This window comes from Trichoderma gamsii (assembly GCF_001481775.2).
Source record: "Trichoderma gamsii strain T6085 chromosome Unknown Scaffold_68.2, whole genome shotgun sequence".
NCBI lineage: Eukaryota > Fungi > Ascomycota > Sordariomycetes > Hypocreales > Hypocreaceae > Trichoderma > Trichoderma gamsii.
In genome coordinates this window covers 1-114,733 of record NW_020171405.1, presented here as the reverse complement: position 1 = coordinate 114,733, position 114,733 = coordinate 1, and the positions used below count along the sequence as shown (strand labels likewise).

At 51.0% G+C, this 114,733-nt stretch overlaps 29 protein-coding genes across 29 annotated transcripts; 13 read left to right on the top strand and 16 right to left on the bottom strand.

Annotated features, from left to right (window-relative positions):
* Positions 1-19: 19 nt before the first annotated feature.
* TGAM01_v210665 (hypothetical protein) lies at positions 20-1,189 on the bottom strand (the record flags this gene model as incomplete). The annotated part of the gene is made up of 2 exons (XM_024550845.1): positions 20-275; positions 675-1,189. 2 exons carry the CDS (start codon positions 1,187-1,189, stop codon positions 20-22), a joined length of 771 nt encoding a protein of 256 aa, XP_024404417.1.
* Positions 1,190-3,855: 2,666 nt separating this feature from the next.
* On the bottom strand, positions 3,856-5,039 carry TGAM01_v210664 (hypothetical protein; the record flags this gene model as incomplete). The annotated part of the gene is made up of 3 exons (XM_024550844.1): positions 3,856-4,633; positions 4,707-4,753; positions 4,956-5,039. 3 exons carry the CDS (start codon positions 5,037-5,039, stop codon positions 3,856-3,858), a joined length of 909 nt encoding a protein of 302 aa, XP_024404416.1.
* Positions 5,040-6,088: 1,049 nt separating this feature from the next.
* On the top strand, positions 6,089-6,432 carry TGAM01_v210663 (mitochondrial import inner membrane translocase subunit TIM13; the record flags this gene model as incomplete). The annotated part of the gene is made up of 2 exons (XM_018810188.1): positions 6,089-6,172; positions 6,265-6,432. The coding sequence occupies 2 exons, from the start codon at positions 6,089-6,091 to the stop codon at positions 6,430-6,432; spliced, it is 252 nt and encodes an 83-aa protein (XP_018656621.1).
* A 2,585-nt stretch (positions 6,433-9,017) lies between these two features.
* TGAM01_v210662 (hypothetical protein) lies at positions 9,018-9,623 on the top strand (the record flags this gene model as incomplete). The annotated part of the gene is made up of 1 exon (XM_018810186.1): positions 9,018-9,623. The coding sequence occupies one exon, from the start codon at positions 9,018-9,020 to the stop codon at positions 9,621-9,623; it is 606 nt and encodes a 201-aa protein (XP_018656619.1).
* A 272-nt stretch (positions 9,624-9,895) lies between these two features.
* TGAM01_v210661 (pre-mRNA-splicing factor RSE1) lies at positions 9,896-13,961 on the bottom strand (the record flags this gene model as incomplete). The annotated part of the gene is made up of 4 exons (XM_024550843.1): positions 9,896-9,922; positions 10,005-11,292; positions 11,486-13,550; positions 13,718-13,961. 4 exons carry the CDS (start codon positions 13,959-13,961, stop codon positions 9,896-9,898), a joined length of 3,624 nt encoding a protein of 1,207 aa, XP_024404415.1.
* Positions 13,962-14,265: 304 nt separating this feature from the next.
* TGAM01_v210660 (hypothetical protein) lies at positions 14,266-19,870 on the top strand (the record flags this gene model as incomplete). Its single annotated transcript, XM_024550842.1, has 6 exons — positions 14,266-15,088; positions 15,161-15,818; positions 15,882-15,909; positions 16,448-16,888; positions 17,021-17,868; positions 19,411-19,870. The coding sequence occupies 6 exons, from the start codon at positions 14,266-14,268 to the stop codon at positions 19,868-19,870; spliced, it is 3,258 nt and encodes a 1,085-aa protein (XP_024404414.1).
* A 1,449-nt stretch (positions 19,871-21,319) lies between these two features.
* TGAM01_v210659 (hypothetical protein) lies at positions 21,320-23,114 on the bottom strand (the record flags this gene model as incomplete). Its single annotated transcript, XM_018810183.1, has 2 exons — positions 21,320-22,499; positions 22,570-23,114. The coding sequence occupies 2 exons, from the start codon at positions 23,112-23,114 to the stop codon at positions 21,320-21,322; spliced, it is 1,725 nt and encodes a 574-aa protein (XP_018656616.1).
* Positions 23,115-31,234: 8,120 nt separating this feature from the next.
* Positions 31,235-33,019, bottom strand: TGAM01_v210658 (ribosome-interacting GTPase 1; the record flags this gene model as incomplete). The annotated part of the gene is made up of 7 exons (XM_018810182.2): positions 31,235-31,254; positions 31,432-31,552; positions 31,646-31,892; positions 31,963-32,353; positions 32,486-32,768; positions 32,908-32,928; positions 32,999-33,019. The coding sequence occupies 7 exons, from the start codon at positions 33,017-33,019 to the stop codon at positions 31,235-31,237; spliced, it is 1,104 nt and encodes a 367-aa protein (XP_018656615.1).
* Positions 33,020-39,653: 6,634 nt separating this feature from the next.
* On the top strand, positions 39,654-40,928 carry TGAM01_v210657 (hypothetical protein; the record flags this gene model as incomplete). Its single annotated transcript, XM_018810180.1, has 2 exons — positions 39,654-39,662; positions 40,059-40,928. The coding sequence occupies 2 exons, from the start codon at positions 39,654-39,656 to the stop codon at positions 40,926-40,928; spliced, it is 879 nt and encodes a 292-aa protein (XP_018656613.1).
* A 292-nt stretch (positions 40,929-41,220) lies between these two features.
* On the top strand, positions 41,221-42,141 carry TGAM01_v210656 (alkylated DNA repair protein alkB like 6; the record flags this gene model as incomplete). Its single annotated transcript, XM_018810179.1, has 3 exons — positions 41,221-41,361; positions 41,507-41,629; positions 41,776-42,141. 3 exons carry the CDS (start codon positions 41,221-41,223, stop codon positions 42,139-42,141), a joined length of 630 nt encoding a protein of 209 aa, XP_018656612.1.
* Positions 42,142-42,173: 32 nt separating this feature from the next.
* On the bottom strand, positions 42,174-43,186 carry TGAM01_v210655 (hypothetical protein; the record flags this gene model as incomplete). The annotated part of the gene is made up of 2 exons (XM_018810178.1): positions 42,174-42,562; positions 42,640-43,186. 2 exons carry the CDS (start codon positions 43,184-43,186, stop codon positions 42,174-42,176), a joined length of 936 nt encoding a protein of 311 aa, XP_018656611.1.
* A 1,438-nt stretch (positions 43,187-44,624) lies between these two features.
* Positions 44,625-46,729, bottom strand: TGAM01_v210654 (hypothetical protein; the record flags this gene model as incomplete). Its single annotated transcript, XM_018810177.1, has 2 exons — positions 44,625-46,432; positions 46,504-46,729. The coding sequence occupies 2 exons, from the start codon at positions 46,727-46,729 to the stop codon at positions 44,625-44,627; spliced, it is 2,034 nt and encodes a 677-aa protein (XP_018656610.1).
* A 1,211-nt stretch (positions 46,730-47,940) lies between these two features.
* On the top strand, positions 47,941-48,234 carry TGAM01_v210653 (hypothetical protein; the record flags this gene model as incomplete). Its single annotated transcript, XM_024550841.1, has 1 exon — positions 47,941-48,234. One exon carries the CDS (start codon positions 47,941-47,943, stop codon positions 48,232-48,234), a length of 294 nt encoding a protein of 97 aa, XP_024404413.1.
* A 2,717-nt stretch (positions 48,235-50,951) lies between these two features.
* TGAM01_v210651 (translation initiation factor 3 subunit A) lies at positions 50,952-54,377 on the bottom strand (the record flags this gene model as incomplete). Its single annotated transcript, XM_018810176.1, has 3 exons — positions 50,952-53,909; positions 54,001-54,264; positions 54,375-54,377. 3 exons carry the CDS (start codon positions 54,375-54,377, stop codon positions 50,952-50,954), a joined length of 3,225 nt encoding a protein of 1,074 aa, XP_018656609.1.
* A 640-nt stretch (positions 54,378-55,017) lies between these two features.
* Positions 55,018-55,719, top strand: TGAM01_v210652 (hypothetical protein; the record flags this gene model as incomplete). Its single annotated transcript, XM_018810175.1, has 1 exon — positions 55,018-55,719. One exon carries the CDS (start codon positions 55,018-55,020, stop codon positions 55,717-55,719), a length of 702 nt encoding a protein of 233 aa, XP_018656608.1.
* Positions 55,720-58,049: 2,330 nt separating this feature from the next.
* Positions 58,050-58,590, bottom strand: TGAM01_v210650 (hypothetical protein; the record flags this gene model as incomplete). The annotated part of the gene is made up of 2 exons (XM_018810174.1): positions 58,050-58,478; positions 58,531-58,590. The coding sequence occupies 2 exons, from the start codon at positions 58,588-58,590 to the stop codon at positions 58,050-58,052; spliced, it is 489 nt and encodes a 162-aa protein (XP_018656607.1).
* A 196-nt stretch (positions 58,591-58,786) lies between these two features.
* On the top strand, positions 58,787-59,123 carry TGAM01_v210649 (guanine nucleotide-binding protein subunit gamma; the record flags this gene model as incomplete). The annotated part of the gene is made up of 2 exons (XM_018810173.1): positions 58,787-58,947; positions 59,003-59,123. 2 exons carry the CDS (start codon positions 58,787-58,789, stop codon positions 59,121-59,123), a joined length of 282 nt encoding a protein of 93 aa, XP_018656606.1.
* Positions 59,124-60,874: 1,751 nt separating this feature from the next.
* Positions 60,875-61,660, top strand: TGAM01_v210648 (selenoprotein W-like protein; the record flags this gene model as incomplete). Its single annotated transcript, XM_018810172.1, has 2 exons — positions 60,875-61,000; positions 61,238-61,660. The coding sequence occupies 2 exons, from the start codon at positions 60,875-60,877 to the stop codon at positions 61,658-61,660; spliced, it is 549 nt and encodes a 182-aa protein (XP_018656605.1).
* Positions 61,661-62,578: 918 nt separating this feature from the next.
* On the bottom strand, positions 62,579-63,801 carry TGAM01_v210647 (serine/threonine-protein phosphatase PP1; the record flags this gene model as incomplete). Its single annotated transcript, XM_018810171.1, has 4 exons — positions 62,579-62,626; positions 62,709-63,008; positions 63,080-63,481; positions 63,622-63,801. The coding sequence occupies 4 exons, from the start codon at positions 63,799-63,801 to the stop codon at positions 62,579-62,581; spliced, it is 930 nt and encodes a 309-aa protein (XP_018656604.1).
* Positions 63,802-67,521: 3,720 nt separating this feature from the next.
* On the bottom strand, positions 67,522-71,357 carry TGAM01_v210646 (hypothetical protein; the record flags this gene model as incomplete). Its single annotated transcript, XM_018810170.1, has 3 exons — positions 67,522-68,698; positions 68,778-69,808; positions 69,885-71,357. 3 exons carry the CDS (start codon positions 71,355-71,357, stop codon positions 67,522-67,524), a joined length of 3,681 nt encoding a protein of 1,226 aa, XP_018656603.1.
* Positions 71,358-74,250: 2,893 nt separating this feature from the next.
* TGAM01_v210645 (hypothetical protein) lies at positions 74,251-76,884 on the bottom strand (the record flags this gene model as incomplete). The annotated part of the gene is made up of 2 exons (XM_018810169.2): positions 74,251-76,758; positions 76,831-76,884. 2 exons carry the CDS (start codon positions 76,882-76,884, stop codon positions 74,251-74,253), a joined length of 2,562 nt encoding a protein of 853 aa, XP_018656602.2.
* Positions 76,885-89,515: 12,631 nt separating this feature from the next.
* On the top strand, positions 89,516-91,501 carry TGAM01_v210644 (hypothetical protein; the record flags this gene model as incomplete). The annotated part of the gene is made up of 3 exons (XM_018810168.1): positions 89,516-90,126; positions 90,185-90,396; positions 90,477-91,501. 3 exons carry the CDS (start codon positions 89,516-89,518, stop codon positions 91,499-91,501), a joined length of 1,848 nt encoding a protein of 615 aa, XP_018656601.1.
* Positions 91,502-92,136: 635 nt separating this feature from the next.
* Positions 92,137-94,148, bottom strand: TGAM01_v210643 (hypothetical protein; the record flags this gene model as incomplete). The annotated part of the gene is made up of 4 exons (XM_024550840.1): positions 92,137-92,263; positions 92,340-93,224; positions 93,281-93,850; positions 93,925-94,148. 4 exons carry the CDS (start codon positions 94,146-94,148, stop codon positions 92,137-92,139), a joined length of 1,806 nt encoding a protein of 601 aa, XP_024404412.1.
* A 2,445-nt stretch (positions 94,149-96,593) lies between these two features.
* Positions 96,594-98,982, bottom strand: TGAM01_v210642 (hypothetical protein; the record flags this gene model as incomplete). The annotated part of the gene is made up of 3 exons (XM_018810166.1): positions 96,594-98,449; positions 98,510-98,658; positions 98,732-98,982. 3 exons carry the CDS (start codon positions 98,980-98,982, stop codon positions 96,594-96,596), a joined length of 2,256 nt encoding a protein of 751 aa, XP_018656599.1.
* Positions 98,983-100,836: 1,854 nt separating this feature from the next.
* On the bottom strand, positions 100,837-101,667 carry TGAM01_v210641 (hypothetical protein; the record flags this gene model as incomplete). The annotated part of the gene is made up of 1 exon (XM_018810165.2): positions 100,837-101,667. The coding sequence occupies one exon, from the start codon at positions 101,665-101,667 to the stop codon at positions 100,837-100,839; it is 831 nt and encodes a 276-aa protein (XP_018656598.2).
* A 2,738-nt stretch (positions 101,668-104,405) lies between these two features.
* On the top strand, positions 104,406-106,227 carry TGAM01_v210640 (hypothetical protein; the record flags this gene model as incomplete). Its single annotated transcript, XM_018810164.1, has 3 exons — positions 104,406-104,880; positions 104,947-105,102; positions 105,173-106,227. The coding sequence occupies 3 exons, from the start codon at positions 104,406-104,408 to the stop codon at positions 106,225-106,227; spliced, it is 1,686 nt and encodes a 561-aa protein (XP_018656597.1).
* A 169-nt stretch (positions 106,228-106,396) lies between these two features.
* On the bottom strand, positions 106,397-107,353 carry TGAM01_v210639 (hypothetical protein; the record flags this gene model as incomplete). The annotated part of the gene is made up of 1 exon (XM_018811060.1): positions 106,397-107,353. One exon carries the CDS (start codon positions 107,351-107,353, stop codon positions 106,397-106,399), a length of 957 nt encoding a protein of 318 aa, XP_018655729.1.
* A 689-nt stretch (positions 107,354-108,042) lies between these two features.
* On the top strand, positions 108,043-109,436 carry TGAM01_v210638 (hypothetical protein; the record flags this gene model as incomplete). Its single annotated transcript, XM_024550839.1, has 2 exons — positions 108,043-108,109; positions 108,232-109,436. 2 exons carry the CDS (start codon positions 108,043-108,045, stop codon positions 109,434-109,436), a joined length of 1,272 nt encoding a protein of 423 aa, XP_024404411.1.
* A 3,833-nt stretch (positions 109,437-113,269) lies between these two features.
* TGAM01_v210637 (fungal specific transcription factor domain-containing protein) lies at positions 113,270-114,428 on the top strand (the record flags this gene model as incomplete). The annotated part of the gene is made up of 3 exons (XM_018811058.1): positions 113,270-113,350; positions 113,567-113,710; positions 114,024-114,428. 3 exons carry the CDS (start codon positions 113,270-113,272, stop codon positions 114,426-114,428), a joined length of 630 nt encoding a protein of 209 aa, XP_018655727.1.
* Positions 114,429-114,733: the final 305 nt, after the last annotated feature.

Sequence of the window (114,733 nt, the reverse complement as noted above, 5' to 3'; positions counted from 1 at the left end):
TGATGATGGGTCAAGGTTGTCATACCCCAGATTTTCTTAGCAGCGAAAACAGCTCACCGCCCTCGACGAAATCCATAACCATGTAAAGGTTCTTCCAGTCTTGAAAGGTACCCCACAGGGTGATGAGGAAAGGGTGCTTGACGTCGCTCAACATGCGGCGTTCGTCGTTTGTGTGCTCGACTTGCTTCATCTTGACTACTTGCGCCTTCTTGAGCACTTTGACGGCGTAGAAGCGCTGGTTGTGCTTGGACTGGACCAGGTGAACGCGACCGAAGCTACCGGTGCCGAGCGTTCTCAAGATCTCAAAGTCGCCCAGCGAGTACTTGCCCTTGGTGACGCGGGGCTGGGACAATGACACGCTGTGTCCATGGTGAGGCTGCTGGGGTGGGTGCTGTTGTTGCTGGGTCTGCTGTTGGGGCTGGTGCTGCTGTTGTTGTTGCGGCACAGCCTGCTGCTGCTGTTGCGGTGGATCCAGCTGCATCTCCGACGGTAGGTGTTGCTGCTGCTGCTGTTGATGCAGCTGGGCACTGTTGTCGGCCATTACGGGAGGTGAGGTCTGATACGGCGAGGGCGAGGGGGCGTAGCCGTTGGTCGAGCCGTCATTCTGGGGCGAATTGATGAGGTTGCTGATGCTGGGGAGGTTCTGCGAGTCGTGGCCCGGCGGCGCGTAGGACTGGACGTTGACGGGATTCATGGTCGAGGTCGACGTCGACGTCGGGGAGACGGGAGGAGCGGCCTTGGCCGTGTCTCGCTCGGCTGAAGAGGCGGCAGGAGCTGGAGCTTGCGCAGAGGCTGGCGCAGAGGCTGGGATCGAGGACGCGGGTGCGGAGGCGGGAATGGGAGTGGATGCAGACGGCGAGATGGAGCCAGGCGAGACGGCGGTGCCTGAAGCAGCCAGACCTAGACCTAGACCTAGACCAAGGCCTGTTGCTGCTGGAGCTGTGCCTATCGTTGTGCCTGCGCCTGTGCCTGCGCCTGTGCTGCCACTACCTGCGCCGGTGTGATTGCTATGGCTACCGCCGGTCGCTCGCGGCTGCTGCAGCGTCGACGAGTCGAAAAGCTTGGAGGCGGGCGCCGAGGGGGCGACGGGGCTGGTGGGGTTGCTGGCACTGCTGTGGCTGTGGCCGTCCTTGTCGGGGTGGCCCTCCTTTGTCCGCTTCTTCTTGAGGAATGACCCGAACGAAGGCATAAGGTTCAGGTTGAGGTGGTTTTGCGGAGGGAGAGGCCGGAAGCAGGGAATTGGGGATTGGATTGAGGGGAAAGCAAAAAAGGGCTCGAATCGAGGCAGCCTGGGCTGTTCACGCCGATCTGGGCCGGGGATGCTACTGAGCTGGGCAAGTCTGTCTGGCGCTGCCGTCTGGGCGCTGGTTAGACGCTGGGGCTTGGAGTTTGGGGGGTGATGGGGGGGGGTGCTTTGCAGCGGGTGCGGCGGGCGGTCGATTCAATTGTTCGTGCGTGCCAATGGCCGGAGGCGGGCTGCGTGTGATTGATGGCGCCTGGAGAAGAGCCTGGAGAAAGCTCCGGGGCAGCTGTTTAGGCGGTGCGGCGGGGGGGGCTCAACTGAGTGCCTCCAACGGACGTGTGCTGCTTTGGGCGTTTAGGGGGGGGGTGAGGGCGCCGAGGCAAAGGCGGGAGGCGGCAGGCCAGCGCTGGGGGAGTAAGGTGGGAGCAGGTAGCGGTCGCGCGCTGATGGCGTGTGGGTTAAAGGACCGCCAAAAGGGACGGACTCGTATCGTTTCAACGCTGGCAATTGGCGGTGCGGTGCGGCGGGCTGGAGGACTGCTGGGCTCGGTCAGTTCTGATTGATGCTTGGGAAGCTTGGAATCCGCCCAGCCCGAAAATGCGCAAGCTGGTTTGGCTTGATTCGCGCACGTACCGCCTGCGCACGAGCGCAAAATGTAGCACAGCAGCGTTTCCCAGCAACTGAGGCCGGCAACAACAAATGGGATTCGCGGCTTTCGCTCGGCTGCCTGGATCGGCTGCAGCGCTGCTAATTAAACCCGTTTGATTGACGGCCAGGCGAGCTGCTTATCCACAGCAATTGCTTCGGCAGTTTTCGTCCTTTGCTCCTTATCCGATATTGAGCTCTCAACGGCTCCAGCCGGGTCAATTGGCCGCTTGGACAGAGTGCTGGCCCGTCTCTTTTCGTCTGGTACTTTCAATCCGATCCAACTCAGCCCGCCATGCAATAGACGGGGCAGCAATTGAGGACAGCCCGATGATATCACCTGAATCGCCGCACCCCACGGTTAGCACTCCGTAGTACAGTAGCTGAAACAGTGCAGCTGCGTGCTGATGCAACTGTCGCCAGGAATTGGATCTTGAGCACATTCACATACATATACGTGCCTCTGCTTGCTGTATGTAGGCAGATCAATCCCTTGGCACAGATCAGGGAGTCTGTTTGGTGGCTGAATAAGCGATCGTAGATGCGAGTTGAGTTGTGACGCTAGGTAGTTGCCGGCAGCTAAAGCTGCAAGATGATGATGTCCAGCCGCAAGATCCAGGTAATAGGCTAATAGCAGCTCAGCCGATTAAGAGTGCAGTGGAAGAAACAATCTTTTCTTTATCGCGGATTGGTTATATTTTGGGTGAAAGTATTGCTCTAAGAGCTTTCTTCGCTTTCTTTCAATAGCATATGTTGGCTCTGGGTGATGAAATCGATCTGGCCGAACCTGCCGTTAGTACGTCTCGATTGATTCGCAGCCAAGCTAAATCGCCACAAGTTGCGGGGACCGATTCAGCTAAAATTCGTGGACACAAAAGGCCAATCTCTCATCACTAATGATATAATGCTGGGATCATTCTGTGTAGCCACGTAATCCAAGACGTTGGTGGTTCAATTGATAGGTTTGGAACATGGACGGTTTGAAAGGAGAGTGTGTGTGAGGAAAAAAAAAACAAGACAGGTTGAAGAACAAACAATATGACAAGAATTGGGGGGCGAGGCCAGCAGGAGCTTTTAGGCCCTGGTTTTAGTGCATCCAAGCTTGCCTTGAGCCCGGTTTTACTTTCGCTTCCCCTCATTCTCGGCATGGATGGACTTTGTCGACGGCCTGCCGATCTTGCTGTTGACGCCGTCGAACTCTGAATCCTTCATATACGTCAAGGGTACGTTGCTTGTAAGCCCCGAGAATGAACTGCTAGATATCGTTGACATGTCGCACAGAGGTACTCCTTTAGCTCTCTCAGATCGCCGCAGGATCAAATGAAAGGGGACAACAAGGGCAACAGTCAAAGCAATTAAACAGCAACCTCAAAAGCACATCAGTGCAGCACATGATGATTGAACGAAATTGTCAATTGTGGCTGAATTGTAAAAGCTTGGGAGAGCTGGTAGTAGCTTAATCCTACCCTGTAGCGTTTACAATAGTCGTAATTTTGGACTAGACCACTTTAGGACAGCTTCTAGGCAAGGTATTCCAGAGCTCTCTCATTAACATGCAAAATAACAAATAATCAACCAAAAATCGACAATGCCAGCAGTTTATCAAGAAGTGGTGTTAAAACTTGAGCCAATAAAAGTGCCATTTCGTCGCTAATGATATAACCTTTATCAATTTTCCATAAGAAATCACCGCCGCCGCGTACCCGTCAAGCAATGTATCGAATGACCCAACTCCCCAGCACAAAGAAAACCATTGACTGCTTTCTTGCACGGATACTGACGACGTCCTTTCCTGCCCGTCTCTTGATCAACTCGAAGTATATGATTCTTGCCTCTCCTTGATAGGGCCCTCTGCCCGAGTCCAGCTAGATGGCTGAGTTTGCATGTCTCTGCACATCTTTCTCCCTGTACCTAATACGCTCTCCAGCCCATACTTGTGTGTATCGTTCCTCCGACGCATGGCTCGCCTAGAATCTGTGGCTCTTGGTTTTTGACCTGTAAATGGTGAATCCAACGTAACCACCGCCTGCAACGAGGATGAAGAGGATGATCTTGGTGAAGAACCATGTCCAGCTTCCGCCGCTCTGGTTGCTGCTGCTGCTATTGGTCTTGCTGCCCCTGTACGAGTTCTTTTGGGATCCCTTTGAGCCAGGTCCATTAGCCGGGCTGGTGTAGAGATTCTTGGACGAGACGGAGATGATATCGTGGTGGTCGCTCAACTCGCCAGTCTCTGCACTGAATCCGAGGTAGGCAATGTTGGGGATCGCAGGAGGGTTGTCCACCTCGAAACACACCGTCCAGTCGCCGACAGTCTTGTACTGGAGCTCGAGCTTGAGCGTCTTGTCCTGGAAATAAGTCAATCGCATCTTGGTGGGGATGGTCGAGTGACGAAGGCCTCGGGCCGAGCAACCAGCCAGCTCCGTCTCCTTGCCATCGTTGTTCTTGTCGTAGCTCGCCTGTCCGTCGCCAAACATGGCCATGACGTAGGGGAAGACGACACCGGGTCGGTTGTTCTTGTATGTGTCGATAAAGATACCCAAGCCTTCGAATTTATCTGCATGCCCAAAGACGGGACCGATCTGGCCTCGCTGCTTCGTGATCCACATGGCGAAGCCATCGCCGTAGAGCTGATTCTTTCCGTGGATCTTGAATTCAACCTCGACTTCCCAGTTGGTAGCTGTAAGAGGCACTCGTGAAAAGAGCCAGCCGTTTTGTGAAGGTCGATCGGAGGTAAGGCGAATATATCTGTAGCACATTGAGCTTCTAGATCGGAGAATATATGCATATGCATGCGCGTGTATCTCGAAGATGGACGTACGAGTCTGTTCGAATGATGGTATCTCCGCCAAAGTCAAACCATCGGCTCTGCATGTCAGAGTCCAAGTAAGGCTAAAGAGAGGGGGGAAAGAAAACAGTCAGCCTCTATCATCTGCTAATTTGCGACCAGTTCTCCTCTTTTGTTATCGTCTGTTTGCGACTGACTTGTTCGATGGAGTGTGTTTTGAGCTGCGCGAGATTTGTTAGCCCACAACAACATCTGCGCATACCATTCCCGACAGCCACGAACCGTTATGCTTCTGTAGTCATCCTGGGCCGCCGCAGTCCACGCAAACGCCGAGGCGAGCACGGCTGATAGCGAGGAGAGCCGCATCTTGGAGCGATTGTGGCAAGTGATGATCCAATGGTCGGTGTATCAGCGAGTTGGCCAATTGCAGATTGGCAAAAGGTCCAGCGCCGCCTCTCGTCTTCTGCGGCGTGTTGCGTTCTGGCAGTGGCAAGCAGCAAATGTTGGTCCGGTTCACATGGGAGGCTGCTCCATGCTGTAAAAAGGCCACATTCGTGTTAAGCCCGCGACACAGTGCTATTCCTGAAACAGCTAGACGGTGAAGGTACCCGCTCTCACTAGAGCTGACTGCGGGAGCTGACTGCGGGAGCTGCGAGGTACATGGCCTGCATCTATTATTAGGAGCGATGATCTTAAAGCGACTCGTTTATCGATATTTCTATTATAATATTGTATCCTATGCTCAATATGAACAGAAACGTCTCTACGGTGTTTGATTGGTACGTTGTGTCTAATAAATCATTTCGATATCTCTTAGCAGCTCTCTGACTGATGGGGGCTTGAACTACACACTGTGCTGTCTCGACTTATATTGCTAGCATTGTTGAAACACGAGCTTTCCGTGCTGGTATGCGACATGCATAACTACGCTCCAGGGAAAAGAATTGGCATCCGAATTCATTATCTTCTCCTCATACAAGTTACCAATAGGCATGTAATACACTCCATATCTTTGCGATTCGATAGAGGGCCAGATGTCCTTCTGGGGAGGTAGTCACATGCCAAATGTCAGGTGCTCCTCAGACGATCATATACTCACATTATACACAGTTGAGCAGGTGTTTTGGACATATGATTCCTTCCATTAATAGAAATCAAATTGAGATACTGGATTGACTGCTGGAAATGCAAAGTATCTATAAGTGTCGCATTGTTTCCCAAAACTGTAGTTTTGACGCCACACTTCTCACCAACTTAGTAACCATGGATCAGATACCGACGCCACACTCAGCCACAATCATTTTGCAACTCCAAGCCTTCCATCTCCAAAATCTTTCTACCCGTCGACCCGAGCAGTCAAGCGATTCTAATAACAAACCACAAAATCCGAACCCTCCAGCATAATACTCTCCACAATGGATTCCTCTTCCGTCAAGCAGTCTGTCATGAAGCAGGTCCTCGCAGAGGCCAACCTCGCCAATGCCCGAGTCCTCATCGAAGTAGGCACAGCCCCTCCACCTTATACACGAAACCGTGCAATAAGCACATATAATGTAGACGGCCCAGACTAACAACTCCTACTCAATCATAGAAACTCCAGGAAAACTGCTTCGAAAAATGCGTCCCCAAGCCCGGCAGCTCCCTCTCTAGCAGCGAACAGACCTGCATGACTGGCTGCATGGAAAAGTACATGGCGGCTTGGAACCAGGTCAATGCTGCGTACATCAACAGAATACGACAGGAGCAAGGAAACAACTAAACGATATATATCATACGAACGACGAAGGGGGGAAAGGGGCTGTAATTAAAAACTCCAAGTTCGACACGGCAAACGTCATGCCATTTGGACGGCGCATGGGGGGAAACACCATGACTGGGACTATCGACGCCATTGAGCTGGGATTGTGCCTCAATTCAAAACCTTCAGGGCTCTCCCATATGAAATCTTTGTACTACTACCATATATTCTTCAAATTAGACTGGCCTTGGTGCCACGGCGCAGTATCTAGGAACGGGCTTTAGATATAGATATTGGATCATCCACTCGGCCTCTAATCTACATTGACAGACAGAAGAAAGAAAAAAAAAAGTTGATAAATTGTTCATCATTATGTTTGAATTTTGGGTATCTATTTAATTGATTACACATACACATATACATCATCGCTCCGCCGCAGCCTTCTTCTTCTTCTCCTCCTCCGCCGCCCTCTTTCGCGCAAGATATCTCTCCTTGGCACTCGAAATCTCCCCCTCCGTCTTGCGAGTCTTGGCCGCCCTCTCCACCTCTTCCCTCTGCGCCTCGGTTGCCTCCCTCGAGCGCTTCAACGAGGCTTCCAGCTGGTCCGCGAGCATCCGCGACTGTCTTTCCCGCATGGCCTGCTTCCGGCCAATCTGCTGGCCTGACATCTCCTTGCGCTCCCTCTCCGCCGGGCGATCCGCTTCCTCTCGTTGGGCCTCCACCTTCTTCTTCGCGCCGACGTTGAGGCCGCCTTTGAGGAGCTGTCGCTTATCAACGACTTGGCCGTCTTCATTGACGGAGATGGAAGCTCCTTTTTCGTTGAGCTCCTGTGCTGCTTTGGCGAATTCCTTCTCTTTATCAACGTCTGCGTCTCCTTCATTCTTTTCATCGCCTTTCTCGCCGGGATCCCTTTTGGCCATTTCTTCGGCGGCTCGAACCGTCTCGGCATGCCTCTCCTGCTCCTTATCCAGCAATTTCCTGTAAAAAGTCGTCATGCCAGTACCCTCGTTTTTCTTGGCTTCCTCTTCCTCCCTCTTCCGCTCTTCCTCTTCTAACCTTCTGTTCTCCTCTTGCTGCTTCTTATAGGCCTCTGTCACAAACTTTTCCTTGTCGGCAAACTCCTCTCCCTCAGCTTCACGCTCCCGCGCAATCTTCTTCTCTTCGGCAATCAGCTGATCTCGTTTCCGCACATCGGCCGCTCGTAACAGATTCTTCATGTATTTCGGTTTTCGTTCCTCATCCTCTTTTGCAACGTTCTTCTTTGGCTTCATGGAGTCGTATATAGAGTCATATTCGTAGACGCTGGCATCTAGTTCGGTGGCCGCCTCTGCGTTTTTGCGAGATGAGAGTGTGCTGGATAGGTCCCCAAACATGGCGTTTGTTTGGTTTTTCGGTTTGAGTTTTGGAGGTTCAGCTATAGGGCCTTTCTTCGATCTGGGTCCCCTCGTTGAATCTGCTGGTGCCGAGCTGGCAGTTGTAAAATCTTCCAAATCGCCTCCGATTTCTTCCACCTTGGTGCCTTCATCGTCCGAGTCATTATCGTGGTTGTCGAACATGGGTTTTGATCTCGAAGGCATCGGCTTAGATGCGCCAGGCTTTTTCGTCAGGTTCAGTCCGAACGCAAGCTTCGGTTTATCCATCTTTGCGGTAGGAACAAGCTCGTCTTAGAACAATCCAACCAGTTTTCAAAGAGTAGGAGAGCTACAGAAGATTGTCAAGTGGAAATTGAGCTGTAGCAAAAGTCTTGTATATTATTTCAATCACAAGGTGACCCAAAGGGAGGCAGATATGCAGAAGCAGAAGAACAGTAGAAAGCACGGGAAGAGCTACAACACAATACTAGGCGCGCTGACCAAATGCCGAGCACCACGAGCTAAACACGCGCCAGGCGGCCCCCCGCAATCTTTCAGCTAAGTTGGCATTTCTAGAAGGCTCCCGGGTAGTATCATTGTCGCAGCAGTGCTATTAAAGACTCCAGTACAGCGACTCCAGCAGCCTGGCCACCTATCAGTAAGTACCTAGCCACAGACGCCTCCATTACGATCTGATCCAGAGCTGCGCATCTCTGTCTCGCACGCACTAAAATCGAATCCTACCCCGAGCGGCTTAACTAACAGAAAACTCCCATGTGGCGTCCGATAGCTAACAAACAACATGGCAGCCGTCATCTGCCATGACGTGATTGGCCGTGTGCTGCCAGCTCGAGTAGGTAATCCCCCAAAGCGGCGATAAACTGTCCAGCCGCCACCACGATAGGAATATGAACTTGAGACACAAGTCCTCTCATGTTCCCCCGTCACGAGGACAGCATCACAAAGGCACTTCTCTGTTTATATTGTAGTATCTGTCTTCCTACTTTTTGGATATTCTTGCAAGCTGCAAACCATGGAGTTTTGCAGTACTTGCACGGGCAGTCTTGCTCAAGACGATGCACGCGACCGCAGAGTTGAGTGCTGTTACCGAGTTATCTGCGCAAAGTGTATACAGGTTAGCCATCCGTCGTCAGGTAATACGACCACTTGATATCCTCATCAATATTAATACGCGCCCGCCCCTAGAAAAACCCGCGCTTTGCATCGTACTGCCCCTTCTGCCAGGTATCAAACATGCCGTCGCCGTTACCGCAAGGCCTTAGAGATCCTCCATCATACTCGTCGGTTCCAAACTTGGGATACAGATCCATCCCGGCTTCTGCTCCTCCGCCACCGTATATAGCAGATGCGCCGACAACGCCACCCCCCGCCGAGAGCAGCAAGAGCAGCTCCGAACCTGACGAAAAGGCCGTCTCAGACGACACGCTGCATTTTCTAGACCACGAACACGACACCGTACAGTCGCTGTCGCTACGGTACGGCGTGCCTCCTACAGCGCTGCGGCGGCGGAACAACCTCACAAGCGACCACCTTCTGGTCGGTCGAAAGACTGTCTTGATCCCTGGCGAGTTTTATAAAGGCGGCGTCAGTCTGTCTCCTCGGCCCGTCGAGGGCGAAGAGGAGGAGCTGAGAAAGGGTAAGATTCGACGCTTCATGACAGCCTGCAAAGTCTCAGATTATGATTACGCTCTGCTGTATATGGAGCAGGCCGGCTATGATATTGATGTCGCCATCACGGCTTACATGGATGATGAGGATTGGGAGAGAAGCCACCCAAACCGGAGGGATAGCGAGGCGAACAAGGTCCGCAATCGTGGCCTTTTTTGGAGGGGACTATAGTCCCATGGCATTCTTTTGCCTCTTTTTTCTGTTCCTCCTTTTTCGGTTTGGCGTTTTTTCAATGATTTCTTTTCAGAGAAATGGGTTATTAGAATTTCATATTTCATGTAAACGTGCAGAATCTGCACGAGCATCATCTCTTTGGATGCCTTTGCCGAACCCAAACGGCATATATAAGCCCGTATATAACGCCGTCATCCTTTAACCTTGCTTAGCTACACTTATATATATCATCATTTATGCCACAAGAATATTAAAAAATTCCAAACGCTCTAAAATGCAGACCGAGTTCGGATATCCTATTATGCCAAATGTTAGCCTGTGCGTCTTGCCCAAATTTTTTTTTTTTTTTTTTTTTTTTGGATTTCATGTGTTTCTTACCGATATTTTCCGCTCAATTTCGCGGACAGAGCGGTCCAGCTCGGCTGCAATCATTTGCTTCTTATCATTTGGAAGCAGTGTGTATCTCTCACAGAGATCACCATCGATGACGCCTTTCACAGGTGCGTAGTAACTCCGATACATTAAATGGTCTCGGCCGGCCAGTGGAGGATCTTCGGCCCTCAGATGTTGTTCTAAGCTCTGGAAAAAGTCGGTGTCTTCTCGGGTGACAAAAGGAATTAGGACACCAATTGTGCCCATAAGGCCACTCCACAACAGAACATCTTGTCCTCCGACAACAAGGCTCGTTTTAGTAATACTCGTCGGAATGTCCTGGGTGTAAAGGTGGCACATCAGATCCAGGCGATGGGATCGTCCGTGGAGATAGTCTCTCGCATTTAGCAGATGAAGCCCTGCTTGCTCCTCATCGGCCTCTTCACTGGCCTTCTGAGGAGAGCGAACGACAAAGATGTTGCCAAATTTATCTCCTCCAGCCACTGTCTCATAATCTACCATTGTTGAGCAAGTCGTCCACCGAGCAACGGTGTCATCCACGAAAGGAATGAGCTTGTTTGTCGATTGTTTATAGACGACATATGTTATACCTTGCTGCACGTCTCCCACAATGATTCTGTTGCCTTGTGTGCTCAAAGAGTTGATAAGCTGTGGTGCCACTTCAGCTTGGGTCTTCCGCAGCAGTTGTCGCATGCCGAGATCGTATATGCGAAGCGTTTTCCCAATGCCCACCAGCACGCGCCCCTGAAAAGGAATGATGGCCATCGGAGGCTCTTCGACCTTCGTTTTATGAATGAAAACCAAGCCTCTGCCCTCCTGTTCGAACCGGTAGATATGAACATAGGCGTCAGAAAAACTGCGAGGGCTCACGACCATATCTTTACCGGTTCCGACAACAAGGAAGGTTTCGTTATCTTGGCTAGCAAACGTAACAATAGCGAGGCTTACCGCGGCCTCGTTTTCCTCCAAGTCTATCTTTTGTAGAACCTGACCATCTTCAGCTAGAGGATCAACAACGCTAATACATGAAGCCCAGCGTCTGTTGCCTCTGGGATGGCCAAATTCTTCTGGGGAAAGAACTTTAGAGTCTCCATTGACACTTGCTGGGTCAGCGAGCAATTTCGCACAAAGGTCAGGTGATAGGGTATGATTGTCCGCTTCAATTACGTAGAAGAGGGGATGCTCCGGATGCTTCACCATCTTCTTAGGCGTATAGGTCAGGGGGATAGAATTCTGGATCAGTGTGTCTCCAAGCCGATCAACAGAGAAAATGCTAGAAAACATTAGTATCTTGAAATAACGCTTCTAGATGTGCAAATGTAAAAAGATGGAGAATAGATGTCTTTCAGTAGGAACAATTGGAAAAAAATGCGTATTGATGAACCTCATAGCCCATAGGCTTGGATCCCAAATTTTTCATCATCTGACAAGTATGCGAGGGGGAGAAAGCAATCATTGCCACTTACCGTAAGGTCTGTCCTTGAATACCCACGATACCTTCTTCACATTGCTCGCTAGTAAAATTCCAGCCCCATTCCAAGTCAACGTAGCTAAGCGGTGTGACGACAAAGCTCTTGGTGATGGGATCGGCGTATCCGAGCCAAGGCCGAGAGCTAAGACCAAGAACGCACGTCCTTCCTTGGACTGTTACTTGGAACAGTCTCACCTGCTTCGGTCCCAAGAATTTTTGTCTGGTGTCTGTTAATTCGCCAGTAACTTCGTCCAATACTGTGCGTAGGTACACGCCGGAGTAAAGACCGATATGCAGGTAGAGAGTTGAACCGCCGGAAGATGAGTCCTCCATGGATATGATAGCGAGAGAGGTAGGTGCAGCTGTCAGCGCTTGGACTGATTTGTTTTCAAGCGTGGATTCTGGGTCGAGACTCAAGATGCGGACTGTACAATCATCACATCCGACTGCAAGGAACGAGCTTCGCAGTCTGCCCTCGGGGACTTCGCCCAGACTCAAGCAAGTGACTGTCCCAAACATTTCTTTCTTTTCATCATACTCTGCCAAGGAGCCATCATCGTCCATCTCGAAGTAGACAATCTCACCCGAACTCAGAGCAATCGCCACCTGGTGAGCGTTGGTGGAGGCGGCCACAATAGATCGATGCTGGGGGGCATCCCATTGGTTGACCTGTCCATTGCGGATGTGCCTGATACCCTTCGGATGAACTTGAATTAGACCATCGTCACCGAGCAGCTGGGCAGCCAGGGTGGGAACGCTGGTTAGAAACCCAGAGTCGCTGACTTCTTCCACCGTCTCTCCTATACTGAGCACAAGAGTTCCGTTGGTAAAAGAAAGAACGATGTAAGCATCATATTGCTCACTTCGATTCAGCTTCAGCGTCCACACAGCCGATGGAATACCTGGTAGCTCTGAAGATACGATTTCATTAATTTCAAGCCCATGCTTGAGTGTGCGGAATGTGCTACGAGCACCGTTGCCACAAATGGTATAAATCTGAGGAGCGTCCTCGCCGGTCAGGTTGGCAATTTTGCAGTCGAGGAGAGGGTTCATGGAGGGAATGCTCTCGACGAGAACTAGATTTTCCAGTGGCCTGGGATAGAAATAAACAGGGGTATAGGAGGCTTGTGCATCGACTGGAAAGTCGTCGCTGGTAAATTCTAGCTCTTCGTCATCATCTCCCAGTTTTTCAAACTGGTAGAAGGAGAAGTTTCCGAACTGGCTAGCAACATAGAGGAAGCCACTCTTCAAGATGCACAGGCTTGACGCAGCCGGGACTGTGTCAAAGTACTTGATTTTGAGTCGTCTGACCTCTCCTGTGGTATTGCCTTCCTCATCTTCAACCATATCGATTGTGACCTTGAACATGTCGCCATCTTCTGTTTGAAGTAAGAAGAAGAAGGCGCCGGCGCTGCCCTTCAGCTTATGCATAACACCGGAAACAATGGTGCGCTTTCTTGAAGGATCCTCTGTTGCTCCTCGTCGTCGAGGGATCGGAACTCGAAAGGCCTCTTGGTTGGAATGGCGATATGTAATGTTTTCCTCGCCGCAGACCAGGACACCGCTTGGGCCATCGTTACCACCCGGTACCTGGAACAGCAGTGACGCTGTTGAGTCTACAGGCTCAGACCACTTTCTGACGACGTGATTGAGTCCGAGATCAAGCTCATAGTATACAAGCTGTGTTTCCAGCTCTCGCAAAGCTTCCCCAGTAGAATCTTGATCCACTTCGGTGTAGTCTATTTCTAGGGCGGCGAACACCGGATTGGCATATCCGACATCTAATGCCACCATGGAAATGACTAAAACACCAGGCTTGTGGGCTTCGAGAGGCGACGAAATTGTGAGTTCCGCTTGTGAGTTTCGATTGAGCACGTATACGAGCTTGTTCTTCTCTATTGAAGCAATAAGACACGCACGTCCCTTGGGATCACACGCGAGGTATTCTCCAGGAATGACTCTCCGCACACCAGATTTTCCGAAAGTCTCCAGATGCAATCTGCTAAATCGGTTCTCCCTCGGAAGATACTCAATGATAGTGATCCGACCAGAATCAGTGGCTAAGATTAAGTAATCTGCAGCATGAAGATTAGCCCGTTGCTTGAGAAATAGCGTAGCCGCACTCCATTGAGTCGTTTGGGGTTGGCAGGATGCGTTTCAAAGCTTTTTAAAATTTTTACCATCACTATGTGGCCCTCCAAAAACAATCGGAGCTAGGTAAACTCACCCTTATTGCTGCCTGCGAGGCGAAAGGCCGCTAGAGACCTGATGATGCCAAAAATGTCATGAGACAAAAGAGTGATGACCTTGCCCTGCGACGGATCAGGCCGCAACAGAGTCAGCCGTGACCCAGCACCGGTGATGATGAGCTGCTCCTTGGTCCCCGCGAACTGACCCAGGACCGCTTGGACGACATTGGTTGGCGGCTGGATCGTCAGCGAGTAAAGGAACATGTTAGAAGTGGTCGCCATGTTCCCGACTGGGCGCAGTCAAGCCTGCGCGGCTCTACAGAGGCTTGAAGTGCCGATTGAGGAGCTTCAGTCGCGTTGGGAAACGGCTGTTGTGGTCTGGAAAAGTAGTTGGCGGAGCTTTGCTTTAGCTGCTTAAAAGTTTGGGCAGATGGCCGGAAATATGGAGGAACGATAATGCGGCGGTGGTCTGAGAGTGGCCCGAGCTCCTTGCAAATTGCGCGCATCTCGTCTTTTATACTGGCGATGAGAGTTTGACATAGCGGGGGATCTCCGACAACATCAATTAAGTCAATCAGGCGGCACAATGGAGCCGGCTTTGCGTCGGGCGGCTCACAGCCTGTGTGGGCGCTGCTCAGCGTCCCTGCGGAAGCAGGTGATTGCAGGAGCGGCATTGAAGCCATGGGCACCAGCAGCAATTCGCAGTATACACTCTGCCAAGTCATTGGACGCTAACCGTACGGCCTCTGGATCTAAGTTGACGACAACTGCCCGCGAATACTCAAGCTCAGCGTCCGAAGCCTCTACCGGCGAGCGGTCTCCTGCAGCAACGCTTCGTCTGAGCCCAGATGATCTCTTCCACCCTTTTTCCAAGTCGCCAGTTCCCGAATTCCGCCGCCGAGCTGCGTATATGCGACAGAATGCATACTGCCCTCACCCCGATCACAAGCATGCGAGAGTCCCACTCGATTCGTCCACAGTTGGTGATGCTGCTCCTGCCGCTGAAGGAGACATGGCTCCCGCGCATGTGGATTTCGAGTGCCCGGATTGTGGGATTGCGGTTTACTGCAGCAAAGAGCATTGGATGGATGATTATGAGAATCACTTGAAAATCTGCGATACTCTTCGCCAAATCAACGAAGACGACCACGATCTGCGATCTGGCAGAGTATTCCATGAGGGCAACCTCCCAGATCTCCAGATGGAGAACGCTGCGGTCAACATGACAAATTGGGACACGTTCATGTATACTCGAGAGTTTGAGGCAGTGAATTCGGATCGTTCAATGAGGCAAATCACCCGACTTCTCACTTATCCGATTACGGTTGGAAGCGTCCTCCATGAACTGAGCCCCTACAATATCCAGAAAGGGGGCCGCATGACGGTGGAAGGATTGAAGAGCTTTAGCGGTGAGTGGACGAGAAAGAATAGAAGGTGTTGGTCGTTTTAGGCGGAGAGCTAATGTGATCCTGGAATGCTAGCTTTGAGGTATAACTTGCATATTCCGAGATCAGGTCGTGGTGCTGGCGTCAACCAGCTCCGCCCAGAACCGCCGCCAGTGAGATTATTCATTCTCGGTGCACGAGCTGAATCATCTCTGCCTCGGCCTATATGGGTGCAGCTTGCACACTTGTTCCCTGAAGCAAGACTACACCTCATTTTCATTGGACCAGAGAGCATGGCCAACCGAGATGATGAATTCCCCTTGCCTGAACGCACGCCATCGAATCCATTTGGCGCCGTGGTAGAAGACCGAGTGTGGTATAACATGAAAATTAGCACCATCGTGGATTACTATCATACCATCCACAAGACGGGACAGTTTGCGCCGTACGATCCTTACTTTGACTGCTTTGTCCTCTTCCATCCTGGCCTTGGCCACCCTGCTAGCAGCCATGACTGGGAAGAGACTTTGCCTCTACTGCTGGAGACTAAGGTACCCATTATCAGCACGGGATATACGCAAGTCGATATGGAGCGTGATGTGGAGTGGGTCAACAAAAAGTCTGGAGGCGAGTTTGATGTGCTGCTGGAGCCCGGAGAGAACACTTTCCGGAGTCTGCGATGGGATCTCGACGACATGGACCCCCAAGATATCACATGTGGTAATTGGGGCGTTTGGGCTTTCCGAGGAAAGAGGTATGCTTTGACACTGACTGCCTTTCCACCTTTCTACTCCAGGCTGACTGACAACTTTGACAGATATGAGACTACCACGAGGAACCTAGAGGTATAGAGGTGTTCGACGGCTTGGATCTCAGTGAACGCCATGTCATGATGTAAAATTTGTCGACTATGTCGTATAATCTGACGACGATTGTACGGCCGTGTACATGTACTTAAGCATAAAAGCACCTCTCCAATGTATTATATCTAGGAGGCGTTTAAAAGGGAAGAGAGGGTCTAGTGGCATGGAAGAAGCCCCCATCACAGGTGTACTATATAGGCTGTTTGTTCTACACATCTTTTTTGCTCCATGTTCCAACCCAGAGGAATTACAGAAAGCAATACTTTGTATACTTGAATCATCGTGAGTGGTTTTCCGACTGCCCATGGGTAGCTATCTGCGAATGATGCAGTCAGCACGCTAACACGCATCGGCCTGCAGTATCCAGCCCACATCATGTTATGCACGTGCGGGGTTCATGCAGCGCGCACAGTGCTAACCAGACCAAAGCTGCGCCAGACATCGAACTGCATGCATCCCAGAACTGCGACCCAACAGCGACCTAACTCTACTTTGACAACCAGCCTCTGCGGCGATTTAGGAGCATCGCCCTCCTGCGTCTGCCTCTGTCGCTCGCCTGCTCGCGCGCAATGCTCCCGCGACGACGCCTGATTCTCCGGCCATGACCGCCGCCTCCACCGCTTCTGCGCCTCTCGCTCCCGCCAGAGCCCCGACGACACCGCGATCCAAGCATGCCGCCTCCTCTCCGCCTCCCGAGGCCGGTGTGGCAGATCGCCGGAGCAATCGTCCCGGACCGGTCGACCCGCTGTCTGATCGGGCCACGCTGAGCCTCATCCGCCGGACGCTGTGCCCTCAGCAGCTGGGCAACAAGGGCCGAGATGCCCAGCCGCCGATCGAAGAGCTGCTGCCGCCGCTGACGAGTCGCAACGATGTCGATCTGCAGCTGTACGCCTTCCTCGCCATCATCATGCGCGAGTTTGTGCAGAGCTGGTACGGCAAGATTACCACGGATGAGACGTTCGTGCCGGAGATCCTGCACATCATCGCACACTGCACTACGGCACTGGAGCAACGGTTTAGGGAATTGGATATGGAGAGCCTACTCTTGGACGAGATCCCAGAGCTGCTTGATAGACATGCTATAGGCTAGTAGTGTGGCGTTACTCTACATGTTGGATCTGCCACTGACTGGGACGCAGCTCGTCGTGTGGCCTCTCGGGCTGCTCTGCAACCCTCGGTAGAAGCTGATCCCCGAGACGTCTACCACTCCATTTTGCCCCTGCCGTTTCTCTCACCCGTGCCTCGCGAAGATGATGCATCATCTGTGAAGCTACAGAAAGAGAACGAAGCAACGTATCGCCAGCTGCTAGTCCAGGCTGTTCTGGCCATCCTGCTCCCGACTGAAGATTTGGAGAATCCTTGCTTAACGGCACTCGTGGAGCAAATCCTCTCGGAGCTAATCATCGGCAACGTTATCGCTGGCAAAGCATCCCAACCATGGCTTCTCTACGAAGCCATCTGTATCGCCGCAAAGTCGCTGAATGAGCAGAAAGCTAGAGCAAAGACAAGGATCGTGTCCGGAAAAGACCAACCACCACCATCGTTATCGGGCCTTGGCCAAGATGCGGACAGGTCTCCAAAGTGGACGGCCCAAAGGGTCTTTGTGTTGGCTATTCACTTGGGCATCCTCCTGTTCAACGCAGTTAGATTCATGGTTGTCACCTTGGCGGACTCCATATCGCTGCCGCCTCGGACGGCACTTCATCTCGATGAGGAAGCCGCAGATCACGTTGAAAACATCAAGCGGCCATCACCACCAGCGGATACGAACGTCGCTCCGGCTAAAGTACCTGTGCTAGCTTTCAAACTGTGGACTTGTTTTGGAAACTTGATTGAGCTGGAGGAAAGGAAGCCCTGGCTGGGTGGCTTCATATCATTATTACAGACTGCCGCCGTCAACGGGCCATGGCGTATTGCGGGGCTCGATGGTCCCCTCGACAGGTAAGATATGCAATTTCCTTGTTATATTGGTCTAATATCGCGGCTTTATCCCTCTTTCATGTGCCTTTATTCCCTTCCCTCCCTGGCCATTCTTGCATTTCTTTGTCACCTCGCATCTTCTGCAAGTCACTGGACCTCCCTTTCTGGCCGCTCCTAGCCAGTGAGCTCTCGGAACAGGGTTCCTTTTCTGCTGGATTGCGACTCGGCCATGCACCGCATCTCCATCAATGGCACGATGCATGTTGCACGTTGTACACAATCTTGCCTGGGTGACACCCTCGGAGTCTATCTAGTAGATGGGCTCCATGCGACGAGAGGGCTGTTACGACCGGCGCTATTTACCACACCACACCGAGCCTTCTAGATCTGGGCTGCTAGTTTCTCGACTGGCCGGCCAATTGAAGTGCAGGATTCGCTATCTCGTCTCCGATTGCTCGAAATTGATGCGCCGGCCTGGGCCACTGCGAACCGGCCCGTCCATCGAGAAGCCTTCATTACGCGCCGGCTTCAAACAGGGGCCATCAGCTACGAGAGAAAGCGGGTCGCGACCCTGGCCGTCTAGTCTCGCACGACAAAGTGGTGTTGGAAAAAGCTCTTCGTCCGTTCAAGTCACCCGCTCGCCCCGTGCCGCGCCACCTCCAGATGGCCATCTGCTGTCTATTGGACCGGTGTCTTCTCGAGCAGGCAGTATGATGGTGCCTGAGCGCGCCGTTTTTTCTTCAGTCACACGCGAAGGGGAAAAAAAAATGATGTCCATTCCACTTCTCCACCTGGTGGCGCTCCGTGGTTTGGCTAAGGCCACTGACGGGACACATGCCACTCGCGTCTCGTCTGCTTCTTATTGCGGAAGCTGAGATGATCAAAGGGCTCCTTGAAAACTACTCGTCAGAATCGACAGGTTTTCGGCGAGCATGCGCTTATGCAGGACGGTCTCTTCAACTTGTCCGGCCTCGTAACGACCTTCTCCTAGCTTGTCGCATTGCTCGGCCGGCAGGGAACGCGACACATCACTTTTTCCTTGCATTGATATCCATCGGGAGTCTCTTGTCGCACTACGCAGATCCAGCATACACCTTCCCACACGCCGGAGAAGTTCCTTTCCTGCTTTCCCCGCACGCAGCAAGCCTTTCTGTCCTGTCGACCATTCTGGCCTTGACTGCATTACTACCATGGGGAGTCTCCCCCGTCTCCTGATCACATGTATACGCTCATGTTCTGTCACATCTTGACAAACATATACACCCGTACATCGGAATGACAGGAACGAGGGCGAGATGCCCCTAACAGACGCCGCGCCTCTTCACAAGCTAGCTGCCAACAACGGTTCTCAATCTTAACGCCGTTATGCTTTAATCCCCCCCCCTTCCTATCTTTCACTACCCCTCCGTTTTAATCCTCGCCTTTCATCCCCACATCTTGCGGGCGGATCCGATAGAATATCATCTCTCTCTCTCTCTCTCTCCCTCTCTCTCTTAGCCTCGTTTTGCTACTTTACGACGAGAGACTAACTAAGCTAATCAATGGCCCTTTGCTTTCTTGTAGACTCCTCTCGCACCACATTCAATCTCTCTTCGACCCCTCTCATCTACCACCCCTCCTTCGGTCGCTCCGAGGCGCCCTGTTCCCTAACAACAGCCCCGGCTCGTCCAGTCTTGCAGCTCCCCAGTCGGAGGAAGAGCTGCTCGCCCTACGCCGTAGGGCCGCCCGCGCTATACGGGGCCTGCTCCCCACAAGTGTGGCCCGCGTGTACTTTGGCGGTCGGCTTTGGCGCTTGGGCGGGTTACTTGGCTCTGGCGACAATTTCGGACGGTCGTCTGCCGCGGTTGACAGGGAAGATGACGAGAGGGTCGTGGATGAGCTGGCGGGTCTCCTCGACGTTGTTGGAGACGAGTACTGCAACAAACATCTCATGTATAGCGTGCTAGAGCTCGTTCTCGTGAGGCTGATGCCAGAGCTAAGCGAGAAAGGTGTCATGGAGCTATGGGAAGAAAGACTTGGCTAATCACTCATCAAAATAGACCATTTTATTTCTAGTAAACAATAGAGTGTTTAACAAAGCTTTTCTCCTTTCTCTGCATATGTAGGTACTACTACCAGTATGGACATGATAGCAGTAGTAAGGTACGATTTTCCCGTCTGCCCCTCTGTTCTAGGTCCTGTCTAATAGACACGCCTCCACATAGATAGAATCATCCACATGTATGTATCCAGTACATATGTTTGTCGAAATGCGGCCCATCTAAATGAAAGGAAAAGAGGGAATTAAACGGGGGTCTTTTAGTGGCCAGGCCCTAGCATGTTAGATGCCGAAAATTATGCCCTCATATGGATTCCCGCTCTCCAAGGGACCCTCTTCTGATCACAAAGTAGCCTGCTTTTAGTAGGAGAGGTATTACCTAGAAGAGGAGAAGAAAAAAGTACATTTGTTATCCCCCCCCCAAAAAAAAAAAAAAAAAAAAAAAAAGCAAAGAAAAAAAAGAAAAGAAAGTAGTAGCTTGCTTCTCCGTGAGGAGTTTGGTACCAAGTTGACCCTTGTGTAACTTTTTCCTTTTTTTCTTTCTTAATTTGGATTCCCGTTCATATCCTCCTCATAACCCTCAAGTGTAAGACCCATTGCAGAAGCAAAGTAAAGCAGTATAAAATAATAATAATAATAAGATATTTTTTTCCCAAGCACATAAGGAAGTTAAGCGGTGTGAAGCTATAGGAGAGCGAGAACACGTCGTCTCCCGACTAATATTCAGCGGCGCCTTTGGGGAGCCGCGTTATTCATTTTTATGCCTTTGTGTATCGAGTAAAACCAGAAATGCGCAGGAAAAAAACAAAGTATGAACAAAATGCAAGAAAAGACAAAACAATGAAATATCAACACAGCGGCATAAACAGGGGGCGCGCGTGAGCAGCAGGAGTGTCTTTCGTAGCTTGACAGATGCTAGGAAACGAAAATGGGGGGAAAAGAGAAAAGAAAAGAAAGAAAACATTTGTCACACAAGTTGTGGGTATAAACCAGGTGAAAATTTAAAAATGAGTGATATGTGGATGATGAAAAAAATAATGAACCAGTTTTGATGCTGGTGGATCTGTCGCCAGATGAAGTCGCCTTTCTCTTTAGTTATAATCCCATTCCCATCCATCCAAGTACCTTATCCGTTCCTCAGAAGCCACTTCCGTCGCCTGCGATGCGGAAACGGGCGCCTCTTTATTTATTTTGAGATAGGGGTTTGCGATAGCTTGCAACGACCTCATAACCAATATATGTTCTCGCTCAGGAGTAGTAGTGAAAGCTGCGCTCTTCTTCCAGGCTTTACTGCTTGTTTGTTCCAGTGATGCTAAAAGAAATCCGTGACTCCAGTAATATTTTCAAAGCAGAAAAAAACGATTCCATAAAAAGAAAAACGGCAAAGGGGCGAAAGGAGGGTCACAAATGCTGTAGGGGAGCTCTACTTGTCTTTCATGTTTCCACTATCGTAGGCTCCGTCATTGACTGGACTTCTCCGTCGTCGCTCTCGGGGATCCTTGACAGTCCCCCTATAGAAGGACGTGTTGTTTGGTGCTGATGTATTTGTAGTTTTTTTGTAAGTTGAACGATGGTGGCGTATTCGCTTTTATCAAACGGCCCATTTGGTGTCATGTGGTGAAGATAGCTCAGTAGTGTTTCAGCGGCACGTCTAGCGTCCTCTGGTGTTGGGGATGTTGGCGAAGAATCAGCAGTGTTTGATGATACAGAACTAGCGTTTGCAGAGTTGTTGTTTGTTCGAGCGGCAATGCTTGAGTTGCTGCTGCTGCGGCGTAAGGCTGGTGGTGGCGATATCGTGGTATCAAGCGTGAAAGGAGTGCTTCGAAAGTCGTTTGTCGGCGATTCGATTGCTGAAGATGCTGTGACGGCAGAGTGTCGAGGGGTCAGCGGGCCTGTACTTGCGTTTTGATTTAGGCAATCGATATTGAGGGATGGGAAAGTGTTGCTTCTCTTTCCGCGGTGCTGGAAATCAGGGGCTGCAGGTTGTATATGGAGACCGTCTTGGAATGCTCCCGCGTTGGGGTCAGGTGTGAAATGGAAAGCTGCAGTTGGATTAATCGTCTCAGAAAACGAAACAGTCGCGTCTTTCAAGTCGTTTGCTAGTGAAGCTGAGGAATGAGACCCAGCATGTCTGTAGTGGAAGTCGAAATCGTGTCCTTCAGCCTGCAAATCCTCCTCGCTACGGCTAGCAGAAAGAGGCGAGAGCCGATGAGTGGGAGAGACGGGAGAAATTGTATGAGCCGCTTTATCTCCTGGGAAGCGTAGAATAGCTGCAGACATGGTCATACTGTCTGGAATGTTCGTCTCGGATGCTCGACGCATCAGCCGCCCAGCCCCTATTCCGTGCTTTTGCTTGAATTTAAGGAGCCAGTTGCTGTTGATGTTCGTTAAGACTGCTTCTTGGTTGCCGCTGGCCCGAGCAAACAGCCGGGCTTGTTCCATTATGTCGTCATCTTTGACTTCAAAGCCGCGTTGCTGCTGTCGTCGAACATAGTTGCTGAGCGTTCGATCAAAATCAGGGTGCTTTCCTTTCAAACGCTTGAGTGCTGCTCCATCTGGCTCCGGGTCTCGTTTCAGATACTGCTCTTTGTGTCTCAGCACTTTAGATACAGTGCTTGCGTTGAATGTCAGTCGATTATTTTCCGTAGAGGGGAGTGGAATCAGTGATGGCTAGAGGAATCTACCTTCTCTCGACGCCGAATTTAGCGCCAATATCTGCCTGCCGAGTACCTGGGTTTTCTTCATGGTATTGACACATGGCCCGTTTCTGCTCCGCGCTCAAAGTCTTTCTCGCCTTCTCATGATGCACAAGGGGCCTTGGCGGCGGGTCAACCGGAGGCAGACTAGATGCCGGTGCGATGGACAGCGGAGGAGCAGAGTAGCTTCCCGAAGGCGTAGGGTTCGTTAATTGACTCGGCCATTGAGTGTTTAGCATCGGCAGTTGGTGGTGGCCCATGATGGGTGCAGGATGTATCATTTGATGTGTTGTGGGTTGAGACGGAGTTGAGAGAATGGGCGGAGGCATCCTGTTGAGCGATTCGGATGGTAGCCCGTGCGATATATATCCGCCAAACGTGGCGCCATATTCATTCAAAGGGCTGTTTCCATAAGGGCTTTGGCTATAAGGACTGATACTCGCCCAGTGGTCATTGTTATATCCAGTTCCGTTGCTCTGCACCATGGTAGCGTCCTGGTCTGAGCTGGCTGAGCTGTGAGCAGCGGTGTTCATTATATTCCAGAACGGAGCGGCCCAGTCTATCGCTGGGTTTTACTAGCTGCTGAAAAACTGAGCAGGTCAGCACTTAGCAAATAGGCTCTCTCGAGGAAATAGGGATGAGTAGAAAGGCGAACAGAGAGGAGCGGAACAGGTGGGGGTAATATTCATTAAACCGTCAGCGCAGAGACAAAGTCCAAACCTTGTCTTGCGCTGTCATCAACAAGCCGGTGGCCGTGAGTCAGGAAGGAGTATGTATGGGAAGTGTTTGTCGATAGCAAACATGGGACCATACGAACCTCATGGGCAAGATACGCAAAGTAATGGCATAGCCTTTTCCGTAAGAGGAAATGACGCTCTGGAGTAAACGATATGAGGACCAACAACTGCAAATGCCAGAGAAGGGCAAATCGCTGCAACGCAAACCAGTGATGAAAGGCAAGTATGGTGTATAACTGTGCAAGAATTTCGAAAGCAAGGCAAACCAAGGAGTCAAGAGTGAAGTCTTTGTGACAAATTTTCTGAATGAGGGGTGCTCTGCCGGATAATGTATCGCTACTTGGACGGGCTCTGTAGAACGACACCCAGGAGCAAGCAGAAATCACTTGTCAAGGAAAGCCCTGCTTCTCACGTCACTTTAACTACTACTGAACTGTGCAAGACCCGCTGGTGGGCTCTCTTCCGCGCGGTAACGGCCTGGTGAGACAATGACGGGCTTTTCTTCGCCGTTACTCGCTACCGTATGCATTCGTGGGGGTGAAAGTACAGAACTGCGGAGAAGGGGAACGACTCATGTCAGCCCTGAGCAAGAGCAGAAAGTAGCATCTGGCCTGTTCGAAGGGCGGTGATGCATCTCGAATGATAACTCAAGTACCGGCCCCCCAGGCGCGGCTGGCCGTACAGGCAGAAGCTGTTGCACCGCGTGCTCGTCCGTGCGGCAAGCGAGTCCGTACAAGATCTGACAAGCTGCAGCAGGCCGATGCTGTTGGTCCAGGAGACGGCAAGTTCGGTGGTTTGCTGCAGACGAGCAAGTGGCCCGCCCACCAACCAGTGCCAGACCACCAAGCCAGGCTAGACTAGGGTATCCAAGCAGTAGCATCGTCCAGAGGCGTACAAGTTGGCACTTGTGTCCGTCCGTAGCTGTACTCCCTACAAGTACAACAGCTCCCCAGGCCCAAGTACAAGTATCGTCTGCGAAGGAAGCGGAACGTTGGCCGTGGAGACGGGCAAGTATGCAGACGGACGCAGGCGCATGCACGAAGAAGCACTGTGCTAGCAGTAGGTTCAGGGGACCTGATGCAGGGGGGGCCTTGAAGAGGAGGGGGCGTGCGAGTCCGGCGAGGTGATGGGCGCCTCCCTATGCGTGCGAGCCAGCGAGTGAGCGAGAAGCTCTCGTACCTGTAAGTGAGTCTTTGTGTGTGTCAGTCTGGTCTGGCTCTCTCTAGCTTGCTTCTCTGCAGGTCTGGCGCCCATGTTTGCTCCAGTGGACGGAGGGTGGGATTGCATCCCAGAAGGGAATGGGCACCAGAGCCCAGCGTCCGTGTTCTGGATAGGCTAAGATGGGAATGGATCATGGAGATTGGGCATGATAGGGCAAACATTTGACTAACGGGTTGACCAGGGCCGGCATGGCCAGAAGAGGCAGCGTCGGCGGGATCTGGGACTTGACATGGGACTTGACATGGGGCCCGTATGTAGGTACCATACGGGCAGCCCACACGCACTGGCGGTGCATTGATTAATATTGGTTCGTGGGAGGTCTCCTGAGCCTCTGCAATCGAGCGTTGTGCACGCATCATCCATGCTGCTGGCTTGGGAGGCGTAGAGCAGAGCAGAACGGACGCTCTGTGTTGCGCGGCCTGCTGCATGAAGCTATCTAGATGCTGGTTACCTGCCTCGGTGCTCGTACATGCACAGGCAGTGCGACGTCGGGAAAAAGTGTTCCAGCATTCCGTACCTTCCCTCTGTGACGTCGGCGTAGACCGTGACAAACAACATCGGCTGCCAAGGATGAACATCCACGAACGAAGCTTAATCACCTCAGACGCACACAAAGAGAAAGAGAAAACCACGCGAGCGCAATACTTCCGAGAGCCATGCGCGATACACAAGAAGCCGCCGCTTCCAAGGCCCATGTGGTCGTCCAGGATCATCCGTGGTCACCGACTACGACTGCATACCTTACCTGTGCTGGCTGCCGCCAGGGCTTCATCGCGATTCCGGCGTGAAAGAAGGGTATGACCCGGCTGCCTTCGCGGCTCGACGATGCCATCGACCGTCTAGGAAATGATGTCCCGAGCAAGCATTTGGGCACGATTGTCATGGAACAAATCCACTCTATGGAGCGAGACAGGCAGCACCCAGCAAGTACGAAGCTCTTGTACGCGGCAACTTCCAATAACCCCGGCACATGATGAAATAAGAAACCTTGATCCCGGTCTGATCAAGTGCCAGCCGCAGCGAAGCCCGCTCAAACACACCGTCTCTAGGGCTTGGTATTATACAGGTACAAACACGAGTCGAGGCCGTATTCCGCACGAAGAACAAACAAATCCACCGGGAATGTGGTCTTTTGGTGAGCACTGCTGCACTCTTCTTTCCGGCGTTTTGACTGTAGCTAAGCTCTCTGCCTGGTATAACAAGCTACAGTACAGTACTGTACGCGACTCTCACTCTCATGCTGCTGGTTGGCGATTGTCCGCTCTTAGAAAAGGCTAGAGGATGCTTCTGTGGAGCGGCCCGAACTAGCTAGCGGCATTTTCGCAAATGATGCAGATTAACAGCGAATCATTTGCTTAGTTTGAGGTACGGTGTATGCCCTCATGTACGAAGTGCCGCAGCTGATCATTAAAACCAAGCTAATGAACGGCGACTTGCAAAGCAGGCTACTCTATGGACCCAGGTTGAGACCAGGAAGGCACACGCTCAGTCCAACCTTACGAAATTGATGATGCCTACATTCAATTTCGGGCATGAAACGAATGGAAATTCCAGATGCAGTCGTCCACGGAGATTTGAAGTTTCCCTAACATGGCAGCTCTTTAGCAGTGTATGGAGAACTCCCTAGTACAAGTGCCACTGGTATTGTTACCCTCTTGTACTTCCACCAGTAGTGCCCTTCTCCACGTTCTCAGCTACGAGCAAGTCGTACACGCTAAAACATAGTACTACAGGGGAGGGGGGTATCCTAACAGCGCAGCTCATTGGATGTGTCAGTAGCTGTACAAGTACTTGCAACAAGAGAAGGTGCAGCCACCATCTCGACGCTATCTCGACTATGCCGTACAGGTATACAATACTACACAGGCATCAACTTGCACACACACCGGTCTCAGAATAAATCCGCTTATCCCGGAGCTGTTTGCTGATCCATTTTTGCTCGGATGAGAGGTTCAGGATGAGACTCTACCCGAGACCTTGATACTAGGTACTAGTATATTATGCATTGATCTCTGAAAAGATGGAGCGGGAAGATTATGAGCATGGACACATTCGAGCATTTGGGCTCTTACCAAATCACAGCATGTTGATTACGGGTTCTATCACGAGCGAACTCGGCATGACAACGGAGCAAGCACGGAGAACCCATCTATCGAATGAAATACAATGTACACACCCTTTAGTGTTGGCTTTCAAGCTCAATCCTGAAGCTCAAGGCACGGGAGCGCGGGAGGACCGTCCGCATTAACGAGGCCCGTGCCACTAGTCTAGTCCTTCCTGAGGTAATAACGGAGTGCTAGCACTCGATCTTCTCATGGAGGCTCGAGGAACGGTGAAACGCGCGCGCTGGTAGTTTGAACGCTAGGCTAACAAGATGGTGTAAGTGTTTACTTCTTACATTGCTCTACAGCGTTTATATCGCCTCAGGTTTCGCTGACAAGCCGTTCAGCAAAAGAAGAGACATCTGACTCGATTTGGTTTCAAAAAATGCCGAGTGAACGGACTTATTCTTCATCTGCAGACAGTGCTTCCTCAGCGCTCTGAAGTCATGCTGCTGCTGCTGCTGCTACGGCTACTGCTATCACTACGTTTCAATACTGGCAAGTCTTTCTGCAATGCGGTGCGTCCAGGCGTTTACACTTCATTGTTAGAGTATCATGAGCGGTAGCTTTACCGCCGCTCCGACTACGACTTGATAGGCGAGATGAAGCAACCATTTGGCAACGTACCTATGTAATGGCACCAGTCTCTCCGCCCTATGGGATTTGATATCAAGTCAGTCGGCAGAACACTCAGAGTGAAATCTTTGTGTAACTTGTCATTATCTCGTCCTATCTTTCTGCTCCAAGTACAGAGAATGTCAAAGAAATAGAAGAGTCAAGCAAGACATCCAACGTGTCCTCATATTGAAAATTATCCAAACAGGTTACGTACTATTAGCAGACCAATCACTCATGCAATCTGATGCAAAATGTGAACTTGGTGGTAGGCTAATTGCATTATAGCTATTTTTAATAGCCGGCATAACATTGACCCGACCTGAAGCCTTCGGTCCAAGGCCATTACTCCCATCAAATAGAAGCTTTAAACTCTCGGCAGCTCGTCCTTGTCCTCGATCAAATTGGACAAGAATATATAACCAGGGGGGCTGTGGCGTCCGCGCCAAGAGCATAGCTTCCGCTTCAAGGTTCACTTCCAGTTGGCCAATTTCAACCCTTGCCGTTCTGTGGAGGGTCCGTGCCCAAGCAAGAAATACTGACTAGCGGTAAACTACTCGCAGCATGCACTTGCAGCTAGATATTTCTCGGCCTAGCATGGAGTTGCTCCGCATCACACCGCGCTTCAACCTGAAAATGCCTGAGAGGCGTCCAGGAATCAAGCATACAGTAAGGATACAAAGCTGAGCCAAAGCACTTCATTGTTCTCCGATATTAGGCAGCGGTGTAATTACGGGCATGCCTACGTGACTCGTATCGGTTCCGTTTCGATCCCGCTACTTGTTAGCTGAGGGCCAGTCTAGTCAGGATCTTCCCGTCAAACCCAGAGCTTCCTCACTCGAAAAAGACCGGCATGAGGTTCTTTACGGTCATTTGGGCTTTATGAGGGCTATTAGTAGCCCATCGCTAAAACATGGGAGCTATTCTGCTTAAGGGCAAATAACTGCCAGTGTGGCTGGCAAGCTAGGTCAAGCCAACATCGAGCATCCAAACGTGGACAACCGTTACGCGCCGCCTCCTTGATCCATTTCCAACAGCAAACTGATGCAAAATCTTGCCTGTAAGCACTTTTCCTATTTATATAGGATACCTCCTTTTGAAATTAACATCTCATATCCCCTTAGCGGAACTGATTCTCTAGCTGTACACAATTTTGTCCAATCAGAACCAAGTCTTATATTAGACTAAAGGCAGCGGCCAATCCCGTGGAGATCTACGGATGTCCACTGATCTCAATACATTCAGGTGCCGACGCTGTGGATCATGACTGGCTGAGGGTGATAACTAATTTAGCCAATTACAATCTCATAGGATCCTTTTCCTTGAAAGAAGACAGCCGCGTGACGCTGCCATAACGGGCAAACGCCCCGGGAGCCGGCTTTGGAAGTTTACCAGTTCCTTCGTGGACGAGTTGTCGAGCTGTCTTGTGTGTAATGGATTTTAAGCAACACAACATGACCACGCTCAACAGACAGCAGTACTACAATTGGGTATCCCTATATTAACCCTTGATAGACGGCAGCAGAAGACCAATATGGTAAGTATTGTCGAGCTCCCGACTGTTGCTATATGTCCGCGCAATGGAGAGATAAGGGCATAGGATCTGCGCTTTTACACTCTTGCCTCTGCCTTGCAGTACTTCATCCGCAAACATGGTTCTATGATGCGGCTCCGCGGCACACTAGGACGCCGCCGCCGAAAGCACATGCAGTTCAGTTCGCACAAGTACGCACATCTGCAAGGGGGCATCATCTCTCGCTCTCCAGTTCTGCAATGTCATCCGGGTATCACATCATGTACCTCTGCCGGCTCCCCTCGCAAAGTTGGATTGGTGATTGTTGGCATGTACAAGTACTGTTCTGTACGTACCTGTCAAGGCCTTGCAAGTCAACATGGCAAGGCGTCCATGTATCCAACAAGGGCAGCAATCTTGTTAGTGTCATTCAGCGGCAGGGCAAACAGTGGTCTGTGCCCTGCGACTCTTGATATCCGACTCCGCTGCGGGCGAACTACTCCGTACTCAGTACAAGTCGTAAAGACATGCATGAGCCATGTCGCCCGCCGCTTTGCTATACTACAATGCAGGACGCCACCGAAATCCTGCTTCCCGCGAGAGGAGAGCCCGCTTCACCTCGTCCATATACGAGTGTTGCTACCACTGAGGATGCGATAAGTACCAGCCCTGCTCCAAGACATGCAGGGCCTAGCTTTCTGGTTCCCCCCGTGGTTTAGCCTCTTCATGTTCCGTCCCCCTAAGCATGGGTTTAAGCTCTCCACTTATTCGAAAAGCGACTCGATTCCTATCTCATGCCGGGTACCGCACGCCGCCTTAATAATCGCGGCTCGTCTCGTTAACGTGGCCAGGTCTGAAGTGTGGTGACGCTGCTTGCTGCTGTGAGAATGGATACCTACCCAGCTCTAGGATGTCTATCTTATACCTTACTGTAAGGTAGGTGCTTGTACAGTACTATGCCCGCTGTTGGCCCACTTACCATCCTAGGCAAAGCAACGGCCTTGGGGGGTTGACAAAGCATACCTCCGGCACTTGGCACCTGTGTGGATCAGGGACACTGGGAAGAAGAAAATAAAGAGTCTGGTCGATAATCATGGGGGAATAGGTCACCGCCAAACCAAAATAATGCGCCTCCCGTAATCACGGCTCCACCCATCGCCCATCATTTTTGGGCTCGTCCTCGCCTGGGCGGCAAGAGAAGCTCTCTGAAAGGCTGGGCTGGAGACAGTCCAAGGTCCAATACAACTCCCTGGGGCGCCATGCAGCCAGCATCGGCCTATATCCAGCGAATCGTCTTCTTGCGTCGCCCATCCATAGCAACCCTGCGGGCTTCCAATTAGCGTCCAGGTTGCAGGCCAAGCCACTTTATCACGACTTTTTTATTTATTTTTTGAATTTTTATTTTTCATTCAATCAGTTTTCTCTCTTTGCGCACACCCCTCCCCCTTCCCCTTCTAACTCTTCCTTTCCGGGGTTTCTCTTCACGGTGTAGCTCCAAAAGTTGGGAAGGGGAGCTCTCCTTCGTCCACAGCCCCAAAAGGGACTCTCGCCATCCCCACGTTTCTACTTTCTTACCCGTTTTTGCTGCGAAAAAGGCGGCCGCAGATCGAGAGGCCCTCGGTTATGCAGGACCAAAGCATATCGGCCCCGGGGATTGGGCCATGACCACCAACTACAATTTATGCTTTTCTGGTTTTTTTTCCCACTCATATCCTCAGCTACTGAACCAGGCGTTATACAAAAACCTGGCCAGAAGTCGACTTATATGGTGAATCAATCTGCGAGTTCCGTCTCTGCAGGCTCCAGTCCTTATGTACCGCCCATATGTGTGTGTACTTGGTGGTTGGGAGAGGGATATTAGACACTTCTCATTTCTCCTCAGTGCAGAACAGAGCGCACAATGTACTATCAAGTACCAACTACAGCTCTTCCGAGCGGAAATAAGCCGACTACCCTGTCACCAAATCGTGTCCGGTAATTCTCTTTATTTGATTTTTTTTCCTGTTCTGTTCTGTCGCTGTAGCACCAGCTGCTGCTGTCGTTACATACACCAATCTACTCCATCTGGTCCACTGGATTCCATTGCCGCCGATCCTCATCGTTTATTCCCTCCTGCGACTTGCCGAGCGGCGAGTGTCTGCGCATTGACCGGCAGCTAATAGTATTCTGCTCGTGCAATCTGCCGTGTCAATGCCGCCGCATAGCTGCCGTCTATCCCCTGTTTTTGTCCCGGTCTGTCGTCTGTCGTCCAGCAAAAAAACCTTCCTGAAATGGAAATTCATGTAGCAGAGCCTGTACTCTAAGCCTGGTTTTTTGAGCGGGATTTCTGCTTTGTCCAGAATCAGAGCATCCTTTGCGGACAGGTAAGGAAGATAACGTCCTTGGAATGCACGGGGACCGAAAGAACGCTGTCCCTCACCTATCCGCCTGATTGCCCACCATGATGTTGGGCTTTGAGATATTAATCATCGCTTGATAATGGTCACTAGGATTGGCTATATTAGCTTTTGCACGTTCATTCCAAACACTGTTCAATATAACAGCGGAAAAGTAAAAAGTAAAAATGGAAATGCGCCAAGAAACATGCTCATGCATTCCTCTCCCTGCGAGAGCAGCTTCGAGGACTGCTGGGGCAGGTTATGAATGGAAGCGTAAAACTTACCAACGTCTTCATCTTCCAGCTCATGCGCCAAACCAACTCTCTGTGGCTGATGCTTTACCGACTTGCCATAAACAACAGCCGACTTGAATTGCTCCACGATGCTTCGGTGAATGGCGTTGCACTGGATGTTGTGTATCCCATATTAGTCAAAAGAGTAATGCGCATAGGGCGTGGCGTGTGTCCAATTTGCAGGGGGTTTCTTTCAGTTACTCACAAAATCTTCCACCGTGCATCTCGATGCTCTGAGTACAACCGGGGCTGAGTAGTCGGGCGCTCTACCCTTGGGCTTTGTATACACTCGTTTCAGGCTCAGCTTCTCCCACATGGATTCCATGAGCTCGTCAATGTTCCATCCATGCTCTGAGCTGATGGGAACGGCGTTGGGGATTCGGTACAACAGATCCAGCTCTTCGATACTAATCGAGTCAATCTTGTTGAGGCAGTAGACTACCGGGATATAACTATTCAACAAATATTAGCAGCAATCCTACGTCCACATGCCGCCGCTGCATGAGAGGTCTCGTGGCTCACCTTCGGCTCTTTGCCTCGATGATATCAATGAGATCATCAATGGTGGCATCACATCGAATAGTAATGTCGGCCGAGTTGATACGGTACTCGCTCATGACGGCCTTGATCTCGTCGTGGTCGATGTGTGTAAGGGGCTGAGTGCTCGTGATGTTCAGGCCACCCTTGTCCTTCTTCCTGAAGGTGATGTTCGGAGGCGACTTGTTGATACGGATACCGAAGCCCTCCAATTCAGCTTCTATGACTCGTTTGTCCGTCAGGGGCTTGTTGACGTCCAGCACAATGAATATCAAATGGCACGTCTTGGCAACGGCAATGACCTGGCGACCTCGTCCTCGACCATCCTTGGCTCCCTCGATAATTCCAGGCAAATCAATCATTTGCAAGGGGGCACCTGCACGCATATGCAGTCAGTTCCTTCGTCCTTACAGTACGGCCAAACAAAATAAAAAAGCAAAGAAAAAAAAAACGCCACCACGGCCCAACAGCCGTTCTAGCTTGGGTTCGTTTAAGCACGGCAACACACCATTATACATGACCTGGCCCGGCACGGACGTCAGGGTTGTGAACTCGTATGCTGCGGCCTCGGAGTGCTGGCCGGTCAGCCTACTCATCAGCGTACTCTTGCCCACCGATGGGAAGCCGATGAAGCCAACACTGGCCACGCCCGTCCTGGCCACGTCGAATCCTGCGCCGCCACCACCGCCGCTGCTGCTGGGGGTGAGCAGCTCGCGTTTCAGCTTGGCTAGTTTGGCCTTGAGCTGGCCCAAGTGATACGACGTCGCTTTGTTCTTTTGAGTCTTGGCCATCTATGCGCAGGGGGAAAAAAGCAAAAACAATGTCAGGATCTCTGTTCTGTTCTGTTCTCTTTCGCAATCGAGTGCTTCACGCCGGTCTTCGGAAATGGCACATCGTCGCTAGGGGTTATCGATTCGCGGAAAAACATACCTCGGCCTCGATCTCTTTGATCTATCATCCCCCATTGTCAGTTCATTCATTCTAGTCGGAAAAGATGCACAAAAAAAGCAAGAGGCCATACCTTTTCCACAGTCGTCGACATGATGCCGGTAGTGCCCAACTATGCTGCTACAGTCTCCTCTAATGCTCCCTTCTTCGGGTTACGCTTCTCCGATACGTAAAGCTTGTAGTGGTCGTAATGTTTGCGGGCGTCGCTTTTTCCTTTGTTTGTTGAGGCGGAAGGCCAGCCAAAAGTCTGAATCTGGTTATGCCAAACTTGTTTGTGCGTGGTGGTGGTGGCATGAATATCTTTTGGATGGGATTTTGGTGGGGTAAATTTCTGGTTTGTGGCTTGCGGGTGGCCAATGATGTCAGCGCTTTTACCAGACCAAACCGCTTTGGGGAAGCTGGTATTTTATCATCATAATGTGTTTTTTTCTCCTAGTCTTTTGCCCAAGTATTACTTCTCGTTATACCATTTACTGCGCATAGCTCATCTTGTTTTGTTGGTTGTATAATATTACGTGTGGTATATCTACATATACAGCTCCTCTTAGCATCAATGCATCATACATACAGCCAGCATACAGCATACTAGTAAAGAGCCGAAAACCTCAGCTACATTTAAAACACACAAGGCTATTGTCGTCCATGTATCTTCATTACCAATTGTTTCCACCAAATGAAGAGAGAGAGAGGGATGGAGGGAGAGAGGAATGTGAAAAAGTGAAAACCCATGAAGAGCTGTTCTTCATCCCATCTCGCTTTGCCGATAAAATAATAAAAACCTGACATGAAAAAGGTACGAGATAAAAGAGGAGAAAAAGAAAACGCCCTTCGTTGCACATACAAAAAAAGAGTTACCTTTCTTTCCATTTCCATTTCTTCACACCCATGCATGTCCAAAAAGAAAAAGAAAAACACATAGGACAATTCCTATAGCAGCATGTGAACATGCCACGCAAAACAAGCAAACTTGTCCAAATATACCCGTGTGGCCATGCATACCATTGCACTCCGTCCAAAAGCTACATAAGTAGCAGAAAAAAGGGCAAGAAAACAGGGCAAGAAAAAAGGCAAAAGGCCTTTTTCCCCTCTTTTTCTCTCCCAGTTCTGCTCATGCTGTAAAAAGAAATCTGTTGCAGAAGACTCCCGTGTGTCCTGTCAACCAAGATAAAAAGTCATCCGCCTCCTGCTTTTTGGAAGTCACCTTGAGAAAAACGTGTTTCGCATTGCATGTTGCAATTGCATCAAAAATTGTGCGTAATATTTGCGCGTGTGTACAAGGAAGTGCGCGGTGTTTCGTCCTTTTTGTTTCCCCTTTAGCCTCCACGTCTATAGACATTTACATGAAAGCCAAATAAAAGAGATAAGTAGAAGAGATAGAAGAAATAGGAACAAGGGAGGAGAATAAACCAGAATTCAAAGCAGAATGTGCCGCACAGATCTGTACAGCTAGAGTTGGTTTCATAAACATTTCCCTCCTCGTCCAGACCAGTTCTCTGTTGTTTTCATCAACTGGTCGATCCATCAAATACCATTAATTTGATCACTCTCCGCTATCGCTTCAGCTTTGACCCTATCCGGGCTGGTATGTCCATTTGTACCGTTGACGTTCGGCCTCGCCCGGGGGATCGAAGTTGGGCTGATTGGAGATGAATGGATGCCATTTGGAACCGGCGAAGGGCTCTTTGTATCTTTGAGGAGATGCCCAAGACCTTGGTTCATACAAATGACATTGTAGTCGGTGTCGTCGGGATAAGCACGAACTAGTCCCCGCCGAGGAACTCGCACCTCTGGAAAGGGGGTTGAGCTAGTTTGGGAAAGGGTAGGCAGCTCTTCCCCGACAAGGACTCCATTGACGTAAAACTTGAATCGTGGAGCGAGACCATGATAGCGGCTCACATCTGGATCTCGCTTCCACTTCGTAAATGTCCTCCATCCTTTGGCCTGCTCCTCGGTTTCTAAGAGCTCGCAGTACTCCACGCCTAGTTTGATGCCTCGCAGGTGTGATATACTGGGTACAACATACATAAAGTCAGAGACCTAATATTGAAGTTAGTAAGAATGACCTTGGATAGAAACAGAGAGTATGTTTATATGGCGACCTACCTTCACAAAGAACATATCCATGGCTTGAAACTTCTCCCATGCCTCCTGTTTGAGCCGATCTCTATTGTCATAACTCAGGCTATGGGGTTGCTCATCGCCGTAACACCCAGGCAGCTGCTCGCCAAGCTCCCAAAGCTTCTCAGAAAACAGACTGTATCGACTCCACTCTGTCCTCCAAAGACTGAACTTGGCAATCGGAGTAACGGGTACGCGTGCCCAAGAAGAATCTGTTGGTGCGTCAGTACTCAAGATATACTAATCAGAGAGATACGCTAAAAAAATATTCCTTAACTTACATTTAGGGAGATCCAAGTCTTTCTCTCCCAGCAGCAGAGCGACGTGCGTGTTAAGAAGCCACAATTCGCGGCCCTCAGGGGTATTGTTCGCCTCGGGACGGATCGTGTCGTATCGAGCACCGCGCATATACTTGAATTTTTCGGCAATGGCTGTGGTCTTGGGGTTGGACGCTGTGCAGAGCCATCGCATCAACGGGGGTAACTTCTCCAGCCGAGCACGTTCTTGTTCTTCCCGCAAACGTTCTTGCTCTTCGCGGCGCTCCTGTTCTTCACGCAGGCGGCGTTGTTCTGCTTCTCTGGCAACACGTTTTCGCTCCAGTTCTTCTCGTTCGGCGCGTTCCTGGCGTTCACGTTCTTGGCGTTCTTCTTGTTCGCGTTGCTGCCGAGCCTGAGCTGCTTTGCGTTCTAATTGTTCTTTGTGAAGTCGCTCTTCCTCTTCTTGTCGCTTTCGCTCTTCTTCCTCTTTCTCTTCCTTCTCCTTCTTCCTCTTCTCTTCCTCTCTCTTCTTCTCCTCCTCTCTTCTCCTTTCTTCTTCTCTCTTTTCCTCCTCTCTCCTCCTCTCCTCTTCTTTCTTCATCTCCTCTTCTCTCTTCTTCCTCTCTTCTTGTTCTTGCTTCCTCTTCTCTTCTTCTAAGCGGCGGTTCTCTTCTTCATGTCGACGAGCCGCTGCTTCTTCGGCCTCGCGCCGTTCCCGCTCTTGCTCACGAAATTTATTATTACGCGCCTCTTCTTCTTCCCGCTTCTTTCGAAGCTCTCGTTCTCGGTCACGTTCCCGATCTCGCTCGTCCTGTTCCTTCCGTTTTTTAGTGTCTTCCTCGCGCTGGCGGATCTCTTCAGCTTCTCGTTTCCTCCTCTCTTCAATTCTGGCGCGTCGTCGTTCATCTTCCTTCACAGCGTCTTCTCTATCGGATACCTCCTTCTTCTTAGGCTGTTCCTCTTCGTTTTCCCGAGTCTTTCGCTCCCGAGGTTTCGGGTGCTCCTTAACCTGATGTGCGTCCAGCATTTCAATATCTTCATCTTCTTGCTTGACTCGTATCGATTTCTCGCCAGAAGTGACTCGAGAGGAGTCTTTTCGCTTGGGCTCTCGCTCATCGTGACTGCCCCTAGGATCTTCCTCGCGATTTCTCCGGGGGAGGAGAGATGAAGATTTGGATGTATTATCTCGTGATATACTAGCTTTACGAGGCTTCACTTCTTCAGAGACGGGCCGTCTTGGCAGTCGTTTCTCCTGGCTGTCGCCCTCGAGTCTTCGGCGCTTTACAGGTGCATCGTCCTTGTCAACATCGCTTGGCCGATCAGGTGTAATGCTATTTCGATGCCGTTTGGTAATGCCGTCTCCAGATACCGATAGACGATCCCTCGATTCATCGCGCTTCAAAGCTTTTGTTCTGTCGTGGTACTTTTCAGATAGCTTAGGTTTGTCTGCACCGTCTTCATGTCTTGGTTCGCTAGGGCTCGACGGCTCTTTCGCTCCAGATGATGTGGTGGAAGCCAAACTGCCACGCTTCTGCCTCTCTCGCTCATCCCGTAGTTCGCCTTTGGATATCAGCTTTCTTCTGGGTTTGACGGTTTCTCCTTCTGAAGAGACGCCGGTGGCATCCGATTCGGTTCGTTTCGGCTTGGCCACCCCTTTACGAGCTGGAGGAGCTGGAGATGTCTCACGATCTGAGGCATTTGAGACTGCGTTGTCGTCTTTCCTTGGTCGCCCAGGACCTCTTTTTTGAGAGCTTTCGTCGCCACCGCGGCCGGTGAAGGAATCCGATCTCTTCTTGTCCCTTATAGGCGCCGCCTCTGTCTTAATGGTTGAAGCCTTTTTAGGCTCTCGGGAAGGGCTGGTGGCGCTTCGCTTATGTGTCCGTGCGTCGTCTTTGGCGTCGTCTCTCTTGCTTCGTTTCTCTTCCCTTTCTCGCTCCCTCTCTCTGCGGCCAGGCGACTTTGCCCTAGCAGAGTCTTTGTGCGTTCGTTTGTACTCGTCATAGGCGTTCTTCAACATGTGCTCCTCTTCTTTCCAATTGGAACCTTGTCGACGACGGGCAATTTCGTAATAGGTCTCTCCCTTGAATCTTTTCGTAGGATCAAAATTATGTTGTTCCAAAAGCAATTCGACAACTTTGATATTCTCTTGGCCAATAGCCGCGAGCATTGGCGTCGCAAATTCTGGCTGTAAAGACCTGACCGGAAGCGGGTCTGCACTGGCGCCACCGAGGCCCAACAGAAGTTGAATCACCAGGTCATGGCCTCCTCTTGCCGCGGCCACCATGGACTCGGGGTCATCAAACCCCTCCTTGACCTGCAGGATGCGGGCTACCGTCTCTTCATCACCACGGCCAGCAGCCTGCCGCAAGGTTTTGTCGTCCAAGGGCATGTAGAGCAAATCATTTCTCGTCTTGGTTGAGCGGACGGTTCCTGTCCTGCGTCCTGTCGTCATTGTTGCGGCAGGGGAACGGCGAGGGCTATCAAGCGTATGAGAGTCTCGCTGGTCGTGATAATCGTGAGAATGGCGGTCTTCGGAGGTCCGTCGCCGTTCACCCTGCCGCTTTTTAGCTGCCAAGAGCAGTTCGCGGATCTCGTCGCCATTCTCAGTGTCTTCCGTAACTCTATCGATAGGCTCTTCGCCATTGACGTTAGCTTTACGTGGGTTAACGCCCGCTTCTAGTAGAAGCTTGACGACGCCCACGTGGCCGTTATCAACAGCGTCTAGTAATGGAGTATCCTTATCGTAATTGACGCAGTCAAGATTGCAGCCAGCATCGATAAGCAGCTTGACGATGTCCTCGCAACCATTAATCGCGGCAATTTGCAAAGGCGTGTTCCCGGCATAGTCTGCCACGTTCAAGTCCTCGGGACGATCAGTGAGCTTGCTCTTGGCAGTCTCGTATTCTCCACGAGCGCAAGCTCGAGCTAACAAGGTTTGGCCGTGTGCATCGAGGTGTTTCTTGTGAGGCGCCATTTTTACGGGCGAGGCATGAGACTCTGGTATGGCCGGAGTAGCAAGGCCTCGTAACTTGGAGCTGCGGGGATGAGGGCTCCCGCTAGCCGAGGATTCGTCAGAATGGTAGTCTGCAGAGTAAAGGGGGGGCGGTAAACGCTTCTTCTTGAGACTGCTAGAAAGATGATGTGCAGGCAATTGTGTGGAGACGCTTCTACGATGCTGTCGAGGGTGAGGGGAGATGGAGCGTGTCCGCGTGCGAGATTCATGCTGGGATTGCTTCGATTTGGATTCCTTGAGGGAGCGGCCGTTGTCGAGGCTGACGCTTGTGGTCCGCTGGCGGCGAGCCTTTCGCTGATCACCTTCGTCGTCGGACTCGGCCTTGGGAGCCTTTCGCTTGTGAGGCACCAGACGCTCTCCAGACTTGAGCTTGTCGCGCAGAGACGACGAGACGGGCTTGGAGGGGGCGTGGATGCCTTCAGAGTCTGAGGGTGAGGCGACGGCCACGGCGTCAGATCGCCGGCGGCGGTGAGGCGGAAGCGGGTGCTGTTGACGCTGGTGGTTCTGACTGTGGGGAGGCGAAGTCGGTGCAGAACTCAGGCCGCTCGAGGCGCCGTCCTTGCTGCGAGGTTGGCGGTCCTTGTCGACAGGGCCCGGCAGCCGTTTCTTGACACCCTCGGGCCGGCTGCCAGCTGCGTTCTTGTCGCCCTGGTTACTGGCCGCCGGCGGCTGGCCGTTGCCTCTGGCCGAGTCGGCGTCGCTCTCGCTCCGGTCCTCCTGCCTCACCTTTCGAACCTTTGAGGGCGAATGGCCATCCTTGCCCGGCAGCACAATCGTCTCGGCGTCTGAGTCGCGGTCGGCACCAGGTGCATCGTCGTGTCGGGCGGCCGTGGAGGACGACAGAGACGACGACTCCCTCGTCTTGAGCCTGGACGGCGACGATGGCCTCACAGAAGGGCGCGGCTTCGGGTCCGTGTCGGAGCCAGAGCCTCGTCGTGGGCGCTCGTGTTTGCTTTGCTGCTGCTGAGTGGGAGGGCCAGCATGCTTGAGCGTGTCGGACTCGGCAGCATTCTGCGCGTCCATGACATTTATCTTCGAGAATTGCCGGTGGCTACCACCATCATGGAGATGAAAGGAGTGTCGGCAGCGTGGACGCCGCAGAAGAGGCCGATTGATCTGGGCACGTCGACCGCCACGTCAGAGCTGCTGGCAATAGCCACCTGCGCAGATGGATCAGATGGAATGGGGGCAGAGGGCCTAGCAGCCGGGGGACTTTAGGCACGACAGCACCGGGAGGTAGCAGAAGCAGCAAGCCGTTTAGGGTCGGTAGGTCGTCCAAGCCGGAACGGAGAGAAATGAAGGGAAAATATGATGGAGAAAATAGAACTAGAGCTGCTACAATGATGCTGGTGGGTGTGCGGCGAATCCAAGTGGCGGGACACGAATCGATGCTGGTTTTTTCCTCTCCTCGGTCGGGTGTCGAGAGTGCAAAAAGAACTAAGAGATCAATCACGAATCGATGAAGCGTGTTCACCGTAGCGCAGCTCAGGGCACGGAGTACGGAGAGCTGTTAGTACTAGACGTGGGAGCTGGGAAAAACATTGAATCCAGTTCCATGTTGGAAACTGCCGGGGCTGGGAGCTGGGGGGGCCACAAGTACACGGCATGTACTGCTGCCACTCTGCCTTAGTACGCATACAGAACAAGGACTACAGGTGCAAAGTAAGACAGCGTGCAATAGCGGCCTTTGGGGCCAGCGCTAGTAGTGCTGGGTGCTGGTGCTCGGCACGTACCCACAACGCCAGTGGCCGCGAGGGGTACCTGCGAGTACCGAGCCAGAGGAGAGCAGGCTGGAGCTACGGACGAAAGCACGAGGTGCTAATGATGGTGCCGGACTAGCGAGGTGCAAGTGGACAGCGCAGCACGGCACGGCAACGCAGCGGCAATTGAAGGCAGCAACAAGCAGCAACAAGCACCAGCAACCAGCAAAAGAAGCGACGCAAAGAGGCAAAAAGAGCAAAAGGCAAAAAACCAGACGCAGCGACCACGCAACTGGGTCTGGAAACAGGGATGCATTTCGAAACTCAACCGCTCGCTGCCGCCCGCCTGATTGGCCGTCGCCGCCAGCCGCCCCAGCCGGTGCAGCGCCATCGCGGTGCAGTTGTGCGGCCGAAACAGCGGACCTCCAGCCTAAACAAACCCTGTCGAGCCCTGCCATCCCGCGTTGCCACCCTCCAAAGCCCCCTCCAAAAGGCCCTCCCAGGCCGCGGTGGTGCAGCAGGCCCCGCCATCCACCAATCACCGCTGCCGGCCGCGCCGGTAGTCCTCGAGCGCACTGCGGGTTTCTGGGCTTGAAATACGGGTGCCGTCGCCTCGATTTGCGAGCTCGCGGCGACGAAGAAGAAGAAAAAGGGAAACTACAGAACAGGGCAAAAGCCAGAGAGCGCATGCTTGCCCTTGCTTTTGCGTCCGGGGAGGAGCCGCGGCGTGCTGGCGCTGCGCATTTGCTCGCTGCATCATCGCCAATGCCATGCTGCGCTCTTTTGGTTCCAGCCCTTCTGTACGACCTGCAGCCAGCACAGCACGAGAGGGTCGAGTCTGACTGCCGGAGGCGGCTCAACGCGACGCCCCCCCAAACGCAAATGCGCTGTGCTGTGCTCGCTGCAGGCCGATAACAACACAGCAGCCCAGCACTCGGCTAACCCTAAACGGACGCCCGGACTGGCATTTGCTGCTGCGACGAGGAGGCAACAAGAACGTGAACGCTGCAACCCCCTAGCTGGATACGGCCATTCGCTGGCCATCACCCCATTGTCCCCCTCTTGCTTGCGACCGCTCGACGACAAACCAACCATCCATCGCTCGTTGCTCTGATCCGGACGGGGCTCTCGCGTTGGACCAGTCAGACCGTGGCGTCGCTCGCCGCCGCCTCTTGTTTACGATCTCCTGTTGCCTGGAATCCTGACCATGGCGGCTGCAGGCTGCAGTGACGGCGATGCACGGCTGCCGTCGTCTCTCGACGCAGCCAAGATCACATCGCTTCCGGCCACTGCCTATTATCTGCCCAACTTCATCAGCGAGGAGGAGGAGCGCATGATTCTCGATAAAGTGCGTCCGTTACCGCGACTTGTGCCGTCGAATCCTGCCTTTGACCTGCTGCGGCCGTGCTGATAACGAACCCCCCCGGCGTTCACTCCAGATAGCTACTGCTCCCCGGCCGCGATGGAAGCAACTCACGCATCGACGCCTACAGACTTGGCCATCGGATCTCGTCCAAAACAGGCTACTGGACGCACCGCTGCCTCAATGGCTCGAGACGCCCGTGGTGTCGCGGCTGCTGTCCCTCCCGCTCTCCGACGACAACGACGGCGATGCTGTGAGACACATATTCGCCGATAGCCCCCATCAGCGCCCGAACCACGTCCTCATCAACGAATATCCTCCCGGCATTGGCATTATGCCGCATAAGTTAAGTATTATGAACAAGTAGATGGAACCCTTCGAAATGCTCATCCACCCTAGGATGGCGCTGCGTATTGGCCCGTCGTGTGCACCGTCAGCCTGGGCGCCAGCATCTGTCTGAACCTGTACCGCAACAAAGAAGACGGCGCCCTTGACCCCGATCCTGCTTGGCGAATCATCCAGGAACCTCGTAGTCTTCTCATCACTACAGCGACTCTATATACGGACTATCTGCATGGAATATCCGACATCAAACAAGATATAGACCTATCCGCCGATACGATTGTAAATTGGCCGTTGCTTCGGGATCACGAGGCGTTTGCCAGCGGCCAAAGCGTGAGACAAACCCGCACTAGTCTCACGTACCGAGATGTCCTCAAAGTTTCCAAGGTTGGAAACAAGCTGGGTCTGTTCAACAAGCGATGAAAGCTCACTCAGGGCTTCAGGAGCAACGTAGTCTAGAATACAAACGGAATCATGGCCCATTTCCCAACCAGCTTGTCTGCACCAAATTTCTCGGCATACCACTTTTTCGTGCCATATGCTGTCAAACCGAGATTTGTCACGACGAACAGCAACACGTACAAGACAGATCTGTTAAAGAAGGTTCCTGGGGGCGCCGCAGCGACGGCAAGGCCCACGTAAACCAGGCATTCGAACGTGTAGTGGGGGCAAGCGAGGTACTGGAACCAGCCCTCGTTTGGAAGCGTGTATTTCTTGAGGCTCGCCAGATATCTGTGGCAGTTGTTTTGCTGAGCACCGGCAAAGCCAAAGATTGCGGCCCCGATTATGATTTGCGGTGTAAACTCAATTGGCTGTGGCGACTCCCACGATTTGAGGATTGCCCCTGAAAACTACTGTCAGCCTTGTTCCCAATGAAGAAATAAGCCACCCGCGAAAGTGTGGCCAAGACAAGAGACCAACCTGATCCCCGAATCCAGACGCTGATGCCCACAACTGTGTAATAGACTACTCCAAGAGCCCAGTGCAAGGCCGACATGGGAGATGATCCGGGTTTTGCGACGAAGAGACACTCAAACAGTCTTCTCGCTCCTTGGGTGCTCATCAGAAGCCAAGTCACCAGAGTGGCACTCAGGGTGACCTCTGGAGCTTGATCCTCCACTGCAGATCGATGCTGCATCTCAGCCATGGCCCGCATGATCGAGCCCTTGGAGATGTATTGCCAGCCCCAGAAGATTGACCATGACACAGATGCTATGTAGAAGTGTATGAACCACGAGTGAGGCACCTGTGCATAGCTTGTCAGCACCAGGAGAGAATCTGACTTTGCCTCGGCCTTCTGCCCAGGAGCTTGGCTATTCGGGCCATGCTGGGTATGTGCCGGCCTCCTGGCGCCGTATGCGAACAAGGCTTTGCGCGCATTTTCCGGGAGAACTTGCATCGAGAAGAGCATCGCGGAGCTGACTATGCAGAAAGCTTGGCACCATTCTGCTGGCGTCGTGCTGGCCATCTTGGTCACTTTTTGCTAACTTTCCAAGGGAACAAATCGATGTTTAGCTGCTAGGTTTGAACAGAAGATACAGACAAGAGACGCCCGGCGAAGGAACAAGGAGAGATGAGGCTATCAGCTTCTGGCTTCGCGGATGCACGGGGGCTGAGTATTGAGCAATTCAGGCCACATTCTACAGCTAGAAACTGGATGCCCCGCAAATTGCACATGACAGCCCCCCTTCTTTGAACGAGGACCTGCAAGCTCACCTGAATCAAGACTTCGAGCCGCGGCCGGCCGCATGCTAGGTATCAAACAAGACTAAGGGGAGCCGGCGCTGTGCCGCGGTGGGGTTGGGGGCTGCCTTGATTCTGCTTCTGTGCGAGTAGATTCTTGCGGTCAGTCTGCGGAAATTGTAATCAATTGTGTCGTTCAAAAGATAAGTCGAATAGCTATCAGAGGAGAGGAGTAGATAGTAGAAGCGACTCTGTCAGGGGCCAATTCGGCGGCACGGCAATGGCAGAGTTGACAATCGATGAAGTGCCGGCAATCGGGAGAGGAAGTGGATACGTCCATGTGCCACCTGTTATGCTCAAAGTCCAATGTGTCAATGTTCTAGATACCTCTAGATACCATGAACACGGCAGGTTAAACACTTATCCCGCCCATGTCTTCCTTAGCGCAGATACCTTCCTAGGTGGATTTTCTTTGTCTCGAATTCCAACTCTTCTACCTCTGGGTGGTCTAGTTGGTTCATGGCGTCTGACTGTAATGGATAACATCTCATCAGAAAGTCGGCGGTTCGATTCCGTCCCCGGAGAGTTCTTTCTTCCGGAGAAGAGTTACATTTTTGCTTTTTTAACCTCCTTTTTAATCTGTCAATATCGAAGCAACAAATATTTCCTCAATCTTCTATTTGGTAGAGTGTATGTAGGTAGCAGTAGGATGGTCGTCCAATAGAATGGCTGCTTGATGACGCATCTTGGAGAGCGACGTACGATACAGACAATTGCCCAGTTCTCTGTTCTCCCTGCATATACGAATTTGTACCCTAGCGTCATCTCACAGTCACGAACGAATTAGCATCTTGAAGCATTGTGGTGTCTTCAGCGTGTATAGAAGAACTATGTTTAATCACGTGGGACAGGATGCTCAAAACTGGCTTCATGTTGCCGGTCAACGTGATACTTTTCCTGGTTGGTGCCATGCGCTGCTCCTGCCTGCGCCTACCAATATTTCCTACAATTTCAATCACAGCAAAAATCGGCAAAATGTTACTTTGACCAAAGATTTATTCATTTCACTCCATCAGATGAACTTTCTATATACCATACCATACCATACCGTACCATACCATATCCAATGTCCCAAATCGGTATCCCTTGATTTCCCGATATCCCACATCGCCAGTTCCCATATCCATCATGCCATGCCAGGCTTTCAATCACAAAATGCGCCTTTACCAGCCCCATGTCTTGCATTGTTGCTTAGGGTTCACATTCTTGTTCACAGCCAGACAGTCTTGGTACTGGGCCTGGCACTTCTTGGCCGCGTTGGAAGGAGTGTTGTCTCCAAAGCCCCATTTCGCTGTAAACTGGCTGATGCCGAGTAAACGCTTGGCTGCCTCGCCGCGCTTGAATCGACCGCTGGAGCCCTGCTGGCAACCCTGCTGGTAGACATTTGTGCATTGCGTGTATTGCTCCTTACACGCATCTGAACAAGCATTGCCGCAGCCTGAGGGAGGGTACGAGGGGCACTTCTGGCTGTTCTGGTTGATGTACAGCTTGAAAGGGTTGGTGCGCCAGTCGCTGTAGATGTCATTGCAGCTGACAAGAGGCAGAGAGATGCCACCGACGGGGTTTCCTGGACCGTATCCGTACTTGGAGTTGGAAGGCTGCGTGCAGATGTTGGTGGGAGGAGGCGGGCACTGGGTAGGCGTCGTTGAGGTGGCCGGAGGCTTGGTTGTCGTGGTCGCAGAGCATGGAGTGACGGTGGTAGTCGTCTTGGGAGGACTGCCACCCTGGCCGGGGTTGTGGTTCCAGCAGTCGCCCTTGGAGCATTTCCCGAGCACACAGGTCGTACTGCAGTACTGCGCAATGCCACTGCACCACAGGCCAAAATTGAAGCATTGGAGAGCGCCGGGAAAGCCAGCCTGAGAGAAGCAAGAGGCGACACCAGCAGCACAAGTAGCATAGGCCTTCAGACAGTCCTTTTGATTGTTCCAGTCGGGCAGAGGAGGGAAACACCAGTCACCGCACTTGTACTCGCAAGAAGGTGGAGTGGTGACGGTAGCCGTGCACAGAGAACTGGTGGTCCTGGTGCTAGTACTTTTGGAGGTTGTAGTGGTAGTGGTAGGGGGAGGGGGCGGTGAAGTAGTGCTCGTGGAAGTTGTGGAAGACGTTGAAGACGTGGAAGACGTGGAAGTCGTTTCGCAATCGTCTGTGGTTGAGGTTGGTGGAGGAGGAGGCAGCGATGTTGTAGAAACTGAAGAGATTGTGCTGGTGCTAGTGGGAGGCAACGATGTCGTTGAGTCTGAAGAGGATGTGCTGGTGCTAGTGGGAGGCAGCGATGTTGTTGAGTCTGAAGAAGTTGTGCTTGTGCTAGTGGGAGGCAGCGATGTTGTTGAGTCTGAAGAAGTTGTGCTTGTGCTAGTGGGAGGCAGAGATGTTGTTGAGTCTGAAGTTGTGCTGGTGCTAGAAGGAGGTAGTGTTGTTGTCGAGACTGAAGAAGTTGTGCTGCTGCTGGAGGGAGGCACCCAGCCACATGGCTCCAAAGACTCAAGATCTGTGGCAATGTACAGGTCCAAGAGTCCACGTCCACCGCAGGTCTCTGAGGAGTTGCCTTTGCAGGCAAAATTACACTGCGAGTCGTCTACCTTTACGGTGCTGTTTGCAAGAACGTTACCACACCAGCATTCGCTTCCATACTCGGTACCAGCCAATGGGAAGCCTTCTGCCTCACAGGCAGCCAAGCAAGACTCGGTGGTGAAGGTGGAAGAGTCAACGTTTGCCGACCAGGAAAGGGCACGACCTTGTTGCGAGTTGTCCGAATAGCAGCCAGCAGCCTTGTAGTCACCGATAGTGACCTGTTTGGTAGGGAATGTCGGGTCTTGCCAGACGGAGAGGATGTTGTTTCCACCACATGTCTCAGATTTGTTGCCGTTGCAAGGAAAGCTGCACTGAGAGTCATCGAGCTGAGGTCCGTCAACAGTGCCACCACAGAAGCAAACACCATAGTACTCGAGGCCAGCATAACGGAAGCCATTGCCTATGAAGAGCAGAGTGTTAGCTCATGGTCGTACAACAAACAAGAAACACTCGTCCGAATGGTTTACGAACCTTTGCATTCTGAAACACATTCTTCCACAGTCATATTGTTCGAAGGCAAAGTTGAGCGGAAGATGAGAGCATTAGGATTACCAGGGCCGCCATCTTGAAAGCAACCGGAGTAGACAAAAGGTTGAAACTTGTCCAGGCAAGGAGGCAACTCCACGTTCCAGGCATGCGTGGATGTCACAAGTGAGAGCGTGGCAACCGCGGCCACGAGGGACCGGGAGAAAGACATTTTGATAACGAGGCTTCTAAAAAAGGCTTGAATCACTGAGCAATGCTTATCTAAGAGCTCGAGTTACTGAGGTTGGCAGTGACAAGCAAGTTAATCTCAATAATCGACGGTGGGATCCAGAGCTTTATATACATATCGACAAAGGGCTATCTCCTACTGAGATTATATACAGCACGAAGGCCGGCCTCCCCTTATGTTGACCATATCCGCTCACCATCTACGGCATCCGACTTGGACTTTGGGGTCCAATTTCTCAGATATCACCAGATCGGGCGGAAGTATGCCCCTGTTCCCGAGGGAGATGCGCCATGCCGTTAACCCATGTCGTCCAGGTCAACTTAACTGCCTAGCTAAGACTACTAAGCATTAGTGGACAGGACAAAATGGAAATAGGCAGCAATCCTAACAACCAAAGATTTGTTGCCAAGCCCAGTGCCGATGTCCGTCCAGCCGCTTTGTGCTCCATACTACCAGCACTAATAGTAGGACTGGCTGGTCTGCAAGGGAAGAGCAGCATTGATGCAAGGACAGGCCAAGGCATTCTGCCGTACCCTTCAGGTCAAGACAAGAGGAATCTCACTCGTAGGATTGTTGAATAGAGACGACTGATGGATGGCAGCTCTGCTCAGCCAAAAGGAAGCGGAGACACCACCAACACGCCCATAGTTGGATATGCCTGCATACGTTAGACTGCATTAACTCTTTTATAAAGAGCACATATCAGATTGGCTAAGCTATTACAGGACAGAACGCGAGAAGGGACCTCTGGAAGAAAAAAACCTACCGTTTCAATGCTACATTACTCCGCCGGTAGGCATGGGCTAGAAACGTGGAGACTGTCTCTTAATTGAGTACTAGTATCTAAAAAACCTTACCGGTCAGTATTCTTAGATGTGGATGAGAATCTCATGCTTATCTGATTCTCGTGGAATCTATCAGCTAAAACAGTATTCATAGGTACCAATTCTATCTTGTTATAAGCTCGTGACGAGCTATGCTGATATCCAAAAATAAAATTGCATATCGCTAATAGCGAAGTGATCTCGGAACAGGCGCTCAACGCATCGTGATAAAAGGCCTTGACAGACGAATATTGAGTAATGGAAAGGTATAACAGCTGGTGACAGACTGAAGTGAAAGCAAGAATGCGTAATCCAAAGCGCAAGATACAAACAGTGATTGGGTGGAAACATGACCGGGCGTTTCCGAACATGCATATAGACGGCGTTCTGGACCTCTCAGCCTCTTTCGATCCTTCTCGGGACCCGATATTGTTTACCTTCTTCCGCCAGGAGGTTGGCTGCCGTTGGGGCTGGGTCACGGCGCAAGCAGTTTTCGTGTCAGACTCTGCACACATACTACACTTAAGCATATTACGACTACCTACTCGTACACAAATACCCATGTACGATACTAGTGCCACGATTTTCAGCTCTGATGCCGGGGCATCGGGGCTTTACGATGAGCGAATAAGCACGCTAGGCAGGCTTTGCTTCAAAGATTGAAGCCCGCAGTGGGTCTCTTTCCCGGTTTCTCAACTGACAGGTAGGTAGGTATTGGACGCAGTTCAGAGGTGCAGAAGGGCAAACTGAAGAAGCATCCCAAAGACACTGGCCAAAGATATGACTAACTAGTCAACCAGCTTATGGAAAATCAACAAAAAGCGTCTTTGATCTTTCAGAATCCATGATTGGTCGATCACATCTAGCCGCGTGCCGCGTCAGAGGCAATATCAAGCAGCGTCTCAGCTACTGAGTAGCTCTACGGTGGAGGGTAGCATCACAGGCCAGTATTGCTACCGTAAAAGAAATAGGCATAGGCCGAAGTGGGCACAAGGGAGCATACAAAGTTCGCTGCCAGCTCATCGTGCGTCTCAGCGCAGTTGTTTGTGTAGCAGAGCTGCATTCATCCCACGGCTACAGAATACGAGCAGACTGTAGTCTCTGTGTCTTCTTTGCCGGGGTGGAGATCGCGTGTTGGCGGCATGTAAGGTGAGCCGTGTGGAGGAGCATCGTTCGATATGCATGCGCTGAGAGAAGCAAAGGCCAGACCGGCTATCCGACATCCACCGCCGCTCGGTGCTGCTAAGAATAGAATCGGTCAATATGGAATTTGTACGACCACCACACTCGTATTGTCTCTGAAGGGCGTGGCCCTGGTCAGTTTTAAGCGTCAGCTGTGAGGTTGGAAAACAATCATTTAACATCGGGCTGAGGTCTCAGATTGATAAGCAAACCATCAATATTAACTTGCAGAGTCTCAGATACAGTAGTCAGACACTACGCAGATCGATCTCCGTCTCCATCAGCCCACCACGCCTACTAGGTTCAGGATCAGATTCAGGTTGAGAATCCTGCCGCACAAAGTGTGTGCTATTGGGCATGCCATGCAAGGTGGAGCCAGCGCCAAAGCCTACCCGAGGTCATCGACTTCTCGGTCGGCCGGCTGGTCGGCAGGGTTGTATTCCTATACTGTTGCGTGTTAGTGATTGCTTCAGGCTAGGATTGTCTGGCTTTGCCTACCAAGCAATATGTTGGACTTCGGCTGCCTATCTGCTGCCAAGGTGGGTGGGTACACAATGTACTTTGAATGCTTTCCTTTTCATTTATTCCTTGGTCCGGTAGCTTACCTGCAGTTGAACTCTCTGGTCAGTAATTGCACTTGTATGGTTACAGCTAACTACTACATGAGATTGGTAGCACGGGTACCTGAGTAGTACTACCACCCTCGGCTTCTCCTTCATGACCTTTTCACTCTTCATCTAAAAATGGAAAACACGATTCCATCTCGACAGCAAAAGGATGTTCAGCTGTGGTGGCGGCCATGCGAGCCACTCTATACTTTGTTCTCTCCTTACATTCCGTCGAACTAACTTCGGCCCCCATCCCTCTCAGCCAGCCGTTTTGCCAAGGGGCCACTCTCACCGGATCTACTGCCCCTGACTTGCCCATCTACGCTTCCCCGCCGCTGCTAGACTAGGATCTTTGACTTCGAAGCAAACAGTATTGGTTTCTTCCCGCTTCGCCAACTTCGTCATACTGTGCAGTCTCAACACCAAAAAAAAATTCACCAAAACAACAAAGCCACGATGCAAGGATGGCAAACCAGTCCTAAGAGCAGAGCCATCCACCGCTGCAGATAACGGCTCCTAATCACGCGCCCGTCCATGCTTCGCTTGGAAAGGCAAGCCCTACCGTGCCACGCAATCCACAGCTTTCTCAGCTTTCCTTCTTTTGTTCCGTTTCTGCAGGCTTGCATTCTTACTATTACCAGATAGGTTGGAAAGCCTCTTACGTAGTACTTCAGCAGCCTGGCAGCCCGGTTCACCAACATATGTTTCGTCCTTTTCTTTTTGTTCTCCCTTGCAGCTCAATATCAATCCTCTCACCTGAACTATTGAATCTTGCAGCTTGCTTTTCTGCGTCTTTATGCCGCCCCCTTGCAGTGTAAGGCTGGCAACTCTGATTAAAGACTAATTCTATTCTTAAATACAAGCTAGAGTAAACGATTGTTATTGCTGTAAGCCTGTAGCTTCTAGCCAGGTGTTGTACTTTTGCCTAGACGCAGCGGCCTGGTCAGTACCTGCAGCGATGGCGGCCAGAAAGGACGAAGGATTAAGTCTCTGTCTCTCTCTTTCTTTTCCATCTTGTTCCTGTTTTGTGGCTGGCTGTCAAGTCATCAGACCCATGTCCCTTGCTTCGTATATTGCCAGGTTTGATGCTGGCTTGCGAGGAACTCAGGGCGCTGACATTAAACTATTACGGTACAGCTTGATCAGATCAAGTAGGTATTCGATCCTATTCGTAGAGGTAAAGTCCTGAAGCTAGATGACGACCTCTAATTGCCCTACATTTTGAAATGCAGATATGAGTTCAGACTTTATACACAGCGAAATTTGAAAAGATAATGGTCGTTTATATAGAATTACACTTATATAGCTCAAACTACCCTGGAGACATCGTCACATCAAAGCAACTCTCCCAAAATCACACACAAAAAGCAATGAATGATAGAACAAAGTTCTTTATGTGCTTTTTTTTGTGTGCTTCCTTTCTCATCCATTCTGGCGTGCTCGTACCTCAGAGGACGGCGAAATTAATGCTGAGCTCTAGAGTACATTCATTGCAAACCATTCCTTTCCTTTCTTTGAAAGAATCTTTTTTCCCCAAAACGCCAAGTGCAAAAATGTGTAGCCAGGACTATCCATGCGCTTTCATTCCCTTCATGACTTGTTCCTCAGGTGAGGAGGAACCCACTTGCCAGCGGTTCGACCGGGCAGGCTCTCTGTAGGAGCGGCAGCAGACTCAGTCTTGCCGTTCTCGCCCCGTCTTGAGTCCTCGCGAGGAGAGTCACGAGGAGAGTCGCGGGGAGAGTCGCGGGGAGAGGGGCGAGCGTCACGGAAATCGCGAGAGTCGCGAGAGTCGCGAGGGCCAGGGCCTCTAGCCGGAGGGGGGGCATCGTCGTTTGCTGCTCCACCGCCTTCCTTGGCCGCTTGTCGTTCTCTCCAGCTTGGCTTGTTGCCGGAGCCAGCCAACTGCAGTCTCGGCGGGCCGCCGGCTGGGCGATCGCCAGACTCTGTCCGTGCCGGAGCACCGCCGTCTGCGGTCTCTCTAGCAGACTCTCTTTCTCGCTCCTTCTCTCGCCAGCCGCCGCCGCCGCCAGATCCAAAGAGTGGTCGTCGGCCCTCGCTGCCAGCAGCAGCAGCAGCAGCAGCAGCAGGAGGCTGTCGCTCTTTTTCTGCTTTACGACGGGCAAGTGCTTCTTCCTCACGTCTCTGCTGAAGCGCAGCCTTCTCCAACATCTCCTGGCGTTCTTTCTCGCGCTGTTCCTTGAGCTTAGCAAGTTCAGCCTTCCTGGCCTCGTCACGTAGACGCTGCTCCTCCTTCTCACGAGCGGCCTGTTCTTCCTGCTCCCGGAGGATACGCTCTCTCTCTTCCCGCTCCCTCTTCTCGCGCAGCTTGCGGTCACGGAATTCCTTCTTGCGGATGGCAATCTGCTTCTCGAGCTCGCGCTCAGCATCCCTGCGGCGCTTCTCAAACTCATCGCGGCGTCTCTCGTGCAGCGATGATCTGAAGCTTTCATATAGAGGCACAAGACGGCTAAGACGGTGCTTGAGTTCGACACTCTCCTTGTGCTTCTCTTCAGCCTCTCTGAGGGTCTTGATCTTGACTGCTTCGTAAATCTTGCGATCACGCTCCGTCTGCTTATTGTAGTCGTCGGTGAGCTTCTTAACTTCTTCCTTTCGGTAAGCTCGCTCCAAATGGTCAAGTCGCTTGCCGGTAATGCGTAGCTTCTCGCTGACATCGTTCTTCTCCCGCTCCAGCTGAGCCAGCTTCATAGCACGAAGTCTGTTGCTGTCCAGGTTGTCGATATCATCCAGATCAATATTCAGAGCCTCGCCGCTCATCTTGAGATCAGCAATCTGCTTCTTAATCTCCTCCTTACGAACGCGGTCATGCTCGGCCTTGATGCGTCGGGCCTCACGTTCACGCTGTTCCTCAGCAAGTCGCTTATCTTCAGCTTCCTGCAGAGCTTGCTCTCGCAACTTCTTCTGTCGGGCGTTCTCCTTCTCCTTCTTAGCTTGAAGCTCAGATGCCTCATCCTTGCGCTTCTGGATGATTTCTTTGCGTGCGAGAGTCTCAATATGCTCCTTCTCAGCGCCAGCCTTTGCGCGGGCGAGAGCAGCGTCATGAGCCGCCAAGCGATCCTTGCTAAAGTTAGGATCAATGTAGTGGCACGAAACGAAAAGTGACTTGGCAAGTCGAGTCAGCTGAGAGCGCACAATCTCAGAAGGAGTGCTCTGCAGACGCTGAACGTTGCCGCCATCAGCCTCAGCGGAGCCGGCAGATGATCCGCTGTGTCCAGCCTTGGCTGATGAGAAGACGTCGTTGTCAAAGCTGAGGACGCCAGTGGCATGGTCCATGCGGATGGCAAGATCACCCTTCTTATTTCCGTTCATGATGAACTTCTCGATGGTGCCGCGAGTGACCTGGTAAGGCTCAGGGAACTGGGCCAAGCTCTCGACAAAGTTGAGGTCAACAGTCTCGTAGACCTGAGAAAGCTGCTGGAACAGACGAGTGAGAATGACCTGCTGGAGAGGGACAATGTACTTCTCCATCTCAGCATCGGCAGCAATCTTGGTCAGGATGGGCGAAATCTTCTTGCAGATGAAGAGAGGGTGGAAGTCGACCTCCAAGATGTTGTAGAGATCGCGAATCTCAGGAGCAGATCGCTGGAGAATAGACTTGGACATGGCATCACGGAACAGTCGAGAGCGAGATGGGGCCTGGCTCATGCCAAGAAGGGTGGTCAAGCGAGTGTTCTTGTTCTTGCGGGCTTCATCGAAGTCGACCATGGCACCTCGGGATCGGGAGGTGCTGATGACAGGGATGGCGAGGGCAGACAGGAGAACAAAAGAGGCGGCCCTCTGGAGATCAGCATCGGAGGCTGGGGGGTTATCAGCCTTCTTTCCCTGGCCAGAGGCGACCAAAGCCGAGACCTGGCGCAGCAGGGTGTAGTATCTGGACCAGGCAGCAGCGTGGAAGAGGTAGTTCTCGCCAACCAGGAAGATTCGAGTGAGCTTCTCGTAGTAGTTGGCCATCATGATGTTCTTGGGAGGTCGCTTGCTGAGGTTGAGAAGAGTGTGAATATCCTCGACACTTCGGAAAGCCTCCTGCCAGAGTTCCAGCTCGACGGCAACATTGAGCTGCTGGAAACGAGTCTCCAGGTGGCGCTGGAGAGTATCGGGGTCACTCAGGTTGATGGCGTGCATCTGAGACGAGTACTTGGCCGCCGTCTGGACGTGGTTTCGGAGAAGCTCACAGAGTCTTCGGAACTCGGTCTTTCGGGTGTACTTGAGGCAGAAATCGAAGGCCTGCATGGCAGTGCTCTGGTACAGCACCTCGAGGCGAGCATTGTTGCGGAGGATGTCAAGGACGGTTCGGTAAGCCTCCCAAAGGAACTTGAGCCAAGGGGTGACGATGGCACGGTCGGTTCGATCACGAGATTGCTCGCCAGAGACGGTGGCGAGGAGGATGGACTCGGGGGTCTCGCTGGCTTCCAGGTCGTCAATGTTGGAGGTAGCAGCCGTAGCTTCAATGGTAGATTGAACTTCGTCCGCCTTCTGCTGGGCAGCAGTAACCTTCTCCACCGCGAGTTCGATGAACTTTTTCAGGACCAGCTGTGGGGGCGGTCAGTAATCCGTTGTAATCTTTCCCCCCCTTTGTTTCTTTTATCTTCTTTCATCCATTCAGCCTTGATGTTTTACCCACCTCAATAGTCGAAATGTTGGTGTTTTGAGAGAGATTCTTGTACTGGTACAGGGCATCCTTGGCCAGCTTTCCCTTCTTCTGTTCGACGGAGAGCTCAACCAACAAGAGCATAACCGGCTCGAGGGAGGCGATGGCAGCGCTTCGGGAGCGCTTGTTGGTGATGTGCTCATGGAGCAGGGTCAAGGCCGTCGGGGCCTGGTTGACCCCGATCAGCTCGTGGGCGCGCTTCAGGACATTTTCGGGCTTTTGATGCGGCGGGGGCGGCTATCGAGAGGGAGCAGAGTCAGCATCACAGCCCAACGTGGGAGTCTGCGTAGGGAGGGGCAATAGTTGGCAGCGAGACGGTCAGTCGCCATCTGCCTTGTGCTACGCACCATATTGGGCAACCTCCTCGACGGATCGATATGAGCCGGGCTAGGAGATTCGGGGGTAAGGAGTAGCCGTCGCAGGCCTGACGATGGTTGAGATGGGGCGCTGGCGTGGCACTCTTGGTGGTGAAGCCTCGCACGCTGGGAGGAATTTTTCAATTTCGTGTGTGGACGCTATCCGAGCATGAGGGGCTGCGGAACGACCCATGTCACGTGTTGCTTATGTCATCATTTGCTTGCTATTGTTCTTTGAACTCTGCAGGCCAAAGCAGTCCAAAGCAAAACGAGGATTCATATCGGACAGAGTTTGGCGCCACGAGTAAGTTTTCGATTTGCTTTAAAGCCTTCATACACTCGCATATAGATGATTGCTATAGTTACGCGTGAAGTAGCCGTCATTGATTGGCTGCCAAATTGATGCACCATTCCGGGCGCACTCCAGGCCTCGTTCAGCTCAAAGTCACATGATTCCCATGTATGGTGGATTAACGAGCCACTAGCAGAATTAAGCATTCGTACCAAGAACGAGGCGCGCCCAAGCAATCTATCTAATCGCCGGCTGTACCTACTGGACCGGCCACAGTAGACAGGCCTACCTGGCCTGCTATACAACTGAGCTTGCCCAATCAATCTTCAATTAACTTGAGCTATGGAGGGATCTTCATCCCGAAGATCTCGCTCGCGATCTCCGCCTCGACGAGCGCCCAAGGGCAGCGGCGGATTTCGCTGGAAGGATAAGGGCCGCTCAAACGACGACGGCCGCGACAGCTACGATTCAAGGAGAGACAGATTTCGCGACCGGGATCAAGGTCGGGACAGAGATCAAGGTCGAGATAGAGATCAAAATCGCAATAGAGACCGGGATCGGGATCAAGGTCGAGGCTATGGAGGAAGACAACAACGGGACTTCCGTGACCGCTCGCGCGACCGTGATCGTGACAGATATGGTGGCCGTGACAGGAATGAAGGTCGACCAAGATCGCGGTCTCCTCGACGACGCGAACCGGGGCCAAGAGACGAACGCGATGAGGCGAAAAGAGACACCGGTGATAGAAAGGACAGAAGAGAAAAAGAAAGGAAGCCCCCCAAGGCTGCAGCGGCGGCGGCGGGTCAAGAGTTCATCATCGTCCATGTCAATGACCGTCTCGGCACCAAATCGGCCATCCCATGCTTGCCTTCAGACACTGTTGGGCAGTTTAAGCTCATGATTGCGGCGCGCATTGGACGAGAGGCGGGACAAATCATGCTGAGGCGGCAGGGTGAACGGCCTTTTAAGGATCACATCACGCTGGAGGACTATGGTGTTTCGAATGGAGTGCAGCTGGATCTCGAGGTCGATACCGGCGATTGAAAAGCATGTTTCTCTTTCTCCTCTCCTCTACTTTCTCTCTCATTCCGTCCTTCAGGAGCAGCTCCTTCCTAAGCATTCATTCACTGTATTGGAATAACAAAATTACTGTCTGCTTTTGGCATGTATGTGGGATCTTAATATCTATAATGGTCAATCTAATAGCTTACTGACGGCAGCTTAGACTGTGCCGAGTGCATAGATAAATGCACCAAGAAGTGCTTTCACTCGATGTGACGTTGTAAGCGGAGGCTATTTCTCATCATTCAAGGACGGTCGAGCCCACATTCATAAGTGGCGAAAACTTTTCATGTTGATATGAAGTCGGTGGATAATAAAAACAGTATTCGTTGGCTCCCACGCCATTTTGCAGCTGACGAGTTCCAATAATAGAGCTGACGACATCTTCACCATGGACTTGGAATACCAGGAACAACCTGCCTAATATGTCCCTGTCTTACTTATGAGGATGATCTAGATGCAGAACTGCAAGTTTAACCGCTCGTCTCGTTTCGGGAAAGGGTTCCCTCTTAGCAGGATGAGGGTTCCCCAAGCAAGGCAGAATCCGAGTTACTGGGCTTTTCATCACTAGTACTCAGGCAAGCAATCATGGCATCAGAGCTAAAGGGGGAAGCTGGGAAAAGAGAGAAAAAAAGAGAAATTACAAATACCGGCAGCTCATAATACTACCACCGCTACCGAAAATTCCGTAGCAACAGTGACCTATCTGGAAGCCTTGGCTACTGGCTCTAAATAAGGAGAGGTGCCGTCACAATTCGTACGTGCAATTTAAGCAATTTAAGCAACAAGTCACGGGGAGCTGGGCTTTTTCCTCGCCAGGCACGGAGTAGCATTTCATGGGTAGCGAGCTCCGCCGCTCCATACTGAATGACGTGACGGCGATCGCATCTTCCGTCCCTCGGGCCTGGCGTCTTCCGATCTGGTCCAGGAATTGGGTAAAAAAGGACGAGGTATTCCATACGGCCTGTTTCCTGGTCCTGAGCTGAGGTGCCGTCGCAACAGTCACGCCAGCATTCGCAGCAGCAGCTGAGTTACGAAGCACTAAAAACCGGTGGTAATTTCGTGTCGAGGTGCTGACGCGATGCGTCGCATAGGATCATACGCAGCCTGCAGCTTGTACTGTTACTTGTAAGATTTGGTCCCCATTATCAGGACCTTAGCAGGGTTGCCTGGCTCCTCTCTGCTGCATTTCGCAGGCCAAAACAGGCAGTGGTCTAAGCTTGATTGGGTGCGACAAGCAAAAAATGGGATGCAGCAATAAAAGAAGACGGAAAAGAAGAATAAAGGAAACAAAACAAGGAACAAAGCTTTGGATGAATAGGACATTATCTCTGCTTTTTATTTTCCTGGCGAGATGAACGTATTCGTAGCCTCAGATGTAGCGGGCACAGAGTCGTCGGTGATGTGAGAAGCATTGACGGGATGGCGCTGTTTGCTCGTACGCGTTGGCTGTACTTTGCCCAGCCCGTCGGTAAGTAGCGGTACGTATCAGCAGCAAATTAGCGCGCTTCTCTCTCCTCTCGCTCAATTGCACACACGAGCTATTGCTCTACTAACAGATAGTCAGCGACAAGCCACCGCACAGCACACAGCTCTCGGTAACACGGGAAATCGACAGCAATCTGCTCGACACGCCAGGGCTGGCAAAAGTGCAAAATGCTAGCGCCGCCGTCGTTGTTATGCCAGAATCCTGTAGTCCTGGACTAGCAGCCAGCTTTCCAAGCTACTGCCTTGGCCCGTCTGCTACGGTAAGGGGTACATGTACTTGCTCTGCAGCCGAGCGCAGGTCACTCGCACGCTACATGAAGCAAAGCACTGGAGCGGCCCACCTTTTGCGGCCTTGGGGGCCAATCCTGGAGCACATCCGCGCTGCGCCGTTGCCTTTTGGTGCGTCTTGGTGCGCCGTGGCCCCCTGTCACTCCAATTTCCAGCGCCGTGCACGGCCCACCCACGCAGCTCTGCCCAGGCAAGAATGAGGGCGCCCACCCTAGCAGGAAAAAATGGTACCGGGCTAGGTGCGGCCAGCAGCAAGCCCCCTCCCCGGAAAGCCCCCTACAGGAGCTCCGTCGGCCAGTTACAGCGGTGCCCACTGCTAATTATCCGCCAGCCCAGCATCTCCTCTCCTGGGCCCAGCCCAGCACCGCGCCGTCTGTGGCGGATTCTTCCAACTCTCTTCCTCCAGGCCTTCCAAACCCCCAACCTTACTCGTACACTCTCGCTCACGCTCACACTCTCTTTTTCTTCCCCTTCTCATTCCCTCACACACACTTCACGTAACGCACGTCTCGCCTTCGCGATCAATCCCCCTCCTCTTATTCCCCCATATAGGAGTCTGTGTGTCGTCGCTGCTTCTCGCGACCATCAACGAGGGTTTCAAGAACGGCTGGTAAGTCGCTGTCTGACTTTTTTTTTCTCTGCGTTTCCTCAATTGCGCTGTTTCGCGATGCGTCCAAAGGGGGGCGGAGACGGTACAAAGTACCGCCTCTCACTGGCAAGACAACGGCACCACGACCATGGTCGAGCGGATTGTACGACGATGGACCAATTGAATCGAGATGGGAGCGCCGGCAAGAGGGAAAAGGAGCCTTTCGACATGCTGCTTTGGCTGCCTCGTCGCCGACAACCAGCCATCGCGGAGCCTGCGGAATAGAAGGACGCATCGCCGCCTCATGCCGCTTTGCTTGCTTGCTCTTCCATTTCGATATCAGACTCGTTGCATTCGTTGCACCGCCTTTGTCACGCTGTGGTCACATTGTGGCCACCAGTCGCGCGTCCGTCCTTGCAGCAAACAACACGCTGTTTTCTGTCTTCATCCTCCTTTGCTGCATCGTGTTTCATGTTGTCATCAGCCATCTTTGTGCTTCCAGCAGGTACCAATCAGCGGACTCATCCAACTAACCAGGCACCTGCAGGCAGTTCTCCCGACGATCCATCAATCAAATCCCATCGTCCCGGCTGACGACGCCTCCGAGCCTGCGAGCTATTTAATTACCGACTTCGGTCCAATCCAACTCATTAGTCATTCTTTTTTAATTTACGTACCGTTACGATGCCTCAGTATACCTCCCGTGATGTCGGCGACCCGACTCAGATCAAGAAGACGAAGCAGTCCATGGCAGACCTCAAGCTTAGGCGCTTAACGGAGCTGAACAACAGGCTGCGTGAGGATCTGGACCGGGAACGCATTCCCGTCAGCACCGCCTCCAAGAGGTAAGATTCTACGAAAATAAGTGTTGGCTGGCCTGGACTAACGCGATATTTGCAGCATAATCGCTTACTGCAATGGTACAAGAGATTACATGGTTCCTTCAGTATGGGGAACTGTCCCCAAGGGCGAGGACCCCTATGCTCCACAACAATCCGGCGGCTGCTGTGTTATCATGTAATTCCGTTTCCCCAAAGGTGGAACAATGACCATCGATGATGTTTCAATTGGGAGGGATTTTTGACGCGGCTTTTTCACTTTTTATTTCTTCCTCTTGTGTGATATGGGTTTTTATTATTCTCTCTTTTATTTTACAACGCGACGCGGCTGGGAATCAGACAGCCAGCGACGGATTCGCCGACGTCGACAAACCACCAAAAACAAACAACACACCTGATCCGGAAAGGCCTTTACGAGATACTAGACGGGACTCTGAGCTGGATCGACGCAGTCTCAATGATTATACCAATGCTAGAGAGGGGAGGGGGCGGTGGGAAGGAGGAAGCAAAAATCGCCTGTGGGCCGAGCAAAGGCCCCGCGCTCCCTTTTCTCTACGAGTTTATTTTTTCAAGCTCTCTCTTACTTTTTAATAAAGCAGTCGAGTGGTTTCATCTAGGACAAGAAGGAAGAAAGAGATATATCCAACGAATAAGAAAGAAGGGAAAAAAAAAGGGTCTACGGTGGATTGGAAGCCGGCTCTTTACTCTATTATATTTTCCTTTCTTTTTAGCATGTATTAATTCCCGTTTCTTTCTTCTATGGTCCTTCTCTCTTAAATCGAAATGCCCCCTGTACACTTTTCTTCTTCTTTTTCTAAACATTTCCACTTGTTTGCCAATTTTTACATTTGGAATTTTTTTCTTTTTTCCCGTGTGCCGGAGATGGATGAGGAGTCGCAGCGTGGTAGCATATGGTGATTTGCGAATTATCTTCACATTGATTCCCCTTTGGAAGTTGAGCTGAGGTGGCGAGCTGGGAGATTGTTGTCGTGTATAATGTCGCTTGTTATACGAGTGCGCGTAGATAATTTAACGGCCGAGTTTTGAACAAGGGTGGCATTTTCTTATTTATTTCGTGCGTGAAGAATTCGTGATAAAGTCCTCTAAGACTGACAATATAAAATTAACTCTCATGTATAGGATTCCTTTTTTTTTGTCAATGTTACTCTTTGTGCTGACTGGCATCTCATCATGGGTTTCGTGCTTAACAATTAATGGCGCGACGCTGCCGTACCTAGTATTTAGTGGTTGTGTACAGGTAGTGGTTGGTTGGCAATACCCTATAATACCTAGTATGTCCAGAACACGTGCTGGACCGTTTGTCACTCGCCAGCAATATAGAGAAATCCTGTGATGATTTACAAGATAAATAGCTATCGCATCAAGAAATTGGGCGTTTACAAAGAAATTGCCCTTGATCTAGTGTGCTGCTGAACTTGCCTTCTAAGTCAAGATAAAGCTCTATGTGGGCAGTTTTACTTACCATCATGAGCACGTAAGGATACGCTGTTCTAACTTTCTCAAGTCTCAAGTTGTTTCCTAATTCCTCATTACTCCATTGTTTTGAAAAAAGCCAAGGTTCAAGCAAAAATATTCATCAATAGTACACATATAGTATTTTCTTACCTCTATCCAGAATGTACGTGAAACTCACTCATGTTATCTGCAGTTGTAATCCATGTATGTGTGTAGAAGTAGAACCAACGGGTCCCCACATAAATCCAAGCAACTTCTTAGTAACCCGAATCGGATCTCAGATAAGGTTGGTTTGGGTTACTTTTGACAAGATCGCCTCAATCTCACCAAGACAAAACCACTCATCCTCTCTCCATATAACTATTCCAATCTCCTCATCTCCATCCCAGTCTCTTCAATTGCCCTCCGTAACAAAACTTGCATTCTTGAATAAACTGATACCAAGAGAGCCACCGCCATGTCTGCTACTCTTTCTTCTCCACCGCCCGCACAGCCTCTCCAGCAAGGCGCCGTCCTGGCACCGTTACCACGCATAACGATCCAATTTTGCACTCAGTGTAAATGGATGTTGCGAGCTGCATACGTACGTCTATATCAAATTTGTTCCTTCTGATCTCTCTACAAGAATACCCCTTGTCATTTATCTCCCATCTTTTCTTTCTGCTTGTAGCTTTGGCACACACACAAAACATAATCTTGTCTTACAATACACTTGGTTGCTGAGAAATCACAACTCAAACCAATTAATCATCCCTCAGTCTTTCCTTGCCCATAACCTCTTTCATATAAAACACAGTACACTAACATTCATAAAAAAAAGTACGCTCAAGAACTCCTCTCCACATTCTCCCTCTCCCTCGGCGAAGTCGCCCTCCAGCCCTCCACCGGCGGAACCTTCATCGTCACAATCTACCACCCTTCCACTTCTCTTTCAGAATCTTCTCTAAATCCGCCATCTATTCAATCCACCGTCCTCTGGAACCGCAAAATAGACGAAGGATTTCCCGAGACAAAGGAGCTCAAGCGCCGCGTCAGAGACGTCATTGAGCCAGGGAGGGATCTGGGCCACGTTGATCGGGACCATCGTCGGCCTGCTGCTACTGCCGCTGCTGCTGTTACTGCTGTCACTGCGGAGACTAACAAGGTAGTACTTGAAGGAGAAGCAAAGATAGAAGAAGTTTTGAAGAAGAAGCAAGATTCCGCAGCTTCTGGAGCTGGCGTTGTATGCGAAGACTGTAACTAAAAGACACGAATGAAGAGCAATGGAAAGTTATTATGAAAGCAAAGTAAAACAGTACATATCTCGATAAACTTGCACCCTCAAAGTGAAATTAAAGCAAAGAGAATAAAGAAAAAGAAGAAAAAGAAGAGGTGGAAAATGAGAAAAAAGTTGCAAAATGAATAATACTCAATGAGAGTTACCCATCGCTTTGCTAGTCGGCCTGAAAGCCATCCTATTTAATTATACCTACTTCAACAGCTATCACATGCAAACATTTCACCCAGAGAAGCCAACAAACAACTCCTCACGCCGTCCCTGGTCCAAGCGTTCAGCCACTTTGCAGAGTCAATTCTTGCTACTTACTTGCACACGCATATGTCATCTCCTAGCTGCATAAACATGATCCATTGCAGGTTACACGGCAGGCATCTTGATCCGTTCTTGTTACGCGCGTCTACCGTCCATGCCGCTGCCAGACAGGTGACAAACCAGGGAGGAGTTGAGCCCCAGCTACGTCATGGTCGTTTTCACACAAATCATTTCACATCATGTATCGGAACGAAAGAAACAGCCGGTGTGGCATGTGGTTTTAAAGTGACATCATAATGGATTTTTTTTTCTGTGAATGATTTATCTGTGAAGCTAAGAAACAGCCATTTGTCGTGACAAAAGTTTGCATGTTGGGACATTAGAGGCGATGCGAGCTAAACCGCCGAGTCGATACATTAATGCAGGAAGGGCTCGGGCGTTTAATATTCTCGAGGCAACCCGTTTTCGCCACCAGGGCCCAGCGACGGTGCGACGTGAGAGGTAGTAGAGATGAAGAGAGTCGGACAGTCAAAAAGAGAGAAAGGCCGGCGGTTTTAAAATCGTCGAGACGCAACTTGGTCGTGCGTTCCAGTCGAGAGAAGCAGACCAGGTCAAGCCATCAACTCTTGTTTAACGCCGGCTTCCAAACTTTTGTTTCTTCTCAGCAGGTTTAAGGATCTAGAGAGGAGACAAGTTAGCTCAAGCTTCATCTTATACTACCGGTTTGGGCAGAGATCATTCGAGTGGGCGTGGTACTAACCTGGAATGAGCAGAGCAAGCTCTCGTCTACGCTCATCATGGCACCTGCGTTGTCGAACTCGCCACAGTAGTTGGGGGCACTGAACAGAGTGACGAGCTGGCGCTTGGAGAAGAACTCGTAGCCATCTTCTACGACCTGATGGGCACGGCAGATGAGGTCCATGTCGTGCTTTTGCAGGAAACGGGAGACCACGTCGGGACCAAATGTGAAGGACACACCACGGTCGTTTTCGCTCCAGCCAGTAATATCTTTATCGGGATCGGACCACAAAAGGTCGCACAGCAGACCGCAATCGGGGATCTAAAGGTGATGGTGTGTTAGCAGGTGCCCCTACGAAGGAACAAGATGGAGCCAAGGGGACAGGAACATACATCGGTGGGGCGCATGACGCGACGAATCTGCTCCATCGAGTTCAGATCGGGGCTGAGACCTCCGTGCATCGTGAATATCTTCTCGTCGATGATAGCGGCGATAGGTAAGCAGTTGAAGCAATCCGTAAACGTCTTCCAAAGCTTAATGTTGTATCGGCGCTTGCACTCATCGTAGAAGCCGTAGATACGGTTGATGGAGGCACACTCGTGGTTGCCACGCAGAATGAAGAAGTTCTCGGGGTACTTGATCTTGTAGGCGAGGAGCAGGCAGATTGTCTCGAGGGACTGCTTGCCACGGTCGACGTAATCGCCCAGGAACAGGTAGTTGGCCTCAGGGGGGAAGCCACCATACTCGAACAAACGCAGAAGATCGTAGTATTGGCCGTGAATATCGCCGCAAATCTATCAAAAACCGAGTCAGCATCCTGCTTGACCAAGAAAGAAGAAAAAGGGGGAAAAAGAATCTGCGAGTTTCTTTCTCCCTTCTTCCAACGCAATGGCAAATTGCCATTGAGCAATTAGACAGGAATAGGCCGACATACCTTAATAGGAGCCTCCAACTCAAGGAGGATGGGCTGAGAAATGAAAATCTCACGGGCCTTGGTGCACAGGAAGCGAATCTCGCTCTCGAGGAGCTGGACTTGCTTTCCGGGCCGGCTGCCTCGGACCTCGAGCAGCCGGTCAATTATAGAATCGAGATCGACCTCGTGTTGGTCTGCCATCTTAGAGATGCTCCCCGTGGGAGAAACGGCTCGCGTTTATCGAATGGATGAAGCCGAGAAAAGCTGCGTGTTGTAAAGCGAAGGAGGGGGGAAGAAAGGGAGCGCGTGCTGGGAGCAGGCCGATGCGCAGAGATGATGCGGCCGTCGACTAAAGAAAAAAAAGAAAGAGCAGATGATATACACTGAACAATAAGCACTTTCTGGTAACGAAGTGATCAGGGATCCTATCATCAAATGTTAGAAGGGAAATCAAGAGAATCATCAATGATGCGGGTTTAGTCATCGAAGGGAGCTCCCCCTCCTCCCAAGTCAGTCTGAAATAGAAGATAGAGAGAGAAGAGAAAAAGGGCGTAGCTGTAGAGCAGACCAACATCCCGACAACCGGTATCGATTCCCAGCCAGTGCCATCGAAAAGCCCATTGTTATGGTGTTTTCCGTCATCACGACCATTTTTTTCTCCGTCTTTTTATTTTTTCCCTCTTACTCTCCTCCCCAAACAGGAGGGGGAGGCGACTTGGTGATGGTGATTCCGATGCCGAAACAGCGGGAATTGCGAGAGAAAGAGCGCGCGCCATCGTCAAAGTGGGGTGAGGGAAAAGGGTTCGAAAAAATACTCACAGGTAAAATGACGATGAGGCGTTCCAAGCTTCGTCAACGACACAACCGACGCGAAGAAGGTTTAAAACAATTAAAAATGAGGCCGCAAGCGGGGGATTAGAAACGAAGTCTAAACGCGCGATGACAGGCTCTCGTGGCAAGATGGCAGGGGCTCCGGTTTTGGGGAACAAAAACACCGCCGAGATGCAAATGCCTATTTTCTGGCTGTTCGCTGTTTATTAAGATTCGTCGTGGCTGCCTTTCGAAAAGGGCTCGTCGCTGAGGCAGAAGTCCTTGATGGCTTCAGACCCAAGAAAAAAAGGGGGGCGTCAAGGCGATTCGTGATCGTCGTCTCTCTTTTTTTTTGCTCTCTCTCTCTCTTCTCACTTTCGCTCTTGTATCAGGGCGGAGCCAGAAGGCAAAGCCCGTGTTCGTCGCGTCAGATAAGGCCCGTCAAACGGGTGGCTGAATTCTGCAATCGTCAGGTCGATGACAACAAAAAATAAAATAAATGGACGATGATGGTTAATCGCCGGTTCGTCGTTGGTAAAACAGAGGTCGTCGTCAAAAGAGGGCTTCTTTGACGGAGATCGCTTTTGGGGTGGTGGAAGGAAGAGAGAAAGAGGTAGGCTTTTTTTTCCCTCCCGGCGTAAAAGAGAAGGGAAGAGTGGGTTTTTTTTCAGTGCTGGGGCGACGCTTGGCCGGCTCGCTCGCTGATGCCAGCAGGAAAAAATGGTGCTAGCAGGCTCTGGGGGCGTGTTGTATCACGCTGATATCGAATCGAGTACTACGTCCATTTGGCATGCGCGGGCCTGCATTGTGATATCACCAGAGACAATGCGTGCGTCAAGAATCAATCGTCATGCAGGCCGTCGTCTTTCCCCAATTCAAATTTTTTTTTTTGTGTCTTTTGTGTCTTTTCTTTGTCATTGCCGGGAGTGAGTCAGCTCACGATGGAATGCTGCGCTCTCACATCGCAATCAGCCAGGGATAGGTCAGGATAGGTAGGTACAGTAGCATCAATCCCAAAAGCGCTTCGGTAGCGTCCTTGCCCATGCTTTTAGTGGCCCCCCTCGCTGAACTTAGTTTTCCAGGTCTCCAGGCACTTGGTCCAGGGGGGGGCCGCATCAGCCTTTTGGTGGCTTCGCATCAGTGTAAAAAAAGAAGAAACACCCATGGGTGAAAAATTCTATTGCAGCGCCGCTTCAGCAGCCGCATTCGGGCGCTGCCCCTCCTGGAGCTCTGCAGCAGCAGCAGCATCAAGTGTCCAAATCCAGCCTAAGCGACGGAACAGGACTGCTCCAGCTTTGGCTGCCTGTCCCGCGCACCTTGTGCTAATTCAATTCCTCATCCAATGCTGCTTGCCCTGCTTACGACGTGCTATTCCATGTCCAATACGGCGCACCAGCACTGTTTTGTGTCTTTTTCCATCTCGTCTCCCTCCATCCCAAAATCCTCATCCCTTGTTTCTTCCAGCCTAGCTCCGGTGCCCATGCCGCGCGCCCATTGGCCAGCTTCGAGCCGGTCGGAATCCGCTGCCTGTGGGCTTCTCTTCTCATCCCCCCTTCCTTCGTATCGCATCGCATGCGCATCGCATTGAAACTGGAGACGTTTCTGTCACGGGATTTGGACGGCCAACTCTCCGATTTCACCAGGAAAAATGAAATACGTTGCAAAACATGGTATTACGCATTTATATCATGCATCCTCCAGATAAGCACCCCTTTCTGTTGAGAAAGATCAATCTTCCCACGTCCGGCACCGGTGCCCGAAAAAGTAGCGAAAAAAAACGCCACGCAACAACGGGTGTGTAGCCTCCGCACCCGAATATTCTTAGCAACAAAAAAGTCGAAAACCTGCATCGGAGGACGGCTTCCCACATCCAGCCAATGGATGCCCGCCATCCGGTGCTATCAATAATCTCATCGAATATCATGCATCAAGTCCCCGCTATTCTGCCTTGTTCTCCTCCCCCTCCCCCTCCCTTTTTTTTCTCCTGATTGACAAATGGCTCTCCACCGTATCTGTAGATAGCTGCTATGTACTCTCCAGTCTCTTTTCCTTGCATCTGCGCTGCTGTTGCTCATCATGTTGACGGCATCCACGGAGCTGCGGCGTCAACGGGAATTCGTTGAAGTTAAGATTGCGAGTCTAAAGAAATATATATATCCACAATATCATAATAGACTCGACAAATGGCTGTCAGCGGCGGACAATGGGATGATTGGGCACAGCCTTGAACGTTAATTCCTAGCATCATCCTACTATCATCCAACGCGTAGTTTTCCACATGTGCCTTGGGCAGCTCCCCTTTGACCCCGCCACCCCGCACAACGCCGCACAACGCAATTAGCATGTGTGTACATCCACGATACAGGGCTTGTGGGAGACCTTCAGTGGCGCAACGCTTTAGCTTTGCTCCATGAAACACCAAATCAGTTAATCGATAAAACTTCAGATACCCTGGTTTCAAGAAAGAGAAACAGTATGTACACCAAATCAGTTAATCGACAAAACTTCAAGATACTTAATATCAAGAAAGAGAAACAGTGTGTACACCAAATCAGTCAATCGATAAAGTTTAAGATACCAAAATACTAGTAGTTCAAGAGAGAAAAATGTATACACATTCGAGTCAAGGCCATTTGAATACGTTAATCCTACATATCAGTAAAAAGAGGAATTAACCCCTTTGTCCGCCCAATTATCATTGACCCAGGGGCATTAAAAAACCATTTCCATTTCCTGCTCATCAAGCAACGCCCTCTCTGCTCAGTTCCAGGCAGTCAGTCAACCCTTCGTCCTTCCAAAAAAAAAAAAAAAAAAAATTAAATAAAGAACATTGTTTAAAAAGAAAAAACAAGCAAAGCAGACAGATTGGCCAGATTGCTAGGTGTATCAATAGAAGAGAGAAGGAAAAAAAAAATAAAGAAACCAAATGCTGTTATCCTTCCCGACGCCAAAGCCTTATATACCGATGCCTTCATAACAAAGCGCTCAGTTGGAGAAAATTGTCGGAAATCAAAAGGAGAAAATCAAAATCTCCTAGCATGCCTTGCAAAGTAGCAAAAAGCCCTGTCTCAGTCATCCTCGCCTAATCATCCGTTACAAATAGACCGCCCTCTATCGTCGTCTAGTCGATGCTCTTCGCTTCCTTAACCTACTCGCCTTGTTCTTAGCGCTGCTACCGCCCGAATTGTCCTTGGGCTCTTCTGCATCCAGCACTGCCGCGGTCACTGTATCACCCATGTCGATGCCCAGATCTTTAAAGTCTTCGTCGTCAAGATCCGTGAGATCTTCGCTCAACGTTCGCACCGCGTCTCGGCCAGCCGCCCAGTGTTCCTCGAGGATAGATGTGCCATGAGGCTCAAGCGCTCTCAGGTACCAAAGGACGCCTCCTTCTGAAAGAGGGTCTGCCGGTTCATTGCCCAGGCTTCCATTAGACTGGGGCGGTGTCGGCGGCCCTTCCTGAGATGGCGCAGCCATGACAGCAAAGCTGCCAGTACTGTTTGGAGGAGTTTCAGACGTAATGGCTGAGTTAACCCGCACAGTTTTGACAGCCATCTCTTGTGTGATTCCAAGGCCCGCTGCAGGACGGTTGGTCATAATACCAAGGCCAACCGTATTGACCTCTATACTATCACCCTCCTCTCTCTCTTCGTCCTCATCCTCATCCTCTTCTTCCTCTTCTGCTTCTTCGTCTTCGTCATCATCCTTCTCAGCAGTGTCCATGACGTCACCATCATTGGAAGAAATGCCGCTCTCGCGAGTCAGGGGTTCGCTTTTAACAATGGTCTGAGACTCGGAAGATAGGTCGGGCGCATCAAGCATGACAGTATCTTCAGCCCCTTCATCAGGAACGCTGTGTGCCGTGCCATTGACTTGTCGCCCAATATCGATGCTAGCGTCTATGAGGGCTTCTAGCTCCTTCTGGAGACCTTCAGATGGCTTCGTAGAGATTTCTGACTCAACCTGCAGCGATGTTTCCAGGAGTGGCTGCACTGCCTTGAGAATCCGCTTTCCAAGCTTGCGTCGCTCTCTTATGTCTGCAAATTGTGAGCCCACAGTCGAGTTGCCGCTGTTGTTGTTGATGTCTATCGCCAGCGCCAGCGCCGCTTCTTCTCCTTCTGCACCCCCTGATAACTGATGAGCAGGTTCCAGGTCTTTTGGTAGAGTCAAAATGCCCTTGTTAATAACATCGCCCAGGTCTTGTGCAAATCCCAAGACATTGACGTAGACTCGCTTCTCAATGCTCGCCTGCAAGTCAGCCAGGCCGTCTGTGAAAAGTCCCTTATCCAGCCTACAAAGTGATAAAGTAGTTAGTACATGGATGGTTTAGAAACAGAGAACATGTAAATGCAATAACCAAGACGACTTACGCAATAGCCTTCTCTACAACAGGCACCAAAAGCTTCGCAGTAGGGAAATAGCACTCATCTACAAAATCTTGCTCCAACTCGGCGGCATCCAGCTTGAGCTGTTCGCGCTGTACAATCTCTTCGGCAATCACCTTGAGCTGCTCCAGCTCGTGGATAATGCCTTGAGCAAACTCGATACGGCGAGCCAGCCTTGCCTTGCCACTGGGGCCCATGGCAGCAAAGTTGCGTCTCGTCAGCTCCATCGAAGAGAATGATTCCATCTGCAGCTGCAGACGCTTGAGAAGCGCGGCGCCCCTACGTGCCTCTCGCTTCAGGGTCCAATATCGACAAGCCTCGCTGAGGTAGTCTTTGCGTTTCCTAAAGGGGAATCGCTGGATAGATGCTTCGACAATGTCAAAGACCACCTGGGGGATGATGGGAGCTCCTGATGGCAGCTTCCACAGATTCTTGGGAGGCTGTCCTTTCTTCTTATCGCCCAAAATAGCAAGATTCTTGGCTCCCGTCATCTGGCTCTCATCTGGCGGATGGTCGGTTATGGCGGTTCGGTGCTGCGCCGCAATCACGTTCGCCATGGCTTGGTTGTCTGCCCAGATGCGCCCACGCATGTTCCTCTTATAGAACTTCTTCGCAGCTCGTGTCGCCTGGTGGACTTGGTATTCTTGGGCATGGTCCGGAGGGCAGTGCTTATCGCAAAAGGCCTTGAGGACCATGCTGCCGTCAAGAACAGCAAGAGTTCCTTGAACGGTCTTCATCTTGAGGAAAAGACGAGCCCTCCTTGCACAAGTGACGTGGAAAGCCTGGTAGCAATTCTTGTTGCCACATTGGATGCATGCGCCCATTCTTTGGCGGCAGATGTAGCAGGTCAGCTTCCATCTAGTCTTGGGGACCTTTTCGACATCCATGACAGGCTCCATGAACGTGTGATTTCCCAAAGAGACTTCAGGAATCCACATGGCGCAAAGCAGATGGGCCCATTTGGACGAATTCGTTTGCTTGAATGCACCGTCTGTATTGGGACAAAATATGCACGTCTAAGAGAAGGAGAAAAGAGATTGTTAGAGATCAAAGGTCAAAACGATGAGTAGTAAGATAGATGGGAGCTCTTACTGGAATTCCGCGGCCGCATAGCTGGCATTTCCGACAGAGCCACTGGCCCTCTGGAATGAACGGCACACCATAACACTCCTGGTGCACCGCAAGGTTGCAACCGTCACAGAAGACAATAGCATTTGTATTTTCGCAATCACCATCATCGCATATTGCGCACTTGCTGTCCGGCTCTTCGCCGCCGTGAGGCTCGCCATTTACGGCCACGGCAGAGCTAGACCGCGGCCGGTGCGTTTGGGGCGGCTTTGGGTTCGGTTTTGGGATTCTTCTCTCCAGAGCGTGCCACTCCTTTTCAATCTTGGTCATTGTGATCTCAAAGACCTCTCGGGTGATGGCTTCCAGCTCGTTTTGTTTGCGTTGAGCATTATACTGCTCAAGCCACATGTCGTCTTGCTCATCCATGTCATACTCGACACGGCCAAGTCTTGACTGGTGTACATGGTCGTCGCTCGCGGCTACTGAAAACTGTTCAAACTCGTCGTCTGCATTGCCATCGGTGGCTTTGATGAGCGTTCGTTCGGATCTGATAAAGTTATCACTCTCTTGGTAGCCAACATTGCTCATGGCCTTGTCGACATATCGTGCCTGGCCAAAAGTCTTGCTTTCAAATAATTCGATGCGATTCGTCTTTCTATATGAAGGTAATTTTAAATCGAGCCGCTCTTTTGGTGTCTGGTTTTGTATGGGAAGTATCTTGGGAGTTCGAGGAGTAGGAGCAAATTCAAAGGGACGGATATTATAGAAGCTGACGACTTCTCGGGTGGACCGGCGAGGGCGTCTTGATGATGGGGTGCCGGCAGCAGAGTTGTCGTCTCCTTCGGCTTCAGCACTTCGCGTTGCTTGGGGATTCGGCGTATTGCCTGTCGAAGCGGGGTTGACAGATTTGGACGGGGTCATGGACTCCAAATGAGGTGTAGCAGGGGGCGGCGCATCCAGGGCCGGTGTGTTTGGCGCCTCTTGTGCCATGACTCCGTCCACGTCGTCGGCGGCAAATATGACAAAGGGGAGCTCGATATCAAGGTTTGGATGAAACTCTTCCCAGCTGCGCTCCTCGCGAGGCTTGTAGTCCTCGGCTTGCTTCACAGACGCAGCCATGGCCGCGGCGGACCCCCATCGCATCTCGTCGCTATCTTCGTTCGCGGCGGTCCTCGCTCGTGTGCTTCTCTCTCGGCGTGGGGGCAGAGGTGAGCCCCCGTTGAGGGCCAGTCGAGCTGCACCGGATGTTCTCGATCGTGGCCCGGCGTTGGATCGGGCTGTGTCAGGGGTCTGAATGGCGTCTGCGTCAAGGTACCGTCCACCACCTCCAGGCCCTCCTGGCACGTAGCGACGTCGCTTGGGAGGTGGTTCGGCAGCAGCAGCCGCAGCCGCGAGGGAGGCCTGTCTGGCCGCACGCGCAGCGTTGGTGGTCCCCGGCGGACGGCCTCTGCGCCGCCCCGTGGGCGTTCGACGGGGCGTAGGTGAGGTCGGAGCCATGGCGTGCAGCAGACAGCGGCGTTTACAGGCAGCTCAGGTCAGGGCGCAAAGCGGTTCGCGGGATCGATCACGGCGGAGGGATGGCGGATGGGAGGCGAGGTTGCGGGATGGCGCGCGCAGCAGGCGGTCGGTTTCGATGGCCGCGCAGCAGGATCAGGCCCCGAGATGGCAGCTGGAGCGCCACGGGTCATAAGGCAAGGCAAACAGGCCCTCGTTGGCGAGCAGTCGATGGGCGATGGCAGCATCAGGGGACGACGTGACGTCGGCTGGCGGCTCTTGGGATCGGGGGCGAGCGAAAAACAGACAACGCGTGAAGGGCCTGCGCACGGACCACCAGGCCGTGGCGGGCAGTGGCTGCAGCCGGAACGGGCTTAGTCGCAAAGTCATGCTTTTCGCTTTTGGGTTAAGCGCGCTGCCGGCTAAGAGTGCGTACCTGGAAATGCCACTTGGAGTGCGCGCGCCGATATCGTGTGGATAGAGCTCGCTCATGTCTAGAGAGTTTGTGTTCTCTTTATAGACACCACGGTTGCTATAATAGTGACTCCAGCAAACAGCTAGTTTGTTTTTGGTTGAACTAATTGCAGTACACCAGCATCTCCGTCAACCACTACAGCCTCGACACAGTTCTTCTAGTTCTTCTCAGCACCTCGCAGCGCTGCATGACAGCAAGCAAGCAAAGCGGAGCCGGCAGTTGACCGATCTTCATCTAAGCGACATGTAGTCTAAACTGTATCTCATGCCACCACCGACCGTATCCATAGGGCTGGCGAATTCCCCGGCTGCCCCATGGAAATCACAACGTGCTTTAGAAGGGTCAATGACGGCATTGATGTACCTGTCATATGCGCGTGAATCGCTAGCCAGAGAGAGATCAATGAGACAACAAGACAACGCCCAGAGGTTTTTAGCACTTATATACCGTCCCATTCCCGCCTTTGTTCTCTGTAGCAATTGAATCACCACCATTGACATCATCATATCAATGCCGCAAGCACTTTGGCAAACCCACGCGGCAGATGAATCATGCGCCCGGCGCCTCGGCGGGCTGCGGCTCCTCCCGGCCTCTCACCAATCACGCCTCGCCCCGTCAGAGAAGCCGTCTCGGCGGTACTAAGTTCATGCACCTCTGCCATCGATCCAGGGCACCGGCCAATTTGGGATCGGAGACAGGAGCCCATTCGTCCCGTGTCCTGTGTCCCCGCTCCTCCATAAGCCCTTCCCCTGGCCTCAATTCTTGGGTTCAGTTATTTGAACGGATCTGAGCTGCTTGTCAACGTAGGTGTGGTCACTGCCTACAGGTACTTAGGTAGTATCTATCAGGTAAGTAATACAGACTAACTGGAGAATATGCTAATTGATCACACCCTATCTCTATTTCATAGTCTCCTCCTTTTCTGTCTCAAACACTACTTAAGATTGAATTGAACACACAAAGGTCCATTTTCCCAAGCACTCAACTGGTAGTTGACTAAACCTCAACATCAGCCGTCGCAAATAAATCCTCTTCCAAATGCGCATAGCAACATGAAAGTTGGTGGCGTAGTTCAATCGACTTTAGCCAATATCCCACGCGTGTATTGCGGGCGTTGATTAATCAACTCAGGTCCAGCAGTTTTGTAATCGAGTTCTTAACACCCGGACGCTCAGTGATCTAATTGACTTGAGCGATGATCAGTGGTCCAATTCATTTAGGCTTCATTCGATACTCATCACATGAGAAGGCCAGCGCCATGGCGAATAGATGCGACTTCCTTACCGATGGTCTCTGTAGCTTTGTAAACGTGCTCGTTGGCAGCAAATGCCGTGACAAAAGTCCTTACGTGGCATTCCGGGATCATTCTCTATTGCACATTAGGTTAAGCTTAGCATACAACCACGGCAAGCAAGTGGATATATTTCAGGCACTAGATATGTACCTCCCTGTGAGTGTGTAGTGTTTAGTCTTTAGTCTGCATTCAAAAGAGGCTTACGTACATGGCATTGCATCATACTGCCTGCACGGTATTTTGCCTAAAGGTTGGCTGACACTTGTCAACAAGGAAACTAACATAGGTAGTAGTCACAAAGACAGAGGCCGCGGTAAAGTAAAGCAATGTGGAAACTCGCATCTTTTATCATTCTTCCATCAACACTCATCAATCTATCTATCCGTAGTCCTAGCTTATGATGTACCCATCTCGACACTTGCGACGCTCAAGCATATCTTTCAAAGCAATAGAGCGCCACCCCAAAAGCTACAGGAGAGTGCGTGAGAGACACGCGCAAGCCTGCCCCCTCGTCGTCGTAACGCCGTTTCCAAGCTGAGCAGAAAGACAGGTTTGCTCTTAGTTCAAGACAAAAGAAGAAAACTCATGCCAAAAAGAAAAAGTCATGCAACATTCGTACGTGATAAGCCACTTTTTTTGATTCCTTGCCAGCCTCTGAACATCAATGTTTGAGACAACCATCCGAAAAACCAGAATAAACATCATTGAGGGAAAAAAGAAAAGCAAGAGTTTCAAATAAAACTCAAACAGCGACTACCATCGTCGTTTCTTGCCGTGACGCCTCATCCGCTATGCTCCGTACATAAAAGAGAGAAAACCAAAATATACCAATCAAAACCCTGCATCTGGAAAGAAGAAAAGAAAAAAGAAAGGAGAAAAAAAGAAGTTGAATAAATAGACAGATGAAGCAAAGGGTAGCGCAGGTTGATTTGCTTGTGTTGCCTTATTGTTTTCACAGCTAGTTGCGGAGAAAAGCAGGAATGTAGGGTTGAGAAGTAGAGTTGGGACAAAAATCCTATATAAAGACGTGAAAAAAGGATATTGGTATTGTGGGTATCATTCAGAAATGGATGTTAGCCTAGGATGCTAGGCTTGAAAGAAAAAACTCAGAACGCTCAACTAAGTTATCATGAGTGGCCTCCGTGAATGGCTTGCATGGGCGGTGCGTGATGAGTGGGGGTATGAGCCGCCAGGAGCGCAGCAGTCGAAGAAGGGATGCTTGCTGAGCCATAGACATTGTTGGCATCCCAGCTCTCCTCGCTCAGCACGCTAAGATAGCCATCGCCAACCTTGTCACGTAGAGCCTCTATTTTGCGGCGATAAATCTCGCCGTTGGAGTCCCAATCTTGCGGCTGGATATTGCCCGCACTAAATGAAAAATCCGCATGCGCATTCTCTATGGAGAAAGGGGTGGCGTCATACTCGGTGAGTTTTGCATATGCATCAGGAGGCGAAGCCGGGGTGCTGGATGCGTGCGAAGCTCTGTAATTGAAATCCATAGAGTTGACAGCGGCTGAAGGCGATTCGATCGGGAATCTGAGGCTTTGCACGTCGATCGGCGAAGGCTGTGGAATCTTGTCACTGGTTGAGAGATCGACGATGCGTCGTTTTGTATTTCTGCGACGCCGCGTCGAGCTTGTGTTGCTTTCGCTGGCAACAGCCTTGGGAACCGGCCTCTCCTTGCGCAGGACAGTGGTCTCTCTAGCAGCGGCGTAAACGCCGGGCTTGCTTACATCGACACCTCGCACCTCAGTCACAATCGGCTTTACAACCGGAACCGACTCGGGAATTGGAGCTCGGTCAGCGAGGATTCGCTTCTCGGAAGAGCTAGGTCCGCTTCCATCAATGACAATATCTTCGGTATATCCCGGTGTCAGGCGAAACAAATTGAAAATGGTCACACGGTAATCTTTGTGCGTGCGGGTGAAGGGGTTGCCCTCGACCCAGATTTCACGAATCTCCGGGATTCCGGTCAAGCGTGCAAGCTCCTTGGGGTCTGTGAGCCGGTTATCTCTAAGGTCCAGCCGTTCCAAGGGATACAGCTTCTCGATGCCTGCAAGAGATTGGAGTCTATTGGCTCGCAGATTGAGAGCGGTAATGGCTGGCAGAGGGTTTCGGGTCAGAGAATGCAGAGAGTCAATCATGCAATGCGACAAGTTCAAGGCACGGAGAGCAGTGAGAGTGGAAAGACTGTCCGGAATTTGGCTGAAGAGGTTGGACGACAAGTCGAGGGAGAAGAGGGTGTTGGACAGAGGGGCCAAGCTGGATGCGGGAATTGAGGTCATGGGGTTATCCGCTAAGCTGAGGTGCCTCAGAAAGCGCCATTTTGATGGGGGAAGAATGGTGGCTCCCAAGAGGTTCCCAGAGCTGCCCCTCGAGTGGTGGTGATACCAGGAGTCAGATAGGCTGGAGTTGGAACTTCCAGATCCAGAACGCCTAATTCTCTGCTGCTGGGATCGAATGTGGTGGTTACGAGAGCTGGCCGGGCGTGACGGAGAATGGCTTCTTGGTCGAGAGTCCTTGTTGAGAGACTGCGGTAGATCATCCGTAGACTGTCTCCGCAAGGTACGGGCAGAGCCATCGGATGTGTTACCGTCTTCGACAGCAGCCTCGCCCATGGAGCCGACACGAAGCTCGCCGAGAGAGGCTCGAGGGTCGGGTGAGCCGGGCATTGAGCCAGGGACGGAGCTAGGGACGGACACTGACCGCGAAAACTCACGCCCTGACATGGGTGGGCTCTTTCGCGGACTGTGGCTCCCGTTCCAGCTTGGTATTGACGGTGAAGTTTGAGATTTGGATGTTCTGCGGCGTCTCTTGTCCATGTCATCCAAGACGATGTCAATCAAGATATCGGAGGGATCTTCTATCCCCGCATGCTTAACCGTAAGCGAGCGGAGCTGGTCGGCCATGCGGTCCCAGCCAAAGAATTGACGGAAATCAATGTTGCTCACTTCCAGCGCCTGGACATTTTTGAAAATGTAGAGAGGAACTGCAGAGTCGAAAGGAAACTCTTCGTAGCCCTTGATTAGGCGAGCACGCCAATCGGGAGCCAGCCGAAGGCATGGGATCTTGGTGAAGGCAGAATACAAGTATTTCATGTCCGCCTCCAAGGCCGCCTTTTGACGCTCCGTCCGGGCAGCAGATATGCTGGCACCGATGCTGAAGCTTGTCCACAAGGCAGACATGCCAGACATGACGCTCCGGATGCTCGTGACGGAGTGTATTGAGCCAACATCTGAGCTATGGCTTCTGGAACGCTGGGTATTGCTTAGAAATGATACGTAATTGGCAGACGACGAGCTGTCGTGAAGATCTTCTAAGCGAACTTTCATGGGGCCCACATTGATACCCAACTCTTCGAAGCGAGAGAGGAGATAGAAGAGATGGTGGGGAGTCAGAGCCAGCTTTGCAGACTTGACATTGTGAGAAGTGAAGTTGAGGGGTCCGAGAGATAGGGCAGCGGCCAGCGAACTGCCAGTAGACACAGCGGTCGCAGGACGATCGGGAAATGTCGGAGACTGCGAAAGCGTGGCAGAGCTCGTGCTTTGCGTGGCTCGATGGCGCACCTCGCGGCGCTGGAATTGCAGAGCATTGGCAAGAGCCTTTTCGTGAGTGCGCACAAAGGCAGCAAGTTGCTGTTCTCCAAGTTAGCATACTTTAAACATGCTCTCCCATCAGCAGCAAGTTTGCGAGGGAAGCGAATATACCTTGATGAATAATCCTCCGTCTTCTGAATCCATTTCTGAAGTTTTCAGGATCATATAGGCATGGAGGTTGAAGAATAGGTTGTATTTATATGTATATCGGCGATTAAGGAACGGCAGAAGAGCGCGTGAGCACCTGATCCAGAGGAGTCTAATGCTGTAAAGTCCTCGGCGTTTAATTCACTTTCTCTCTCTTTTTCGAGGGGAAAAAATAAGGCCCTAGATGTGCAACCTAAGCTACACTATATAACCATTCGTTAGCGATGAAGAAGCGAAAAAAAAAGGCATTTAAGTAGTGCAGCGGAACATAATGGAATGAGGGGAGAGAAGGACGTTTAAAGAAGAATTATGCGTACATCCAGGATGTAACACCGGAGGGAGGGGGGGCGGGATTCAACAGATGCCGAGACAGGAGACTTTCACAGAAGCACGAACAAACTATGGCATCTGCTGATAAAGCAACGGTAGAAGAGGCGATTGCCTTATCAGCACGCCCGTTTCCTGTCCAAAGTCATGGACGCAAAGAGGCCTCACTAGCATCCAGCCGTCACAGAGGACAGAAAGGGGACGCAGCACCCGAAGGAAGACACCAACCAGGGCATGCGAGAAGTGGTTATCGCCAGGGTTACTGCTAACTGGCTGCAACGAAACACACGATGACAGCCAAGACGGTGCCAAGAAGGAAGTCGTACGCGAAGGCAAGAAAAAAGAGAAAAGAAAAGCAAAGAAGACGAGGAAGAAAACGGGGGTTTGTACGAGGCAGGTGGTGGTGGTTGGACAATAGGCAGCGTTTTTGGCCTGAGGAGTTGTTTGAGGGAGAGAATCACTGGGGAGGGTGGTGACTCTCTCCCTCGCTCTTTTTTTATCGGAGGCAGAGGCAAAACAGGCAGAGGCAAACATGATCGAGCAGAGCAAGGCAGAGAGAAGCGATAACAGATAGTCTAGCAGTCGTGACTCACCGTGGTACTAGAAGAGGCGGCGAATTGGGCGATGCCTCGCGGCGGCAGCAAGAAGAAGAATGAATATACAAGCAGCGACGAGACTCGGCGGCAGGTCGGAGAAGAGAAGGAAACACAAGGACCGGTCGTCGTGGCAGGGCGAAGCCGAATCTGCCGGCAGATACGCGGGCTTCGAGATTGCGCGAGGCGTCGAGCGGTTGCGTCTGCGTCTGCGTCTGCGGCTGCTGCTGCTCTTGACGTGGCCTCGCGATCAAGACCTGGCGTTGCCTGTTGCAAATGCAAAGCCTTGCGCGGTTGAGCAAACGAAGGGGAAAGGGTCCGGAGGCAGAGATGGAGGGGTCTTGGGATCTGGAGGGCTCTGCTATAATAACAAAAGCGCCTGCCACAGCGCAGTGGGCCTGGCGACAGGGCCCTACAGAGGCCTGCTGATTGGGGAGGGTCACAGGTCATCTCGCGGGTTAGCTGGGGGGTGGGCCACCAAGTACCCGTTACAAGCCTGGTGCTCTGGCCCGCCATTGGGAGCCACCAAGTGCTCCAAGGTCGAGTTGCCGCGCTCACCAATCAGTCGCGGCGTACGGCCAGCGTGAATGCAGGCCCAGTTGAGCGGTTTGCGCAGCCGTTTTCCTTGCTTGACGACTTCGTGAGTCCACCAGTGGACATCCAGCGTTAGTCGCAGGAACGACGTCTGGTCTTGATGGAGTCTCTCCGCCTGACGGTGTGCTTTCAGATTTTTTTCCCCCTTCTCTCTACTTTGCTTTCCTTCTCACCGAGTTTACATCGATGCCTTATCGCTTTAGACGAAGCATGGAGTGCTGTTGCTCATATTGATGTTCCAAGTACTGTCTACCGCTATCCCGGCAGTGGCGCTAATCTATGGAGCCCAAAAGGACAAGGACTGCGGAGGCCTGATAGACTTGTACGAAACAGAAAAAAAAAGTTGTACGCTAATTAAACGTTTAGATAAGAAAAAGAAGAAGCTGAAAAAAAAAAAAAAAAAAAAAAGCTCGAGACATCAACGACGTCTCCAAGACACAAACACACGAACGGTCGAATCTGGAAGAAGCATCCTCTCCGCTGCAGCAGCGCGGCGCGCAGCATCCAACTCGGTGCATATCAGAAGCAGGGAGGCGCGCAAAGTCTCCAATCACCGAGATCAAAAGGTGGTGGTGGTTTGGAGGGTCCATCCATCATCATGTGGGGGTTTTTTCTTTTTGGCGCCAGCAGGGATCCATCCTTGAAGGCTGCAGCGAGGCGCAACCCATAAATGACGAGGTCTGGCTACGCAAAACACAGCGGAGTGACGGAAGTGATGGGCTCGTTTCAAAGCCTGCACGCCAATCGAGCGGCCAGAGACCCTCTGTCCACCGTCATCGTCGCCGTTGGCATGCCTCTGGTGTTTATGCTTTATGCCGCCTCGTTTTCTCTGCGATTGTTTTCCAAAGAATGGCTAGCAGCTTTCTAGAAGCCACGCAACTACAATTCCATCCGCCATGCGAAATCAGAGAGCACACGACCCGTCTGCGGCTGACAACAGCCCACCCACCGCCCAAACCCCAGCTCGCGGAGGTCTCGTCTCCCTGAGCTACGTGCTCTGGTCGGGTCTATTGCCCAGCGCAGCCTAACATTCGCTGCCTCCCTTGCGGTGTCTCGCACGCCACACCAGCAACACCAGCAGAAAGATCCGACCAGGGCCGCCGCTGATTGGGCAGCGCCCTTCTATCGCCATTTTAGGCTCGCGATCGCTGAGAGCCACTCCCTGCTCACAGCCGCCGGTGGTGTCGTGCAAAGTCCCAGATACATGTGCCGCTCTGTCATGGGACTGGTGCGGCGCGGTGGCTGCGAGACATTGCCCAGCTGCTCTCCAGGAGACAATGTCGCCGTTGACTGGACGCCCGGTCAACGCCACATGTAGCCCGTCTGTGTACGCATGTACGCATGTGTTTCGTGCCATCCATCCAGCATCTGGATCCAAAGGGGGCGCGTGGGAATATCGGGAATTTGGATGGTTGCAGCTACGAGATGCTATTGCTCGGAATGCGCTCGCCGAATAGCTCCAGGCCGGCTGTCCCCTGTCAACGGCCATGGCGAATCATGAATCCATTTGTCTCTTTTCTCGGTCGCACGCCGCTGCGGAACCCGTGCCTGGCCTGTCCAGCCATCGTCCACTGCCACGGCGAGATCCCAAGTTACCACGGTGACCCTCAGCTTAAACTCAACTTTCGGTCTGTGCTTTTCGAGGACGGGCCACCAATACCAGCAGAATCCGCAATGGCGCAACTATGCGACAGGGTCTATGCTTGCATGATGAACAATTTTAGAGACCACAAAGCGCTATAAAAAATTTCGGGCGCTCAATGCCGTCACTGCAAGAAGTATCTGCTACTAAGTATTCATCTCTAAAGTCTCATTGGGCAGTGACAGTTACAGCGGTAGCCGCGCGCCGTATACTACTCACAGCCTCGGCGTCCGTCACTGACCTTGACCTTGGGTCTGACTCCGCAGTAAACGTACGTGCTTACGGCTCCGATTCAGAGCATCATGCCATCGCCTTAAGCCTGTGGGATGTTGACCATGGCCGAAGCAGAAAAGAACCGCATGAATGGCAGTTGGCTGGAGGTGGATGGCATGGTTCTACTGAAATTGTCCATCTCTAGTCGGAATAAGACGCATCGTGAGTCTTGTCCTCAGCTGATGGCCCAGAGACTGTAACAGATCATGGCATGAATCGCGCCGTTTTCCCATAAAGTCGATGGAGTCGAGCAACATGAAGTCCACTTGCGGCATAAAACGCGGTTTTGACACATCTCGCTGGAGGAGACAGGACGTCATTGCAAGTGTGACGTGGCGCGAACAACTCCAACGTATGATGGCTTTCAGGCGGATTCCTCGATCCCGTCAAGCATCATTCTACAGTCCGCTGTATAAGTCCAATACGTGCCAGTTGTAGGCATTCAACGCACCCGTAGCGCCGTTGTAGATGGAGATGGAGCGCACGAGATCTTAGCGGTTCAGTGGGGTGTGCGCCATATTGTGCAGCAGCCCTCTGCTTGGTCCATGTACTCTGTACTCTGTACTCTGTACCTACATCCAGTCCACGCTTCGCACCTCGCTCGATCCGACGTTGAAAAATGCTCCGCGCCGGGCCGGCCTGTTCCTGCTTTGTGCCTCGCAACTAGAGTGTCCAAGCCGAGTCGGTTTTGTTCCCTTCTTCCATCGATATGTATCACACACTTGCAGCCAGGCGAGCTGGTCCAAGTCAAGGCGCGATCGCTGCGCTGGGATGCTGCAAAGGATGCGAGCATGTGTGAGGCTAGCCTCGCGAACCCGCTTTGGCGTTGCGCACGCCCACCGGGATATGCACCAACGCGCTCTTGAGATGAAAAAGGTGGCGGGCCTGGAAATTGCCCGCCCGCTTTTTTCCAGCGCCACTACCAGCGCCTCGACGTCGCTAAACTTAGCGCACGTAGGGGTCGTTTTGCTGGCCCCGCCCGCCTTCCCGAATGACATGCCCGTCACGGGCCATGCGCCGCCAAACCCGAAAGAAAAGAAGAAGCGACACCACAGGCACACCACAGGCACACTACAGGCAGAGACATGATCTACCCACGAGACTTTCTGATATCCGTGATGCCGTGGTCAGCATGTTGCATTGCGCGCGGCAGCTCCTCCTCGCACGCATCGAGACGCCAGGTGCCTGTGCATCGATCTTGTCAGGCACGCGGCGTCTTTCTTTGTTCTGTCCGGCCGCACGTCTCATTCTCTCTCGCTGGCGGGTGCGTGTACATGTAACCAACAAACTCCCCCACACACAGCGGATTCAATCGATGCCACCACAAATTACTGTTTGGAAGCTCGCAGGAAGAAAAGCAGATGCTCCCTTCGCATATCCCGCCTCTGCCTGCACAGCAATCTGCATCTAGCCTCGAAAGGCTATGTCATATCCCCACCGGCAGTGTAGCCCCGTCGTTTGATTGGGAGACATGGATGTCACTCCGATGCCAGGGTATCGCGAGTGCCCCCACCCAGCAGCAAAGATGAGATGCGACCAACCATCGACCTGAAGCAGACGCTTTTTCTGATAAAAGACAAAAGGACAGCGCCGTCTCGTCTCGGACGAAGCGAGAGGCAGTTGCGTCCAACGCATCTGTGCCAGCAACCCCTTGCGCGTCTTGTTCCGGAAATGAGGATCAAGATGGGCGGTCCAGGACCCCTCCGCCCACAATCCGGTGTTTCGTGCTAGCAGTTTGTGCCTCTCTTCTGCTCTATCGTCGCCGGGAGGAAACAGCGAAACAGCCACAGTGACCGTCCAAGCACACATCTCAGACATGGCGCGCGATGATTTTCAGCCGCTTCTCGCTAGCTCGACTCCGTGGCTTGAACCCGCGATTCTAAACGACTTTCCAAAGGGATACCATTTCCACATTTAGCCGAACGCCCATATCAGCGATCGGCGCTGGCTCTATTCAGGTATCTCTGACATGACTCTGCGAGAGGTGTCTGGACTGACTAAGAAGCACCAACGGGCGGTTGACTATTCTGAGGGCTCGACGGTTGAGCAGCGATTCATTTCATACATGGTTCGCGAATCTCTTAGTTTGCCCCTCCATTCACCCTCACTCACGTCCAATGTCCCGTCGAGATGCACGGCATGCCGGACACAGTCCGTGCCACACCACCTCGCTGCCCAGTTGAGGCGGCTGGAATCGCGCTCACCGCCTCGAGTTGATTTGCGCGACGGCGACGGCGATGTGCTTGGCGCCCATGCCATGACGATAGGGCATCTTAGCCTCAGCTCAGCCATCAGTCGTACTCGCACAAAGGCATTGCACAGGTTTTTTTTTTTTTTCCCTCTCTCTTCTCTTCCTTCTTTCGTCCTCCCCTCCTCTTCTTCCCCCTCCACTCAGTCTCAATGGGGTGTGAGGACTTCCGCAACGAGTAAATGGACGGCTCTCCACGCTGCTGAATGCGCGTTACGACGATGCTCGTCCAGGCGCCTAGCCGGAGTCTGGGCCATTGTGAGACACCCGAAAGGCGTCAGCTTGCCACCCTGCGCACAAAGTCTGGCACTATGCAAAGCCACCTCTTGGCTGCTTTGTCTTGCCTCAGATAAGCATGCTTTCTGTCACTCGTCGACTTTTGATATTGTGCTTCTTCTTTTGACCAGGGGGTCGTGGTGCTGCCCAGCCAATAGAAACAGGATTGTTTATGAGAAGTGAAAACGTAAATTTGAAGCCCGCGCTTCTGGCTTCACGCTGAGGGAAGCATAATCGAGCGGCGCGCTGGCGAATCATTCGCGTCGCACGCATGGCGTCTTTTCTTCTCCCTGGCAGTTCCTCATTGACTCCATTCATACAAGTACACACAATAGGCCCGAGGTGGGCTTTCGGATCATCCCATCATACGAAAACTGGAGCGCCGGTATGACCCCGGAGAATGTCAGTGTGTCGTCTATCCGAAAGGCTGGGGTAATGTTTCGACGTCACATATACCTTCTGTCCACGCACCTCAGTTTCAGCACGACTGCAATCCCTATTACCCTATTTGCATGCTCCTAATTGACTCGGCACAAATAGCGGCGTGATAATGATTAGCGGTACCTACCTAGTACGGTGGTAGCAATGAACTGCTACTGCTACCACCTACATGTGGCATCTGAGCGATGATCCTTGACCGGACCCTGATACCCTGATACGTTTTGTGCAAGATCAGCACCCTTCGTACAGCCGAGAGACCCCGAATTCTCCTTCAACTGCCGACGGAGATCGGGTTTTCCAATATTCGTCCAAGGTGAGCCTCTTGATAGCTAGGCGATGGTCAACTCCAAGTCCATGCACTACCAGCTACTCCAAAACCAGTAGAGATTGCCTTGACAGAATACTGCTACAACTAGTAAAGTTTCTTGTCTTACATGGACTTGAACCATCTCCGAAAGTTTCTAAACCGATGCGTTGGTCTGCCCCTCCGAGCCTTCTATGGACGAGATGATCAACGCGCCCCACTGCTTTAGCTTCCCCATACGACAAACTAAGAAGAGCCTACATCCATCCAAGGGCATCGAAGAAGCGTACATCACGTCTTTAGGCCCTCTGCTACGATGTACAATGCCTTTAAACGAGCCGGTTCAACCCATGAACGTCTCTTGTCTCGGCCTTTTGACAAGCAAGTCAGCTAATGGAACGCCGATCACGGTTCGGACACTAACACCGGGAATCTTTTTTTCCTCTTTCACAAGCCAAAAAAGCCCATATCTGTGTTTATTTCCTGGGATCTGCTCGTGGCGCGGTACGAGCGGCTGTTCCATAAATATCACCAGCGGACCCAAGCGACACATGACTCCAGAGTGGACATTCCAGCGTCGACGTCTACGGCATTTCACGATTTCCCATACCCTCCGGCGTTTATCCTCCGTACTGCTCCCCTTCTGGCACACCGCTGCACGCCCCCAAAGGCTTCGTCGAGACCAGCGGCAGCGGCAAATACTCGCCATCAAGCGAACAGCTGCGGATAAGGGCCCTCTCGTAGCCTCCGCAGTCTGGGAATAGATGCACGTCTGGACTCGAGCCCATGCGTCATACCTGCCCATCTCGTCTTCATGCTTCTGCCAGGCTAATGCACGAATGCTTGCCTAGGCCGCCATCGTGGTGGAACGGATAGACCCTTGGTTGGCTAGAAAAGAAGAGCGATTCTCTCTTATCAGTTTTCTTTCGTCCTTTGCTGCGGGGGATCGTCGACGCGCGCCTGCACCATGACCGAGAGGACGCAAAAGCAAGGTAAAATACGCCACTTTCCCAAGGGGTCTCTGCCCATTGTACCTTTTGCGATCTCAGATCGTAGCGAAAAGCAAGCATTCCTCACAATGATCTCAGCAGACAAGATTGTGAGCTAATCGTCCGCGTGTGATTGAAGATTGAGAGATTGTGTAACGTCGCGATCTACACCGACCAGCCCTTCTGACGGCTGGTGGTGGCAGTCATAACAGCGGTGAGAGAGAGGTTTGCGGTCCACGAGCAAATCTGTTTTTGCCTTGTTTCCTCCCTTTTTTTGCCTCTTTGCTTCTATTGCCTTTTGGTTGGTGTGGTTGTAACGAAATGCCTCTCCGCCAATTGAACGCGTCGACTAGCACTAATATCATATGCAGAGTCGAGTCGGAAGGAATCGCAGCCTGATGCATACATCCCACTTCATGACAGACGCACTACGATGGTGTCAGTGGCAGTAGTACGGTGCTATTTTATTAGTGGTGATGCGAGATATGCGAGCGATGAAGCGTGTCTGACGATGATACTCTTAGCTCCAAGGCTAAGGCGCTTCCTCCCCCCCCACGTAGAGATCGAAGCGTGATGCTGAAGATTTTTCTTCTTTCTTCTTTTTCTTCGGAAGCCTTCTTAGCTTGGACTCGTAACAGGCATAGACTAGATAATTTGTAGTCTAGTATCCGTCGTTGTTCTAATTTTGTCCAACTGACAACTGAGATCCTATACACGATAGCGCTGAAGAGAGTTTACACTACGGAGCGGATTAATCTGGTCCGGCTGACGAGAGTTGCTTTCTTTAACATTGGCGCTGACGCGGGCAAGTATGATTACGAACTGCGTGTAATATGCCTACCCGGTATGAGATATGAGATGATGGACTGCGCCTCGATGAGACATCAAAATTCTCTGAAGAGTGAAATATGAGAGTGAGGATCTTTTTTTGTCTTGTAGGGGTTTAAAGTTTTATGTTTTGCGACTTGGATTGGAAACTAGCGCAGGTAAATTCACGTAAGATGCGTAGAGTTGTTTAAGCTTGAGATGCCGCATATCAGAATCATATAAACTTGGAAAAGCACGCAATCTATAAGAAACCAGGAGTAAAGAATGAAATCTATAGAGCGAACTCTCGATTCTCTAACTCCAGATGGCAGACTATCTTTTCAGAGATCAATAGTAGCCTTGAGTGATTGAGAGTTGTTTGAAGAACATAACGCGTGTTTTTAGTCCGTAGTTTCTATATGTCTTGTTTTGTGACGATATATGAGTGATTGAAGATGGAAGTTTAGTAACAGACAAGCAAATGGATTAGTTTGAGTTGGTTATAGACGCAGTTCTGAACTACTGGAGAGCGATGATCACCTTTTGCGTCTACAATTGTTTTTACAGATACAACAAATCTTTGGGGCCAGCAGCCTTTGCATGCACCTTTCGTGATGATTGCCGGGAAACCGAAGACAGCAGTTTGAGCAGTCTGGACTAAGTGTGGCAGCAGTCACTGGAATCAATTTCCGAGAGCGGTGGTCGCCTTTGATGTCTTGGTGCTGTTTTGTGAGTCTAGTGTTTGAGTCGGCAGTCTTTATATGGCATAGTTTGTGACCATGATCGAGCAAATAAGGACAGCGACTCAATTGTTGAAAATCAAGTGTGGCAAGAGTCATCGGAATCGACTTCCCGAACGTGATGGTTGCCTTGGGCATCCTTGTGCTGTTTAATATAGTGTGTTCTTCGAATCGGCGGCTTCTGTATGCTTCTCCCCTAATTATCGTCAGCAGCTTTACATGGGATTTCAGATGCTTAGCTCGGTGAGAATAAAAGTCACGATTTTCAATCCTTGGAAAGTGATAAAGACCGCTCCTATGGTGTTTTGAGGCTGCTTGAATAGTATAGAGAATCCTTCGACTCGACAGCCTCTGTATGCATATTCTGTGATGATAACCGAAGAGCTATAGATGACATTTTTACAAATGCCAAGTTAGTGAGGCAAAAACTACTTTTCAATTGTTGGGTGATAAAGACTTTTGATGCCTTGGGGCTGCTTGAAGGGTAGAAAGTGTCCCTCGGACCGGCAGTCCTTTGCATACATATATGCATCGTCCGGAGCCACTTATCAAATCGCAAGAAATCCCTCTGTTGTTCATGGCGCAATTTCAATATTTTTTCGAAAAACCCGAGTTGCGGTCGTGCTATGCCTGTGTAAGATATCTCTTCTGTTCGAGGCTGAGGTAATGCATATCTCCACCAACCACATCATGACTCTCGGTTAGCCGAACATTGCCGAACTTATATGGTGCATTCGCCAGACTATTGCAAAAAACCAAAAAACAAAGGGATGAGGCAGTACACACTATTTATTTGTTCGGAATGCAGGGAATATTGTAGATTTGCGGCAAATGCTGGCGTTGAAAGCCTGCTACCTTGTTCGGTGTTAGCCCGTGATCGTGCAACTGGCGTTGAGCTATCAGATACCTTTCGCTCCTCAGCGAAGTCGATTTTGAAAATAATATACACGTACCTTAATTGATTGTATCCAGTGGAAGCGGGAACAAATAGCGGACCTTTATGAGCTAGCATGACTGTTTAGCCCAAAGGCAAGCATGATTCAGTAGTCCTTGGTTGCGTGATCTTTGAAACTGCCATTAATATGAACAAAGTCCATGTGGCGTCAGGCAATTTAAACATATTCCAAATTTTTAAATGAAGAAAGGGGGTGGCGACGTGATCGTGAGATTCATCCATTCTTGTATAGCTGAATAGGATGCCTCGTGCCAAAGCTGCTCAGCAGAGATTCGTTGTAGAACCACATTAATCCTACTTTCGGTACTATTTGCGTTAGTTTCAAGACGTATATTTTTACAGTTCTCCATGGATATTGGAACGGACTCCATGGAGGCGAATTGCATTGAACCTGATAAGACTAGAGTTTAGACAGCTCGATATTTCCCGCAGACCTCGTGATAACCTGACGAGACCATAACGTATTCAACCCAATCGAGAAGGCCAATAAGAAAATAGCGTGTTTGTTCTCCACCAAAAGAAGGGATTAGTGTTGTGTATCATTTAAACTGATCAACAAATTTTACGCCCCTCAGATACCAAGGTATTTCAATTCAGGAACCGAGTCAAAATGTACGATCTGATGGATTCGCTGCTATCTCCAAAAGTTGATCGGTTATTGCTGTCCGCCATCGGAGAGCTACATGCAGTTGCAGATGCAGGGGGCCAAAGAGTTTCATCAGTCGCTGCAACCCATCCCAAGCGTCAGATAGTTGCGCCCGACTCATACGAGCTGCAAGGAATTATGGAGTAGAGCGACCGGCATCTGATCCTGAGGCTCTTCACTACGAGGCTAGAGATGGGTCTAGATGGTCGAGACTATTCTTTCAATCAAAATCGATAAATTCCGAGCGTTTCCTTTTTGCCAATAAACTAAGCGCGCTCTGTGCTAGAAGACTTGATTCTAGCATTTGTTCAAGATCACACATTTACATCGATGAAAGAGTTCAGCATCAAGACCGAATGCTCCACAATCATGTAACCTGCATATAATCTTGACAAGCATGCCGACATAATGAAGATGAATAATTCAGATTACAGGCTGGTCGATAATCGCAGGGCAGGCTGAGAGGCAACTCGGTACAGCTCGGCTAAGGACTGATACGAAATATTACCAAACTGGTAAAAGTTTCGTTAGCCTCAGTGCCACATACCCGATTAGGAACATGTTTAAATTTGGCTGTACACTTAAAATTGAAATTGAACCGATAGGTATTGTGGCGTTTTACGCTTCTAGACTTTCATATTCTCTTTTACTTCTTTGCAATTGCCGAAAGCCGCCAGCCTGATGGCACCCTAATGGACGATCTGCTCGCCCTGCTACTGCCGAGCAGACTCTCTCAGCCAATGTTAGGTGAATTTGTTCACATCCTTCACTTTGAATTCTCTTTTGGCTAAAGATGACGAATGCGCCATGTCGTCACGAACAAAGAAATGGATTCCCTGCGTGCCATCGTGATCGTGATCAATTGCTAGTTGCAGCCCTACAAAGCATCGACAGCCGATTCCGTTATTCCGGCAACAGACCCACTTTTCCGCAGGGCTGTAGCGAGCGCAGCTGCCAAATGCTTCTTTTTTTTCTCTGGAAAAGCAGAGCTTTAGAGTTTGTCCGAGTCTGGAAAGAGGGGAAAGCCGCTGTGGATGACGAAGCTTAAGCGAAATAGCTTGTTTTGACCCCTGGAGCAGGATCCTCATGATCTCGACGGCTAGCAGCGCGGCATATCGCTGGCGAGGCACGGCTGCGAGGCGCGGCAGACGCTGGATGGTGTTGTAAACAGTAGCTGCCATTCACGTTTAGCTCTTCTTCTGGGAGGGAATAATTCTGGAGCGCAGTAGTTTCGTTTCTATTTCCGGGGTCCACTTGATGTAGCCCATTGCGGCTAAGCTCCTGCGGCAGGACTTGCCGATAGGCCACTCAGCGTCTGGCATTTTGGCCGCTGCGGATGCACTTTCCTCTTGCGGAGCTTCGCAGTACCTGGGCGACGTTTGTTTTTCGGCTACATCCGCAGCAGCCAATTACAGCCCATCATCGCCCCCGCTATTGGAATCTTTTTTTCTTTTATTTTTTCTCTTACGTGCAGGCTGCGGTGGGTCCGCCAGCTCCCATCAGCGGCAGCCCAGCTCGAAGCTGCAAGGCCTGTCTCACACTGGCGATGACGTCTCAGCCGGCTCTGCGATGATCGGACGAATGGGATAACCGAGGTTATGGTGCTATAACATCGACAGCACACATACAGCTTCAAGATATGGCACTTATATATATATATGGCCATGACACGCCATCCCTTGGTGATAATGGCATGATTCGAGCACACACACAGTTGCACTCACACACACTCAGGATCTGAGCATCCATCTAGAGCAACATCATCTTCTTGAATTACCCCTGGTTTAATCCGCTTTGGATACACAGCACCTACAATGGCAGTAATACCTTCAGATAACTCCTCAACTTCCACCTTGGAGGGAGGAGACCTCACAGATGTCGACAAAGAACAGCCCAATCAGCTTGAGCCCATCAGCCGCGTCTCTCAGCCAGCCGGTGTAAGAAGGACATCGACCGCTGGCAGATCGCAGAACAACCCCGACAAGGAAGTTTACGATCCCAATCTGGACGTCAACCTGCCATATGGCACTCTCAACAGCGATGCCAATCTTGACGAATACCGCGTGGAGACCCGCACGGGAACCATCCCAGGGCCGGTTGAGCCTCCTTCAGTTGCTCAAGCCTCCGGCGGCAAAGGTGGCGAGAAGCACTACAAGCTCGTGACATTTACCGACGATGACCCCGAGAACCCCAAGAACTGGTCCAAGGCATACAAGTGGTACTGCACCATGGTTGTCGCCCTTACGTGTTTCGTCGTTGCCTTCTGTTCTTCGGTCATCACGGCGGATCTGATTGGAGTGAGCAAGACCTTTCACGTCAGCATGGAGGTTTCTTTCCTCACGATCACGGTATTCGTTGTTGGCTTTGGCGTGGGTCCCATGGCTTTTGCTCCCCTGTCTGAAATCTTTGGACGACGAGTCATCTAGTAAGTTTTTCAAACAGATGCTGCTGTTGATTCATTATACATGCTAACACGTCCACAGCGCCTCGACACTTCTAATTGCAGTCGTCTTCACCATTCCATGCGCTGTTTCCCAAAATATTGGAACCTTGATTGTCTGCCGAGCCATCGACGGTATCGCATTTTCGGCTCCCATGACTCTGGTCGGAGGTACACTTGCAGATTTGTGGAGGAATGAGGAGCGTGGTGTTCCCATGGCCGCCTTTTCCGCCGCTCCGTTTATTGGACCTGCTAGTAAGTGACATTGCATCCAACTTTCATTCATTTTTTTTTTTTTTTTTTTTTTTTGAAATCATCTGACGAGTTTAAAATAGTTGGCCCTCTTGTTGGTGGTTTCCTCTCTGATGCTGCTGGCTGGCGCTGGCTGTACTGGATCCAGCTTATCCTTTCCGGCGCCGTCTATGTTCTTATCACCTTTACCGTCCCCGAGACATACGCACCCACCATTCTGGCTCGCCGCGCCAAGAAGCTTCGCAAGGAGACTGGTGATGAGAGCTACGTTACTGAGCAGGACATTGACGAGAAGACCATGGGCGAGCGAATCAAGGTCTTCATGATCCGACCCTTCCAGCTGCTTTTCAGAGAACTCATTGTGCTTCTCATTTCGCTGTACATGAGTGTTCTCTACGGTCTTCTCTACATGTTCTTCGTCGCCTTCCCTATTGTGTACCAAGAGGGCAAAGGCTATTCTGCCGGTATCACCGGTCTCATGTTCATCCCTCTGGCCATCGGTGTTGTCATGTCTGCATTCCTCTCCCCGCTGGTCAACAAGCACTACCTCAAGATGTGTGCCAAGTACAACGGCAAGCCTCCTGCGGAGATCCGTCTGATTCCCATGATGTTCTCTTGCTGGTTCATCCCCATTGGAATGTTCATCTTTGCATGGACCTCGTACACGGATCTTGACTGGGTCGGACCCGCCTTCGGTGGATGGCCTGTCGGCTTTGGCTTCATCTTCCTCTACAACTCTGCAAACAACTATCTGGTCGACTCCTACCAGCACCAAGCCGCCTCTGCCCTTGCCGCCAAGACGTGTATCCGAAGTTTCTGGGGTGCCGGCTGCGTTCTGTTCACAGAGCAAATGTACCACCGACTCGGCGACCAGTGGGCTTCTTCGCTTCTGGCATTCATCGGTCTGGCTTGCTGCGCGATTCCCTTCTTCTTCTGGTTCTTTGGCGCCAAGATTCGTGCTCATAGCAAGTATGCTTACGGCGGCGACGACGAGATGGTGAACCCTGAGGCGCCTAATGATCTTGAAAAGTCCCGAACCGGTAATGGCGCCGGTCGTCAAGACGATCTCGACTTGACCAGGGCGAGGAGCTACGTCAGCAACCCATAAACAAAGCAAACCAACAAACCCAACCAACCAATCAATCAATCAATCAACTAAACACACCGAAACCATAACAAATTAAACTCCAGCATTCACACAACGCCAGACATGATTTATAGATTGATATCCCCCTTGCAAACGATAGATTTAGATTTGAATTTTCATAGCATTTGGACGGCGTTCTGGGGCGATGGAAAAATACTGGGAATATATCCATGGTGGATGAGATTCAAAGCATAAAATTAATGGTAATAGTGGACGGTTTACTGCATTTTTCAAAAATAAGAATTTTATCTCAAATCTTTTCCTCTACCATTTCATGTAAAGACTGTAGCCAAATGACCGATTAAAGATAACCGCTTCTAAAATCGAGACACGCATGATCCCATCATGCATACATGTATCCGTAATCCAACCCAATACTACCGCCAAGACTCCCAAGTATATTATACTTTGCTTTTCGGCACCCCATCTAGATCGGCGCCGTTTGAATGGGGGCGGGGCCTCTCTCCACGGGAGGGAGCGAGCCAAGTTTCCGCCCTGAGCCCCACCGTGGCGAATATATGACGATGCCGCTGTAACGGTCCTCGTACCATTTTTAGGTAAATAAATCAAACAAAACGCAAACAGGGGTATATATATTATAGATCATCCTCTGGGCGGACTGCTGTGTAAGTGGTCACGACGGGCTGGGCCTTGGTCATTACGGGATCGGTGTCAGCAGGTTGTAGTGTGAGCGGTGACTTGCGGTTTCGACGGACGAAATATCTGATAAGTCCAATGTTAGTATTGTGGAAGAGAGATGCTAATTGATAGAGTGAGAGGATATGGCTGGTTGACTTACATGATTGCTGCGATGACGGCAAGGAGGACTGGCACACCGAGACCGACGCTGACGCCAATAATGACGGCGTTGCTCACGCGGTGCTTTCCAGACTTTGCTCCTGATGAAGCGTCTGAGCCATTTGGTAATGATGATGAAGATGATGAAGCAGTAGTGGTTGGCGGCGGTGGAGGGGGAGTATACGACTTTGGCTTTCCGGATGAGCTCGTCATCGTCACGGCATCAGTTGGGAAATCGACCTTTTGGAAAGTGGATGTTGGGCCTGTGGACCAAACAACAGGCGCGCCGGATGCGACGCTTGATGTGAGTGTTCTTGTTACCAAGTTCTTGGTCAGGCTTTGCAGCGAGGCAGGGCAGTTGATCAGGCCGGGCGAGGCGCAGACGGTTGCGATCTGAGTCTCTGTGGTGACTGTGCTTGTCACGGAGCGCTTCGCAATAGCATTCGTCGTCGTGGCAGAGATTGTGCTTGTGTCAGTTGTGCTCGTCACTACGCAGGCCTGCGCCAACGTGGTGTAGAAGATGGGAATTTGGGTTTCGGGCGTGGGACCCCATGTGTTGCTCATGACGACGAGCGAGGCGCCTGCACCGGCACCGATGCCAAAGGTGTAGGCCTGGGCGATGCTCAATCGGCAGTTGTCGCTGTCGTCGTCTCTCTTCTTGAGGGAATCAACTTCTCCGAGAGTGATGTTTGTGACAAACTCGGCAATGTTGGCGAAGATGCGGGCTTCGACGCCTGCGCCGATGTCGAGATCCTTGTTTGGCGAGGGGAAATCGTGCAGGGAGATGCCGAGGCGGGCTTCGAGGCGGAGGACGGCTTCGAGGACGACGTTGCCGCTTTGGATTGATACGGGGAGGAATGCAAACTTGCCGCCGTCACTGCAGCTTCTGATTAGCCTTTTTTTTCCTTTGTTTAAACGTGTGTGAGTAGGTGAAACACTCACAAGTCCAACTCTGAGGCTTCTTTGCCAAAGAGCTCAATCTGAGTCCGGACTTTGTCAAAGTGAATGTGGAAGCCGCTCTGGATGTCAATCTGGCCATTTACGCTGAAGATGAGATCAACTGAGAAGACGGCACCCAGCAGCAGCCCGTTGCCGAGTGCTACACCGGCCAGTGTCTTGGACTGGTAGATGTTGAACGTGTACGTGATGCCGTCTGCCAGAACGGTGTCAATCTGCATGTAAATCTCCACGTCTGTGAGGTTCACGTCTACATGGTACTCTGGGAACTTTAGGTCGAGATTGAAGTCAATGTCGGGCGGAGGAAGGGCTTCGACATCTTGCCATGACTTTGAGAGACTTTTACCGTCCTCTAAATCATCCTTGAAGGTGTCTATGACGTTTTCGGCATAGGTTTCGATGTTGTTGAATACGCTTTTGAAGCTGTCTTCGATTTGGTCCATGGTCGAGGTGGCGTTGATGGAGCCTTTGGACGTGACTTTTGCGCTGGCATGGCCGGTGAAGTAGCATTTTGTGCATGTGATGGAGATGATTGAGTCGCTTGAGTCAAATGGGCTTGTAAGTGTAGCATGTTAGCTGGCAACTCTTGTTTTTCTTCTTAGTTCTCTCTGTCCTTTCAGTGAACTCACTACTTAAAAATCGTCACGCCATCAAAATCTAGAGAAAACGAAGTCGAATTGTCGAATAAGACGTCTGTGCCATTTCTTTTTACACTGGCCAGCCGTCTTCGAACCTCGGTGATGGTCTCCTCAGAAGACTTTCCGGGCAGGTTCCTCACAGTGAGAGCTGAAGACGCCACATGTGAAAACAGTGTATAGAGGAGAGTAGCGAAAAGCAATGATCTGAACGACATGGTGACTTGACTCCCAGCGGCGCTCACTCTAGTTGATTTACATGCAATCCACTTAATTCATCTAGAAAACGTGGTTCGAGCCGGCATTAGCAATGTGGCGAACATGTTAGATTTTAAAACAATCCCCATCGCTTAACCTTCAACATGTCCCCAGAACGAACAATCGACCCCCGTTTTTTTTCCTCGCCAAAAAAGTGCTTCAAGTTTGCGCGAACACTCCAAGGACAGGGCTGCGGCCCGTAGATGCGGCTGAGGCTCCATTTCCCATGCAAGTAAGCCATGGGCGGTCTTTCGGTTAGAGAATCTGCACACGCGGACCTGGACTACGGCCCATTGCGCAGTTTAGCGTGGTGAGTACCGCCTTGTTTAGGCATAGAAGAGAGAACACGCAGGGTGCAACCAACAGCTCGTTCCAGGCCTGCAGAAGAGGCCGCGCAGGGGGAGCTTTTTCTGTGCTGTTGGCCGGGGCGAGTCTGTGCTTGGGAAAGATAGAAACCCTGCAGTTTTCCATCTCCCCCCTGCTCGAAATCCTTCGCGTTCGCGCGGAGAAGTGCATATGGACCCTTTCCAGGCGTTTCACAAAATGGTCTCATTATTGCTTCAGCCTCCGGCCGGCCGCATGCGCTGCCCAACAGCACAACCAACAGCATGTTGAAGATCTTTGTGCGCTTTAGGGATCGGGGATGATTCCGCGGAGCAACTGAAGATGCCGTCGCAGAGATAGGCAATTACAACCCTGGTCTTGTGGGATGGCCTCAATTGGGTGCATCTACGTGGCTGTGTTGTTGGATTGCAATAGGGCGCACTTTTCCATGTACAAGTGTGCGCCCCACGGGAAGGATTCCCGCTGCATCTACTAGTAATTCCCAACGCATGCGCTTGTTGTACTTGCCGAGAGACTGTCCATGAAGATAACAATAAAATTGGGATTAATTAATCATAATCCGTGAGGCTTTAGGTTGGTTGCCAAAAGGTTGCCTAAACTGGCAGGATGAACATGTTTGTGCGCCTAACAACCTAGTAGCTGTGTCAAGTTAGAATGATTGCTCGTGCTCAAGCTGCAAGGCTATAATCCTACTGAATAGCGGAGCTTTTGCCTCAAGTAAAGTGTCTGGTGACTGCTTCTAGTAAACATTGAATAGCTACCAGAGCTGTGGAGTGGGCCACATGGCGATAGGCGAATACATGTATAGACCTGTAAGCTTTTGGAGTGCGATGCAAAATACTAGTTCTGCAGAGTTCCGACGGAAATGCGAGGACTATACTGTAGGATGCATGTATCCGTCTGGTCCGTCAAAATCTCACAGCCATTTTGTGATCCAGCGAATGAACATTGACTGTATTTTTAGAGACAACTCCACAGACTAAGTGGCTTCTGTGTATCGTGGAACTTCATGTAAGAGCGGGATTGGCCGGCCGACTATTCGTCGCACAGTCAGAGCTCGCATGTAAAAGAATACAAGGGTCCATTGACTTCTGATCTGCACTCATCACATGGTGATCCTGATGTAGATCTGGATTAAGGTGTTACCAGGCATTACCATGTGTTAGGGGGCTTGAGCTGACACCTTTTTATTAGCAATGTATCAAGGACGAGCCAGGGTATAAGCACATACTACATCAGATCACCAGGCTTTGTATGCAAGGAATTAAAAGACGTGTAGTTGTAGAAATAAACCCAATAAGAAAGTTTATGTTACTCTCTATGTTACCATAAGTCTATCAAGCTTCTAAAGCTTAACTAGGCTACCCCAGTTCATGCTAGCTGTCGTTAGATTTTGCGACGACAAAAGCTGGGTTGTCTAAAATTACAATTTTCAATTCGACCCTGACGGGCTATCTCTAGTTGAAATGAGGCATATTGGCTGGCCAGATTATTAGGAATGTCCTTAGCTGCTGGAAAGCTAAAGACCGGAAGACTTCAGAATAGGATGAAAGCCCGTGCGACTAGGAAGGCTACTCTTGACCCAAAATTCGAGATCTGTAAAACCCATAATTCAAAAGGAATCCAAAGCCTGATCCCTTGTGCATTTAGTCTCAAGACATTTATCAGACCAGCCAGCAAATCAATGACCGTAAGCAGAGTTGGCATAGCGGATGCTGTGAAGATAGTGCTTATTTTTCACAATATCTGCTCGGACTCGGTGGGGATTGTAGAATGGGTAGAAGAGTACTGGAAAGCGCTGTGAAGAGGCTGATGCAAGACTTTGATAGAGCTTGTCTTAGCTGACGCCTTTTGGTTGCATATCATGTCATTTAAGGATAAACCAGGGCACATGTATGTATACGCATACATGTATGTTACTGCCAGCATATACCAGGCCGGATCACTGCCCTAGATCAGCCTCGGTTGACATGTACATAGAATAAGAACACGCGTAGTTATTAAAACAGCTCCATTATCAAATTAAAAGTAGCTATATTGTTATGACTCTGTTAATGTTTTTAAAGCTTGAAAAGGCTGCCCCAGGTCTTGATGGTTGTCTGCAGAACAGCCTGAATTTCTTTGGCCCCTGTACTCGTAGCCTTGGAGGTTTTGCCAGAAATCTGATTACCCCACTGTATCTCCCAAGCTTGTAATTTGTGATAAAAGGCAGTCTGATTGTAGCTCGAGTGCTTGGTTGTTGCAAGGTAGTCGATGAACTGTTCCCATCGTCCGAGGTAATAGTCTCCGACCAGTCCAGCCCACTGCTTTGACGCATAATCTTCAATCTGTCCAGTAGGTCCCCACAGAGTGACTTGATTGCGAGCGTTGTACTCGAGGAAGCTGGTGTTGGATGGGTTGCTTGCGCGAGCGGCGTCGATCCAGGTAGCGAGTTGGAAATTCTCATTCGTTGCGAGAACAGCGTCAAGAGTTTTCAACAGAGCAGTGAGCTTGGATCCGCGAGATCTGATCTCAGCAGCGTTTGCGGAGCTATTATATGCCGTAACAAGATCTTTATAGAGGCCATCGAATTCGTTAACGAGAACTTGACGCGTCCAGTCAACAAGATCGTACTGGTACGCTGGGTTGCCAAACAGCTTCACGTCTTCCAGGCCAGCTTTGAAGAGCTCTGTCCAGGCCTCGACCATGACGGCCGGATCGTATGTGACTGTGGTGCCATGGCGGCCGACGCGGCCCAAGAGACCGTTGATATTGGGAATTAGCTCCAATATCGACTTGGGGACGGCATTGACTGTCAAGTTTGTATTGTTAAACACAGTAGGACGGAGAAGCTCCCATCCGGTGTACAGGCTCTTGACATTTTCGGTTCCATATCTGGCTGAGACCCAGTCGTGGAAGTAAGTCTCTGTGTCAATGGGCTTAGGGCTCCAAGCTTGGTCCAACAGCAGGTCATACATGATCTCATTGCCCTCCTGGCCTTCCATAGTCAAGCCAAATCCGACAAGAGAGCTCGAGTTTCGCACCGCCTGCATAGCGTTGATGGTCACATTCTCAATCTGGCCGTACAAGCCCATGTTGCCACCATAGTCATGAAGCTCGCACCAGATCCAAGGCTTGCCGTAGAAAGAGTTGGTGCGAAGCCACTGAGGAGCCGACTCGGCAAACAAGTCGAGAAGCAGCATGTCTGAATCCTCTGTGATGCCACCCAAGAAAGCTTCAATGGCATCATTTGTCCAGAATGAACTGTCTGCGGAAAACAGCCAAGCTTGCATCACCCAAATTGCGTCCGGCGAGGCAGATTTGAGGGCAGTCCAGGTGTTTTGACTGACATTTCGAAGGTAGCCCAAGTCGCTAGAGAGCGGCTGGTTCTCGTTGAACTGGTCGAGTGTCCAAAACTTTGTGACGTTGCCATAGAGCTCTTGCTGCTTGCCAATGAATAGTTTTTGCAGCTGAGTAAAGTGCGGATCGAATGGGTTGACATATGTATCAGCACTGAGGTCTTCTGCAAAGTTTTCCCAGAGAGGACTCGTGGACAGAGAAATGCCCGGAAACACGCGAGAGATGTTACGCGGTACGAATCCGGGGAAAGCTGGTAGAATGGGCGTGATGCCGAGTTCTTTCATACGATCCAAGATCTGGAGCTGCAGGGCGAATTGATCGTCAACCCAATTGTCAGGCATGTTGCCGTTCCAGGATCCCTGGATATTGCCAAAGTGATTCCATGCAAGGAAAGCAGGTCCGCTGATGAAGGAGCTGATCTCCTCATCGTTGAGGCCAATGTCGGTGAAGACGTCAATGAAGATCTTCTCGACACCGATCCAGGCGAGGGCCAGATTCACTCCGCGAAGCGCCATCCAGTCCAGCTGTGTCTCCCAGTCCTCCCATGACCAAAACGCGCTCGTATAGGAGGTTGTGACTGTGTGACGTTGTTAATTTATGCGTAAAGGGGAGTTGGCACATGAAGATCTGGACTTACCTGTATTCCAGTGATAGCGATAGGGAACTACACTGGTGCCTATAAGGGGAGACTTGAGCTTTGGAAGGTTTCTTGGAGCTTGATCCAACTGGCTTCCGATGTACCACCAGATATCGACATTTGCCTCGCTAGACAGGTACTTGTGAAGGCTTGGATTCAATCAGCATATATTGCTCTTGCGCCTGGGAGTAGGGCAATGGGGACAACTCCACCAAGACTCACCCTGACAGCAAGGCACTCGTTGTAGTGCCCTCAATCCGAATCTTTCCATCCCTGGTCGAGGAAACCGTGTAGCTATCATTGGTCAGAGCAGATCCGTGTGATGACGGCTCAAGCGCAAATTGAAAGGCATTTGCATGACTCGGGAGACGGCGTTTGACAAGAGACTCGACGCCGGCCGTTGACGAGGTGCTGCTGGTCGCAACGGCGCCAAAGGCCGAGAGCAGCCAGACACAAGTTTTGGAGGCACGCATCAGGGGCGGTCAAGCTGCTGGGCCTTTCCAAGGGGGACGATTTGTTCTCACAGGGTCCGAGAACTGGTGTCTGGAGAGAACATTTTGACAGCTCAGGGACCGAGCTCTTATAGGAGCTGGTTACGGGCCATGGATTGTCACCACCGCATGTAGCTAGCTGGCGTGTGGGGATTGCTGGCTTTCTGGAAGCTTGAGCGACGATGTAACAACCACGTGGAAGCGCGAAGACGTTGGCCGGACCGGGGTTGAGGAAAGCCCGGCATATCATTGGCGTGAAGGCTTCTGACAGGCCTCTGACAGGTTCGTCTCTTGCTGTTGCTAGTAGCTAAGAATCGCCATCGGCACGATCTGGGAGCTGATGGCGGAAAGTCTGACGCCTCAGCCCGACTCTGTGGTTTCAATGCATGCAAGCCAAAGTAATGGTATTAGTGCAGTTTTTAGCGATCAATCAAATGTTACCTTGCGCCGCATTGGATCAATCTCTCCGGCCGTCGGCGCCGGCAAGCCGATCAATGTCATCGCCATATGTTTGTATGTGTGGCATTCCCCCAGTATATCGCCAAGGCACTTGCCAATCTTCATAGTGGACTGCTGTAACGTTTCTAGTTTGCTTTCAGCGCCTTTAGTTCGCTGGCAACTGCACGTTTCCAATGTGCTTAGCTGCTTCGGGGTTAAAAGTGGCGTAAGAGTTTGCGTTGGTTCCTGGATCTGCCGCGACTACACTCACTACGGCAAAAAGGCTTGAGAGTAGTCTACTTGTATGGAGCTCAGCTATTACCTATTGGCTGTGTGATCAATGATCAATTATTAGCTATCAATGAAGAGAGCCAAATGACAAGCCCAACCTCCGCATAGAGGGCTCCAGCTGTGGAGAGTACTGTGACATCGGCATTCGGACGCTATTGATAATTGCACGCATTTGTGGGGTAATGCTAGAAGCCGGTAGGTGTCTCTATCTGACATTTATTTGTCTTGTGGTATTAGGGACTCCAAGCCACGCGTTTCGTATGTCTGTGTTGATGCCACCAATACAATCTTGTGCCAACTCTTGCAAAAGCCACAATCAAATACCAACATGAAGCTTGTTCTACAGCTACGTGCCTGACCAACAAATCACTCCGCATCGCGGCATCGGCGGCAGTGTAAGTGCCACAGCTGCAAACTAGTACTTGGCTGGCCAACAGACATCCAGGGCGAGTGTCTTTCCGAGCTTGGACAAACGGATCAGCTCATTGGCATATGGTAAGTTGCCAATGCAGGATGATGAGCTTCTCTTTCGTTTATAATGCTCCATTGTGCGCTTTGGAAGCTATAGTTGGCACTGCAGATCTGTGGCTGTAGTCTCTGATACGTTTCGTGTATTTGCAAGCTGGTTGCAGTTATTGTTGCGAGATGTAACCTGTTGAATCATCATCAATAGCTCTAGCTCATTTCAGAGACCTTTACTTTTCTCATCACAAGAGGAGAGGGGAGTAGGTCGCGCGGGGCTTGTAAATCAATATCACTTCCCATTATTAGATGCCACCATGTAGAACGCTTAATTGTGGTCAAGGTCATAACAAGATAGGCCCCATGATCATTTGTATCTCTTTATGGTATCAGTCATGCTGTAAGCATACATATCCATTTTCTGATTCAACTTGGTCATGGCAAACACTCTATCTCACAATCGTATCTATTTGACCAACGCTACATACGCTCAGTATGAAGCCAGATTATATATACCTGCCTATATACAGCAAGTCAATCTATTTTTTCTGATATTACTGATGTCTTGAAAAAGTCAATATTAGACCATCTTCTGTCCTCCTTCTATACAATGCTTGCGCGGTTAGATCAACCTATATGCGTATGCTATTGACCATTTTGGGCCTGTACAGGCCTTTGCATCATCGCATGGCACTTTCTTGCAAGCATCCTCGCTTCATCACTCAATAAACCCTTCTCCTCGCTAATTCGCAGCAAAGAGCTTCTCCACGCCTCCCAATGCTGTGCCATTGTCGCCTCAACCGAAAGCCGCTGCCCAGGCTGCCCACCGACCACCGGCCTAGGCCAGTTCCTCACTTCGTCTGGATCCAAGTCTTTTACCAACTTTGTCCCAGCAACAGTAAGCCACGCGTGTATCTCGCCGATGACAACATCGAGGCCTGGACGTCTCAGACTGGCCAGGTTCAACAGCTCGTACCCCCAATTCTCCGTAACGCCGCCGAGTTCTCGAACGTATAGCGTGGCTTCGACCGCCCCGATCTCTTCATAATGTCGGCGCAGCTCAGCTTTCTTGTTGTCAGGTAGCGGTTCTCCTATTACCTCCCAACCATTTGGGCCGCGGGTATGGAGTCTGTATAAGTCGCTCCACAAGGGAAGAAGTCCTGGTAGAGCAGGCCAGTTAATCTCTTCAGGCGGAATCCTCTTGATGGCTGCAAGGAGCTCTAATAGCTTTTCTCTGTCGTTTTTCAATTCTACCAGGGCTTCGCAGAGTAATCCCATAAACCGGTATAGCTCAGTAGGTGGGTTGACCTCGTCGAGTAAATCTTGGGTTATAGACAGCGCAGCCTCCTCAGCCGTAATGTTTCCTTCAAGGTAGTCGATGAGACAATCCACGTCGTCTGTGTAGTAGTTTTCGCCCTGTGCGGTTTCTCCAGCTGGCGTGGCATGAGCCTTTAGCCATTCCGTCTGAGCCGGCATATTGAAGCTTCGATATCAAGACACGAGGGTATTGTGATGGAGACTGGATTCAACGAAGGCGAGAGATGGAGAAGAATTGAAGGTTAAAACCCGGCAGTTGCGATGCCTCCTGGTTTCAGTGGTGATGTAGAGTTTCAGAGTTTCGCGCCACTTTGTGCACTTATATTCGATATGCTGCTGCAAAATTGCATAAGGTTTGCGGACTCGGGAATAACACGACGAGAAAACAAGCCAAGCAAAACCTCCTCAGAACAGCGATCCGGCCTAGGTCAAATTGCTACCATGTCGTGTTGATCAGTTGGATTGCTCTACTACCTACACGTATTGATGCATGTGCATACACATGGTGCATATGTATGTACATGTACGAGGCAAAAGTGGCCTGTCCGTCTTGGCTGCAAAGGATCGATGCATGCCACCATATAGATACGAGCATTTTTTTTTCTAGACAGCCCAGACGTGTATGCATTAAGCGACTGCGACTCTAATGACGTATCCCGCCCGGCGACATGAATTGCAGCGGCGGAGCCTACGGTTAGCCACGTCACCCGAAGAAGCGACGTCGACGAGACAATACATGTAGTCTTTTGATTGCTGACTCGCGCTGGCAACTGGTAAAAGTACGACGATACGACGAGACGAAGAACAGCTAGGCAGCGAGGTAAGCAGTGGTCTTATTGGGCGGCCCGTAGGCCAGTGTCCCTTACATGAAGCTATGCCACTTAGATGATCAAACGGTTTATGGAGTACGGAATCCTTGTCAAGTATCAGCGCGCAGGCGGCCCCCCGGCAGCTATCAAGAGCGCCGGCACTGTCACCTCCACTCACGCGCATGAGAGAGATTCGCCTAAGATGTCGACCGTATTAGTGGAGGGAAGAGTGGAAAAGCGGTCGGGAGAGAAGAGAAGAGAAGAGAAGGGCCACAGTCTGGTTTGCTTTTGGTTCCCTCTGGGTGATTACCGGTTGAATGAACCGGCACCGATTTGCACACGCCTTCGGCATCAATGTCAAGTAGAATAGAGTGTTTCATCTCAGTGAGTAAACATTTCGGCTTCTGCTCCCCCGAACTCTTTGGTTCTTCTTAGCTCATGACTACAATACCCTGGAAAGCAGCTCTGAAGCTATTCTGGCTGGAATACTTAGATTTCAATTTCAATTTCTTGCAACTACACAAATTCGTGTCTAGCGGTGCATGGGGCATCTCGTGAGAACAGGGGGCATCTCGGGCGTGGAATCCCGAGATATTTTCCAATAGGCGTTTACGTATAGGTACTCGGTCAAGTGACAACTAATAACAAGCGAGAAATCAGTAACACGAGTACGGCCCATCCAACTGAATCTTGGGAGAATTGCCAGTACGAAAGGGGACAAAGGTATCGCTTTGCCCCTCTTTCTCTGAGAATTTTTACCTGTGCAATACGTTCACAGGTACTGAATAATCTGATTTTGCCGTTTATACCTTCTGTTTCTAGATAGCAGATGGTCCATGTTGCGAGATATATATACGAAATACCCTTTACGACCCTTGCTCATACCGCCCAGGTATTCCTTGCTAGCGCAGCTTCAACACAAAGAAAATTCACTTGCCAAGACCGCACCCCCTCATCATTTGTAAAAGCCTACAGCCGAAGGATTCTTGAGAGCAAACTGAGGTGGGGGCGAGCGCGATCGGGTGATCTGCTCATAAGTGTAAACCTGGTGAAATCGGCAGATCTGGTGTTAGTAACAGCCCAGCAGCCCTACGAAGCGGAGCTCCCTATATTTACATGTAATTACCTTATTGGTAGTATTACGAGCTTGGAACTCCGCCTTTGGGCTTTCTTATCACGTGTAAACTCGGTTATTCGATTACTAAAGAAGAGCGGTGATGGATGGAGATTGTTTGTATCTCTTCTTCTGTCAGAGCTGACTTTCAGTGATAGGCAAAATGAAGTACATAAAAGGAGCAAGAAAGTCTTTGGCGACTGGTACTTGCTCCATCGAGTGTACATAAACTTAGTACGTCCAACCCTTGGCAAGAGTGAAGAGAATACAATTATACTTTTTCGTATCAAACAGGCCAACGAAAATAAGTTTGTGGTGTCGATTAACGTTTGCAGATAAGGGTCAATTCTTACACTTATGTACCTGGAAGTGCACGATGCAGGGAATACTCGATCGTCGCTCGCCTTACGTGAAGCTTGTGCCGTGCCCTAATAAGCAGACATGTACATAAGTACCATCAGGCGTCACATGCAATACTACTCTTGCGCTGTGCACAGTAAGGTTAGTATTACATTGATGCTAGTTGAGAGATCGTCTTGAATTAGTGTATTATTACCTGCATTTCTGCGTGGTGTGTACGATCTCAAAAAAACCCGGCACTCAAACGTCAAAGTATATAGCCTATTGCTATCTGATGAGATAGCTCATTACCTTAGTTATATACATCTCATCTAGCTGATGTATATATCATGTTACTGGAATACCTGCTTTTAGCTATCAGCGGCGCCCTGACGATCCACTGTCTCGTGGCACTACAAACTCAGCCTCCTAGAGGTACAATATATGATGTACCGCTGGGTCTCAACCTCACGTGGATCCAAGCCAGATCGATTTAAGTTCTGACGGCCGCGTAAGAACTTTAGATCACTCTTATTTTCTAATTTCTAATTTCCTCTTCCCACTTTGGCCTCACTGAGGACACGGCCATCATGCTGTCGATGTGTTATACATGTATGCTTGCCGTACTCGGCATGATGGCCTTTACAGGCCTTGCCGCTGCACCTCCTATAGCGACCATCCCTAAAGCACCTGTCACCTATCAAGGCATTCATCGTAATGGGATAGAAGCCTTCTTGAATATACCGTATGGAAAAGACACCGGTGATTATTGGCGGTTCAAACCTCCTCGACCTCATTTACCCGTCCCTGGAAGTATTGTCAAGGCAGACTCATATGGCCCGGCTTGCCCCCAGCCTCTGGGAAGCTGGATGGTACCCTTGTCCTTGACAAATATTACCACAATTTCCGAAGACTGTTTGAACTTGAATATTGTTCGGCCACGAGCAACAGAAGCGAATGCTTCTCTTCCTGTCATGGTATATATTCATGGCGGCAGCTTCTGGGCTGGCTCCAATAGCGAGATTACAACGTCTCCAGATGGACTGGTTCTCGAATCGGTCAAGAACAAGCTTCCGGTCATTCATGTCAGCATGAACTACCGTCTTGGTGGTGAGTATAGCTGTTTGGCGTGTTTGACGCGTACGGGTTGCTTTGGAGCTAATTACTGGGAAACAGTTTTCGGATTCGCGCAGACCACAGCCCTTAGGGAGACTGGCTCCGAAAATGCTGGCTTGAGAGATCAGCGCCTAGCCATGGAATGGGTCCGAGAAAATATCGCATATTTCGGTGGAAACCCTGAGAAAGTCACCATCTTTGGGCAGTCTTCTGGAGGTATGGCACACAATGCTCATCAGATACAGCACAGATACGAATTCCAGCTCTAATATCTGTGTCAATCTAGGTCTTGCCGTGGGCGCTCACATCTTGTCCTACGGCGGCACGAAACCTGTTCCCTTCCAACAGGCCATCTGCCAGAGCCAGGCGATGGAGCCCGGAATCACAGCTAAGTATACGTTGAATGCCACAAAGGCCGTTGTCGACTTCCTGGGATGTAATACAACGGACTTGCACTCAGTCGAAACTCTTTCATGTCTTCGAGATGCCGAAATGGAAGCTGTACTTGCCGCTTCGATCGCAACTTATCGAACCGATGTAAATATTGGCGATATTTGGCTTCCAGCAGTAGATGGGGACTACTTACCGGATCATCCTTCCACTCTTGTTTATAGAAATAAATTTGCCCGAGATCTCATCATCATGATGGGCTGGTGCCGCGACGATGTTACGCTTTTTACCAACACAAACATCTCAACCGCCAATGATACTCGAGACTTCATAGCCGATTATGTGCCCGATTTAACAGATGACCATCTCCAGAGTCTTCTTGAGCTTTATCCGGTGAAGCATTTTCATGCGAACAATAACCTTTCGGGAGAGTACTATCGCGCTGCCAGGATATTTCGAGATATCATCATGACGTGCCAGCCATACTATTTTGCCAATCATCTAACGTTCAACAATAATCAAATCTATTTGTACGAATGGAACCAGACAATCTTGGATCCCATCCTGGAGTATCTTGGTCACCCGGCCGGCATGGGCCCCGTTCACACATCCGAATTCGCGTACATCTTTGGAAACCTCTCGCACTACAACGTCAGTGGGCTGCCATTTAATCCTTCGCCTGCCGACTACTCGCTCCAAGTCCGAGCCTCAAGGTCCTGGTCGGCTTTTGCCAGCGTTGGGAGACCAAGTCTGCCGTACTATGGCACTTTTCAGGGGTGGGGTCCAGCCTTTGAGAGGGAGGGACAGGTCAAGGTATTTATTGCGGGAGGGCCAAATGAGGGTATTTCATACATAGAAGGGCCACAAGCCAATCCGGTGTTTGCGGGGGAGAGGCTGAGACAGCGATGTGAGTTTTGGGATAATAGCGTAGTCAAGGAGCTGCAATGGTAGGATCTAATTGGGTGTTGCGATAATTTGGTTGCTAAAATTTGATGATATACAGCACAATCAAACTAATGATAATTTGCCTTTTTTTTTTTTTTTTTTTTTTTTTTTTAGCTAGGTACTTATACATATATTGGTATACTGTACATTTTCATTCGTGAGTGTCTTTTTCCAATCATTTGAAACCGATGTTTACAATACGCTCCAACGTTCGGAACCCATCGTGGGCATATCCTCTTGTAACGTCCACTTTGTACTGCTTCCCGTCCACCTTGATGATGCCGTATCCCACATCGGTCCATGCTGCTCTTACTCCATTAAACATATTCTTAAACGCACGGCCAATCCTCCTGAAAGGCATAGTGAGGAGATGCTCGGTGTCAAATTTCCATAATGCCCTCTTACGAGCCTCCTCTTCAAGCTGCATCTCCATTCGTCTCAGCTCCGGAACATACTCGCTTGGAAGCGAGAATCGAGTTTTAAGTGCGACATTATCTAGTGGTGTCGTAATGACCTTGGGGTTCAGAATCGGAAACATGCGCTTGACCTTGACTTCGAGCTGGGGCACGGCAGACGCTATTCCTGGTCGCGCAGTAGTCTGGCCGGCCGCTTGAACTGGTGGCAGCACACGGATACTGCTAACGATATTGGGAGTCTTGGAAAGCAGATAGAAGCCCATGGCTCCAAGCAGGGCATACGAGGCTCCAAGAGTATAGCCAACCCACACCGGGACGCCTTCTGGCTGCTGAACGGCAGTCGGGCCCGTCAGCACCGTCCAAGTGATGATGGTCAAACCGCTCGACCAGCATCCAAAGTAGAACCAGAAATGTGAGGGCGCCTCGTACAACAGGGTTGGTGTAGGTTTTGACGCCAAGTTCTTGACAAAGGCATATCGGCTGGGAGCTGCTGAAGCTGAGGGAAGTGGAGAAGAACTCGATTGGCTCGCTGTCGGTTTCGGGGTGATGTCTTTACGGAGCTTAGGTTGAGGTTTCGGCGCTGTAGATGCTCGTAGTCGAAGTGAAGTTGTAAAGAGTCGGGACTGGGCGGAGGAGACGTCTGGGAGAAGAGTTCGTGGAGTCAAGGTGGCCCAAGGGCTGTGGACGAGGCGGAAGCCTCTTGCGAAGCTCGCCATGCCAGAATCGCAATGAGGGGTTTGGTTTGCGCAGTTCTCAATGGAGGAAGAAGAAGAAGCTGGGTTTTAACGACCAATTGGGTTCAATCGTCATAAAGCGGTAGCCATTACTTGCAACTGCTGCTTTGGCGAGTCTATTGCAGCATCATTCTCCAAGCAACCACTTACAGAGAATTATCAGTCGATCCCTGTAATTGGCGTTATCTACGGCCAGGCGCTACGATAAGCCGTTAGGCCTGTACCTGACTCTGCCGTGGTTTCGCCATTGGCGCTGAAGTTCCTTGAAAACACCACGTTCAGCGCTAGCTCTTGTGGATCCATGCGCCTTATATCTGGTGCATCTCAAAGTCACAGCGCAGCATGTTAGAACAACAATGCATGGAAAGTAAATAACACAAAATCTAATCAATTAAATACCCAATCTTGAAACTGTCGAGAGAGTATATAGGTCTACCTGATATGTGTTTTTCGTAATCTGTAAACTCAGCTGCTTGCATAAAACCGAGTCTCCCACTCTTGCCCACGTAATTTTTGGCACCCCACCAAAAAAAGTTGGTTGGTCTGTGCGCGCCTTCCAGCAGGGCCGATTCCCAACAGCAAAGAAAGCTCTCATCTGCCAGTAGAGCCTCCTTCGCTCGAGCACCACCAACTCAACCCGCGTCTGCCTCTCTGCGCTCAATTGAGCTTCAATGGCTTCATTCGCGGCGGCGTGCCGCATCTCAGCCCGGCTCGCAGGCGGTCGGGCGACCTCTCGCGGTAAGTCCTGCAGGTTGCTTCGCGCAGCTCCCCACCAGGGCGTGGATGACAAGAGACATACGTTTCAACACCTTCGATATATGAAAAGAGAGCGTGGCTGACTTAGTTTGGTGCCTCTATAGGTCTCACAACTTCTTCACGATGCCTCGCCGCCCAAAACTTCACAATGCCGGCTCTGTCTCCGACAATGACGGAGGGAAATATTGCCACCTGGAAGGTCAAGGAGGGCGATGCCTTCAGCGCCGGCGACGTCTTGCTCGAGATCGAAACGGACAAGGCAACCATGGACGTGGAAGCCCAGGAGGATGGCATCATGATGAAGGTCATCTCTCAGGATGGCAGCAAAGGAGTCCAGGTGGGCACGCGCATTGCTGTTCTGGCCGATGCCGGAGATGATATCAGCGCCCTGGAGCTGCCCGCAGATGAGCAGCCCAAAGCCAGCTCACAGCCCGCAGCGGCTCCAGCTTCGCAGCAGGAGGAGCCAAAGGCTGCTGCAAAACCCGCCAAAAAACCAGAGTCTTCTGCTAGCGGAACATACGAGCACAGCTACCCGCTGCTTCCTTCAGTTGGCCTTCTCGTTCATGAGCATGGCCTCACCAAAGAGGACGTGAGCAAAATCAAGGGCACAGGACCCAGCGGAAGACTGCTGAAAGGCGACGTCTTGGCCTACATTGGTGCTATTAACGCCGACCGACCCGCCACCTTGTCCTCGCATTTCACCAAGCTGGCTCACCTGGATTTGAGCAACATCAAGGTAGCTGAAAAGAAATCGGCTAAGGCCCCCGAGGCATCAGAGGCCAAGGCTCCCAAAGCTGCGCCCAAGCCGGAAAATGTCCTGGTGGAGCTCCCCATCTCATTGGAAAACGTAGTCCAGCTGCAGAGACGGCTCCAGGACTCCGCCGATGTTTCCGTGTCAATAAACACATTCATCTCCAAAGCTACTGCATTCGCGAATGGCCGTCTGCCTGTCGTGCCCCGCCAGCCAACCACGAATGAGCTGTTTGACGAGGTTCTTGGTCTAAGCAGGACCAAGGCCAACAAATACTCCCGGGGGTCATATGTTCCCACAATCCCTGACTTCTCACTTGCGACCTCTCGGCGGACATCCGCTAAGAAATCTGACATTATTGACATCTTGGCTGGCTCTGCCAGAAAGGCCAGCTCTCCGTCAGCTCAACGGCCCGCCCCTAGACCAGCTGCCAGGGTCATTGCCGAAGACATCCACACCTTCAGTCTACTTGTCCCCAAGGAAGAGAAAGCCAGGGCCGAGCTGTTTCTAGAGCGGTGCAAGCTCGCCCTGGAGGAAGTGCCCGAGACATTGCTATGATTTTGAAACCCGAATTGTAATTATAATTATCCCCCCCAAAACTAGATTTTCAATTATTTTTTGAACAACTGCCTTCATTGTTACTTTATGTTTTCCTGTTTCATGAACACCTGGATTGTCTCTGCCTGCTGTGGATGGGCCCTGACAAGGCGAGTGTGTGGCCGTTTGTTAAGGGGGTGACGTCTAATCTATTTCCATTCACAGCTTGCCTTCTCATACTTCTTACTGGCCTCACTCCCGATTACAAGGTAACCTCAGTCTGCTTGGCAGCGGATGTATGATGTTATTGTGGGCGACTAATTTAACAATCATCCACAGATACCCATATCAAGCTACGTCCGAGACACGGCGTGTTGAGTGAAATTAGAAGCTTGCCGCGTCTCGCAACCAAAATATGCAGACTGGTGTGAACCGGGATACTCACCAACGTTGAGCAAGCGAGCAGGCTATTTCGTGCTATGTGTGAGCGGCGTCATGCGCGACTGGCTCGGCTTTGGAAAGCGAGAGTCACACGCCGGAGCAATCACAACAACAGACGGAATCACTTTGTCTCATGCATATTCTACTGCCACCTCTCGTGGCCCCCAAATTACTACATACTCCTGTTGCCAATGCCCTCTGTCCAAGGCCCCAGTGTCCGCCTTGCTTTCCAATGCGATTGAGAAACAGCCGTCTTATCCCATGTTCCTGGACGTTGTCTCACAGGCAGGAGATGGTTGATCAATCTTCGGCCTGAACGACGTTGCGTTTTCTGTTCCCGTTGTAGCACCGCCTTTCATGGCCTAGCGCCTTTACTACTACCTACCAAGCCATACCGTGTAAATGGGGTACAGCATCGCAGTCTCAGCTCTGATTCTTCTCTCTTCGAGCCGGCCACACCACTCTTCCACCAAATGCAAGGGTGATCAGGCACGTGGACACTCGTCGCGATGTCGCATCTCAGAGACGTCGAATGGGATGCTCGGCATCCTGGCCGCTCATTTCCAAGCATCCCATAGCGCGGCAGCCAGACCTTCGTCTCTCTACACCGGCTGTAGCTTACTGCTCTGCCATTGGATGGCGGGGTACACTCGGTGAGTGTGGCGTGGATGATATGCATCAGGTACGGTACGTGGCGCAAGGGATGCTCCGGCCATCAGGCCTCTCAGCGTTTCAGCGGGCGCTAGTTACCGGTCTAGACTTGCGTTGTCATCGATCCTCGTCCTCGCCGGGCTCCATGGACATCAGTTTGCATGCTGCTACTACTCAGCCTACTGATGCGAGGGGGGCTCACTTGCATCAACCGCTTCTGCACAAGCACGTCAAGAAGCATGTGACTAGGTCGCTGAAGTGTCTACGTTATGAACGCGGCATCAAGAGCTAGGCCATTCACGTCAAAACACTTTACGGCGTCAGCTGCTGCTGTGCCTTTATGCTTGCCAAGTGGCACGAACCTTCTATGGGGCTCGCGTATATTGACTGGGTGGATATATACAGACCGCGGATATTACTCAATGAGTGATTGCATGAAAAGAGAGAGAGAAAATGTGTGCTTGCTATTCGCCGGCCACGGAGCTGAAAGCCGTGAGACATTTATTACCACCTCAAAGTTCGGGAGCGCGTGCAGAACATCAGTACCTAAACCACCGGCACTCTGCTCGCGGGCCGTCACATCTTTCCGTCATTCTGACGCTTTGGCACGCGAGGAATCGTAGACGGATCTTGTCTTACTTAAATATCCTGGTAATTTCATCTGCGGCTAGAAAGCTCTTTTCAGAGGTCGGACGATATGTTGTGTACCTGACACTCATCCCCTCCTCTCACACAAACAAAATTTCACTTCCCCTCGCCCCTTGGAATCGACGGGCACACACGTCAGTTCCAACAACGCACGTACAGGGGAAAATATGCACAAGGCTGCGATGCCCAACTATGCACTTTCATCGCATGGTCTCGTTAGACTGACAGCCAGCGCTCCACTTCTTAATGGCCCGTCCACACTTGCGCTTACACGAGCCCTCCCAGTATCTTTTCTGAAAAGGTACTGTAATGTTTCTATCTTTCTAAGTGGATTCTGGAGATATTCTTTGGGGGTTTGGAAAATTATGGCTTAGAGAAGCAGCGTTGCTATACCATCCAGGACCCCTTTCGGCCTTTATGTCAAAGAGTCGTACAGTGTTTCGCTCTTTGCTTCTTGTCTAGACCGCATGTACGGACCTCCTTGCATTTGCTATTCTCAATTTCTGTCAGCAAGTGTCAAAACCTTTGATTCTCTTAGTTTCCGTGGTACATATTTATGACCTATTGTAAATTTGCCAAGCTAGAGCATAAAAAAAAAGCAGGGTCTGTAGTTCACAATTTGGTTTTAAGAGTCGAGGAGGGCACGCTACGCCCTTTCGACAAGTGTGCCTTGTACATTGCTTCTCTTGCCATTTTGGCTGGAAGAGCGTCATGGGCAATCCCAGGTTTGTCTGGTGTGTGTATCACAGAATATGTCCCACGCTAATATGGTCACGACAGCAGCTCGAATCTCCTTATCTTCCGCGATGTTTCAGTTGCCAATGAAGCTTACCAGGATTGCTGCATTGACTAGGTAGACCGCCAGGATGGTTATATGCAAGACAGCAGAGTCGCACTGTTCCATAGGTCCATGCCGAATTGGGATACATTGAACTGATGCTATATAGCTGCAGAGCGGTCTGAGATGGCGAAGGAGCAAGTACAGCAGTAGCATCTCCACCTCACGCGCGCGATCAATGCAAGCCCAACTGGACCCAAGCTCCTAACTCGGACAAAGACATTAGCTGCCTATCATTAACAAGGGTCCGTTGCTTGGTGTCGGTTTCCACGACGAGGCTCAGCTAGAAAAGGCTGGGGGGCTAGGGGCTGAACTCATCCTTGACGCCACGATTTCCGTTTCATGCTCTTTGCAGGACACATCATCAGCGCCTCCTCATATCCAATATCCAACATCGTCAGTCCTGAAGATGGGAGATCTCCGCTACGTCACCGATGGGCAGCGGTACCAATCTAACGCCCGACGCCAAGAGGACTTTTTGGGGGACAACAAACAAGCCATGTTGGAACGATCAGGATGGTGCCCGGCCCTAGCACATCTTTACCAATCACTCGGAGCCATTTATCTCCTCAATAGCCCAATGGGGACTTGCCACAGACCACCAAACGGCATATGCTTGAGGCCAGGCAGTTTTGGGGCGTGTACTTTGTGTATTTGCTCTTGTCCCACCCACACGTCAGGCAAGTCGTACACCGGTTCTCTTCTTTGCTAGCTTGATATTTCCCCAGGTGTCACAATCTTTTAAAGCTTTGTTACTGTCAGTCTGACATTACATCCAGCTACCCCGTCAATCAAAAGCTGCTGTGTTGGCTGTGGCTCTGCACCAGGGGGGGTCGTGTTGAAGCTCGTCCCATGAACAAAGGCCGGTCTCATCAGCTGTCCTTCCCTTCTGCATGCTCCCGATTCAGGCTTACGGCCATTTCAAGTCGAAAGCTCTTTCTGGCGGTCTACCACCAACATTGGTATATACCCTTGATCAGAGGGAGTGACGGGGCGATAACCTCTCATCATTGCATTGGGGGGAGTTTGTGCCTTACCGCCACGTGGGCGAATCTAAACTCTCCCCGACTCTCTTGACAGAGACTTCTCTCAACGCGGGGGCCTCTTTGAACAAGACTTATAAGCACAGGATGACGGTAGATAAGCCGTCGTGGAGGTTTCGTGAATTGCTCTACAGTAGCTGGTGCGCCCGCTTCTAGGAACCATTACAAGAAAAGAACGATAGCCGGCTTCACACGAAGGGTATCTATCGGATGCGCAGTGCTCTTCGCCCGCCATGACCCGACCAAGAGTTCCAGACGACAAGAGACAGAGGACTGCGCGTGCTTGCGACTCTTGCAAGCGCAGAAAGCAAAAAGTAAGTCTACAAATTATCAGTCATTTTTCATTTTCCATTCCTGGCCCCCAGACACTTGGACACTTGAACTTTGTCATTCCTCTTCTGTACGCTCCGAGACACAGATCACATCTACACCACATACACATACACAAACACATAGCCCATATACATGCACAAGGGAAAGCAAACTGTATCGCGACTATATTCGCGCCATTACACGTTGCCACACCTCAGTTTCCGACTATTGAATGTCGCGATATGCATGTCACCCCCAACATGCGATCAAATCCCGATGTGCGGCCAGTTCATGCGCGAACTGGCGAAAACTGTCTGTTCTGGTTGCAGCAAACTGCTCCGAGCGAAGCGAAACTTATGCGAGTGAGCTGTTTGCGTTGCTGTTGCCTTGCCGGCATAGCATATGTACAGCCCGTGTATGCCTGCGCAATGTGACAGATCAATTGATCTTTTACATCAACGCTGGCTTAGACGCTGGCGCCCGGCTATAACATGGCTTGAGCCGGCATAAGTGTGCTGGCAGGCGGACGCATTGCCCCTTTTGACTACCAAACCGCCTAGAATATATTAAAAAGCCAGCCAAGCTGCATGAAAAAGGCCCTCGCTAAGGCCTTGCATGCGACTCGCAACATCTCGGTTATGTACGCTGCACGAGCTGACTTTTTTTGCCTCCAAGTGCAATGGCCTTCACCCGTGCAACACGTGTATCAAGAGAAACTTGATATGCGACTACACAGACGGCCGCGGCCCTGCGAAGCTCATGTCCGTCCATGCAACATCTCCGACAGGACTGAGCAATGCCTCCGACTCCGTGGACACTATCGCTGCGACTTCCAGCCGCGAGGCTACCCTCGAAACATCTCCGAAGAAAGCGACCAAGAAAGCCAAATCCGTGCGACAGGCCAAAAGACGAAGCCGGGGCAAGGCAAGCCGTTCTCCCAATGCCCACGAGGTTTGCTCCGTCAGCGAGGAGGGCGATGAGAGCTCCCGCCGAAGCACAGGGTCGGAATCAGACGAGGAAGCTGAAATAATCGGCCATATCCGAATGCTGCAAGACCCCATGGAAAGGCTTCGTAAGTAAACGTTGATCCTTGATGATTTCATACCGAAGAATGAAAAGAAACTTGACTGATTGCCGTTGCTTGTTGCCAGTTTACATTGGAGATTCATCCACCCTCTCCTATCTGCAGTTAATACGTATGATTGTTTTCAACACTACCGGCCCATCGGCGTTTACGGATGACCCCAACCGGCATCATATCTTGGAGCCCGCGGCACCAATTACTCCAAGTTCCATGGTTCCTTATATGCTACCAAATAGAGATGTGACAAATTTTTTAGTTGAGTCTTATTTTGTGAATGTAAGGCTTGAATTCTCCCCCCCCC